Source organism: Dermacentor variabilis, chromosome 3 (assembly GCF_050947875.1).
Source record: "Dermacentor variabilis isolate Ectoservices chromosome 3, ASM5094787v1, whole genome shotgun sequence".
Taxonomy (NCBI): domain Eukaryota; kingdom Metazoa; phylum Arthropoda; class Arachnida; order Ixodida; family Ixodidae; genus Dermacentor; species Dermacentor variabilis.
In genome coordinates, this window is record NC_134570.1 from 19,670,461 (window position 1) to 19,800,166 (window position 129,706).

Consider the following 129,706-nt stretch of genomic DNA (forward strand, 5'->3'; position numbering starts at 1 on the left):
ACGGCCTGCTCTGTGAGATAAATGGGGTATGCTGGGATATTCAGTCTAGCCAATATTGCCCTACCAGTTTTTGTGAAGCTGAGGCGCTCCCTCTGTCGCATCAGGGTGGCTTGCCTCAGTTCGTCGAAAGTATTGTGCACTCCCAAAGCTAACATGCGCTCCGTTGAAGTACATTTAGGCAGGCCCAGAGCAGCTTTGAAAGCGGTTCGGATTATTGTGTTAGCCTGCTTTTCCTCCTCCCTGTTCAGGATTTGGTACGGTAAGCCATACGTTATTCGACTAACCACTAAGGCCTGTACGAGCCTTAGGGTATCGTCTTCTCGCATTCCCGCTTTTCGATACGTCACGCGACGTATCATTTGGGCTATGTTGTTGGCTGTGGATTTGAGGGTCTTGAGTGTCTGTACTGCTCTCCCGTCGCTCTGAAGCCACAAACCCAGGACTCGCATCGTGGGTACCTCTCGGACTGATTGGCCCTCAACCACGATGTTAATGGATCCTCTGGATTTGTAGCCTTTCGCGTGTATCCGGATAACCTCAGATTTTTCGGGTGCGCACTTCAGGCCACTCCATCTAGAAAACTTCTCCACCGCTAATACTGCGCTTTGGAGCGTATATTCCTTATCCCCTAGTGAACCTCTGCTCGTCCACAGCGTGATGTCGTCCGCGTAGAGCGTGTAACCTAGGTCGGGTATCCGATCCAGATCGCGCGCGAGGCGACACATCGCTATGTTGAAGAGAAGAGGAGATAAAATAGCTCCTTGAGGCGTTCCTTTGTCAGGCATTTTAAATAAATCCGAAGTTATTTGGCCTATACTGATGCTCGCCTCGCGGTTGGAAAGAAACGCTCTTAAGTAATTGTATGTGCGCTCACCACAACCCGCGAGTTCGAGTTCCTCCAATATTGCGGCGTGAGAGACGTTGTCGAAGGCTCCTTTCAGGTCTAGTGCTAGGACTATAGTCTCTCGTCGCCGTACGGTATATTAGTTAGAATTTCGTCTCTAAGTAGGAGGAACGCGTCCTTGCAAGATAAACCCGTGCGAAATCCTGTCATGGAGTCCGGGAACCAGCTCCGCTCTTCCAGGTATCGCTGCAATCTGCTATGGATAACCCTTTCATAGAGCTTACCTAGGCAGGACGTGAGCGACACCGGCCGTAGTGTATCAATCGAGGGATTCTTTTTTGGTTTGGGGATCATGATTATTTTAGCCAATTTCCACTCTTGGGGCAAGTCTCCCTTGGCCCAGCACTCGCTATTAAATGTCTTTGTGATTTTCGCTAGGGCTACCGAATCCATGTTTCGAATCATTGCATCCACGGCATCAATGAGGTTTATTGAAAAGGAGCACATACCCAGTGGCAAATACCCTGCAAGCGACCCAAGTTCGCGTTACATATATGTGCACACGGTGCACGGCACATGTCAACTTGCCCACGTTGACGTGAAAGAGGGTCATTGAAGAGCGGCACATACTCGGTGGGCCGACGGTTGGCTTTAAACCTGCGTCCTCCTGCACAGCAGCGCGGTGCTCTTTACACATTCGACCATGGAGCATATATTTAAAGTGACCCAAGTTCGCGGGATCGAGTTTAGGCACGGACAGAGACATAGAGACATACCGCAAGCAAGTCCCAAAAGAGTGCTAATAGCATAAAACAGCTATAGCAAGCAAAGATAGCAGATTTATCGGCCTTCTAAACTTGTAAACATTCACTTACTGACTAAATTAACAAGCATGGTGTCCCGTGCGCGCACAAGCAAACATGAACGCATCTCACTCGATGACCGCGGAAACTCGCTGTCAAAACGCTGGAGTGAGGAAACGTGGCAGCACCAGCGAGCGGATTGACCTTCGTGCTGCCTATCGTTTCAACGCGAACTAAGCAGCGGAAACACAGTGCCCACGAAGCAATGAGCCCTCGACGCACCTAGGCACTCTACTGTTGTGCCTGGCGGTACCTCAGAACAAAGGATGCTTCACCGGCAGGGATGCGGCTGTCACGGGTGCTGATCGCGCCTCATCGTTCACCCAAGGCAGCTCAATAAGCTTCACCTCAGCCTTACGGACAGGCAATCAGGTTCCAGATCTTCGGCTTTTCGAGCGCCCAAAAATGACAGTGCGCTTCAAGACCACAACGTCGCCCCTCCTGACCGTCACGAAGAGGCCACTGATCGATGACAGGGTCATTGTCGAAAACTCCCGGGGAAAGCGTCGACGGCAGGTTTCCAGTTTGCCACGTGGTTACCTCGTATTGTGCAACGTTGGAGACATATGGGACGTTGGTGAACGATTCGGCGTTTGTGATTGGCCAGTGAATTCCCTTGACGAAGGAAAGAGGGAGATAAACGGCATAGAAAGCGGATCCGCACGACTGTGAGGGAGAGGCTCGGACATTAAAAGACTCTAGCATGTAGTGTGCTCCGAGAGTTGCAGCCCTGGGTGTAAAATTTGATCATGTACTTCACAAAGATGGCTTGGTGGTCTAGTTGGTAAAGCATCTTAAGAGGAAGCTTTAGCTCGGGCCCAACTCCGACGCGGCCTATTCAAATACATGCAAAACGCAAAAATGTTTTTCTGAGTTAACCCCTGGGTCGATTTTAATAAAATTTATTGAATTTTAGAGAGAAAGCTAAATTTTAGTGACTGTCGGAAGCGGAATTTCGATTTAGGCCCTGTATTTTGTTAAAAATATTTTCAAAAATTCGAAAGCTTAAAGAATAGAAGCATGAAGATTACAACACCATAGATTGCAGAGGCGTATATTCCCACCTCCGCTCCCAAAATTAAGCAAAAACCAGTCTGTAGAATGGCGACAGTTACAGACCAGATCCTATCCGTGTCCAGCTATTATGCACCTAATATACCCAGATTTATACTCAACGGACAAGTGCAGACATTGCAACTCCAGAGCGACCCTAGAGCATATCCTATGGGAATGTACGGTTGTAATCCAGAGTAACGGTGATGCAGCCTCAAACAGCGACAGCCTCCGCGCGCGCTGGGAGTCTGCGTTGCTCAGCTCGGACTTGAAGCACCAACTCTGGGCCGTCCAGCGAGCCGAGGAAGCTGCCAAGGGCCAACAACCCTTGGCTGAAACCTAGGCGGGGTCCAGGCTCACCCCACCAAACCGCAGGGCACTGAATAAAGTTATTTGAATGAATGAATGAATGAATGAATGAATGAATGAATGAATGAATGAATGAATGAATGAATGAAGTTTACAAATTCATAGCTCTGCATCAAGAACAGATATCGCGGTTCTGTAAACGGCATCCATTAGATCATTGAAAGCGGACAAATTCGATATGTGATTTTATATCTTATGTGAATTTGTTACGTTGTGTACAAGGGTTCCGCAAAAGCTGTATTTCCTTATTACTGAATTTTTTTAGATCCATGTGTAACATTTCAAGTTTGTCTGCTTTAGATGTACTATTAGATGCAATTCACAGAATTGTATTATCATTTTTCGTTGCTGAGTTGCAGAGTTGTAAACTTGATAGCTTCGTTTTATGAAAATTTTCCATTTTTGCCAATTTTTAATAAAAACGTGACGACCTAAATAAAAAATTTGAAACCAACAGCCACTAGATTTTAAGTTTTTTTCTTTTAAATGCAACAAATCTCCTCAAATTTGGTGCAGTGGTTGCCGAGAAAAACGAATTCTCCTTTTACATGTATTTAGATAGGAACGCCCGAGCTAAAGCTTCCTCTTAACCCCACAAAGCCCAACGTATCATTTTTGATATGCTAGATTTGATGCCTGAAAAATCTCAATTTTGTGCTGTAAACCCAATGGACAGCCCAACTAGCCTTTTTGATATTCTAGAAGGAGTATTCAGTTGTGAATAGTTCAGCAAATCAATTACTAATTAAGTAGTTATCATACTAATTAATTTTTACTGAATTATAATTTTGCTGTTTTCTTCATACTAATATACTTTCTGGGACAAGAAATACGTGTGAGCAAGTTTTTTTTGTGTGTGTGTGGGGTTAAAGGGTTAACAGCGTGCACAGACGGGGAAAGAGTGAAGAACAGTACACAGTGCTAACAGGATGTTCATGCACGTATACCCAATAATTGCAACATACCCTGCGACCCAAGTTGTCTGCTAGGAAGGAACAGCCAGCAGTAAGTTGCCTATTCGGGCCAGCACATACCAAACGCAGCAGCCAGCACATGCAATACTGACCCAAGTTGTCTACTCGGCAAGGAGTCCAGCATCCAGCATACACGCATGTGGCCCAAGTTGTCTGATATATGCGCCATGATATCTGACTAGGAAACGACGACGAACGCTGAACCCAGGAGAGTAAGCAAAGAAATTTTTGGACCTTGATTGCACCAACCGTCAGCGCGTTTCATCAGAGGAGGAGCCCGTAAAATCCATCCAAATTCAACATCAAGACGGCACGTACCCAACATATCTTTTTCGGGGGGCAAACCAAGGTAACTTCGTTATGCAAATTAGAGGAGGAGGGCGGGTACCTTTACTCGTACAAATGTGAATAATGCCTACCGTTCGCCACAAATACCCATAAACCCGCAAAATAAAAATGAAATAAGTTGTATCTCACAGGTACGCCTGTGAGATAAACCCCTCCTTTACTTGACAAACAAGGAACCTCATTAAATGGACTCGCGCAAGAAAGGTCTGAGCGCTCGGCGAGTGACGTCACGGAGAAGAGGCCGGCGGTGGGCTCGGAGATACGGGCTGAATGAAGGGATCGTGCCCTTATGGGCAACGTTAACCAGAGCGCAGTAATTTTTTTTAGGCGTAGTTGAGCACGTGGCCCGCAGAGAACAGAGGGTGTTCCAAGTTTGTTTTATTTATGCAAAAGTATTTACACGCTGCATTAGTAAAAAGCACGTCCATAAAAAATCGAATGGTTCAACCTTAGGATTGAGTACGAATTTTGGGTAAATGATGACAGGGAGCATGACATATTGAAAAGTCGCAGTGCTGCCCTCTTCTTCAGATCAACTTCCTTGCCTTGATTTATCGTCGGCGTTAAAGAGTTTGCCGTTCATGCGACCACAAAAGTTGCTCAAGAAAATGTTAGCATTGCACCATAATACATATCTCATGACAACTTCACTGGTGTACCTTTCTTCACATTCGGGACACATGTATTTCATTTCATTTCATTTATTATACCCTCAAGACCACAAGGTAGTACAATGTATTTTCTAGATTAGGCTCTAAAGGAATAATTTCGCTTTCGAGGCATTATTACATACACTACCGCAGTCCACATACTTACAACACCTCAAATGAGTTTAGCAATGGAGAGGCAAAGCATTCATGCAACTATTTAGAAAGAAACAGCTGCCTTGTTCCGCAAAATTCCAGCTTTTCTCTTCTTTGCTTTAGCATTAGCACCCAATATTCTGTCATTGATCTTGCGGAGACAGGAACACATAATTTTTTGGCCCCGATTTCTAATTGCTCCAGTAATCGGCACGTAGCACTTATTCGACATATCCTGGCATGAACGTAATCCACATTCCGCGGCAACGAAGGCTTGCCGGACACACAACCGCAATCGCAGCACAAGTGCAAAGACTACATGCACGGTTCACGTCCAGAAAAAAAGTGCGCTCGGAAGCATGTCGCAGCATGCCAGGGCTTTCCTAACCCCGAAGCTATCCAAGGAGCGGCAGGGTTCCAGGAACTAATCGAATCGTTATCGTCGTCATCGCCCACTCGGTCGTCCGCGTCTCATTTTCAACACAGGTGCGCCGCTCATAGCTTCGTAGCACGCTGCAAGGAACTTCTATGCGGGCCTCTTTTGCGTGACGTAGCTCAAAGGGAGAGGGTACAGCCAGAGGGCCTTAACCCTTTGAGGCGCTGTCTACGCAAATGTGCACAGCAGGAGAGTGCATCAATTGCAAAAGCACTGATGAAACTAATGGTGTTTAAAATGTGTTTCATGCATCTTGAAACACTTATTATTGGAACTGCTCCAATTTTGAATAGCGCGCAGAATGTTTTAGCAAAATGAGTGGGAAGGAACACGGCTGGGTGTGTTTACTCTGTGTCAGTATGTTGTATGTAGCGGGTTGAACTTCTTTCATTCTTTTCACAATGTCATGCACCAGGCATAATTTTCAAATGGCTGGATAAGTGCTTTTCAAGCTCTTCACATACGAAATAGTATATGTTCTCATATTTTGTGTTCCTGTAGTGAGTTTTCGCATAGAATCGAAATCTTGTAAACATGACAAACCTCGCTAAACAATTGAACATTCTTAATGATTTCTGCAGCTGTACACTTTCTGTGATTCTGAAGATGCAGGAGATGGGGGGGGGGGGGCGGTGAAAGCAAGTTTTCAATCAACAGGATAAAGTGGCCTCTGAAATGGTCAAGTTCTCTGGAGGGTGTTGACCTGTCTCCAACGTGGCACAGTACGAGGCAACCACGTGGCAAACTAAACCTGCCGTCGACTCTTTCCCCGGGAGGTCTCGACGATGACCCTTTCATCGATCAGGGGCCTCTTTGTGAGGGTCAGGAGGGCGACTTTGCTGTCTTGAAGCGAAGTGAATGTTGAGGCGGGACCATCAACCATAATAGCTGCATTTCGGTGGTCGAGCATCGTTTGTTCTGGGAGATCGCCAGGCACGACAGCACCGAATCGATGACAAAACTATCTTTCTCACCCCAGGAGATGCTGATAACTAGTACCACCATCCAAAAGGAGTGAAGAAGTTATGCGGATCCCACGCACTGTGGGAATCGCTGTGAGCGAAGCTTTCTTTACTGTTTGCTTTGATTGAAGATAATTGGCGGTGATGTTGACGGAAAATGTTTAACTTCTTCAAGGTTTTGTGCAACACAAAAGGGGTGAGTGGGTGTTAAACGGGATCTTGCGTGCACCACTGCTGTTTGGCTATGTAGTACACAAAACACAAAGGGAGAGGTGTTTGCTTGAGGCGTTGATGTGCGCCATACTTCATAACCTCCAAGAGGTTGAGCATTGTCATTGCTTCACATGCACATTCGCATCGTGGCAGAAGCATTAAGGTTGAATTGGATTATGGGGCTGTACGTGCCAAAACCACAATCGGTTTACGAGACAGGCCTATAGTGGCGCACTCCGAATTTAGCACCGTGGTGTTCTTTACCGTGTCCATAAATGAAAGTGTGCGAGCGTTTTCTATTAAAGTGAAGCTTTCTTTGCCTTTTGCTTCCACCTTCCCACTGCTGCTGCTGTCCCGCACACGGCAGGGGGTTCAGAGTGTGTATATACAAAAAAAGACACGTGAAGAATTCGTTTGGACCGCACCGCATCGAATGGGCACAATGCCCCAGGAGCTCCCCGGTCATTGCCAAATTAGCCTCTTGACAGATATAATTATCCGTGACCCCTCTCAAGCGCTTGCCTTTCTACCAACCTGGAAGTCCAGAGGGAAACTATATAGAATGGAAGAGAGGAGGGTGAGAGGAGGCAGATAATGGCTAGAATCCAGGCAGCCGCGAAACGAGTATATGACAGCCTTGCCACACTTCGTTCGCACTTGCCCTACCATACCAAGTATCTGGTACCAAGTACAGGATGGGGGGGGGGGGAGGAGGGTGACGTGAGAAGGCAAAGAAACGCTCGATAAACTTAAGTTCAAGGTAGGGTACGGTGGCTTTCTGCTATTTCTGAAAAATAAAATCATGCAAATATGTCTAGCGGACAACTTACGCAGGGCGCGCCGATGTAGAGCCGCATTAATTAAAGCGCACCAGGGTCTAGACGACACAGCGGAAGCGGTCGTACGTCAAATCAACATTTCTGTGCCCGCCGCGATAGCTTTGCGGCTATCGGGAGCATTGTGCACATTCGATGCGGTCCAAACGAGTTGCTCGCGTGTCTTATTTTCCCTGCCGCGCTCCTTACATGTATATGCACGCTCTGAACTCCCTCCCGTATGCCGGACAGCAGCAGCAGCAGCAGTGGGAAAGTCGAAGGAAAAGAAAGCTTCGCTTTAAAAGGCAGCAAAATGTTGACAGCCAAATAGCTGTCAAGTCCAAGATGGATTTGGCGTCACTTTAGGAATGTGTGTGAGGAGTGGTGGCGAAGGGCTAAAGTGCATCAATTGACTATGGTTGGATGACAGGTATGTACCTGGGGGGGGGGAGCTCCGAAATTAGGCGACAACACCCCCCCCCCCTGGGTATGTGCCTGTCATCCAGCCATGGTCAATTAGTGCACTTTAGAACAGGAGTGTCACGATTCGCCCTTTCTTACCATTTTACCTGCATCAAGCGAAATATAGATTTTAAGGTTAACTGCGACAGCCACACGTACAACATCGTGCACGGACAACGCGGTTCAGGACTACAGACGGACAGCGAAATTGTGACTCACCATTAGCCTTCCTCATGGACTGCTTATGCTATAGTTTAATCCAAAATCAAAAGGGGGGCTGATAGATGGAGTAGCACACGTGGTATAAAAGTTATAAAGAGGAATAAGGTGCCTCAGAAAGATTAAAGCGAAGACAGATTCTCCTATCGAAACGTTGGCCAGCCTTTAGAGGCGCCTTATCCATGTTTCTAACCTTTATAACACGCAAAACGCTTTTCTTTTCGCAGCTACTGCCGGCGCCATGCTGTCTGCTACAGTGAGTTTGCAATGCCTGCGTTCCTAAAGCAGCGGCTTCACGGGTGTCCATAAGTGATGCGCAGGGATTCCACCTGCACGACGTCAACTGCTGGAGTGCAGCGGTGGCCATGTATTCACAATAGGCTGCGCTGAGGCGTTACAACTGAATTCTAAATGAAAAACGTCGAATATATTTATTTGTTTGTTTTATTTTATTGCCGCGACCACTCCTAGGCGCCCGTTCACATCTCACACCAACGAAGGCAGAGAGGTATCGGAAAAACTTGGCGGCAAGTCCTGCGCGCAGAAAAAGCAAGGCGAAGTTCGGCGGCAATGCTGGCGGTTCTTCAACAGCGGCACTTCTCGGCACTCGCGCAACTGAGCCGCGCTTACGCACCAATGGCTGAAGGAACAGCGGCAACGGTCGCAAACGCGTACAAAAAACGCAGAGCGATCGTGCCGGCGCACGTAGAGTTCTCTTGCAAGGAACCGATGGAGACAGGGGGGCGGGAGGTGATCCCAGATGCGTCACTTTAACGCGGCCGCCAGGGAAGCGCGCATGGACCGCCCCCGAGGCGCCAAAGCCCCGCCTCCGCCGCGCCGCCAACCCCCGCGCGTCCCCCTCTCCGACGGCGGTGCGATGCACGACCGAACGCGCTGCCGGATTCCCTCGGCAGAAGACCGCGTACCTCCAGCGCTACGCCTGTGCGTTCCTGCAAGCTAGCACCTGCTCCTCGATGGTGTCGTGTGCGTGTGTGTGATCGACATAAGTGCCACGGTGTAGTAGACACGGATCTCTCCGCAACCAAGGGTGTCGCCCTCGACAGGAACAAAAGAGCGAAGAAAGCAGCAGCGGCTCGGCCCAACGGCGACGGTTCCTTGGAGTTGCTTTTCTTCCCCGTTCGACGAAGTGCTGACAAAAAGTGTGACAGACGTGTTCCGTTACTTCACGCATCGCGGAAGCTGCCCGCCGATTGGTGCTGTTATTCCAAAACACGAAGAACGGTTTCTGCCTGCCGCAGAAAAAAAAAAGAAAAAGGTGGCCGTTGGCTGTGGCGCATCGCGCCAGAAGCACTGGCCGTCAGCTACACCGTCTGCAGACCGAGGAACGCTGTGAGGAACCGGTGGGCCGCGACGTCCAACCGGCCGACTGTTCACCGCGTGTGAGTTGGTTCGAGGAGTTCGGTCGAAGAAAGGAGTCGACGTGCCGCTCCCGGAGTTCGGCGTGCACGTGCCCTCGGCGGGCGGCGGCGACGGGTCGGGACCGCTGGCGCGCGGTTGCGAAGGTTCGCTGTGCGGCGGCGGCGACGGCGCTGTCCTGGAGGGCAACTCGTTCCCAGGGCTGGGCGGAGCAGACTGGCCGCCGGGCGCGGGGCGCTGCTGGGTGCAGACGCCCCACTCGGCGCCCGGCATGGCGCTCAGCACCATCAGACCCATCTTCGCCGGCTATCCCTTCCAAGGTGAGAGAACCACCTGCCTGTTCAGCCCCGTGTTCGCCTAAATGCGGACATATATTAAGGCGAGAGCCTTTTGTGTCCCATTGCGATAAAAGCCGTCGGTGTCGTTCATCGAGCAGACCCACGGCGCAGACAGAAAACATTTTTCACCCGTAGCACTACAATGCTTTCGCATTCCTACACGTAAGCAGTCTGAAGTGTCACCGCCGGTTTTTCTTTTTTTTCTTATCTCTCTCTCTCTATTTGAACGCCTTTTCCTAGCGCCTTGGCGACGTACGGTTTTCTCGTATCGCCGGGTCCTGTCTGTCCTCAGATCGTAGTCATCCATCTTATAGAAATGCTTTCCTTTCTTGTAATGATGAAGAGAAAGCAGGAAAATCTGATCGGTGTCACCGTTGTGTCCTGGTCGTTTGTACGGACCTTTTGAACAACATTCACCTTAAATGTGGTCAAATGAACGATATATCTGATCACCACGGTGTTCCAAGAGACGCATGCGGACGTATAAGCGGTATACTATCAGCCACTTTACGAAGTAGACTCGACAGTGACGCAGCATGTACTGTATCATAGGAGTCCCACGATCCTCACTTAATATCTTTGAACACAGCAGGCGTCCTACACGCCGGAAGTGCTTTGGTAATTCACCTGTGTACAGAACAGGAGCCTCAGAACGAATGAAAAAATGTGTCACACTTTTCGAATTGTCTTAAATAGTAAGTGAACCTGTCTTAAAGTGGCAACGTCTGCGCACTTGTAGTGAGTGCATTGACATAGGTATATTTTAGATACGCACAGCAACACTTTTTATTCGAACGTGTGGCAATTAATTCGCGAGAGCAGTTGTCGGGATCCATAGGTCTGCAGAATCACTAATATCTTTCCTGCAGGCAGGCACGTATACCAGGGATTCTTTTTCAGTGTGGGCCCAACCCAAGGCAACATTTCTATGCACCTAAGGGGGGGAGGGGGGTACTTTTACTAGTACAAATGTGAATAATGCCCACCACTCGCCATAAAGACGCGTAAACCTGCAAAAGAAATGAAATAAGGTGTATCTCGCCTGTGAGATACACCTCACCCTTACTTGGCAAACAAGTAACCACATCAAATGGAATCGCGCAAGAAAGAAGCGCAGGAAGAACACTGCGAAGAACAAGTAAACAAGCGAAAGCGTAAAATAAACATTTCTAATATAGTGTTCTCTTAATTAGCTTGGAATGTTTATAGACAATTAATTATATAGCGAATCATAGAATTATATATATTTGCGGAAAAATCACAGTTCGTTTGGACCCCACGTTTACTGCTCTACCAAGTTAAGTGCCAAAACATACTCGTATTGTTATTTGGGAAGCTGCGTAACGATGTGTGGCCGCCGTATACAACTGCGTAGAGCGCAGGACGCTGCGGTTTTAGACGCACTGCGCCCACCGCGGAAGGTTAGAAAAACACCCACATAAGCACAGCAGAGAAGTGGCTACGTCAGGCGGCTCGACTGATAACAGTAGAAGCGTCATTCAAAATACACGGAATTATTCTCCGCTTCCGGTGCCGTTTTCCCTACTTCCTTTTTAAATAAAAAGATGTTGATCCGTAAATATTTTCTCAGACAACGGTTAAATTGGTTAATTCTCACTTTTCATTCGGGTTTGGCTATTGCCTCTGCTCTCTCCCTTAGTAGATCGCTTAATTCCTCAACTCCTTGCGACTCTTGTTTCCCGTTGCCAATTTTTCACGAAGGGTACAATTAGGGAAAAACCAGACAACGTAACGGATGACATTCATATTGCTCGCTTATGGGTTTAACGGTTATTGCAGGGTTTCATGATGGACGCTGTTTCGCATTATTTTATTGCCCACCTTATCTAACCCATATCACGCGTATATGGTTTCGAGGATCTACCGTCGTGGCGAGCCATCACTCAAGGAAATAATGAAGCAAAAGGACAAGTCCAATACAAGTGGCGTTTTCTCCGGCCGCAGCTCGTTCCACAAGCATACAGACTAGCTGACTGCGAACCGAATCCCTTTCCTAGACCTTGGATCAGTCTAAACAAAGAAGGTTGAACTAACGAAGCAACAGCAATGTGCGCGAGCGTTGAATACATGGTGACATCTGGACGCATCCCGAGCTTATCGCGCGGGCACCGAATCGATAAGAAAACTGGCCTTCATACCCCAGGAGATGCCGAAACTACCGCCATCCAAAAGAAGTGAAAAAGGCAGCAAAATGTTGACCGCTGAATGGCTCTCAAGTCTGAAGATTGATTTGGTGGCGCTTTAGGAATGTGTGTGCGTCGTGGCCTCGTGCGTCTGCTATGTGCAAGAGGCTGGTGAATTCCTTGAAATGCACCAGCCTGTATGACCGCTTGTGACAGACTCAGTGGTAAACGCTTGTGTGCGTAACAGTGGACACTGTGACCTTCTTTCTTCCTTCTTCTCTTTCAATCCCCTTTTCCGCTTCCCCAGTGCAGGGTAGCCTACCGGGCTCAGGCTGGTTAACCTGCCTGCCTTTTTCTTGTGACTTTCTCTCTCTCTCTGCCGAGACATGATGATGATGATCTAAGGGTTTGGAGTGGAAAAACTTTAATAAAAGTCCTGCAGGACGCACGTGAGCGCGCAGTGGGCGTCTCCCACGCAGAGACCGACAGGGAGTATACCTGGCGGCCGCTGCGCGAGCCGGCTGGACGGCCCATTGCTGGTCTTGTAGGAGCGGGCTTCGCATGGTCTTCTCCCACTTGTCGGAGGTAGAGTCGGGCGGAGCGTTTCTGCACTCCCAGAGCACGTTCGCGAGTGTCGCCGTGAACCCGCACGAGGGGCACGCATCGTCTGGGTAGACGTCCGGGTAGATGATGTGTAAGGTGGCGCGGGGGTTGGATAGGTATCTGTCTGTAATAAGCGTAGCGTTAGCGCCTGCGGCCTGTTTAGTTTGGGGTGCGGGGGTGGAAAGAGACGTCGTCCCAAGTAAAAGTGTTTGGTTATTTCATTGTAGATCTAAGGGACCATCCCCTTTGTATCGGGTGATCAACGAGTGTCCAGATCTAGCACTCTTTAGAAGCACTCATCACAGATCAAATGACAGGTAGCCAACCCGCCTCAGCCATGGTTAACCTTCCTACCTCTCCCTCATCATTTTTCTCCTTATTGAGCTTAAGCAAGTTTTTCAAGCAAGTTTTTCAAGTTTAAGCAATTTTTCACGCCGTGCATACTCCGCAGCATGCTAGAGCTCAGGAAGTACGCATAGATTTGCGCTAAGCGGCTCGAATGACTGGAAATTCGTGCTTGCCCGCACCACAGACACTCACAAGCCTCCAAGGTTGGCGGGTGCGAGGATTCAAACAACTTACAGCACATAAACAAACTGAAGAAAGAAATGGTCTGGTGGGGGCTGTGACATGGGGGAGAGATCTATAGCGACCACGACACCGTGAGAAAGAGAGCTACGGGTACTTGCCATTCCCCGGCACTGACCCTCACAAGTACTTACCACGCAGAATACTTTTATGGTTCCGGCACTTGTCAATACATGTCATGCCGACAAGCCCACATTGCGACTCCCGTTGAAGAGGCACAACATCGACCGCGCCTTCCAAGCCTTAGAAGACGAAATATTTGCGTTGCAGCCGAGGTGCGTTGTGCTGAAGGCCCTCCACACGCAGCAGTCGATACCGTTCTTATACCATTACTGCAGTGCTTCCTCGCTCGGGATGCGTAGTGCAGCGGCGTGCGGATTTTTCTTCAACTCACTGCGATGATTGGGTGCCGTATCATTTTGCGCAACTGAAACGGGAGGGGGGGGGGTAAAAAGTAAATGATCACGGCCGTTCCTTATCACAAATAGAAAGAAGGAAATTAACGTGGAGATTTACAATACAAATAAAGGCAACGAAAAAGCTGCAAAAACTTTCAGATACTTTTTAATGCGTTGAAGATCTGCAATACGCGGTTAAGTGCGCAATGTGCCTCATTTTACGTAAGTAGGCTGTTGGAGCCATTTCTGCACATTTCGCTCTTTATAGCTAATTCAAAAGTTGGTTAAGTCGCCCTCAGTGAATGACATTATTATTCCCAAAATATACGCCGGCATACTTGTTTACGGAATCGTGTGAAACGCAATTTAGCATTAGTCACCGGTGTATCATTACAACTCTATTGTGTTGCAGTTAATTATACATATAGCCATGATATGTGTCCTTGTACAGTCAGAAATTAATGAAGTGAGATCGAGACCTTAGCAAATTCTGGCCAATAAGAAATTTCTTGATGTCGCACTTTGTTTCTATATCACTGTTGAAACCATGCATATACATATACGGGGCGTTTTATTTTATCGTTAGCAGAATTTAAAAAAAATCACCCATGATATCTAGTACACTTCTACTTCTTAAGCTAGATTACTCACAGAAGCAGACATTATTTTCACAGAAAATGAAAGTGAATGTATTTGACTAACAAACAAATCTTTGCTAATTAACTTTTAAACGAATTACTTCACGCCACATGTTGCAATTTACGAATTGTAGCGGGTGACTTTAAAGTCATATCCACTTCGAACGAATTCCGAGGATAACACCAGCTTCGATATATGTGTTCCCAAAGTTTACGACGAAATGCATTGGTGTTCCTGCAACTTTTGAGCTTCAATGCACAAAAATGAGTTTTCCTAAAAAATTAAGCGTAACAACAGTGCATATTTACGGCAACACCTACTGCGCTTATCTCAATACTAGTGCTATTTAAAAAATTCGTTCCAAGTGGATATGCATTGTGAAATCACTGGCTTCAACTTGTGCGTTGCAATAGGTGCACTAAAGTAAATCGCAGAAAAGTTAATTAGTGAAATTTTTTTATTAGTCAATTATACGCATTGTTTTTTAGTGAAAGTAACCTATATCACTTCGAGTACTTCAGCTCAATAAGTAGATTGTGCGTAAATGCCAACGGCGATTTTTAAAAATTCTGTTCACGTTAAAATAAAACACCCGTTAAACTAAAGTTTTCATGGCGCAGAATGCGCCTAATGCCGCTCGCTAGAAGTGTCTTTTATTGGCTTTGCAGCAGTGACTCCTATAAAGGTTTTCCTTGACTAAATGGATGGCGGGTCATAAGTGCAATTTTAAGCAGCCGCAGGCTAAAAAAAGTTATACTTTATATAATTTATATTGAGTTATATTATTAAAATACATAGATATACATCTTTATTATATATGTATATATTAAAAATAAGGTTGACATATATTTGTCGACCGCAGAGGTCCTTCATGTTCGCATATCTCAGGCGAGACCTTCGAAGTGGCATTAATAAGTTGAAGGGGACATTGCTTAGTTTTCTTGTGAAATGCTGACGTGTATACCGCGGAAAACAATCGCAGTACTTCCGTGCTGCCTGGTTCTCAGCCGTGCATACCCCAGAAACAAAATGCGCCTTCGCAAAAAATGAATGAGCATTCAAAAGTCGCAGACCACTACTTTTGTGTCCTCACAAAAATTATTTTTCCAGTGATCCACGTTATCAGAGAAAACGCGCAACATAAAAAAGCACTACGCAGCGGCAATCCTGTGTGTCGTGCCGCGACTAAATAGAAAGACGCTGATTATTATTATTATTATTATTATTATTATTATTATTATTATTATTAGCTGCGGCGTGACGCCCTATCTGGCAAGGCATCTTACTTAAAGCTCTTGTTGGAATCAGCAAGGATTAGGCAAGTTTCTAAAGACAGCTCTCGATTAATAAATAGTTCTCACAGCAAGGAAAATATTTTTGTATTAGGTGAAGAGTAAACAAAAGCAGCTGAAATTTCAAACGCGCATATTCCAGCTTAGGCATAAGAATAATGGACGCAATGAAAGTGCAGTATGATTAGTGTAGTACGATCAGGTTCTCACACATAGCAGCTTTCTCTCGTTTTCTGTGAGTAAATTTGCTTAAAACAACAGACGGTGACGCAAGACTAGCTTCCTCCGGAAACCAAGCCTCAGCAACAAAAGCATACAAGCGCAGTAAAAGCAAGAATCTGCGCATCCATGAGCAAGAAAAGCAGGCTATCCGCAACCTCCTGCTTCACGAAAATTTCGTTTGCCGGTGGCTCTCGTGACTGGGATGCGAAGTCTTTATTATGATATATTTTCTTCTTTTTTTTCCGGGAACAAAGTTTCCCTCTGTACAAACAAAAAAGAGTAACATCTTCAACATTTATTTATTTGTTTCCTGGGGTAATCTAGAGACTTTTTTTTTTTGCAACTTGTCACTTTATCTTCGCACAGAATGTCCTGGGTCTATGCAAAACGCCCGCGTGTGCTCGAAGGTGCGACCTAGCTAGGACCGGCAGTGAACGGACCCGTCCCGCGCCCGCGGCGTCAAGCACGAGGGCATTAGGCCCGGGCTTTTGGTTAACCCCGGGCCCTTGCAGTGCTTTAATTAAGAGCTCAGTGAGGACGTCTAGCCGTGACCGATGCCTTGGGCTACAGTATATTATACATACTTGGGCTTTAAGATTCGGTAACCTGTTAACACGAACCACGGGTCTTAAGCACCGATAATACGTGACCACCGTTCGCAGCCTGGTACACTATAGCGCATTGCAAATAACGTGATCGAAGAAAAATATTGGCCGGAAACTACTTTTACCCCAGGAAAACAATTTAATTTCTTTCTTCAAGGAAGCGCACGTGCTGTGGCTCCTCCGTGACAAAACAATCGTCACTGATAGAGTCGTAGCCGGACCAGCTACCTTTATTTATCTTGTCTATAATCTAAGGCATTTTGTTTGATCGGATTTTCTCCTTAGCACACGTGATTTTGCTTACGCATTTACAGAAATGACACACTGAACCAACGCCCTCTAGAGAACTTAAGGCCTTCTGGCTGTACCCTCTCCTCTTGAGCAACGTCACGCGAAAGCGGCCCACATAGAAGTTCCGTGCAGCGTGCTACGAAGCTATGAGCGGCGCATCTGTGTTGAAAATGAGCCGTGAAAGACCGAGTGGGTGACGACGGCGCTAACAATTCGATTAGTTCCGGGAACCCTGCCGCTCCTTGGATAGCTTCGGGGTTAGAAAAGTCCTGGCATGCTGCGACATGCTTCCGAGCGCACTTTTTTTCTGGACGTGAACCGTGCATGTAGTCGTTGCACTTGTGCTAAGCTCATACCAAAGTGCCTGTGTATGCGACTCACGCCAGTACTCAGCACTGTTTTGGGTCCATACCAGGCATGTTGTGTCCAGGGGCGCTCTACTCAGCTTCACGGTTTAGCAGTGAGGGACCTTCTCCTGTGGGCAAACACCAGGAAACTTCCAAGTATTCTTTGCTCCTTCGATCAGGAGAAGGCTTTCGACATCATTAGCCTTAGGTACCTTTTCCGTGTTTTGGAAGAGGCTGGTTTTAGTGTGGGTTTTCGACAGATGGTCCAAGCTTTGTATTCTCGACCGACTTCTGCTGTTCTCATACGAGACCGCCTCTCGGAGGCGTTCATTGTGGGACGTGGTGTACGACAGGGGGACCCGCTCTCACCTGCCCTCTACGTGCTCGCTTTTGAACCGCTTCTGCAGAGGTTGTCTTGTGACAGCAGAATTGGCAGGTTCCTGCTTCCGCCAGGTTCCCCCCCCCCCTCCCGGTTGCACTCTTTGCCTATGCAGACGACTTGTCCATTGTCGTCCCGGACGAAGCATCAGCTTGCGGCGTCCTGGAGGTCGTGGACAGTTACTGCGGGGCGAGCTGTGCAAGGTTGAATAGGTCGAAAAGTGCAGCCATGTACTTGAATTCCACTCCTTCCAGTCTGCAGCCCGTTCATGGTCTCCCCGTGAAAGCGCGGCTGCGCATTCTAGGCTTCCAATTCGAACCATACGGTCTCTCTCCCGAAAACTGGCAACAGGCTAAGGAGAAGCTTGAAGCCAGGGTTCAGGAATTCAGCGCGTTGTCATGCCCATTGACTGCTCGAGCGACAATCCTTCGCTCACTTCCGTTTTCATTTCTGACGTATGTGGTGTGTGTGTCTCCTATTCCAACCCGAACCAAGCTTATCTTGGAGAGGGTCATGTTTCGCTTCCTCTGGAAGGGTACAACTGGTTGTGTAGCTAGGCGGGTGCTCAAGTTGCCCAAGGACAAGGGAGGACTCGGAATTCCCGACCTGGACATCGTGGCTACTGCACTACACGTCAGGTGGACTCAGGTCGCTCTTAACTCGGATATGCTCCTAACTCGAAGCTTAACTTCCTTCTTTCTTAGCACCCGACTCCGCTTGTTTTCGCAGAGCACATTTTCCCACTGTCTGCCTCGCTCAGGTTCCCCGTCCACCATTTATGCGGCGGCTGCCAACTCTTTGGTAAGCCTCCGCAAGGTTCACCCCGGCATCGACGTAGTTTCAGCTCCACTCCAAGAATTAGTGGATATCCTCACCCCAGGACTCCTCCCACATTGCCAAAAGTACGACCTGTCGATTCACAGGCCAAACTGGAAGCTCATCACGGCCGGTTTCCTCGACGCCAGGAGAGCCACCTTTATGTACCGCCTGGCGCGAGGGTGCCTGCCGTTGAGCTACAGGCCCTTCACAGCCATCCCGGCTCGTGGAGTGTGTCCTTTCTGTGGCGCTCGTGAGGACTCAGTTCATATCTTTACGCAGTGTTTGCTTCCTACAGCTCTTCTCCAAAGAGTTGCTAGTCTATTTAGGCTCCCAGGCGTTCCTTATGAGACAGTCCGATTTTTGCACCTTTTGCCCAATCAGGCGATCAACCAGTTCGTGCTTCTCCTCGCCGAGTGCTCATACCAAGTTTGGCTGGTACGCTGCGATGCAATTTTCGGGAGTCGGGCACCGGGCCTTCACGAAGTGCTTGCGAAAGCACGGAAGGAGGTCTGGTTCCACCTCACCCGGGAGCGGCACCACTTGGGCGAGAAGAAGTTTCTCGAAGTGTGGGCTCGTACTGCCGTGATTTCTGACGAGTCAGGTGGAAAGCTATCCATTAAGTTATGATGCATGCTCCAAAGGTCGCACGACTCGGCCGTGTGCGCCAGTCGATCTACGGGGTTTTGTTTGGCTCAGTGGAACCCAGAGCTGGAACTGGTGGTGGCGCACCCTCATGTGGTCGCGCTGCTCCGCGGACGGCTTTGGTGCTCTCCATGGTTGTATGCCTTGACCTCTTTTGCGTCAAGGCAGTCCGAGGGTCAGTCAGGCTTGTGCCCTGCAAGACCGACATGGCTGTTTGTGTGTTGAGTGCAGTCCCTCAGTTGGGCTGCACCACAACAGCCCCCTTGTCCGGGAAGGACCGTTGGCCCGAACCAAGACCAAGTCCCCCCACCCAGTCAGCGCGGGTTGTGGGGGAGCACCGGGGTCAATGTATCGAATGATGCTGGGTTGATGAGTACATGAAAGCTCTGGGACGCGGCGCCTCTGGCTGCCAAGTCATCTTCCCATCTGACAACGGTGCGATTGCGGCTGCGTGTCCGGCAAGCCTTCATAGCCGCAGAATGTGGATTACGTTCATGCCAGGATATGCCTAATAAGTGCTGCGTGCCCAATTGCTGGAGCAATTAGAAATCAGGGCCAAAAAATCATGCGTTCATGTTTCCCCAACATCAATGACAGAATATTGGGTGCCAATGCTAAAGCAAAGAAGAGAAAAGCTGGAATTCTGTGGAATAAGGCAGCTGTTTCTTTGTAAATAGTTGCACGAATGTTTTGTATCTCCATTAATTGCTAAACTCATTTGAGGTGTTGTAACTATGTGGACTGCGGTACTGTATGTAATAATGCTTCGAAAGCGAAATTATTCGTTTAGCGCCTAATCTGAAATATACATGTGTCCCGAATGTGAAGTAGGGCACACCAGTGAAGTTGTCATGAGATATGTATTATGGTGCAGTGCTAACATTTTGTTGTCTGTTATCTGCGGGCCATTTTCTCAACTATGCCTAAAAAAAAGAATAACTGCGCTCTGGTTAACGTTGCCCATGGATAAGGGCGCGACCCCTTCATCCAACCCTTATCCCCGAGCACGCCGCGGCCCTCTTGTCTAGGTGGTGCTGCCTGAACCCTCGTGTGATTAAGTACGGCAGGAGGTTTCCGCTGTTTACGAGATACGTAGATTATTTATTGGACTGTGTGCGTAAATTTTCTTCTTTATGCAATGCGCAACTATTCGTGTCAACGTAATGCAGTGCAATACAAGTCAAATATTCGACAGGGAGTTTATCATGCAATCTTTCAACGGCGCAGGAGACCCAGGAGACTAACCTACAGGATTACTGGTGCATACCTTAACTGCTCCGGTCGGTGCTTGCGCGGCGAGTGCTGGCTAGTAAGAGCGTAGACGGCACTTGGCAGCGGCAGTAAAAGTAACCGGAACCAGTGTGTTGAAGCTGTGCCATGTTGGAGCTATATTACCGTCAATAGAGACTAAGCGTGTCCGGTATTCCGGCAAGCGCGGGCGGTTTGCCGGTTTAGCGGGGGCGTAAACGTGAGCGGCCAGATTGGTGGCGCCAGCTGGTGGCGCAAAGCTCAACCATACAAGCACAAAGCTAGAACTATATTCTGCTTAGCTGCTGGTGTAAATTTTCGACAGTGGCGTAATCATGTTCACAATTACGCCACTGCCAAAAATTTGCACCACTAGTGAAGCAGGATATTGTGGGTTACTGCAGTTTTAGCTCCGTGTTTGTCTGGTTGAACTCTACGCTACCAGGCGGCTGCACCGCTCTGGCCGCTCACGTTTACGCCCCCGCAAATCCGGCAATCCGCCCAAAGCGCTTCCGTTTACCGGAATAGCGGACAGGCTAAAAGTCTCTAGTGGTAATAAGGCTTGGCTATTGTTAATATCTTATACCGTTGCCCGTATTCTTTTAAGTTCTCTCAGCAGAGCTTATTGTGTCGGTCTTTTCCGCTGCCTTCATGCATGCCACCATCGTTAATATAGCTTTAGCGTGTTCCGTGTTCCGGTAAACTCTAGTGGACTGGGCGTTTTACCGAGTGGAGGCGCAAAAGTTAATGCCTGCAGGGTGCAGCCACATGGTGGTGCGAGGCTGAACCAGACAAATACAGAGCTAATATTTCGGTTACCCGCCGTGGTTGCTCAGTGGCTATGGTGTTGGGCTGCTGAGCACAAGGTCGCGGGATCGAATCCCGGCCACGGCGGCCGCATTTCGATGGGGGCGAAATGCGAAAACACCCGTGTACTTAGATTTAGGTGCACCGTTAAAGAACCCCAGGCGGTCAAAATTTCCGGAGACCCTCACTACGGCGTGCCTCATAATCAGAAAGTGGTTTTGGCGCGTAAAACCTCATAATCAATCATCAATCAATATTTCGGTAATCAAGTAAACACTACTTCGCTGCTGGTGTAACTTTTCGGTAGCGGCGTAAACGTGTTGCTGCCGAAAAATTACCCCAGCAGCGAAGTAAAATATACTTGGTCAGTTCAATATTCGATTTGTGTTCATCTGGTTAAGCTCTGCGACACCAGGTTGCTGCACCGTGCAGGCCGCCCCCGTTCTCGCCTCGGTTCATCCAGTAAAACGCCCAATCCGCTTGCGTTTACTGGAACACCGGAGGCGCTGAAACTCTGTTATCATCTTCAACTCTTCACCGCATCCTTAGTTTAACCGTCGCTGGGTGCAGAGTAAAGACGAAAGTTTTAGCACTGTCGCCACAGCAGATAGATACTCATGCCCCTGCTGCATTATGCCGTATAGGGAGCCTGTCACGGTAAACACGGAGCCATTGAGCAACATTCGCGTTTAGCAGCAAGGAGTTTTAGAAATAGCGCACCCAAGCAACTTTGCGATACCCAAAGCCCCGTGGCCTGCTGGTGTTCTTTTTATTCGGGTCGATTTCGCGCACCACAAGAAAGGCTGGCGCTGCACACGGCGCAGCGTGGCACAAGGAATGCGTCGGAAAACAGGGGTGCGGGGCTGCGAACGAACGTTTTGCAGCAACGACCGACAAGCCTTAGCCGCGCTGTGCTTCGCAGCTCGCCTATACGATGATTAATGTATACGGACCGGTGTGCAAACAGTAATTTTCGGGACCGAATCAAATGCGAATCGAATAATGCCAGAATCGAAACGAATACCGAATACTTTGCGAATAGCGAACGGTCGTTTTTAGAATTTCTACAAAACGACGTTTCCATCTTAATATTCATTGCATTGGCAAGTTTCTGTCATCACAGTGCACGGCAAGTTTATTAAAAGCGCAAATGGAGCATTACGAACAAATATGTAGTTTGCACAGCCTGCACAGCTCTATATATATAAGTCAGTTATATAGAAAACCGCTCACCTTGAACAAGATCTTGGGGCCGTGGCCTCGCATATCGTACCTCGAAAAGGCCACAAAAGCGCTTCTGAGATATTTGAAAGCTACCGGATTGAACGACCTTCTGTGATCCGGACTGAGTTACCGAGGATATAGAGCAGAAAACTTTACCACGTCGGCGATATCCACAGTGGACTTTCTCTTCTTCTCTTAATTTTTCCGTCCCCCTTCCCTTTCCCCCATTGTAGGTTAGCCAAACGGGCTCAGTCCTGGTTAATTTCCCTGCCTTTCATTTATCATGTTCTCTCTCTTTAGCAAAGGCCGTATACCTCAACCACACACCTTTCACTTCGCAGCCACGGCGGCCACATTTCGATGGGGGAGAAGTGCGAAAACACCCGTGTACTTAGATTTAGGTGCACGTTAAAGAACCCCAGGCGGTCCAAATTTCCGGAGTCCCCCACTACGGCGTGCCTCATAATCAGAAAGTGGTTTTGGCACGTAAAACTCCATAATCTAATTATTTTTTTTTAGCTTCGCATGCGCGTCAACCATAATGTTTCCCCCTTTTCACCAAATCTGATCTAAATTCATCGCAGTTCTTAAAGCACTTATACGTGACGCTCTGCAGCAGTTATATTAGTGGCTTCCTTCAAAGGTCGTAATTAACCAACCCTTCTCGAACTTTGTTTACGCATCATCCATAACATGTGCCTTACTTTCACAAAATGTAAGCAAGGTGGCTCATTTGTTGAGCCAAGCGTGGACAACGCGGGCGCCTCGTATATGAGAAAGAGGAAGAAAACGATAGTCCAATAATTATTTGCAAAGCTCATAAAGCCGGAAACGTTCAGGTTCGGCCACACCTCGCAATGAACACGCCCTCCATTTCCGCCAAATGTGAATTCGGTGTGACCTGAAATTGCAGTGAATTTGAGTGAACTTGCAGTAAACATTCGCAGCCAAGTAAATAGGCGTCGTGTCACGCGTCAAATGACACGCATCAACAGTGGACTGGCGCCTGTGATCGCCTTGCGTCGTTTTTCCTTTCGAGCCGAGCGCTGGTCGTCTCACAATGCAGAGCCTGTTCGCCCAAAGATTTTAATGACACACGAACAGAGTTCACGCATGCCCTGACCGCACCCGTCCCTCCGCCTCGCCTCCGCGCCATCCCACTGGCCCTTCCCGACGCTGTCAGAGAAACATATTTCCGCCTTTCCTCCAAATCAGTCGCTTCTCCCGCATGTCTTAAGGCAATATGACACGAGCTATAAATCTTGTCATCGTGCGCTGCCGCAAATTCTTAATTAGGCGGCGCCCGTTTCCAGCGCAGGCTGAAAGAGAAAAAAACAAACAATGTGAATGTAGATGTCAACTGCCCCATACGAACGCACAACGACTTCATAGTTAAAGCACATGAGTAGTGAGCGCCGAGTGTGTACAGCTCCTGGTGAACAAGTTTCCAAGCAGTGATCATTGCGATATTACCACGCAAGCTTTTCATGCGTTGGTGACCACTGGGAGCATTTTTCTTTTAGGTATGTTTTTATGCAGCTGCCTCCACCGAAGCCCAGACATATAATTATTCTTTCCATTCACTGCAAACTCAAGCAGTGCATTGACTTTTGGAATGACTCAACGATTGTTTCTTCTTCTGCTTCTTCCATTCTTGTTTCTTTTATTTTTTTTAATAGGTTGAACCGTGTTAGTAAATTACGCTTCTACAATGGCAATGACAATAGCAATAGAATCGCAATTTTCGCTAAGACAAATAGCTTAAAATGCGCTTTTTTACCAGAGCTGATGTAAGGTGAAACACGCTCCCTGCACGTGTATTTGGTTTTCGGAAATGACTTTTCGTGGAGTGGGGTTACTTCCGCGATTGCTGATTTCTACTTTACTGCCTTGTTTTCTGATTTTTTTTTTTTGTTTCTCGTGAAGATTACTTTTTTTCTTCTTTTTTTCTTTCCGCGTTGAAAGGGACTGTTCATCTACACAGCTGGTGCAGCGTACTCGAGCGCATGTCCAAACGCCTTCAGTAGACGCGTACCCAGATACGCTTCAGCGTACGCTTTTGCAACATGAGCGTCGTGATTTAGACATTAGCAATCTACAAAATGAAAAGAACGAAAGGCAGAGCAAGGTATTAAAATCAACCCGGCGCCTCATCCATTACGGATTAGACGCAACCGCCCTGCAGCAGGTGCGCGATGGGAGTCGCAGCGTGACTGGGTGCATGCGCCGAGTGGGCGATCGCCTCTGGCGGCGCCGCCCTTAACGACCGTCCACTCGCGCGTAGACGTCACGATTCGAATCGCACTGGAGTGAAGGCACCAGCGTGAGCTAAATACTGCAGACAACACTGGCCGACCGTCGCGTCGAACCGTTGCCATGGGCGTTTGAGACAACCGGACAGGTCACGTGATTCTCGCAAAAACAAGTACCCGGCGGTGGTCTGGTGTGTTAAATGGATGGACGCAAAAGGGAAGCGAATATGATGTAGTAGTAGTTGTAGTAGTAGTAGTAGTAGTAGTAGTAGTAGTAGTAGTAGTAGTAGTAGTAGTAGTAGTAGTAGTAATAATTGAAGGGCCAGCTTGCATTCAGACGTGACTTGCTTTTGCATAACCCATCTTCTTCACCTCCATAAAGCCTTCACAACCGTAGCAAGTGGAGCGACTCGGTGCAAATGCTCATTCAACTTTCTCTTCTTGCGTCTGTTGTCCTCGCGCTGCAACTTTAGTGATGCATCCTCCCGCATGGTGTTGCCGCCGAGGGCGATGTTCAACAAAACCAAGAAATGACGCTTGATTTCTGCGCAATTCATTTCGAGCTGTCGTGAGTTCTCAGCCAAGCACTGGCATTGCTCACGGACTCAGCTCACTGGCAGCCAAGCACAGAAGCGAGGTCGTAGGCCTCTCCACTCCCCCCCCCCCCTTTATTTTTTTCATTCGGCGTATGACCATATGGCTATATGTAGTGACGCGACTCCCAGCTGGCAGTATAAACTGGCAGTATAAACCGGAGCATGCTCTTGGCCGTCGAGAGCGGTGGTGTGTGAAAGCAAGAGCTCGTGCTCACTCCCCCGAAGTTTTAGAGCGCTGTAACGGAATTATGGATGCTGCGCCACACTGCCCGACGGTATGATCCGTTCACGCGTATGTAGGCTTTGGTCAGGTGCATGGAAGCATTGACTGGAGCCCAATTCCGATGCGGCCTATTGAAATACGTGTAAAAACGCAGAAATGCTTTCGTGAGGTAACCCCTGCACCGATTTTAATGAAATTTATTGTATTTGACAGAGAAAGTTTAGTTCTAGTGACTGTAGGAAGCGTAATTTTGATTTACAGCCCCACTTCTTTATGATAATTGCCAAAAATTCGCAAGTTTCATAAACATAGAAACACGAAATTTACAAATTTGTAGCTCTCATCAAAACATATTGCAGTTCTGTAAGGTAGATTGGTTAGAGTATATACAGCTTACGTGCATTTGTTACAATGTTTACCGAGAGTTTTGCAAGCTCCCTATTCACAACTTAATGGTGTATTTCACGGGTTGCTGATCCCAGCATAGTGCAGGATGTTGAAGTGATCTGTAGGGTAAAGTGCAGTGATCATAGGTTAGTGAGGGCTAGGATTCACCTCAATTGGAAGAGAGAAAGAGCTAAAAATGTAAAGAAGAAACAGGTCAACCTAGAGGCAGTAAGGGTAAAAGCAGACAAATTCAGGCTGGTACTTGCAAACAAATATGCAGCCTTAGAACAGAGAGGTGATGATGGCATAGGGATAATGAATGAAACAGTAACTAGGTTGGCTTCAGAGGCAGCAATTGAAGTGGGAGGCAAGGTACCAACGCAACCAGTAGGCAAGCTCTCCCAAGTAACCAAGGACCTAATAAAGAAACGACAAAAAATGAAAGTGTCCAACTAAAGAGATAGGATAGAATTCCCGGAACTTTCAAAACTGATCAACAAGGCGTAGCTATGGGATATTCGAAACTCTAACGTGAGAAAGACTGAAGAAGCCGTAAAACATGGACGCAGCCTAGAATCGGTGAGAAAGAAGCTTGGCATAGGACAAACCAAGATGCATGTACTGAAAGATAAGCAGGGTAATATCATCAGCAATTTCGAAGATATAGTAAAAGCAGCGGAAGAATTCTATACTGACCTGTACAGTACCCAGAGGAGTCAGGATACCTCAATTAGAAACAGTAATGAACAGGGTGCAGGAACTCCTCCTATAACTAGCGATGAGGTCAGAAGGGCCTTGCAAGACATGAAACGAGGAAGAGCGGCAGCAGAAGATAGAATAACAGTCGATTTAATCAAAGATGGAGGAGACATAATGCTTCAAAAACTGGCGGCTCTTTATACGGAGTGTCTATCGACTGCAAAGGTCACAGAAAACTGGAAGAATGCAAACATTATACTAATCCGCAAAAGGTAGACGTTAAAGAATGGAAAAATTATAGACCCATTAGCTTACTCCCAGTATTATATAAAATATTTACCAAAATAATCTCCAATAGAATAAGGGCAACACTGGACTTTCGTCAACCAAGGGAAGGCTGGTTTCAGGAAGGGATACTCTACAATGGATCACATCCATGTCATCAATCAGGTTATCGAGAAATTCGCAGAGTATAATAACCCTCTCTATATGGCTTTCATAGATTACGAAAAGGCATTTGATTCAGTAGAGATACCAGCAGTCATATAGACATTACGTAATCAAGGAGTGCAGAACGCTTACGTAAATACCTTGGAAAATATCTACGGAGGCTCTACAGCTACCTTAATTCTACACAAGACAAGCAGGAAGATACCTATAAAGAAAGGGGCCAGACAGGGAGACGCAATCTCTCCAGTGCTCTTAATTGCGTGCTTAGAAGAAGTATTCAAGCTATTAAACTGGGAAGGCTTAGGAGTAAAGATCGACGGCGAATATCTCAGCAACCTTCGGTTGGCCGATGACATTGTTCTATTCAGCAACAATGCAGACGAGTTACAACAAATGATTGAGGACCTTTTCCCACTCTTGGGCCTTTTAGTTCACCTGTCCGATTCCATCACTAAGTGCACGGAGTGTGAATATTTCCTTTGCGCGCATTCCGTCAGAGCGCGACGCCTCAGCAACGTTGGCTTGAACGACATCGACAGACATGTCACATTCTGTAGCGGATGTCAGTGTTCGATGGTCGCGTTGACATCACATCATGCAGGTCTCTATGCGAGCAACGTCTATACGATGCCTCCCGCGCCTGCGCGTAAACAAACAAAAACTTGAGAAGTGCATTCATAACTTTTTCGCACAGGCCGAAGATGGAAGTTCCGCTGGCAATCTGAAGGTTGCCTCCATAACAAGGTCCACAATTCGTGCTCGAGAACACAGCCGACGTGCAGCACACTCTTTATGCGCGCCGGCAAGAGCACGTTTTTGAAGAGCGATCGAAGAGTATACGGAAGTTGGGACCAGACTGTTATGGAAGATAATACAAAAGGCTCCGTTATAGGCCCGGGTGTTGGTTGAAAAAAAGAAAGAAAGAAGTTCGGCGTCGGCAACGGGCAAGTGGCCCGCTTTTTTAATGCTTACTATTCCCGAGGACGGAAAGACGCGGTCTCCGCTGCGGCTGCACGCGGTGCATGTGTAGCACACACTGCGCGCACACGCGTGCGCGCGCGAGCTCCCTCTCGCTAATCGAGTTAAGCGAATCACTCAGCCGACGGCGAGGAGACCCGCTTTGGCGGCGGCCGCTTTGAAAGGGATCCGCGCCGACGCTCCCACGGGCCGACGGGCCAATTACTCCCGCCAATTACGGGCTCCTCCCCGACTCGTGTGTGCCTCCTCCTCGCCCACGGCTCTGCACCGCGGCCGTCGCAGACACCGAGTCATCCCGCCCAGGCCAGCGGCTGTCCGGCACACAGCGTGCACTGCGCATGCAATGTTCGGAGGACGAGCGTTTCGACGGAACGCAACTTGAACCGTGCCGTGACAAACCCCCCTTTTCTGCTGCCTCTTGCTGCAATACGTGGGAGAGCGCCCGTGCATCCTTCTGGCGAAGGTTTCGGGGCCAGCTTGACCGGTAACCAGAGCACGGTATAAAGCCTGCATACGCCAGCATTAAGGGAATATATGGCAACGACCGTTCAAGAAGGTGTTATCGGGAACGGTTATAGCTATAGGGAAACTGACGGAGATGAAACTGCGTCGGCAGGGCTCGTTTTAGCTGTCGTTGTTGTATATGTTCCTGTCCTCGTGTACCTTTAGTCCCATCTTTGTTATTGCATGTGTTCGGCACACTGGGCGCATTGCTGGCAACCGTTGATAGAGGAACGTTTCGTGCGCGAAACATAGGCAGTCCAAAAGTGGCCTCGCCGAACGTCAGCAGCGCAGACGGTGCGCTTCCACCGAACAACTGTGCGAACTACGAACGACTTAACTTGAGCGTGTTTATGATTTCGCGCCTGTGCTTGTGCTCGCCCAGCCTTTTCCCACGCCCCAGTGCAGGGTAGCGAACCGGATATCCACACCTCGTCGCCCTCCCTGGTTTTCTCGATCTCTCGGTCCTCTATCTCTCTCCTCGTTACCTTTCCTTCAGCAACCACAGTGGGCACTCTCTTGGACGCTGAAGCTTATCGCGTGGTCCTTGCGCACATGCACGCGATACTATCCGAGGTTTGGAAGTCAAGAAGAAGAGGCCTTATGGCGCTGTCCGCAACACGCGAAAAAGCGCGATTCGCGCGTATGTCACAATTAAAGGTTGTCAATAAGCAACGCCCTGCGGCCCTCGCCCAGTTGCCCGTGCACACAAGGCGACCGCAGAGGAATAGCCTTATGGCGATCAATTCCTCCTAAATGTATTTACTCATCTTAAAATAGATGCAGGCTGCGCTTCCCATCCTCCCCATTCGGTGCCACGCTTCTGACCTAACGGGCACAGCAAATCAGAATCGGCATGTAAACATGCGTTTTCTCTTTGAAACAACTTGATGGGGAAAGACTGAGGTCGCAAACACAACAGCTGCTTCATCAGTGTACAAAATAATCACGATCTCATTTTTAAATCAAGGAAAGCATCCAGTGTTAGCTGCCACAACGTGCACGTCGCAGCAAATACCTTAGTTTTTCTTACTGCAGTGTGCGGTGGAGCCTTTCTGGGAAAAGAGTAGATCGGATTTTAATGTTTTTAGCATACCTATACATCTCTAAACTGCTGATGAGCTCATGATTTCTACGAATTTTACATGACTTCAACACTTCTTGACTTCAGTTCCGCATGTGCAATACGTGCCTTTAATAATAACTTCATATTAATATTAACTAGCGACTCTGTTAATCAGCAATTACGCATTGTGATTTGTTGCGCAAGTAACGTCCGACTCCAGCTGACTTGCGTTACCAGCCACGAGTGATTCTAGTACAGTAGCACATCGTTTATACCTGCCTGTTTTTTACCTTTTCCCGGCTCATACGCTCTGGAAAATCAGTACAGTTTCGTTCCCATAAATTCCGATTTCAACATGACCGCTACAGACAAAGGGATTAACGTGGAATCTCATTGGCAGGCAGCGATAGAAAGCTTAATTTAGCGGGTTTTCCTTGTTTAGTTGAATTTTCATACAACTTCCAATTAAGTTTTGTGTCAGAGACGCTTTCTCCTTCATCTGCATATCATATTGACCGCAAATAAAAACGGGAACAGCGGAAGAGAACACGAAAACGACACAACATGATTTCTTCTTCATCTGTAGGGCTGTCGCAAGAGTTATCGGATGCTACGCTTACCCGTATAATGCACTTCATGTTTTGTGCGCCAAGAAACTATTAACGGGATACTGCTGTATATCATTCCAGTTTTCCTCTGATTTCTTTCTTTATTTTCTGTTCCTTCTTTTGTGTGTAAAGGCGCATATAATTGCATCGAGATGTGCCTGTCCCCCCTAAACGTCTCCTGTTTTATTCAAAAAAGGCTACACTCGCGTCTTCTGCTGTCGAAGCACTATATTCGCCGTGCAGACCAAACAAGCGCCATTATTTGTTTGTTTGTTTTTCTAACTTTTTTTCACTTTACCACACACACACACACACACAGGCCTGCTTCAATCTTTCGCGCTTCCGCGTGTTCACCATAGGCAAACACAAAGGCAAGCGAAGAGCGCAGGAAGCGTGGATCTGTATTTCCCTGTCGATGCCTGTAGGCGCGTGGACGAGTGACCAACGGGACTGGCCGCGTCGCGATGTGGCGCGTGGGAACGAGAACGCGCGCGCGGGGAGCTGCAACAGCGCCCTCCACGGCTGCAGCATTCAGCGGCGAAGACTTTGCCTTCTGTGATTGACTTCAGCACGGTGTGGTCGGTTAAGCTCCGACCCGATAGAGGAAAAGAAAGTTGTCGCTGTTGGAGGCCGTTAGACGTCATTTCGGAGACGCAGGAAGAATATATACCGTATAGGCGCATCGGAGAGGAAGCGTTGTTGAAAGCCCGGAACAGCAAAGCGTGAAATCACAACGGAAATGGTTTATTATGATTTATTGTAAGCCAATTCGCGGTTCCCGGGGAAATGTAGTTATAGAAGAAAATGTTCAGATGAATACATGTTTAATTATTCCGCATGTATAAGTTTACTTAATCGAATATTTTTACACGTGATTCACGTGCAGATTTTGAACATTTCTTGCTCTTCTGCTGATGGTTTGCTTCTGAAAGGAAGGTGTACTTCGAACTTTCCTATGCCGCAAATAGTCATGCTCCAGTTACTTAAATCTGGTTAACCTCTCTGCCTTCCCTCTTTTCCTTTTCTTATTTCTCTCTCTCCTGCCGATGAAAGCAGCTATGCTATCTCATTGTCCTTAGTATGTTTATGAAATATGTGTCTTTGCAATACATCATCGTCGGTGCCGGAGGCTGCCATATGTTCTGCGTCCCTCGGCCATACATTTCACTTATCATTTTATTCACCTGGAGTAGTATGGTATAGTGTGTGTATATAAGAGGCCCCAAACATGAACATTAGCTTATGTGATATCTTCTCGAATCCCCCGCCAAAAAAAAAAAAAAAACATCTATGTTACACGTGAGCACAGGCAGGGCAAGTCAGAAAATACGCAAGAACAAAACACCGATGGCGACGCCCCTTTGAAGTTGCATGCCACAGCTTCCGCGACGTCAGAAACCTTGACAGCTTCTCCTTCCGCCTGGTTAATTGTCCGCCGATAAAGAAAAACTACATTCCTTTCGAAGTGAATTAAAGGGAACATAGCAAGTGAAATAAAGACTCAACTAGAAAGGTTTTGAGAGGACGTCTTTTTCGCTGTAATTGTCCAAACCAGGGAATACTCTGGAATCCGTCACGTCACATTGACGTATTAGAGCTGCAGGTAGCTTTGGCGCGAAATAAAACTTCACCATTATTAACTGATTTATTATTAGATTAATCCACCGATAAGGTTTGCCATGTTTGCTTTCTCCGCCCATTCCGTCTTTATATTCAATATTGTTTTCTAGCTCTTAAAGCTGCGTCAAGAGTTTGCAAGCAGGAATTTGCAGCTTATACCAACGTGTAAAATGGCTGATCGCAGATCATGGGTAAATATTCAAATGTTTCATAAGCCAATAGCACGCGGCTAAAAACTACTACGCTCTCGACAAGAGAGTGATACAGGCTTTAATGGTACGCCGGAGATGTTAGCCTGGCTGTTCACCTGACAAGCTACTCCTGCAGGTGCTGGGTGATGATTCTGATCATTACATTGGCTCAGCCAGCAACTAGAATCTGTGAATGAAGATTATGCTCAATATTGCAAGTATCGCGAAGGGAGGCACGTCATCAAGGCATATCAAGCGGAAGGCAAAGAATATAGGTCGAGTTATCTGGAATACCAAGGATTTTCTAGCGTGGCAAAGAAGCAACGTGTCTATTATATTGACTTACGTTAAGTCAAAATAATAGAGACGAGCAGACCAAGAACGCTTCTAGCAACTTATTTTAATCGATGGTGCCGCTCCAGCTGCACGTAATCACATAGAGCGATGGAAAACAGTGGGATAATTTATTTTTCACGTAATCTTGTGGCACACATATTCACATAATGCTTCGGAAAAACACAAACAAAATTTTGGTAACAAGCGCTTTGTAACTCACCTTCAGATGGGTCTATTGTCGATGTGTATGCACTGGCACTTAATTCAATGCAACTTTTGTAGAGGAAGTGTGTTTCGGTTGAAGAAAGTGCTTAGACGACGGTGTATTCACGCAAATCATGCTGACCGGTAAATACATTTCATTTGTTGCAGTTGTCTTAGCTCACGGCGATTCATAGGCGTGCGTGTGTGTGTGCGTGCGTTAACAGGAACCTATTTAGACCTATAGTTAAAAAGGACTTCTTAATTTAGAAGTATATCCATTACGAAAAAGAACATAAACGAATGCCAAGAAGGACATGCAGGAAATATATTCGGTCGGCCATAAAAGTTTACGGACATTGGGTCTACGACAGATGTTGATTTCTGCTCTGCTAAGGGCATGACGTTACTAATTTAACGAGTCGCCTTGTTCATCGAAGCGGCATGATGGTCCTTGAATTCGAAGCTGTGTGTAGACCGTTTCATCGGGCGAGGAGGATAGGGCGCGCGGAGAGCCTTTGCTCCTCTCTGGCTTGGGCGACCCGGCGCGGCGCTGCTTGAAAGTATTGCTGTCGCGTGCTGCGGAACGATTTCAAGATGTTTTAGATCTTACTTTGTGAAATTTACGCCATGTTGGTTCATATAAGGTCGTCAGGAAAGCCTTTCGGTCATTGATCGGGGGCGCAAAAATGTGACGCGCATAATCAGCCGCGGTGTACGCGCATTATCAGTCGTGGTGCGTGTATGTGTTGTTTACTATATTGCTTATATCGATGTTAATTCAACAAAGAAAACCGGCGTCTCTGTATTACCAGCATTAAACGGTAAATAAGCTCACTGTCTGATCGATTGGCGTATGGAGTAAAACATAAAACATAAGAGCGCATGCTCGTGCACGGCCAACCTAAGTCAACCACGAAACATCTGAGCGACAGGCGCTATCAAATATTTGTGATACAATGGCATCGTTCTCACGCATTTCAAGTCTAGTATGCTTGTAATTACCATATGTCTACGCTAGCCTTGCTGCGTGAGGCCCATGGCGCTGCTCAACACAGCGATCCTTGCGGTTGGTATAAGCTAGCACGATATATATATAAGCTGTGTGCTTGAGCATTGCCTTTTTGGACTGTATACAGCCATCATATATGAGAGGGTTCGCATAAAAAGAATGCGATGGCTATTTTCCGCAAAATTTCCGTGATACGTGTGAGTGCGTCGTAGAGAACTGAACGAACCCAACCGAAAAAAAAATTCGGTTATCATCCTCTTTCTCTAAAAAGCAAGAGAAAACGGGCTAACGCCGCACAACGTTTATAAATATATAACCGCTGATGCCGTATGGTTGGACCATGCGCCATATAGAACAAAGATATCTGCATGTAATCCAGCACCTACTACTGCTTAGGACGCTCGCGCATTTCGTAAACGGTCGCTTTGCTGGACAAGCTTAATTCAGACTGTGAGGTATGCTGCTATTACTAGCCAAAACTATTTTATTCATGGGTGAAGACCTCATCCATCCAACCAAGTAGTCACGCAATGTAACCTGCAGCGAACAGTTTGAACGCTTGTCAAAGTATAACAGCACAGCTCCTATCATAGCAGAACGGTACCCACGCTGTTACGATCGTCGCGTATGTTTCATGGCTCCTAAACCGCAGCTTAGGAATAGAGGATAATACTGCAATAAAATCACATTAGTGATTGGAACATTCAGAAATACACAATTGATCTCTGAGGCTGATTGTAAGCTCAAGTATGCGCGCACACATCGCGCTGCGTGTTCCGTCCACCTCAACGCCAGCAGAAATTCCGGCCATGACTTCTTAATCCACTTCAGCACGTCTCACAGAACCGTTGAACACGTAGAAGACGCACGCCATACTAAGCAGACCGCACGACCGCGAAAACAAACGCCAGAAACTACCGCTGAGCATATACCTGCCATGCAAAAGACCGCTTTCACCCAAGTCAGTGTGGCGCTGCTCATAGGTGGCGCCACTGCTTTCACAATATGGCGGCGCCTACGAAAAAACGGTCTATTCACGCTCCCTGGGAATTCAGGCTTTTCGCAAATCTCGTGTCCCCTAAGCCTTCCCCGGTCGACCGTACACACACTGAATGGTTGGCGAAAAGAGCAGCCCAGGGCGGCATCACTAAGAAAACTGAAAGTGTACCGAGGGACGGAGATTCAATATTTCACTGGACGAAGTGCCATACAACGCCTTCGGTGCAGACTGACCCTTGTGGTCATCGCCGGACCTTGGGGCGTCGTCTGCGCGTCACTCGCCGCCGGGAACAGACGGACAGCGGCTTCTTCGGAGAGGATTGGCTGCGGCCAATCGGTTTGCACGCCGGCGCCCGCCTGCTCGCGCGGCTTTGACTGCCCAAGGCCTGTCCCGCGCGAGAAAGCCTGTCGCAGCTCGTCATCGCACGCGCCACGCGATGCGACGCCTATTCTCGCCCCTTTTTGTCGCCGCGCATGCCGAAGCTGCCGCGCGCGCAGCCAGACCCGCGTGTGTGGTCAGCGGCGTTCAATGTCACGTGCCATTAGGAAAACGCGATGGCCTCTGCGTGCCGACGAAACGTCGATTGCGGCTGGACACGGCCGAAGGACGCCGTGGACAGTTTGAGGAGGCGCCGCTGTACGCGGTGGCTGCGTTATGGGATATGCGAAGAGGCCTGTTGCGACACGCCTGAAGGGGAAGCGGATGAGACAGTGACGAGAGGCGGAGGGCGGGAATGTATACGGGGGCAGAACGCGCTTCGTATACGACGCGGAGGAAGCGAGCACTAATTTGTATACAGAGCCCGCTGCGGGCTCCAGGCCACAATGCGTGCGGAAAGCCGCCTCCGAGAATTGTGTGCGTTTGCGTATATATGCTGCATACCGGGGACACACGTCTTTCGTGTCGAGTGCATGTAACAGCTACTGCGATGGCAGCAGTAACTCTCTTAAATCTAAAGATATGCAATATCATTATCATCATCATCATCATCATCATCATCATACTATTTTATGACTGCTGCAGGGCGAAGGCCTCTCCCCGCGAGCTCCAATTACCCCTGTCCTGGGCCAACCGATTCCAACCAGAACCAGCAAATCTCCTAATTTCGTCGCACCACGTAATCTTCTGTCGTCCTCCACTGCGCTTCCCTTATCTTGGTACCCATTCTGTCACCCTAATGGTCCAACGGTTGTCTACTCTACGTATTACATGATCTGCCCAGTGCCATTTTTTTCTCAAGTCATTTAGAATGCCGTTTATACCCGTCTGCCTTCTGATCCAAACCACTCTCTTTCTGTCTCTTAAAGTTATGCCTAACATTCTTCGTTCCACCGCTCTTTGCGCAGTCCTTAACTTGTTACCAAGCTCAAAGATTAGCAATATACCACACAGTATACTCGCACCAGAACTGTTGGCACCGCTTAATTTTCAGAGTGAACATGTAACTAAACCTCTCTCTCTCTCTCTCCCTCGCCTTCCCGATACGACCGCGCCATCATTTTGAAGATTCACCTTTTTTTTTTTTTTTTTCATTTTGGACGCAGTTTGCACAACTCTCCTCCGTCAGGGTGAGCGCGAAACACGTGCCCGTGATTCAAATGGGCGTCAGTCAACAGGAGCGCTCCTGTGTCCACATGGCAGAAGTAAGAAATCGCGCCGCTAGATTTTCCTGTTTTCGCTCGCTTTCTTTGCCTTTATTTTTGCACGCTAAAATACGGCGCTGCGGCTACCTGAAGCTCATATCTGCCCTCTTCACGATCTTTCCAAAATGGCGCCATTGCGTCAAGGAAAAGTAAAGTGGTCTAGTACACTCCAAGGAAAAGTCATGCTACAGTGGCTGAAAGCATAGTCACGCGCTCCGCCGTATACGACGGCACCGCCCGTCGACAGCGCGTTACAAAAGGGCAATTTTCTCAACCTTTACATAACATTTCTTTCTAATATTTCCCTACCTGATAGAAGAACACCGGAGGACCATGAATAAGAAAATTACGTTTGACCGGACATTTGGAGCGGTGGTAGGCAAGTTCCACCGTCGTTCACAGTGAAGAGAACCCTGAGCTAGCATCAAGAAAGGAAGTGGTATTTGAACAGCAACATGTTTGTAGTATTGCCAGAAGAGGTTCACCTAGTCAAACTGACACCTTGTTCGCAGGTTCGATGGCTAAAGCCGCTATGATCTTCTTTGACCCCAATAGCGCGAAGTGGTTAATGTACGCTCCCCGCGTGTAAGGACTGCTTTTCGTGCATGCCGCGGGTATCGTTGCATCATGAAGACTAGTCGAAGTCTCAAGTTCTACGTGTACCTATGCAGTTGCTTCGTGCAGTCTAAGTTTGCGTCACGTTGCTCAATACTTGTAACGAACAGCTCTGTTGTGCGGCTTATTTTCTTTGGACTGTCATAAATGACACGGACCACGGTGGCACGGGCGCTGTTCTCGCGTTAACATGCGTCGTCAACGCAACAAATCGCCGAGTGTGTGGGTTTGACTAGAGTTACTGTTTAGGCTCCGTGCAGCAACTCCAGCTCTGAAGAAGGCCAATCTGCGAGACTAATCAAAATTGGAGAGCCTTGGGCAGCTATGCGGTATGCATGACGCCTTCGATTCCCCTGATGGCACCCTCACAGCGTGGGCGCATATGCCGCAGAAAACTGCGTTATCCTTTGTCATCTTCTCCCACTTCCTTTTCTTTCTCCGCAAACTTTTTTTCACTGTTATCCATCACTGGCATATAACGCCTAATTCAAGAACCTGGAAACTGAAGCTATTTCGACGCCAAAAAGGACAAAAAAAAAGTCGTTCTAACTCTTTTTTGTTTTGTTCTTGACTAAGTTTCTTGGGCGATCAAATAAAGATTACTGGCTCAGTGCAAGCTCCGGAGCTTCTGTGCCCGCACGCACCTCGCCTCCAACATCACAAGCTGCGAATACCCACGGAGTACTTTTCTGTGGGACATCGGCCGCTTCCCGTTGAGGAACGTGTCGCCACCGCGCCCCGCTCCCACGGAGAGCCGCTCCGCGCTCGTTAATGCTCCGATTTCGACCTCAGTTTAGGCAAAACATGACACGGATTACCGCTCTTCTCGGCCGGTCGCCTGAAGCAGCGGCAGGACGGCGACCCGAGGGCCTTGGCCAATCGAACCAGCGCCAGAGGGAAGTGCACACGTCGCACCGAAGCCCGGAGCGATGCGTATGTGCGCTCGCACGCGCACGCAGACCCTGGTGAATGGGAGCCGCGCGTGAAAAAAGATTGCACCCTCCGGGGCGATAATGGGGGTCCACGATGGCGCGCGTGAAACGGAGTCTTCGCGCACAGCAATTGGCGGCGCGCGCGCGCGCACGGTAGCGCACGCCGCCAGGTGCGGCCGAGAGGGGCGCGCCAAGCGCAAGTGCGGCCACTTCGGGCGCGCCCCTTCTCTCGCACTCGGCCGCTCTTCGGCGAACATTACGAGCCGACCAAATCGTTGCTCGTGGCAGCAGGTGTGGGACAACAGCGCCGATTACAACTGTGTACCCCTCTCCCAGCTTTTGCTAGATGGCCAAATTTATACTCGACAGGACGAGAGCAGCGCTGCCTGTCGAGAGGACGGCGGCTGATTAAAGTTTTGTGCCCCGTGGGGCCGGAAGAGACGGCCGACCAGGAGCTCTTCTGTCGGCCCCCAGTTCAACGCCGGCTCCGCGCGCCCGGTTAATCACGCGAGCTCTGGGCAGCCTATCATTTGATCCGGCACCGGAGGAAGAACGCGCGGTTCTCGAATGCTGCGCCGCCGCCCCATGGGAAACACGGCGTGCCGCACAAGAAGCGAGTGACCTCTGTGCGCGGAAGGCTTTGAGAGCGCCAGACGAGCGTGTGCGCTACCGACTGTGCGTGAAGGGGCCCAGCGAGTCGATGGGGGTCAGTGTGGGTGCGGGCACGTCTTTTTTGCTCCTAACCTGCACGTGCGAGTCCGAGAAAGCGATGCCGCATTATATGGTGTTCTAGGAAATCGTCGGAACGTATTCTGCCAGCGCAGTCCCTTGCGCGGCGCGATTTGAATAAGGGCTCTCTGCATAATCTCTGCATATCACACAGCGCTCGTTCCTTGCTTTCTGCCACATGCTAAAGGCACTTGTGCGTGCTGTAGAAGTAAGAGCTGATTGTATTCGGCCGTTCAGGATCGTGGTCTGTGTGCATATCACAACGGCAAAGGATACTGCCAACTACGAAGCGAACATTGTAGATGGCGAAGTAAGTGCACCGAATCTTGGAACTGCTATGTAGGAAATACTATGACCCGCTTTATTCTGGGAGTTATTATGAGAGCACAGCCTAGCAGAAGCCACTCGAAGGACACAGATACGCTTTTTGAGCTAGTACGATGCGGCCTATTCTTCTGAACCACTCCCGTACAGAAATACCATTTCACCGTACCGGCCGTTCAAAATACAGCCGCCGTACTTAGCGAAGGGTGATTTCGTGATACAGGACAGGCATGTGATTGAGAATAGGACATGTTTGATGCACAAGTGGTTTTATTTTTCATGTCGCACCTACTAAAGTACATAGCTAGCTCGTGTCGGACGATCACAGAACCGGCTCAGGCTCCACGGGGCACTGATTTAATAAAAGTCAATTTTGAATTTTAGAAGGGCCAGCAATTGCGGCGGTATGTGCGTACGATACGTGTAGCGACCGGTGCGTCCTAACTGTTTTCGAGCGGTCAAAGACACGCCTTTGTCGGGGAAAATCCTGGCTGCTGTATAGATATATAGCAACGATAATGACTGCGATCGATGTGCGCTTTCGATCGACAGCGCTAATAGAAACACATTGATGTACAGGGCCGGGCTGGTGTGTAATAATCCGTTTCTGCTAGTGATCGGGAACCATTTGTGTCGGCGGTGGGAGGGTCAGGTGCGTTGGCCGGCTTCCAACGCGCGTATCGCGATCTCGTCGAGGTGTTCTTCTGAGACAACGGTGTTTCTCATTCTACAGGTGCGGCGTTCAGTATAGTTGACCAAAAGCAACGTGGAACCACACTGGGTAGAGCGAACGCGCCGTTAACTGCCACCTGTTGGCGCAAGCAGTATATATGTGAAGGACCTGCTTCGTTAAAGAACTTCTTATCGATCGCTGAGAGGCGCCATGCGGCGCACCCTATAATATAGCCCGTGCGCGACTGTTTTCTAGTCAGTGTGAGTATACAAAATCGATTACGATCATCGTTGAAACACATAAAATGAACTGCAACGGGATTTTATGGCAACAGCACCCTTCATAGCCGGAGAAAAAAAGTTTTCAGATTCAGATTCAGATTTATTGGTTCCAAAAAAACGAAATAATTACATGACAAATATACAGACGAGGGTCCCAAAGTGAAAGAACTGTAGTGGGACCCTCGGTTAATAATAACAACATTGATGGTGATATCAATAGTCAGCAAATTAGCGTATTATAAACAACATCTACAGATAAAATACATCATTAGACATGTCACTTACAATGAAACACGAAAAAAGCACGTTATAAAAGAAAGTCGAAAAAAAGCATGGATGAAATACAAGAAATGACATGTGAGATAAAAGTCAAAGGTACACCGCCTGATCGTAGTTAACTTATCGTAGGAAATGATGCTTAAGGTGATATTTAAAAATTGCAAGAGAAGTACAGGATTTTATGGTTGATGGTAATTCATTCCAAAGAGAAATTGCAGCGAAGGAAGTTGTTTTTTTTTTTTTTTTGCCGTAATTGGTATGAACCATGGGTAACAAGAAATTGTTGTTAGCCGCAAATCTGGTCATATTTTTATTCTGCAAAACGTCAGTCGCAATGAACGGAAACGTAAGGTTATTATGAAGCAACTTGTGAAGTAAGACGAGTATGTTAAACTGGAACAAATTATTAATAGGCAAGATATTATACGCGCGAAGTAATAAAGAGGCATTGGATTGCATGGAGCTAGAAGTGATAATACGTATTGAATGATTTTGGATATGTTGAATTGATGATAAGTGACAAGAGTACGTGTTGCCCCATGAAACAATGCCGTAATTAATGTGACTATGAATGAACCCATGATACAACGCTAGCAGAGCCTCGCGAGAAAAAAAAAAAAAGGGCGAGCTTTAATTAATGCACGTATACCAAACGCAGTCTTGTGCTTGAGATGTTGGAAGTGAGAGCGAAATGTAAGGTTAGGGTCAAGATGTATGCCAAGAAAAGTGACGTCGGTGCTAACGGGAATTGAATGAATTCCAAGCTTTACTTCAGGAATAGAAGTTAAGGCCCTTTGAGCACTCTTGAATAACATAAATTTAGTTTTTAAAGGATTAAGAACTAAGTAATTGTTGCTACACCATTTTATAATGTTACCATTTGTACCGACATAACTTTATAGGGTGCTTTTTTCTTTGGCTGCTCCAAATTTTTAAAAATTGCCCCTGGCAGACAGCACTAAGCTAACCATTGAACTGAATTACTCGATGAGGCCGCCACTAGTTCAACGAGAAATGAAAATGTTTAATTGAGTAATTAGCATAATCACGCAAATTATCTTTAAATACTTTAAGGCAAATATTCCAATTTACCAATTGTAGCCAGTGAGTTGGCAAGGCGCATGCATTTGGAAGAAATTCTCAGAACTGCGCCAGTTTCGAGATACAAAATTGCGAACTTGTGCGACAATATGCATTGGCGTTCCAGTTACTTTTGTCCTTCAATTCGTAAAACAGCGTTCCACTGAAAAAGTGAGTGGAACAATAGTGCGGTTTTACCATAAGTTTGACGGTACATATCTCAAAACCGGTGCCATTCTTAGAATTCTTCCTCAGCCGGTGTGTCTTGCGCACTCACTAGCGAGGAGTTGTAGATTCAAATATGCGCCGCAACGTAATTCAGGAAAAGAAAAGGTTAATTAGCGTAATTACGCCATTTATTCAATTAAGCATTTTAGTTTTTCGTAGAAATAAAGGCCGCCCCCTCGAGTAATTTAGATCAAGGGTTAGAATTGTGCTATCTGCCACAGGCAATGATCATAAAATTATATGGAGCTAAAAATACTCTGCATGACAGTTGAAACTCGATTTAACGAAATGATGACCACGCTCGAATTATTTCGTTAAATTCGGAAGTTCGGAAAATCGAGTAAGACATTTTTCGGTCCTTCGCAGTCTAAAATTGTAACGTAGCGACGCCCAGAAGGTACCGCGGCATTCTATTTGCCGCTGACCAACGCCTTCGCGTGTAGAAGGCCCGCGAGCGCGGCCCAGCTAGCCTAGAGTTACTGTATATGCTACCGTAGGTAGCAGAGTTGCGCGTAAGTCCGCCATCTTGCCTGAGAAGCAACCAAGTCTATGCGGCGAAGCCGCACTCCGTTTTTGCAGGCGACATGCCTAGCGTATCGTCGATCGACCGTGGGCGCTTTTGCTTCGCTTGTGCACCGCTTTTCCGCCAAATCGCAAACAAAGCGCATCGAAACAGCTGACTTGATTAGATTGTGAAGAAAAATGCGCTGCCCTTTTTTAGCGCGCGGCGTAAGATGCAGCACGTATATTAGCTTTTTTTGGAGTTGCATTCACCTGTACACTTCCTCCGCCCTAATAACGTATGGGCACTCGCGTATCTAGAATAGATTGTGTATTCTATATACGCCGATCAGATGCAGCATTCGTGAACAGGGACGGTAACGATTAGATCGCACCGAATAAACTTAGGGAATATGGTGATGTTATTTTATAGATTCCGGAAATCCTACGAAATTTTCGTGCGAAAAAGCTACTTCACAAGGTAGTATAAGGTTCGAAATAAGATAGCGTATTAAAAACTGGACAAACTTTAATAATTGAGGTAAACAATCAGATACTTTAATAACTTTCCTTCGCTTGAATACTGCTTGGCACTCAGGTTTTGTTTCAACAGAGATAAATACGCTACTAAGAGCAGTGCAGTGCTCTTTTAGCATTGAAAACAGTAACAAAAAGCACCGAGCCGCAACTACCTCTTTTTTTGGCAATAAAATCACAATGCGAATTTCAGAGAAAAAAACAAACACTAGTATATGCGCGTGCAAATATTTTGATATAGTGAGCTTTACCAAGTGGTGCTCTTTTACAAAGGGAACTGTACTAAATATAATGAGGCTCATACTTGCTTATGTGCCATAGCTCTCAACATGTAGCCAGTCTAAAATATTACAGGTGAATCAATGACCAACCATTGCTATTTCGACTCTGGTACCCCATTAGATCTTGTGTAGGAACATATCCATCTACCAGCAAGCAATGGATATCAGCTACACCTGCAAGTGTGATTTCATTATGTGCCTTGTTTGGATCCGACTGCTGGTACGATCTGTTGGGAACTCGGCGCTGACGCCCGTGGTTGTACCTGGGTCGCAAGCCCCAAGGGTAGCGTTGGCCTGGCGGCCTGGGGTACAACTGCAAGCATCCGAAGGTCCCGGCAAAGCATGAGTCGACTGGTAACAACGAAACAACTTGTTTATTTTAACATCGCAAAGAGTTGGCGGTCAGGTTTGACCGAAGTAGAGAGACGGGAGAGCACTTCACTCAGCAGAAGAAATCGGAGCCCTCTTCTGGCGTCCGGGGGCAGCTGTTTTTATACTCTCGCAGTTGAGGGCAAGAAGGAACCCCTCAAAAGACGAGCACGTGAATGTACAATGGGCTAATGGTGACGCACACTGTCGTAGCGATGCCGTAGCACCATGTCGTGGCGCTGCGCACGATCTCGTAGCACCTGGTCGTGGCGCTGCGCAGCACACTGTCGTGGCGCTGCGCAGCATACTGTCGTGGCGCTGCGCAGCACACTGTCGTGGCGCTGCCGGTCGGACACAATGACTGTAACGAGAAGATGGTCCCTGCTTTGGCATCGCCTGTTTCGGGCACAATGACTGGAACGAGATCCCTGCTTTGGCATCGCCTGTTTCGGGCCCAATAACTGGAAGGAGATCCCTGCTTTGGCCTCGCCTGTTTCGGGCACAATGACTGGAACGAAATCCCTAGGCGGTCGCATCGCCGCAGACGCGCCTGGAAACACCTGGCGATGAGTGTTGCGGTGACGACGATCGGGCCAAAATGTCCGCCGCCCCGCCGCCGTCGCGCCGGCAAAACCACGTGTCGCAGGCGAAACGCAACAGACCGCCCCGCCGGGGAAAGGAGATCCCGATGGACAGGGGACTGCATCCGCTGTCCGGAGGGATGTCGCTCGATGATGCTCATAACCGAAGTCGGGCGTCCCTTGACGTTTCTTGAGCGCAGCGCACAGAGAAGGCCTCGTTCTCTCGTTCAGGTTCGCACGGGACACTGCAAAGTGACTTCGGGAGAGTTCACATTTTTGTTCTCGTTCCCGGCAAGCGTTAGAACTACGCTGAAAACTCAACCGCTCAGTCAGCAAGCACGGCACAACCCTCACTAAGCCCTGCCAGGCTCTTTCCCCTTTTTATACCACTGCCTAGTTCCTTACAGTAGTCTAGCATCACTCAGAACGCGTCCACAAATTGAAAAATTGCACTAGAAAGCATATCATCACTTTGAAACACTAAACAAAAGCAATATGTTAAAAAAAATCCTGCCTCAGGAAGAAAAACATCAGTAACAAACAATCTTGAGGCTGATTCCTACGTTAGGGGCTTCGACTTAAGCCATCGGCGTTACCGTTGAGACTCCCCTTTTTGTAACGCACCTCAAAGGAATATTGTTGTAAAGCGAGGCTCCAGCGCAGGAGGCGGCCATTTTTGGGAGAGATGGTCTGCAGCCATTGGAGAGGGCAGTGATCTGTCTCAATGATAAACCTCGAGCCGGCTAGATAGCATGACAATTTCTGAACGGCCCACACGAGACATGCACACTCTTTCTCGGTGGCGCTATACGCCTGCTCCCGACTGGTCAGCTTACGACTAGCATACAGGACGGGGTGTTCTACTTCTCCATTTTCCCGTTGGCACAGTACAACGCCCATGCCTCGCTCACTAGCATCGCACTGAACAATGAACCCTTTTGTATAGTCTGGCGATCGTAGCACAGGCTGGCTTGTTAGGGCACTCTTTAGGGCGCTAAAAGCTCTTTCCTTTGTCTCGTCCCAGACGACTGTTTGAGGCTCTGTCTTTCTTAGAGCATCCGTCAGGGGAGCCGCGATATCAGAGTACCTAGGGATGTACCTCTGATAGTAGCCGGCGACACCTAAGAACGACCGAATATCGGTCTTTGTGCGCGGTTGCGGAAAGTCTCGCACAGCGGCCACTTTTATTTCAGAGGGGCGGCGACGACCCTGACCAATCACGTGACCGAGGTAGACAACCTCGGCCTGTGCTAACTGGCACTTAGGAGCCTTTACTGTCAAGCCTGCTTCGCGCAGGCGGGTTAGCACTGCCCGCAAGTGTGTCATATGCTCAGACCAGGATGCGGAGAATATCGCTACGTCGTCTAGATACGGTAAAGCGAATTCTTGCTGTCCCCGCAACACTTTATCCATGAGACTTGAAAAACAGTATGGCGCGTTCTTCAAACCAAAACTCAACACTTTAGGACGGAATGTTCCCATTGGTGAAATGAACGCCGCATACCTACTAGCCTCTTCTGTAAGTGGAACCTGCCAATAACCCCTGACAAGATCTAGGGTGGAAATAAACTGAGCGCTACTAACTTTCTCAAGGCGCTCCTCGATGTTAGGGATCGGATAAATTTGATCCTTAGTGATGGAATTAAGCCTGCGGTAGTCGACGCAAGGACGAGGTTCCTTGCCCGGTACCTCAACTAAAATCAAAGGGGAGGTATAATCACTCTCACCTGCCTCAATAACACCGAGCTGTAGCATTTTCTTTACCTCAGCCTCCATAATATCGCTCTGGCGGGGTGACACCCGATACGCCTTGGATCGTACTGGCTCTGTGGAGGTAAGTTCTATATCATGAGTAAGTACAGAAGTCCTACCAGGCCTCTCAGAGAACAGACCTTGAAACTCTTGTAATAGCTGGTGTAGTTCGGTTTTCTGCTCAGGCGACAGCGGTGCTTTACTGATAAGGTCACTAATGACTTGACCGGTGTCTTCCCTGTTCGTCACTGAGCCTAGTCCCGGAAGCTCGACCGGAAGCTCTTCAGGAACGTTTACCATCATGCACACCACTGCTTCCCTTTGTCTATAAGGTTTGAGCAGATTACAGTGGTAAACTTGCTGTGCTTTCCGCTTTCCTGGCAGACTTACCACGTAGTTAACGTCCGACAGTTTCTGAACAATTCGTGCTGGGCCCTCCCACTGCACGTCTAGTTTGTTGTTTAGCGATGTGCGCAATATCATGACCTCATCGCCAACCTCAAAACGACGGGCCCTGGCTGTCCGATCATAATAAACCTTGGCCCTCTGCTGGGCCTTTGTCATTGCTTCACCTGACAACTCCTGTGCCCTTCTTAAGCGTTCGAGGAGCTTAAGCACGTACTCCACCACGACTGGGTCGTCGCCCCTACCTTCCCATGATTCTCGAAGCATGCGAAGCGGAGATCGAAGCGAGCGACCGTACACCAGTTCAGCTGGCGAAAACCCCGTAGCCGCATGCGGCGCGGTCCTTAAAGCAAACATCACCCCAGGCAGACACAGCTCCCAGTCAGTTTGATGTTCAAAACACAAGGCTCTCAACACGCGCTTCATGACGGAGTGGAGCTTCTCAACGGAATTCGACTGTGGGTGGTACACTGAGCTGTGTAGCAGCTTTACCCCACACCTTTCGAGAAAAGTTGTCGTCAAAGCGCTAGTAAACACTGTGCCCTGATCTGATTGAATTTCTGCAGGAAAACCAACTCGCGCAAATATGGACAGTAGTGCATTAACTATCTCAACTGAGCTGAGTTCTTTAAGCGGCACTGCTTCAGGGAACTTTGTCGCTGGGCAGATCACAGTCAAAATGTGTCTGTACCCCGTGGCTGTTACCGGCAGAGGTCCCACTGTATCAATAACGAGCCGTCTAAAAGGCTCCGTAATGATAGGTACCAATTTCAACGGCGCCCTCGATTTGTCCCCTGGTTTGCCCACCCGCTGACAAGTGTCACATGTCCTCACGAAATGGTCTGCGTCCCGAAAACACCCTGGCCAATAGTACTCTTGCAAGAGACGGTCCTTAGTTTTCTTAACTCCTAGGTGTCCGGACCACGAACCCCCATGTGACAAGCGCAACAGATCCTGACGATAGCATTGAGGCACGACCAGCTGATCGAACTCCACTCCTCGGCGGTCTAGATACTTCCGGTACAGGACTCCACCTCTTTCCACAAAACGCGCAGTTTTCCTGGCGATACCTTCTTTGACATTGCAGCGCACGTTTTCCAGGCTGCCATCCTTTTTTTGCTCGGCTATCAAAGCCGTCCGGCTGACTTTTAGCAACCTATCAAGTCCGTCTGACGTAGGCGCGATGAGCAAATCAGTAGATAGCTCTTCTAACTTTCCCGCGTCGGGATTTTCCTCTCCAGTATCTGGCGCCTTCAACGCTACAGACTCAATTCTATTCTGTTCGGGCGTGCTCTGAATATCAGCTTGCTGCGCCTCTGACCCTTTTTCGTTGTTTGATAACGTCGGCCCCGCAACTACCGCCTTTGCAGCGAGCTCCCGAACCTTCGATCTGGTTAAGGCCTGAACACTAGCTTCACCAAACAAAAGCCCCTTCTCGCGCAGGAGGTGATCGGACCTGTTTGAAAATAGGTACGGGTACTGGGGTGGCAGCATAGATGACACTGCCGCCTCCGTCTCAAGCGCTCCGAAAGGTCCTTCAATAAGCACTTTTGCTACCGGCAGACACACGCTATGAGCTTCCACGGCTTGCTTGATCCACGCGCACTCGCCCGTGAACATATGGGGTTCTACGTAAGACGGGTGAACTACATCCATCGTAGCTGCGGAATCGCGAAGCACTCGGCACTCTTTCCCGTTTACGAGGAGGTCTCGCATGTAAGGCTCAAGAAGCTTCATGTTCTCGTCAGTGCTGCCTATTGAAAAAAACACAACTTTTGGTGTTGTTTCCGGACACTGCGCCGAAAAGTGACCCGGCTTCTGGCACGTATAACAAACGCCCGCTCGCCTCATCTCGAACCGCTTTCTGCGTTCGGCTTCGGCTGCCGTCTCTTTACGTTTGGTCGGATTGCTTTCACTCGCATCCTCACTACGCGTGTCCCCCTTAAATCTCATGGGCGTGAACCTTGGCCTCTCAGACTTGGAGCCAAATTCACCCTTTTGACCGTCCTTAGCTCCGCGAGCTCGACGCGTCACAAACTCCTCGGCTAGCTCAGCGGCTCTAGCCACCGTACTCACGTCTGGCCTATCCAAGACCCAGTATCGCACGTTCTCCGGTAACCGACTATAAAACTGTTCTAGCCCGAAACACTGCAGAACTTTATCGTGGTCACCAAACGCTTTCTCTTCTTTGAGCCACTCCTGCATGTTCGACATAAGCCTATACGCAAACTCTGTATATGACTCACTTTTGCCTTTCTCATTTTCCCGAAACTTCCGACGGAACGCTTCCGCAGACAGCCGGTACTTTTTTAGCAGACTCGATTTTACTTTGTCGAAATCCTCTGCTTCCTCTCTATCCAAGCGAGCGACTACGTCGGCCGCCTCGCCGGGTAACAAAGTGAGCAAGCGCTGTGGCCACGTTTCCCGAGAGAACCCCTGCTTCTCGCACGTTCGCTCAAAGTTAACCAGGAACAAACCAATGTCCTCTCCAAGCTTAAACGGCCGCATCAGGTCAGTCATTTTGAACAATACGCGTTCTCCTGCACCGTGTGCCTGACTTCCATTACGAGCGCGTTCCATCTCTACCTCGAGACGCTTCATTTCCAAAGCGTGTTCGCGCTCTTCTTTTTCTTTCTGCTCTTTAAGTTCGCGCTCCTGTCTTTTTGACCTCTCCTCAATAGTCTCAAGGCATTCCGACAGCTCGTCATCCTCAGCCTCTAATTCAAGAATAGCCTTTAGCAGTTCAGGTTTTCTTAGTTTGTCTGAGACATCCAGACCCAACTCTCTTGCAAGCTCCAACAATTTCGGTTTGCGCAACGACTTCAAATCCATGGCTGCTCTGAATGCTGCTTTCTCTACTGCTTACTATTGTCTTGCCGCAAACTAACCCGGCAGCAACGACAACCACAATTACCAGCTCTGTTTCTGACACTAACAAAAAGCCTGGCAAAGCTCAGTAGAAGAAAGTCCCGCACTCACCAAACCTCGCAGGCAGGAATTCCGCGCAGTCGTTCCGCTGCAGGCAACCAGTCGTCACACAGGGCTCGTTGCACTGCTCCCGGATCGACGTTGAGCTGCTCAGCATACAGTCAACTGCATCTCTTTGCTGCTGGCCTCCGTTGTCGCGATCTCGCCGCTGGCAGACCGTTGTTTGAAGTCGTAGGCGATCTCACCGCTGGCAACCAGATGTTTGGATCCGACTGCTGGTACGATCTGTTGGGAACTCGGCGCTGACGCCCGTGGTTGTACCTGGGTCGCAAGCCCCAAGGGTAGCGTTGGCCTGGCGGCCTGGGGTACAACTGCAAGCATCCGAAGGTCCCGGCAAAGCATGAGTCGACTGGTAACAACGAAACAACTTGTTTATTTTAACATCGCAAAGAGTTGGCGGTCAGGTTTGACCGAAGTAGAGAGACGGGAGAGCACTTCACTCAGCAGAAGAAATCGGAGCCCTCTTCTGGCGTCCGGGGGCAGCTGTTTTTATACTCTCGCAGTTGAGGGCAAGAAGGAACCCCTCAAAAGACGAGCACGTGAATGTACAATGGGCTAATGGTGACGCACACTGTCGTAGCGATGCCGTAGCACCATGTCGTGGCGCTGCGCACGATCTCGTAGCACCTGGTCGTGGCGCTGCGCAGCACACTGTCGTGGCGCTGCGCAGCATACTGTCGTGGCGCTGCGCAGCACACTGTCGTGGCGCTGCCGGTCGGACACAATGACTGTAACGAGAAGATGGTCCCTGCTTTGGCATCGCCTGTTTCGGGCACAATGACTGGAACGAGATCCCTGCTTTGGCATCGCCTGTTTCGGGCCCAATAACTGGAAGGAGATCCCTGCTTTGGCCTCGCCTGTTTCGGGCACAATGACTGGAACGAAATCCCTAGGCGGTCGCATCGCCGCAGACGCGCCTGGAAACACCTGGCGATGAGTGTTGCGGTGACGACGATCGGGCCAAAATGTCCGCCGCCCCGCCGCCGTCGCGCCGGCAAAACCACGTGTCGCAGGCGAAACGCAACAGCCTTTTCACTGCAGGGATTCCAAAAGTAGCCTTCTGTGGGAGTGAAGCGAAAGTTTTTCTCACAGGATTGACATAGCTACATTATAGGGAATAATTCAAAACACAGTTAGGCCCTTACCGTATGTTAAATGACGACATTCATTCATCTTGCATCCTGGTTCACATAAGCTGTAGCAGATTAAATATCTTTACTTAGTAGTAACCTCTTTCATATTCAGAAACAACTCAAGCAGTGCATAATCATGAAAATGTGAGCTGGCTTTTTGCGACACTTCTGTGAAAGCAGTGTGGTGCGTCACATGCAGAAAACTGGTAATTCCAGCTAAATCTTCTGTATAACTCTACGTGCTTCCATTATTTAAAAAAAGCCAGACTTGCAGTAGCTTTTAATATTCCAGCTGTGAATTTCTTTAGCACAGCCCAAAAAGCACGTAGCTGTTAGTCAAGCAATTTCATCTCATACACACTTGACGCAATAGGCAGTTGGCTGAAAATTTGTTTGTTCAGGTGTCTTTACCTGAACACCCTTCACTAGTTTTACAAAGGAAGAAAAAATTATCGACGATTACGTTACTTCCTAATGCGAAATTTGAGCGCAGCAAATAAGCTGTTTCACCTTTTCGATAGATTGAGGCAAAGAAATCGAGCAACACATGTATGCGCTATCACAGAATTGTTTTTTTTTATTTTTCACACGTATTCCTTTAACAAAGACTCCACTAGGTAAGCTTCTGCTTCGGCGGCACGCACCTCTGGATTCTGACGGCGACGGCGCTGGGCCTCTGCTCTGGCAGCTCGTTTAGCAGCAGCAGCAGCAGCAGCAGCAGACGGAGGACTTCCATCGGTCGTCTCGCTCATGGCTCAGAAAGAACTGGCAGATAATTTCGCAGTGGCGAACGGCAGCGGCAATTTCGGCTCGGGCGGTGCACATATACAGATCCGCCGCCACCGATCTGGCTCTCTGATTGCCACCGCACAGGGGTTGCATTGGAGGAGGAGCGAAGAGGAGGAGCGCGGTGGCGTAGAGGTAGAACACCCGCCTCGCGTGCAAGAGGTCCGTGGTTCGAATCCCGGTGCCGGCAATTTTCCACCGGATTAAAAAAAAAAAAGAAAATCCGCGTGTTGATAAAATTGCACAAACAGGCCTGGAGTGTGGCCTGATCCCGGTGACCAGAACCGGTAACGCACTCCCTCACCAGAGCAGGATTGGCCACCCTGGTGCAGTAATTGGCCACAACCTCCTATAAAATTAAGGGTTACGAACTGGATCCCAAGGAACGGGAAGCGTAGCAGGGGGCGGCAGAAAGTTAGGTGGGCGGATGAGATTAAGAAGTTTGCAGGGACGGCATGGCCACAATTAGTACATGACCGGGGTTGTTGGAGAAGCATGGGAGAGGCCTTTGCCCTGCAGTGGGCGTAACCAGGCTGATGATGATGATGATGATGACTGTAACCGGCGCGTCGGCAACTGAAGAGCACCCTATCCGCCACACAAGAACAGGGGGGGGGGACCCTTTCCTCCTCTTTCTGCATGGCGGCGACGGTGTTCTATGCAGTCGCGTTATCTTGACTCTCTAGCGGCGTCAGCGGCATCCAGCGGTATCAGTCGGTCGCTGCTAGCGCTGGGGGGATGAAAGGGGGGCGGAGCTGGTTACGAGGCCGACGACAACGCCGACGACGACGCCGACGACGACGCGAAACCCAGGAACGGACGTCAAAGAGCTGCGCTCTAAAACAATTACTGCAGTAAGGTATCACGAGGCAGGCCGACGAAACAAACGTGAGATGCGCTGCGCACGTTGCGTTGTTGCTACACAGCTAGCACGCACGTGGACAGCGAACGGCAAGATCGGCCGGATTGGATTTGAATTTGACTGGCGATAACTTGTGTCAATCCAGTTCGCTGCAGCAGCGGCGCGGGAAATACAAAAATTGGCCCGAACATCTGCTTCTCCGCAATGCACGGTTGCTTGGCTACCACGTGATGACGTTCTGCCAATAGAGGCGCTAGCGGCGTGATAAAACAGACGCGCAACTCTGCTACCTGCGGTAACACATACAGTAGCTCTAAGCTAGCGCGGCCCCTAGCGCCACCTGGTAGGTAAGAACGCCAGCGACTGCCGAGTCCCGTTGTTCCGTGCATGGGCGCGGCGTGCAGCCTCGTCAAAATAAAACCAAGGCCGTGGCCAGGGTGCCTGGATGTTTTAACGCGATAGAGTCGGAGCGCACGCTCGAAGAAAAACCAGTCTGTGTCAAAATGAGAAAGAACTCGGCTTTTTGTACTCATTTAATTCTGGAAAAGCTTCGTTAAATCAGGTTTAATGCAAGCTCTTTTCTTTAATTCGAGTTGATGACAACATTGATCTTTATGGGAACTTGCCGGGGAATGGAAATTTCTCCGTTAGATCGGGAACTTCGTAAAATCGGGTTTCGTTGGATCGAGTTTTAACTGTATATAGTACGTGCAAGACTTGTTTTAATTTAACACGATCAGCATCGCTTTTGTGTCGTTGGAGAAAGCTTGCGCTTGCAACGAGTGACAACGAGCGAGCTTCTTACCTATAGGCGTTTAGCTAACCCACGTGCATCTGCACTTTGTGCCATGCAAAACCAGAAATGTATGTAGGCGCTCGTGAACTTATTTACTTACAGACGTGTAAGCTCCGTAAATTAACTGAACTGCATGCAAACTTCATCAAGCAGACTAATTAGGGCACGAATTGTTTCTGAGACTGAACTCTTGCATGCGCTCTTCGCACTCGAATTTTAGACATTTCTATTTGCCAGGAGCGCGCATCGGCTACATATCTGTGGGCGCTTATATTCTTTTTCTTTTGTTGCGCTCGTTAGGGGGAAAACGAAAGAACGAAGGCACCGGTCACTCGCACCGCATAACTAGATAGTGCCGTTGTCCTCATCGCTGTATCGCTTTCGGTGTAATAATCCTAAAATTCCGTTCCATCTCAGCGTTACACCTGTCGTTCAGAACAAGGTGGCCCCTTTGTTCCTCTATGACGTCATTTAGGAAGGGGAGAAGCCTAATCACTCACGTGGGCTGAAATGCTGAGATTAATCCAAAGTACAGCGAAGAAAGGCAAATAAAGCCAGTCTGGAGGATCTTGCGTCGAAAAGTGAAGGAGGTATTGTGATTTTCGAGCATTGTTGACGAACGCGAGCGTAGCAACTACAGCAAGATATTTAAAAAAAGAAAAACGTAGCGTAAATGCGGTAAAAATATTATCAGATGTGTGTGCTACAAATTATAAATCACGTACCGAAGACAGCGATGGCTCCCGAGATATGCTGCGGACTAACAGACTGTTTCGAGCCGCTGACGTGACATGAAACGGGACTATATACACGGGTCGCTCCAACGGGTTCGATCCGCCAGCGCGCACCTCAATATCTGTTTTTTTTTTTATTAATTACCTATGGACGTGCGTGGCACTTTTCAAAACTCGTATCGAAACACGTGATTACCGTCGCCTCCTCAACCTAGCTTTTATAGCAGCTGCAAACTAAGGTTCGTGGCAACCCAATGCCAGCTACTATATAAAAACACAGTAAGTTGAACTGAATATGTCTGTCTAACGTTAGCCCGTGGCCGTCCTTCCACGTGGTTGTGGAACGATGTCACCGCTTCAGGCCTCCGCACGTGACCAGGAGCGTCCTCAGCCCTGCGCGTTTGCACTCGAGGTGATACAGGCGAAGTGATGCGGGTGTGCAAACATCTGTTGACCACCAGGGGCCGTATTCACTAAAAACTACATGCGCTATATTTGTTCGTAAGCCAATTCCAGCCAATTTTAATCCTTGAGAAGGTAGTGGAGGCCACCGCCCAATGGCATGCGCTTAAGAACGAAACGCAATGTGAATTCGTTTCCAGATCTTCGAACAGCGCAACACAGAACATCGAAAAAGAACCACAGGACAGAGCACTTACCCTAACAACCAAACGATTTCGCAAATTTAACATTTGGTTTTTAGTCAGCGCTCTGTCCTGTACTTCTTTCTTCAAGCATTAGAAACATAAAAGGTTACAACCTAGTAGTTGCAAAAAGAATGAGGTGAAATGCAGAACAAAAGTATGCTAGTAGTGTTCATAGAATAAGAAACAAGAGTATGAAGAAAGGTAGTGGGGGTAATTCGCAGAACACAATCGCATGATGAAAATATACAAGCTCGCAGAGTCTACAGTACTAAGTGAAGTAGTTTATAGCTATCCATAGCAAACAAACAAATAAAAATCAAAGCGGGAACTTATTAAGAGTACATAGCATGCCGATTTTTAATGGATCAGGTTCAGTGACACTATTAGAAGACGCGGCGACACTGGTATCTGCATACGCTTGACGTTTCCAATGATCCCTCTGGACAGATAGATACAAGCCATCAGTACGGACCACTATATAAAATTGAGCAATCGTATGACTTCTACATGCCGCGAGGCCTCAATAGACAAGACCAAACATGTCTACACCGCATAAGACCTGAACGTGGCCTACACAAACTACTTCAAGTGCACGATTTAACTGGCGGACTCGCCAATGTGCGTTGAATGCGCTGCAGCGCCCCTGAAGACCTGCAACATGTTCTGTGCGACTGCTGCCGGTGTACGCGTCAGAGAGAGAGAGAGATTCGTTGAACGCGGCACTACACTTGCAACGGGACTCGAGCTTGGAACTGCACCACATTCTCGGCCCACGGCAAAACGCCACCTGCGCGTTACGCGCCGCGAAAGGGCTGCTGAGGTTCTTGCGGGCGACGAGCCTTAACGAAATTTTGTAAATATCTAGTGTGTGTGTGTGTGTGTGTGTGTGTGTGTGTGTGTGTGTGTGTGTGTGTGTGTGTGTGTGTGTGTGTGTGTGTGTGTGTGTGTGTGTGTGTGTGTGTGTGTGTGTGTGTGTGTGTGTGTGTGCGTCCGTACGTGTGTGTGTACGTGCGTGTGCGTGTGTGTGTGCGCGCGCGTGTGTGACTGTACGTGCTGTTAAGTGCTTATCGTTTTAGATCATAATCATCACCCAGCGCCTGGAGTAGCACGTCAGGCGAACAGCCAGGCTAACGTCTCCAGCATATCATGAAAGCTGGTGTCTCTCTCTGTAGATATCAAGCTGTTCAATTTAATAGAGCATTTTAGTGCGTCCGGTATTCCGGCAAGCGCGGGCGGTTTGCCGGTTTAGCGGGGGAATAAACGTGAGCGGCCAGATCGGTGGCGCCAGCTAGTGGCGCAAAACTCAACCACACAAACACAAAGCTAATTACTATATTCTGCTTAGCTGCTGGGGTAAATTTTCCACAGCGGCGTAATCGTGTTCACAATTACGCCGCTGTGGAAAATTTGCACCAGCAGCAAAGCAGGATATAGTGGGCTACTGCAGTTTTAGCTCTGTGTTTGTCTGGTTGAACTCTGCGCCACCAGGTGGCTGCACCGCTCTGGCCGCTCACGTTTACTCCCCCACAAATCCGGCAATCCGCCCAAACCGCCCCCGTTTGCAGGAATAGCGGACAGTCTAAAAGTCTCTAATAATTCTGTTGGGGGTAAAATAGCGTGTGGAGGTTGTATGGGCTTGATGTTTTGAAGCAATGATCCCAGCATGGATAGGCGGCAGACAGACACTGAAAGAAATAGTCATGAAGAGAAGCATGATGAGAAAGTTTCTGGAGCAAGCGAAGACGCGCTGAATTGTGGCGAATGGATAGTGAGTGATTTTAATAAAATCTAGAGTAAGATGAATAATCAGGGAAAACGAAACGAGCTGCTTAGTTTTTGCACGGATTCAATGTAATTGATGATACATGCCTCGCCCGCATGCGATATTGCCGATCCGTACTCGAGCTTTGGCGTATTATTGCATTGTAAGCAAACTTGACTATGTAAGCACAATGCGTTGGCGGGCTAGTTGGTGCGAATCCATGAATACTTTGTTTAGCGCAAAACAACAGACACAAGAAAGACGTCTGTTGTCTTTCTTGTGTCTGTTGTTTTGCGCTAAACAAAGTATTCCTTGACTATGTAAACATAACCATGCTTTAGATGATGCGATGATAACGATTAGCAGCTGCAAGTGTGGAGTAAATGGGATGATTCCATGTGAAGTTGTAAACAAATGAACGCCTAGATCGCCTAGATACCTACATGACTGAAACGAGTTCCACACTATTGCGTATACGATGCGAAGTACGTGGGGACTCGAGTGGTTCGGTTGGTAAAATACATAAATTTAGTTTTCTTAAGATTTAGAGACATTAGGCAGGATTTACACCATTTGTTAATTGCGTCTGAATCATTTTGGAGAATTACAGGTTCAGTATCACAGGAAATGTTGCGATAGTGTCGCGTAGTAAAGACGGTGAAGAAAGCAGCAAATCTGTGAATGACGAAACTTGCGTCATTCATTAAAAAAAAAACAATCTGATCTGTGGGGCAAGCGCGTCGGCTTTTATAGATGAGTCATCGAAGGTTCCAGAATAATCGCTGGTACCAGCGTGTCTTCCAGAAAGTACTACACAATTCGCGTCGCGCACACACGCAATCAAATTGCACAAGGTTCGGCGACAGCAGAAAGGGCCATAAATAACATTCGAGAAACTTCCGATACACGCAGGAGCGTCCTGTGCTGAGCGATAACATTTGTTCGACGGTGAAACGCGATCACCCGATAAAGATCTATCTATCTATCTATCTATCTATCTATCTATCTATCTATCTATCTATCTATCTATCTATCTATCTATCTATCTATCTATCTATCTATCTATCTATCTATCTACAAAGTAGCTGTGGCTAATCGCGGGTGTGTTCTTTCAATAACTCACTGGGCAAAATTACTGCGTGGTAGCCGTCTCATTCGACGTGACAACGCTTGCGAAGAGTAAAAACACGGCTATTCGTTCGCGCCTCGCTCGGTGGCTCGCGGCCTTGGTCGAGGCGCGCGAGCGGTGATGCGAAAGCTGGCGCCACAACTGCCGCTCGACCACCCGCATAGAGTTTGCAATGATGAAGGGCGCAGTGCGTCCGTGGCTACCCCCGCGTGCGGAACGACGGGGTGTGCCCGAACTCGAAGAAAAACAAGTGTGCCACGAGGGCTCACTATATCGCGTTAGTTACGCGCTTAGCCGAAAGGATTTTTTCCCCTTTCTTTCTCTCTTTTCTTTTTTCTCTAATGACTGAAGATGAAAATTTATACCGAGAACGTTACTTGTGATTTTTTCGGTAGTATGGGGGAAAAAAAACGCTAGATCTGCGTGAATATTTAACCCTTTAAGACGCGGTCTACACAATTGTGTAGATCAATATAGTGCATCAACAGCTAAAGCACTGATGAAAGTAATGATATTTAAAGGATGATGCATACATCTTGAAACACTCATTATTGGAACTGTGCTGCAATTATGAATAGCGTGCAGAATGTTTTAGCAAAATGAGTGGGAAGGTAGACGGTTGGGTGTTTTTTCTCTGTGTCAGTATGTTGTATGTAGTGGGTCCACTTCTTTCATTGTTTTTCACAATGTCATGCAGCAGGCATAATGTTCAAGTGGCTCAATAAGTGCTTTACAAGCTTTCCAAGACACGAAATGGTGTATGATCTTATATTTGATGTTCATGTAGCGAGTTCTCGCATGGAGTCGAAGTTCTGGAAACTTGACAAAACTCACTAAACCATTGAAAATTCTTAGTCTCTTCTGCAGCTGTACACTTTCCATGATTCTGAATATGGGATAGATATAGTGAAAGCAAGTTTTCAATCAACGGTATAAAGTAGAGTCTGAAAGGGTTAAGATTTCTAAACCAAGTTGTAAAGTTATTGTCGCATTCATAACTGACATATTTGAATTTTTGCGAAGGACGTAATGGGCCGGATGACTGCGATTAATGCAGGCTCAATGGCAGATGAGTCATGCAAGTTGTGGCTTTCAGATAGTGGATATAGGTTCGCCGTCTAAATTTGGTAGTTCTTCGTGCAATGGGATCGCCTGGGCGAAAACTTTGTTGTTGGAGGCACCGGCGCTGCACGCAAGGAAGTCTTGCTGAAAACACGATGCGACAGTTTGTTATTTCTTTCTTATTTTCTTTCTTTGTACCTAAAGTTGCAGCAAGGAGACGTGCAGTATACCTGGTTGCCTCCAGCATGTTACGATAAAGTGCACAATGATCGGTAAATATAAAATGCGGGACGAAACCCAGTTAGGTAAGTCGCTTATATACACAAGGAGCAGCAACAGCCAAGCACACTGAGATTATATCGATTTATGCCAAGCCTTGTTCCCTCGGTGAAATTCGCCATGTTTGTGTCCCTAGCAATGTAGCGCTCTTGTATTAACTATGTTAAGCATGGGTAATTTTTCTCATTGTATTTTGTCATGACAGCACACATCGAAGTGATATTCTACTTGTTTGCCATTTTTAGCCTACGCAATCGACCTGAGTCCATTTCGGAGCGCCATTACCTTCCCTTTACTATCTACGTCAAGTAATGTGTGCAGTAAGCGTTCTTCTCATTCCTAGACGAAAAAAAAAATATGTGCGGATCCAACACATCTGTTCGATTCTTTGTAAAGCGAAGCTTCAGTCAGGCGTTGTGTATTAAATCTTATGCAACTAACGGCGATGCCCCCGTACAATTATGTTTACCTCCATCCTCTGCAGCGGGCACCCTCACGCGATCCTTCACAAAGGGTCCCAACTTCAATCGCACGCACTGTTTATGTTTACACCGCTCACCAGCTATGCCGAAACGCTCGCACCAAATCAAGCGGATGCACAGTGTGAGACGCGACGACACAGACCGACCCAGCATCAGGACGCAGCAACAACTGACACTCCAACCCCGGCAGGGTATACAGGCAAACAAAGGCTTCGCTTTAAGTCTTTTGACTTCAGTTATTTCTTGGCGTCGAACTCGTTCACCGCGACAGCAGCAGGCTCTGGCAGCTGAAACTGCCACCTTCTGAAGAACAGCTTTTTTGATATTTTTCGATGGACACGTCGTCCTCGTCTGATACATTACTATGTAGCCTGTTGTGGCCTCCGAAATACTTGCACAAACACCACCGCTCTCAAAGTCTGTGTGAGGCACAACACATAAAGCCCAAATATTACGCGATAGCGCACCAGCGAACTTGCGTCCAGTTCCGAAGTGAACATTGCCCAAGGACATGAATTCTAATCCCACGTAGGCGAAGTATTGCTTTACCTGTAGATGCGATTGCTTGGCTGTACCCTGCGCGCGTTCTACCTGCGTATGTAGTACCATATGTAATCATTGACTATGATGCCAAACCTTATGTGAGACTGATTCAACATGATCACAAGTGAATCTCACTGTCCGCGAGCTGGCCTGCCATGATTCCATGCGTTTGTGTCACCCGGTTATTCCGTGAATTTTGCAGTCTGCAGATTACGTGCCTGACATTCTTCCTGTTCCGTGAATTTGGTTGAGCCCGCGTAAGATAAGTACGTAGTGTAGTCCGAGTGAGCCTGCCCAAATCTAGCTTATCTTGGTGACTGAGTCCGAGCGAGTTCGACGTGGTCCGAGTTTTGGTGAGTGTACGGGTTCGAGTAAGCCACGCTATCTTACCTCGGCAACTCTGAGTGGGAGCGAGCCCGGGTCAATCGCGCTTGATTTTGGTAAGTCTGAGTGAGCTTTATGCCAAAGGTATTCTGTGAGCCAGTCCGAGTGCGTTCAGTCTGTTTAGTCGACATATGCCTGAATGTTTCCTAAGCGGGCATCAAACTACTAGAGAAGGCTATGCCATCTCTTGCAATGGAAGGGCGCCCTCAACTGCACGGCATGACATATCTCCGTGAATAACAATTAAAAAAAAATAAGGAGATAAACAAATTGGAACTGATCTGGCCTCATGTCCATTAATCCTCCATTAGCCCGAATAATGTTGCCAAGCTGTTCCTAGTGATTTTTTTCTCTGCTCTAAATAGAAGGCGGCCGCATTTATTCCAAGTAGTGGCAGTTGTTGCAGAAGAAGGCGCAGCACCAGACTAAAGATAGTTTGGTGATTCCAAAACGATTTTAATGTACGAAATTTCCTCTCATGTACCATTTTGAATTCATGGGTTTTACGTGCCAAAACAATGATTTGATTGTGAGGCCCGCAGTAGTGAAGGGACTTCGGATTAATTTTAACCACCTGGGGATCTTTAACATGCCCCCAATGCAGCGGACACGGACGTTTTTTCATTTCGCGTCCATCGAAATGCGGCCGCTGTGGCCGTGATTCGATACCGCGACCTCGTGCTTAGCAGCGCAACACCATATATTCGCTCAGCCACCTTGGCGGTTCTCCTGTGCCATATTCTGTCTTGGTTTGACTGGACAGTGCATAAATGTAAGGCGTAGAGGAAAAAGAATTATCCGAGGAGTGCATCGCCGATGTCGTACTTCGCTGCGACATTGTGGATATTGCGATTGCAACATATATTGCATAGGTATTACATTTTCGAGAGGCGCGGGCCAAACGACAGGCGTGAAATCAAACGCAGATTCCCTTTTTTTTTCATCTAGAGCAATCAATTGATGCGCGAAGTAAGAGAATAATTTTCGTTTGCAGATCTGACACGAGGCGCGCTATTAATGCATAAGTAGCTCTGCTTCATAAGAAGGTACGAAGGAGGCTTCGTACCTCCGGGGGTGTTGCATTTATTTTGTTTATCTGGATAAGGTCCGTTAATTCTTTTATTATCTTAGGCGCCGGCTTTTAGTGGCAGGCATTCTCAGATCATGAACAGCAGATTGCCATTATCCCTCGAGAGAAAAGTTTATAACAGCTGTGTCCTACCAGTACTCACGTACGGGGCAGAAACCTGGAGGCTTACGAAAAGTGTTCTACTTAAATTGAGGACGACGCAACGAGCTATGGAAAGAAGAATGAAGGTGTAACGTTAAGGGATAAGAAAAGAGCAGATTGGGTTAGGGAACAAACACGAGTTAATGATATCTTAGTTGAAATCAAGAAAAAGAAATAGGCATGAGCAGGACACGTAATGAGGAGGGAAGATAACCGATGGTCATTAAGAGTTACGGAATGGATTCCAAGGGAAGGGAAGCGTAGCAGAGGGCGGCAGAAAGTTAGGTGGGCGGATGAGATTAAGAAGTTTGCAGGGACAACATGGCCACAATTAGTACATGACCGGGGTAGTTGGAGAAGTATGGGAGAGGCCTTTGCCCTGCAGTGGGCGTAACCAGGCTGATGATGATGATGATGATGATGATGATGATGATGATGATGATGATGATGATGATGATGTGGAAACGGAATAACACCGTGCAAGACACACACAAGATGACCTAGTTCTCCTTTTGTGTCGTTCTCCATGCCCTCGTATTGTAAAGTTCTCTTTTCCATACTTTTGAAGAAACCTTTTCCGGCCATAAGCTAGATGCAATCTTCTACAGCAACATACAACGCAGCTAACTTCATTCGGTGATGAGGAAAAAAAATGTTTGCGTTATTTGAAAGAGCGACGAAACGAAGCGGGCCGTTCTAGTAATCGGGGATCACTAACCTAAAGCACGGATTTTCCTTTTTACTTTTTCCCAACTTGCGTATGGCGGTGCACTGCGGCCATCGAAGAAGCACTGCATTTGGCTGTGCACGGACCTTTGGATGCGGACGCCGGCGGCGGGATATTCCGCGACGGCCGCCAAGCAAAATGCAGCAAGCGGGCGAGCAATCCGCCATCCGGGCGCCCGGACCAATTCTGGCGCGGAGCGGTGGACGTGGCTTCTTCCTTTGACGTCGGCCGGCGGCGGCGCAACACAATCGGCGGCCGTCCGCGTCAAATCATCGCGCGCACTCGGCGCCGAGAAGAATGGACCGAGGAGGGCGCCGAAGACGACATCGCCGACTCCCTCTCTTCCGGCGGCGGCCTGCCCTTTCGCCCTCATCACACGCACTCTCTCCATCCATCCACCCTGTGTACACACGGACGGGTCAGTCGGCGGGACATTTTGGTGTAGGCGGAAACAAGTTGTACACACAGAGCGAGCCTCGTTGCACAGTGCAGTTTGTTGTATATTCCGCCCAATTCTTCCAGACAGCGTGACTGCAGGTCCGTCGTCGTCTTCCAGCCTCTGTGTCATTCCGCGGCTGAGCGCAAGGTCGCGGGACTCGCTCCTCGCCTGCGGTGACCCCGTTCAGATGCCGGCGGAATGCGAAAACTCCCGCGAACTAAGATTTCGGTGTGCTTTAAAGAACCATAAACGTTGAGAACGAAACCTGAGCCACACACAACGGCATCTCACCAGCCGGGGCAAAATTCTGACTAATATAATTCTACTAGTTTTTCTTTATCTGTGGTTATATCATAATGCGATCTTAATTTGAAAGCGATCAACCTTAGAGCACTGTAGCGAGCACCAAAATGTGATGAAGAGACAGAGCGCTATGCAAGAGACACTGTACAAGCACGCGCGCAAACCCATTCATTCCTTTAGCTCTTCAGACGTAACATAGTAATGTGCACTGCAGTGCACGATATAATGTACGGCGGTGTTCGCGGTGCTTTCGCAAGTCTTGTTAGATGTCACCACGACCTGACCACGACGGACGACGTGCCATTGCTAAGGGTGACCTGCGTAAAGAAAACCGAGACAGAGTACGATGAGCGGCGCCGAGTCTGCTCAATTATCTTTCTCGTCGGTATTGTTACAACAGCTGGCAACGTCTCTTTTCGTATTGACCAGCTTTATTCTATAGAACACGTAAGTGAACAAAAGACTTGTGGCTCGTGTGTAGCGGTACGCGCAAACCACTCCCCCTTTTCGCGCGTTTCACTTCCCAGAAAAAGACAGACTCGAGCACGCGAGTGAAAAGAAGATTGATCTAGCGCCATCCCGATCTTTGCGAGTACTTCCCACGTGTCATGTGTGTAACGGTCTCTACGAACAGCCTTTGCAGCCTTCTCGATGGTGGGCCGTTTTCTCTGGCGCCACAGTGATTGAAACGCCAATGAAATGACTACACGGTCCATTACCGGGCAAATGTAAACAGAATATAAATGAGGGGCAATTACGGGCGGAGTGCCACGTTCGTGCAACGTTCGCCGAACCTCGTGTGTGCAGCTAGGCAAGCAAATCACTTTATCCCGCAAGGCGAAAGAATCTCCATACAGCCCCCCCCCCTCCACCCCCCTAATTTCATTACGTGTGAATTTTTACTAGAAGCCACGGCAGGTGGTACAGGGACGGTGCGTTGTTGCGCGCAGGTCCAACACGCGTAGCTTGGCGAATTTCGAGAGGACACTCACTGAGCGTTCCGCAACCGCCCCGCTAATAGAATCCGGGGACGGACTGCTCTGTTCCTGGTTGCGCGGGCCTCTACGCAACCAGTATAGCGCTAAACTGCGGTCGCTTTCGACCGGCGGGGTTAATTTGGCGGCGCCTTTATCGGAAAGGAGGACGTTCGCTCCCACAGCGTGTGACACTTGCCCGGTGAACTTGGGCCGATCGCCGCCGCGTGGACTCTCTCCTGCCACGTCGACGGCTGTTGTCGGCCGGGCAGCAACAACAGCAGCAGCGGCGACATTAAAAGCCCCCGCGGCGTGACGTAACGTGCCGGGTCTGCCCGCGCGCACCGCCGGGTCGTCCGCATTCTTGTTTCGTCATTCACGCGCCGCCGCCGCTGCCCCCGTCGCGCGAGGAGGGGGAGCGTCTTCGGACCCCCTCACTCCCCCAGCGCGGGCGGCCGCCTTTGATGTTCGCCGCTCGCACCTTGATCCGGCGCCGCTCTCTAATGACGACTGGCCCAGGGGCAGCGCGGCGCTTAATTCCTCCGCAGCCGCTGCTGCCCCAGGGGACGACGGGGAAGGCGACGGCCATTTATCGCCTCGCCGCCGCATGACTCAGCGGCCGCGGTGCGGCGCGGGTGTCGGGTGGTGTACGCGACTCCGGCCCAAAGTTGTCCCACCGGCGCCGCCGCGGCTTCGCGCCTCGTAGACGAGGCGTCGTGTTGACACGCGCAGCCAAATCGCTGTCGCTGTTTGGTGTTCCAGAAGCGTTCTTTCTTCGTACGCGCTACGCGTTTGTGGCGCAATCGGGGCAAATGGGATTGCCAGGTTGCCCTTTAATGCGGGACGCGCGAGACCGCTGTATTGTGGCGCGCAGGCAAAAGTCGCTTCTTTAAGCTCGGAACAAGCTGGTGAATTGCACTTGCGGCGCAGCAGTTCGGTGTTCAGTTGAGAAGCGAAAGGAGACCGTAATAGCGTTCGTATCACGGCGCCGGCATTCTACACGATGCTTCGCAATATAACCTTAATTAATGGTGAAATGAGCGTTATAGACAAACGTATTAAATATCCTTTATATACACCTTTCACTCGAGGAATAAAGCCCACCTTTTGACGTACTCGGCGCACATGTCGGGGCCGCACAGGCTGGTTTGGTCCCTCCGCAAGCTCACCAGGAAAGCCCGACATAGCACCTTATTCTTGTGTATTGAGGGTAGCAGCAGGCTGGCTGAGTATGCCCACGGTCAAAGAGAGAAGATGAAAATGAAAAGTATAACGCGGACGGGAAAGGAACCGTTAGTCTCACCCCAGGAGTCCAACTGCGCATCTTCACGCCATATAGGCGTGCAGCAGAGCCCATTTTGTGGAGGAGAACGATCGAGGTACAGAGACAGCAAGAAGGTAATGGAGACAAAAAAAGAACGAGTGCGAGAGGCAGCCTGTGGTTTATGCAATATCTCGTAATAATGATTCATGCGAGTTTTAGTTTCCACCGCACACTGGGTGACTTCCACAATCTTAATGCTGCTCTCGTCCTCGCAACTGCCGTCCACATGCCTTTGGAGCCATTTCAGCCCGTAAGTCATGTCCCTGTTAGACGGGTTCTTGAAATACTTGCACAATAAACGGCTCCTAACGCGCTTACCAGACGCGCTGGATCACCTTGGGTCCACGTTACGCACGCTTCAATGTGCCTGCACGAACTGTCCGGCAGCTCTGGGACCTGTATAATAAGAGTACTTGAACCGCTCATTCCACGAATATCATTTCCGCTGTGCCGTGCCTAGTTGCTATTTCTTAACCGTGCAACAAAATGGAAAGCTTCGCTACTAAAAAACACCCGCGTGGTTCAGCGAGCACTTAAAAAAATTAAATTAAAATTGCCTGTGGCGGATAGCGCAATTCCACTTCATGAGCTAGTCGACTCGAAGATGAGGACATGCACAAAGAAATTGAAATGCATAACCGACCAATTAAAAAATGACTATGTTTTATTTAATCAAGGGAAAAGCAGACATTCACCCGTTCATAGCAACTGCTACAAAGGAAACCCCATACCGGTTCCTCGAAAGAAAAGCTTCATAGTCGAAGAAAAATTCGTCCTGGTCCGGGACTCGAACCCGGGACCACCGCCTTTTAATGTTTTATTTAATTACCTTATGGCTCAACACGCAATTTTCAAATTCCAGCCGAAGAAAATCTGCCACAGAAAATATTTAAAAAATTTTGAAAATGTTAGCTGAGACACCCTGTATACATATCATGTGATAATCATTATAAGCCTTTAATCACGCCGAAATTAGTTGATTTCGCAGTAAAACTCATAAAATGGCACAGACGTGAAAATGTTACCGTGGCGTTACAGCGGGATAAACAATACGTCACACAATTTGTACAGCTCTATTCACAAATAATTTTGTCGCACATATTGCAAAGCTCGCCCAGAAGTTTCACAGCTTCTCTTCATATGGGCAGGAACAGCGTCCAAGAACTTTCATAACCGACAAGGAACGTCTATCAAGTCACCAAAACGACCACGAAGTGTGTCTCGATGCTGGTCAGATTGTAATAATTACATGAGGACTCTACGCAGATGCACCTGCATGAGGCGCCACAGGGAGCGCAGTCAGTAGATGTCGTCTGTATGCCATATTAAAAACGCGGGGCGCGTAGGTGACTTTGAGACGTATAGACGACGCGCCGAAACGAAGAGAGACCGCACCGAATGGCGATTACAAGAGACTGTCGGTATAAGTTTGTTCTCCGGCCTCAGAAGTCGCAATGCGGTGTCGGTGGAATTAAAAGTAAGAAAAGGTAGAGAAATGGAGAGGAATGCGGGTTAACAATAAGTCCCAGGTCGGCGTATCTAATCCCGATCAATCAATTAATCTGTCTTGCCAAATTTCGTTGCTGGTCAACAAAGCATGCTATACTGGTATTGCACCCCGCATTGTCGCCGACGCCGCAGCTACGCGTATACCGCACAGTGTATGAGTAACGCTATATATACATAAGCGGACGCTATAGCTTTCGTGCTAAAATACGTAAGACATGGCAAATGGAAGCCGGCCGAGAATACTCCAATCGTAACAGAAAGACGAGATTGTATTCTGTAGGCGATACAGATCGATACAGAACGTGTTTGACTCAAACATCGTCGTTTTATACATTCATACAACGCCTCCCTTGTCTGACATTCATAAGCTAATTCATAACTTACGGCGAGGTGTGCGCCAAGTTTAAAGCAACCTGGATCTATTTTTGCACGTTGCTGCCAACAATGTTTTCAAGCACCTGTGCTGCTTCAGGCACTCTTTGCGTTGAGTGTAAGGACATACCACGTTAATTTTAAATGCATATTGCAGAGAGAAAAAAAATTAATCACACTTTCTCTAAGCTGTCCTTCCCCCTGCCCAAGAGGATGCCTTGTTAAGAAATTGAGGGCCAACGTTCCGTTCCTTGAATTTCGCACCTAAACAGCAGTGCCAACAGCGACTCTGCGACTTCACAGATACCTGGGGAATTTTCGCCTATACATCGAGATAACCAGCGGCTCGAGCTCGAGTACTTCATTTCATTTCATTTATTGATACTGTGAATCCCATCAGGGATTGTAACAGGAAGGGCTGTATGTCATACATAGGAACATGGTATAAGGTGTTACTTACTAAATTTTATACAATAAAAAACTTGGGCTTCAACGGTCCTTCAACGTTCGTTCAACCGTCGCTTCCTTCAACGTTCCTTCAAGTTCCTTCAACGGTCGCTGGCTTCACTGGTCACTGAAAGTGAATCTATGAAAGGGATATTAATGCCAAATGGCTTTATGTGCGTGGCTGGTGCTATACGTCAGAACTGTATATAAAGGCCGTGTAAGACAGTAGCGAAGCAACGAGGCTATAAATGTATCATGGGGCCTTATTCACTGCTTGGAGTGCGCTTAGTGCTCGCAAGTTGGCATGCTTTCGTATACACAAGGTTGCAGCACCGCCGAGGAGCTCTGAAACGACCAGCCAGAAGAGGCCGTAAGAAAACGCAGCTTATTTCTTTCATAAGTGGTATACAAAGTACACAGAAGGAGGTCCCAGAGCACGTATAGCTGAAAGGAGACCTCATGGCACTTTAGGGAATCTCTGCGCTGTAAAGCGTAAAACCTGGCGTAAAAACGCAGCTGGGGCGTCGACAAGTATACGCGAATATTTAAGCGGTTCCTTCCTTTCGAAGAAGAAAGGAGATCGCCATCGGCTTTCACGGTCGCCGCGTTAATTCTCCGTGAAAATGCGACTAGTGCCGCTTTGCGATTATCGCATCAGCGCTCGCGTCTCTTCTGAGCCGCCGTGGAGACCGCTTCGAACATAAAAAGAAAAGGAAACCAAAATATAGAAGGCAAGATATTGGTCCACAGAAATGGAGGGAGCGAGATTAATCGCGCGAAAAGAAAACGGAACGTTGTTTGCGCCACCATTCAAGCAAGAGTCAGACACAAACAACGTACTAAATACAACATGTATGCAAGGCGTCTTTTCATGCAAAGTATTTTCTGCCTCATTCCATGCACTTTGCAGTAGTTATACACAGGTAGATAAAGGTAGCTTCGTGTATCGAGTAGATTAGCACTGACACCTTCAATAAAAAAATAAATGTGTGACTGCCGCAGCATCGAACCTCTGACTTCGAGCCCGATGCTCTAACCATTATATAGACCACGGTTCCTCTCTCTTTTATACTCACTCGGAAGGTCTCTCCTCGGCTCACGCGCACTCACGTGCACACTTCTCGCGTTTCACGACGTTTGACGCGCGCGTCACCTGCTCGCTGCAGTCTGCCCTCGTGACAGCGCTTTCGGACGCTACGTTGGAGTGCACCACCTTCGGTATACATATCGTACATTGCAATATGCGCACGAAAGTAATGTTAAATTTTCAATTATACATATGGCTTTCTCGCACCGAAGTGGCGTCGCCGTCTTCGAGTGTAAACCAGCTCAATGAATGGATTTTTTTCTGTATTCCTCAGGCGATTCTTAAAAATTCTGCTACCTTTAAAAAAAGAAAGCATCTGGTATACGTAAAATTTGCGTCAGGCAGCATGTCGTGTTATTCTCCTAAATAATGAAATGGAACTATCTGTTGACGATACAGCTAGAAGTTTTATGTTTTTCAGTTCCTTCCAATCGGTGCCGTGCGTATAAGATGTTTCGGGCATCGGAGGAATGAATCTTATACACGACGGTAGCGAATACTAAAAGGAGAACGCTCGTTTTTCTGTAATGCTGCGAGTCGCATCCAGCCCAGGCGTGTTTTTCGCTCGCATAAACATCGTCCTCGCCGACACGGACACCGCTAACTCTACAAGTTCTGCACAACGCAACTGGAACGAAACGCCGCCTTCGCCAAACAATGCTTGTCATTGTAAGCGATTCGCGATGGGGACGTGCGTACCCGAAACGTAATTTTGTCAGACGTCGAAGCCCGTACGATTCGGTGCAGCTTGTCCGTTTTCCCTTCGACCTTCCTGGGCTGTTTTGTAGAAAATGATGGATTGGAAAGAGTTTTCCTTACACTCGACCTCGAAGCTCTGTTTATCGTGCTGTCGGCATGGCCTACACGAAGTGGCCGGATTATTATTGTTATTTTTTTTTACGGGCAGTTATGACGATGGCAACGTATTGCAATACGCAGTTGCTGGTACAATTATGGAAGTACAGAGCTGTCTCGTGGTACGCTGTTCATTTTATTCGTCGGTGCGTAGCTGTATAACACAACAGAATAGTGCACCGTGCATGTGCACTTGTTTCCTTGTTTGTTCGTATTTTTTCTTTTTGCTCTGCATTGAGTTGCGGAGAAATTATCTTGACGCGTGAAGTTATGATGTACAAGAACTCAGCATTTCAATATGCATGTATGTTCTACTCTAAAAAAGAACACATGGCCGGTACAATGCGAACTGTGATAGAGTACCACTCAAAAGTATATCTGCGGGCGAAATAAAACAATTGACACAGACCTATTCAATACGGCTGGGCGCATAGGTCAAGACGATTAGAAAAATTGTTTGGTTTAGTTTATTTGACTTTACTTAAAAAAGACGATATATCCCATATTCATAATCGCATACCGTGTTATCGAATCCTATATATAAACCTGCACATCACCATACAAACACATATGATGATACGGTTATGGGGTAATATATGTAATTTTTAAATAGGGCACGCACGTTGTCTTTAGAGAAAGGCCACGAATGAAATATTTTACATTGGAGATAATACTTCTGTCATCTTGTTACATATCGACAACGCAGAGAAGGTGGCGCAATTACAGCTGCCGGTCCCTATATTTGCTAATGCGCCAGCTGCTTCTAGTTTTCATCGCAGCATTCTGTAAGAATGTCACTGGCAGGCGATGACGACAGCTTGTTACATATTTATTGAACACCAACTTATTCTCACACAAGTGCACACGAAGAGAATGCCCCGTCCGGTGCTCGCCGAGTCACACCGGTGTCGAAGCATGGGGAAATGGTAAGCCATGGTGTTCCGGGAAACCCGTAAGGATATTTGCAGTAAGTTAAACTCACACAAAGGGTTCAAAGTATAATGCAATGGTATAAAGTCCAATGTAATATCCCTAATGTAAAGTCTGACATAATGGCTAAAGCCTGATGTTAAAGTCTAAGGTAATGGTCGAGTATTAATATACAAAGGACCAATGTAGTTGTCAATGGTCTGGAACAGGAGTTCATATAATCATCCTTTTGAAGCTATACGCGGTAGTGCGTTTATCTATCGGTCAATCGGTCGCAGAGGATCTGGATCATAAGAATCTCTATAGATGAACAGAAATGTTTGCTATTAGTTAGATTACTTCTCTTTCTTTTTCTTTTTTTACAACTTTCGTTTCAGCTGGGCTGAAACTTTCAAATCAGATGGACTTTCGTGTGACATGAAAATTCACCTTGTGTCGGGAACAAAAATATTTGAGCAAACGGTGCAACAAAACAGAGGCAAAATTTCTTCGTGGTTAAGGCATGCGCAGCCGGGAGTTGCGATATATAACCCCGACAGCACTCGTGCGTGAGCACAATAATGTATTGACTGTGTTTAGGCCTCTGCGCAAGGTGAGTTGCTTCTCAGCACAACTGGTTCACAAACTTTTTGCCGGCATTGCACATACCCTTCTCGTGAGGTGTTAGACGCCGAGATAACCGAGCGCTAAACATTTTTTTTTTATTTGTAGTCTTCAAACCGACGTACTTCCAAAACACGTAATTCCTTTCTGTTTCATCCCCGATTCGCAGGCCAGGGTCGCGTTAACCAGCTGGGCGGCGTGTTCATCAACGGCCGGCCGCTGCCCAACCACATTCGACTGAGGATCGTCGAGATGGCGGCCGCCGGCGTCCGGCCCTGCGTCATCTCCCGCCAGCTCAGGGTGTCGCACGGATGCGTCTCCAAGATCCTCAACCGCTACCAGGTACGCGCCTCTTCCCCTCTTGCCACGGGCGTGCCGTCCAGACTGCCTGCGCGAATGTCACGCCGCGATAATCTCCGCGGCCGGCCGGAAAAAGTCAGGCCCCCAACAGGATAATCCGATTTCGGCTCACAACAGTCAGAGGAACCGCGCCGGCTGATCCCCCGGGATCTGCGCGCCGGCATTGTGCTCCGACCACCGCAGTTGGATACAGTGGCTCGTTCGCCAAGCTGCCGCTGCTTGAGCCACATTTTCTGAGAAGAGAATTGGCAGCTGTATCTGCACCGCGCGTCAGCGGGATCGAATCCCGGCCACGGCGGCCGCATTTCGATGGGGACCGAAATGCGAGAACACCCGTGTACTTAGATTTAGATGCACGTTAAAGAACCCCAGCTGGTCCAAATTTCCGGTAGTCCCCCACTACGGCGTGCCTCATAATCAAATCGTGGTTTTGGCACGTAAAACCCCATAATTAATAAATTAATCTGCACCGCGCGTCACGTGAGCGACGTTCGAGTAACTGTAGCTCGGCCACGTAATGAGCGATACCGCGCAAGCGAGTGCGCTGCGAACGTGCGCGGTCACGCGATATGAATTGATGATCGTGTTCGTATCGACTAAGCCGCGGCGCCGACTTCGTCTTCGGGAAGCGACAGCGCAATGTGTGTAGAAACTGATCGAGAAACTACGCTGGTGCCCGGTGTAAACCTCCTCACAGAAACAGGCTGCTGCGTCCGGACGTTTTATACTGTCTCGGTAAAAATGAAAGTGATCACTTTCATATTGCGCGTGACTTATATGACGCCGAACGCCGTCTTCGACGATTCTCTACCGTGCGCCACGTTTTTCGTCGTCATCATTCGTCATAAGCATTCTTGTTTACCACATGCGCAGCAGTAGCTCAGCTATCTCTATAGCAGCTAGAAGTGCATCAAATGACAAGTACGTTGCGAAACTATCACGCATGCGTCATATACAACCAAAATAAGGGCAACTACATGGAGACTCAATTACTAAAATAATTTGTCTTGTAACTGCGTTGAGATTCAATTAGTAAAATAAATGATCTTTTAACTGCGTATATGCGCAGCGTTACAACATAATGTATTCTACTCATTCAAATTCTATTTCGTTGCTCCCTTCTTTATCTCTTTCCGCGTCAGTGCCCACGTGTCCACCGTTTGCGAATTCCTTTTGCGAGGGAACAAGAACTAATCATGTTCTTATACATGTGTTTAAACTATATACGTGGACAAATATCTTCATTGCTTTCCTTGAAGCGGCCAGACAGGAAGAGCGGAGACAAGAACAAAGTCGTCTCAACTTGCTTCAATTACACAACACTTGTCTGCCGACTAACTGATGAAGCAGCAACAAGATGTGGGAAAAGCTCGCATGCCGACCCAGGACACGGGGAACCGCAGCCATCATGTGATCACCACTATCGCCGCAGAGGGATTGCCAGAACGTGGCGCGGGAGTCTGGGAGGCGGTTCGCTTGCTCAATATTATATGGTAGATGGAGCGCTGGCCCCCTCGTCTTCACGCTTGCCCCCGTGTCTTCGCTGCGTCCAGCGGCCAAGCAAATGGCCATGTTAGCGCCAGCGCATGGAAGCTGATCAGTTCCAGTCCGCCGTTTTGCTTCGTGCTGCTGCGCAGCTCGCACGCCTCCGTAGAACACACACGCGGTTGCGCGGGGAGCGCGCGCAAGCGGAAGGCGACGAAGGAGGGGAAGCTCGATGACTCCGCGGGTCACGCACCGACGCGCCACAATGGTGGCCTGCGTCTCGAGTTCTCGCAGTCTCCATGTTTGCCTAGCCACACACGCGCGTTGTACTATACACGCCCTCAGCGCACCAACTAGCGCCTTGATGAACTCTCTCTGCGCCCTACGGCACGAGAACTGCGGAGCCGTCTTCCCCACGTATTTCGTTCCGAGCCCATCGGCACAGGGCAGCGATGCTCGCGCAGTACTGCACATAACTGCACGGCGGCCGCATTCGCCGGGAACGGGCGCCGCGGGCCGACGCAGGGGTTCCGAATCTGTCTATAGGCGGTGTTGTCTGAATGCGGCTCGTGACACAATGGCGTCAATGGCTCGGCGCGAGTCGCGTTTGCGGCGGCTTTGCGGCTTTTATGCGGCACGGGCGATTAGGATGTCTGCCTTGCGGTCGGGTGACGCCGAGTCAATGGTGTTAAAGCCAGGTGAGAGCGGCGGTTGAGGGGTGTCAGAACCCCGCCTTGGTAAGCACGCCCGTCAGGACCAAATGAAGGGAGCCCAAAGCTCGAATTCGCGTTGTACCTCTCCTTTTACGATTGTTGTTGACTGTACGGCGTGTCGACAATTGCATCTCCGCCACAATGAACGAAAGCGGCACGGTGAGTTGGCTGATTGAAACGAAAATCTAGAAATAGATGGCGGTTGCTTTCTTATAACCAATATTTCTCCTCCATCACACAATTTTGCTGAGGCTTCTCACATCCACTCTTCATATATCCACGGTACCAACACATTCTATGCGCAAGTCCAGTATTCAATGCACTATACGCACTCTGGTTCCCTTACCACTGCTCCTACGATCGCGCTCATAAATCGGCGCTATTAAATATTTTTATTTTCTCTCAATTAAAAAGTATGAGCCTGTCCAGATAGTTTCTACGTGTACGGCAGAAGCAGCAGTGCTGGTGGCGCCACGTTTTTTTCTTTTTTCCCCGAGTTCAACTAGACCGCGTGGAATAATGTTTTCAGCGAGTATGTTAATTATGCACAGTGTAGCGCCTAACACACAGACGCAAATTTCTGTTGTCATGTGTGTTTCGCTTGTACTACATTACGCACAATGTCATACCAAATCAGTCTCCTTTTAAAGGCGTTAAATAATCAGCTGCTAGTGTAAAAGCCTCATCAACAACAGTCATAAAGCAGAAATAATTTTTGCTTTTTCGGCGACGACGCTCTTGCAACGCAAAAACGTTTCTATAGCGCATTGTGTCTGAACAAAGCATCACAAGGCACCGCTGCCAGCGCTGCTGCTGTCCGCTTGTCCGGTTTTCTGGTATTCCGTTCACGATCCCAGTATGCAAACAGACTAAATATTGCCAATTAATATATAGTTTCACTCTTTCCTTATGCGTATATCCATTAACGGAACACGGAGACGTAGACTGCAGCAGCGCTGACGACGCCAACTAGACATCTTCACAAGCAACATCGTACTGTACCTGGTATACCTGGTGACAAGTATAGTGCATTTGGCACATTGGAATGAGGGCGTACATTATACCTTAGGTAGTGGTTTAAGCTTTTTATTTTGTACAACGTGTTACTCGGGAACTCAACCATTAATTTTTCATTTTCTTTATCTTGTGATGCAGATCAGAATCAGAACACAGAGTAATTATTGCAATGACGAATCATTGCAATAATTAGCTGCTAACTAGCGTAAAGTGTCGCTAGCGGCTTAAGCATTATTATGCTATTGTGGCGAACAGCAGTACATGTACGAATGTAGGTTCGGCCTTGTTGGTGTGTGTTAACCATTGTTTTTATTACAATAGGTAGATCGCGCTTTTGTGGGCTGCCTTGTGTCCCCGTCGAAGCTTTTTGCGCTATAGAAACTGCAGCTGATGCACACATGCAAACTGCACTAAAGATCGCTAATGTCTTACATGTGTTGGTCACGTATACGCTTTTCTCAAAACGTTCACACCACGCATCAGAGGTGAATAGCGTTAAAGTGGCAGCGTTCGCGCCTCACCCGTTCGCAGGAGACCGGCAGCATCCGGCCGGGCGTGATCGGCGGCAGCAAGCCCCGGGTGGCGACCCCCGAGGTGGAGAAACGCATCGAGGATTACAAGCGCGAGAACCCGGGCATCTTCTCGTGGGAGATCCGCGACCGGCTCATCAAGGACGGCGTGTGCGAGCGCGCCAGCGCCCCTTCGGTCTCGTCCATCAGCAGGCTGCTGCGCGGGCCGCGGGACGACGACGAGGACCCCAAGGCGATGCTGCTGCAGCACAAGCACTCCATCGACGGCATACTCGCCGCCAAGGAGATGAACCCCGGTGAGTGGCTCGCGCGCACGTGGGAACCTTAGCTCGGGGCCAACTCCGATGCCGCCCATTCAAAGACGTGTCAAACGCATAAATGCTTTTACGAGGCATCCCCTGGACCGATATGAACGAAGTGTGTTGCATTTGAGACAAAGTTAAATTCTCGTGACCGTACGAAGCAGAATTTTGATTCGCTTCGCCGCGTTCGCCATTCGTCATGTTCTGTGCCGGTGCCCTCAGTACAGCGTGCAGAGACAATCGCTTTCCGTCGTGCTGAACCAGTTGGACGACCAGCTCCGCATTCAGCTTCGCTCCGCATTCTCTGGTTCAGCTTTTCGCATATTTCTTTTTTTTTTTCAAAGGGGGGCATCCCGTCTCATCAGTAACAACAACCTAATGTTTATTGTGTCTTCTGGACTGTAGACGAGGCGACTAAGTTTAAACGACCCGCCTGGTTGCTTAGTGGGTATGGTGTTGGGCTGCTAAGCCCGAGGTCGCGGGATTGAAACCCGGCCACGGCGGCCGCATTTCAATGGAGGCGAAATGCGAAAGCACCCGTGTACTTAGATTTAGGTGCACGTTAAAGAACCCTAGGTGGTCCAAATTTCCGGAGTCCCCCCCCCCCCCTCCTGCTACGGTGTGCCTCAAATCAGATCGTAGTTTTGGCTCGTAAAGCCCCATAATTTATGTAACATTCGTGAAGGATGTCCTTGGCAGTCTCACAACTCTTGAATATAAGTAAGTGTCAGGAGCTGTGCTCGAGGTCTTTGAGTATATGGGTAGCCTTTATGGCGTTCGGTATCTGCTAGTCTACATTGCGGCTATATTATAAAGGCGAAACGGCAACATGGTAGACAATATTGAAAACAGACAAATCCCGCATATATTGCTGCACAATAATCTTAAAAAGCGGTCTTCCTTCACGCACGTGGATAACGGTGACAAGAGACTACTTTGGGAACTAACTGCAAGTACTATATATGTCATACCCAAATGTGTACCTGTCCCGGTGGCCAGTAAACATGACGTAATATTGCGAGGAGCTTCGGCCATAGCATGCTAAGGGACGACGACACAGAGACAGTTTGCACAATCTAATCCAAGTTTAAACGTGAAAGAGTTCACTAAAGACGCAGCGACATCAAGCAAAAAATAAATACATAGTAATCGCTCTAAAACTGCAGTAAACAAAGCGCCATTGCTTATCTTAATTCTTCGTCGAACAGACGCGATCCACCGCCGCCGTCGCTCTTGCTCGTGAAGCAGCACCGGAAACTGTGTGTGTGCCCGGCGAGTCTTCGTACGTTTTAAAGCACCCTACTATGCAACAGTTATTTCAAGACATCACTGAAGTCTGTACAGAAGCGTTAAATCGTGATCAAGAACGCAAACATGACAGCAGTCGCATATATAGGCGCTGATATAGTGCCCGCCTACGGCGACGGGCGGCGTTGTCGGCGTTTTGCGCAGCAATCGTCCCGTGTACACGATTAGAAGCTAACGAGAGGTATCGTTTGACTAGCGTGGATGTAGACGACGTTGTTGTTGAGTGCTTAAACCTATAGACAAGGTCAGTCTCCGTTTATTCTAGACGCCTTTCTTTCCTTTCTTACTTTCACCGTGCTTACGGCATCAGCACTGTACTCTGACTCTCTTCTAAGTGAATTATCTTCGGTACAGGAGAGTTCGCATGTTGTGCTGTGCATCACCCTGGTGCCAAATGGCGATATAGGCTCTTTGTAGACAACTCAGAAGTGGCATAGCAGTAGCTCGCCTTATTTTCACGAACGTGCACAAGTTTTCTTCACATGGCACGGACAGCATCGAGCTTGGCTGAAGAAATAGGTAAGTCGTGCAGGACGTAGTCCCTTGCTGTTCCCGGTGCTGCGAAATTTTAATCAACAACCTTTGCTGTCTTACAAAGCTAGCACGAAGGCTAATCAATCTTCAGTTAACGTGTCAGGGAAGCAGGCAGCGTGAATTGAAAGTCGCGTTAACTTCCAGAGTGAGCTGAATTGATTCTTCCTGTGCGCGCTAATACAGCTATGTCTGTCTGGTTGTTTTATTCATTGATATTTTGGTTCGTCTAAAAACCGGCTTTCACGTCGTATTTATTGACATTTACTGCTACACGACGCTAGTTTGTTTTGCATGCGCCGCGCCGCGAACTGTGAGAAGATGTCCTATAGTAGCGTGAGAAAAGCTGAGTCCTCGATTAAGTTAGAAGGAAACAAAAAAAAAAAAATCGCTACGTAAGCTGAATGACGTGACCGAAACATTACTGCTCATTAAGACATTTTAATATAGATAAAATGGCCATACACATCAGAAACGGAAATAAATGATCGGTGAATGAAAATGCTATATACGACAGAATGTTGCCCAGGGTTACCAACGCACAAGTCACGGTAATCCGTAGCACGAATATCGTTGCGTTTTGTACTATATCATGCGACGTCAGTTGGCTTACTTGCTAAGTATGTATTTCGTCAGCATGCGCACTTCTAACCTGCCGTATACTATTTGCGAGTTAGCAGAGCACGTTCAATTCTAGTCTATGGCTATCTCTCTTTCGTCGTATACGCTCTGTCGTGCTCGTTCATGCTATGGATGTTCGAGAACGGAACTGCTGCCAACTGGTCCAGCACCGGCCGCGTCTGCAAAGGAAGCCACTCTCCACCGGGCGACTAGAAGCATCCGCAGGCAGCGGCGCGACGGAAAAGCAGCGGAGAAGGAAGGGTGTATCCCTGCGGTTGTATCACGCACTAGCCGACGTCTGTTGTGGGGTATGGAAAGAAAGGCGCGGAAGAGGGGGGCACCAGTGGGGAGGGGGGGGGGGGAAGCGAGCGGCAGAGGCCGCCGGCGGGGTCAACTCGTGACGCCCCCGCCGCGGGGGCCGTCATTAATCGCGACGCGCGCGCTCGGGGCGGCGGCTGCAACTTCAGGAAGGACACTCGACCGCCGACTTTTATTCTTAACTGGTTCCTCTTCCCGCCGCGTGCGCGTAATTAAATGACCACCGTAGTAAAGAGAGAGAGATTCGCCCGCTCCAACAGCTGGATCCCTCGATCGCCCGCTCTGGTGTCCTGCGAGCGAAACGAGCTTTCTGTCTGCTCCGGGGATGTGTGCCTGACAGTTTGAGCGTGTGCTAGCTGTCTTTACCTCGCGATCTCCATGGCTACCTGAAGACGATATAGTAATCAGGTCTCACATTAATTATCACATAGATGTCAGCTATGTGACCTTAATATATCCCTTGCGGAGGCAGCCAATCCACATGCAGCAATGCGAAACGACCTCCTCACGGAGAAAATGTAGTTTGCGAAGCCCTTTGGTCAGTGAGTAATTGGTTATTTAGCATTACTAAAATTCTAAATGTGACTTTATGTATACGTATTCCGTCAAAGAAAATGACAATAACCGCCGCGACTCACTTCGAAGAGTGCCTCGCGGTTCTTGCGGTGAAGTGAGACAGGAAAGCGTTAGAAATCTGTGTATCCTGTGCGATTAACTGAGCAACTGACTGACAAAATTGACTTCACATTGCCGTCCTTTGTGACCCTGCTTTCTTGGTATACCGTTTTATTGTGCTGCAAAAGTGTCGAAGTCGCAGGAAGTCCTTCCTATAGCAGGCATACAGGACAACTTGCGTGCCATGGCTCGGGCCTTCACTACGCAATCTACATATTTCTTCGGCGTTCGGCGTCCTTGCGTTTCTTGAGAGATGGCTCATTCCGCATGTGGACCCACAATATCGTTTCATTTATTAGCACCACCCCAAGACGTGGGTTCGTATTCCACCTGCGGCCAGTTTTTTTTTTTTTTTTCAGTCACTTTATCATTTCTTTGACTCAAGTGCAATTAATTCCCTCTATGTTGTCCTTTGTGTCATTGATTGTTGGTCTCTTAGGATATGATTAATAAAAATTCGGGCCCCTCGGTTCTCTTTCTCCTCGTTCATTACATTACGAGGGTCCCGAATCCGGCAATATTGATGCCTTCAGGTAGCATGTGCAGGTTTATTGATCAGTTGCCTTCAGCCAAAAAGACCACGTTCTCGTGACCTCTGCGGCAGAAAGGATGTTCCACATCCACACCAAGGTTTGTGAGTGGTGGCGCTGGCTAACACTCCCAGTGTTGGTTCTAGTAGTAAAGCATAAATACCTCAGAAAGTGAATAGGAAAACTGCGCCGTGGTATAGCTCACTTCGGTAGTAACCACGGTAAACATTGCAAGACTAGCATTATTTATAGTCAGGCTACGTTTCAAAAGAATCTGTTCTGAACAATCTGGGTTTTCGAAAAAATTCGGAGCCCTAAAGAACGCTTTAGTCAAACAAGGTTATTCACCACAACTAATTGACGAGACTTGCAGACGTGCTTGACCGTAGGACGCTACTATCCACGGCGAAGAAACCGATTCCCTCACCTAAGACAAACCTTGTCCTTAACCCATTCTGCGTCAGTCCCGAGTGTTTCAGATTTACTAAAAGAAGCACCAGAATATTGTAATGCAAAGTGAACGCCTCAAAAACATCTTCGCTGAAACACCTAAAGTAGCATACCGTAAAGCTAGAATTATTCTAGATATGCTATCATCATCTAAGAATGACTGCTCTAACGCCATCGGAAGCCATCCTTGCCGAATACCGCAATGTAAAGTACATGCCCCTACACGTGCACATCGCAGCAGGCGACTAGTGCGGCTTCAAACGGTCGCTTAAAAAATCAAAGGCGATTTCAATTGCGATACTAAAAACGTAATATATCTGCTTGAATGTACGCTATGGAAAAAAACTACATTGGACAGACAGAAGGGCCTTTTAGATAGAGCTTTAACAATCACAATTTCCACGCTAACAAGCTGCCAAACCTGCCCATTTCAAAACGCGTGTACTTCCCTGACCACTCATTTGATAAGATGAAAGTCACGTTGCTTGAATCGGGATTTCCTTCAAATTATGATAGAGAAACCCGTGAATCCTTTGTTATTTATAAGTTTGATACTGTCCCGGTCTGGTTTGAATGAAAGTGTAGGAAAGTTGAGTTGCCTGCCTTCATAGCCCGCCACATCTTCCCTCGTTTCTCTTCTTTCTACTAGCACGTCACTATTTATTTATTTATTTGTCTTTATTTCTTCATTTGTTGCTGCTGCTTGGTGACATAGCACAGATTCGATGACGTTTTCTGCAGTCACCTGGCAATTGCCTTTCAAAGTTAATTTTTTTGTGCGCATCTTCAAATGATGGTGTTTGCAAACGCCGTCTGTTTGGACATGTATCAGCTGTTCTTCAGAATGACTGACACCCATTTTCGCCGATTTTCTTCCTTTTTCATGTAAACATATCTTCATCGGATTGATATGCACATGTAAATAAACCGCTTCATACGCGCGTCTTAGACTTCACTGCATATATATATTCGCCTTCCCATTTCTCCACCCACGCGCACCCTCGCTGCCGCGATCACAGTAGCACCGCTGCCCTCTCGTCGCAGGCTCCCGTCTGTCCGGCGGCGAGTGCAGCCTGGACTCGTTCTCGGACGGCGAGTGCGGAGGCGACTCGACGGCCGAGCCGGGGCTGACGCTGAAGCGGAAGCAGCGCCGCTCGCGCACCACCTTCTCGGCGGCTCAGCTCGACGAACTGGAGAAGGCGTTCGAGCGAACCCAGTACCCGGACATCTACACCCGCGAGGAGCTGGCACAGAGGACGCGCCTCACCGAGGCAAGGGTCCAGGTACACCCACACGCAGCGGGCGGCACCTGCAGTGCATGTGCGGGAAGGCCTGTAACGTGGACGCTTGCCGAGCTAGCTGCGTGTTCAGCAAGAGGGGAGCGGCGCAGAAATTCTGTGCAATGGGCGGCACTTGCTAAACTGGCAGTCGTTTAAGGAATGGCAAAGCGGCACACGCAGACGCCCGGATACAGCTGTCTCTGTAGCTCTTGTCAATAGCGCTCAGGCCGCGGCTCGTTTGCCCGCAACTGTCTCCTGGCCATTGCGGGTGGTTCTTCTAAGCTATTGGTACTGCGATGGTACACAGAGCGATGAGCGCTTTAGCTCGCCAGGTACGAAAGTAGCGCAGTCGTTCTTTCCATGCACAGGTTTGTATAAATGCCCCAGGAGCACCGCAGCGCGACCTGAAATTGATTACAATGTAATGGCACCGTCTAGTGGCACCATCTAGCGAAAGTGCGGCTAACATTGCAGTGTAGCCCTTCGGACGTGCATCTCAAGCGCAAAACTCGAGTCCGCGATTTTATAGCGATCAATTTTCCAATGCTGCTCCTTTTCGCGCTTCGTCAGTAGCCAGAGCGATGCCCCGCCCGCGTCATCAATTCCGTGCAAGACGTGTCACGTGTATGCTGCCTAGAGTACCATGCATTAGTTTATTCGAGATTATATTTTCTTTTTCCTATGGCGCGTGCTTCAAAGCGTTAAGAGTTCACGACGACGCGCCTTTAGATAGTAATACACAGCAGCGTCGACGACCAACGTGAGCCACGAGTTCGATGTGAATAGTTTTTGCCATATAACAACGCGCTAAGCGCCACGAAGCTGCTCGCCTCACTTGTAACGCAGTTATTGGGTGACTCGTACGTACGGTCGGCTGCAACATATTACGGACTGCAAGATCTGAGAAAAAAGTTGTGATTTCACTCATAATGCGAAGCGTGACGCAATAGCTGGCACAACATTGTGCATAGTAATTCTTCCACTATATTTTGGTTATATCAATTGATGTAAGCATTCGAAGACGTGTGCGGACAATCTTTTCTGGAGAAGAAAAATGAGACTGATCAGCGATGCCTGAAGTCCGTGTCGATCTTCGTTTCTATACGAGACGCTCCTCGGTGCCGGAGCGGTGCACAACGCCGACTCTGGCTTCCTTCCGTTTCCTGTCCTGCCTTCGCCGGTAAATTCGTTTATATTCTTTCACCGCGGTGCTGGTTTGCAGATAAGCTGCGGAAATATAGCGTCGCCCAATCATTTTAACGAGCGCTCGAGAAGCTTACATAGTCTCAAGGCGCGTGCAGTATTCATCGCCGCAGCCTCGTCGAAGTGACTGAGAGGTGAATTCTAGGGTTTCACGCTCCAAAACCACAATTTGATTATAAGGCATATCGTTGTGGGGGTCTCCGGATGAATTTTGGCCACCAGACGATCTTTACCGTGTCCGCATCACTTGGGACACGGGCGTTTTTGCATTCTGCCCCCATCGAAATGCGGCCGCCACGGCCGGGATTTGATTCGGTGACCTCGTGGTAACTGACAGGTAGAGTCTTCGGTGGGGAAGTCTGTGGATCTGGAATTCGAATCCTCGCGGTGGCACCGCGACTTTTTTCTTGGCGTAAAATTCTGGCAAAGGGTTCTGGGAGTCTAAGTCGTCGTAACTATAATATGTATGTATCCTGCACAGGCGTGTGGTCAGGGCAGACTTTAAAGATAGGTGCGGACACCAGTGATGGTGGCGAGATTGTAAGATCCTATATTTAATGTTGTTTTTCACTGGTCTATCTGGAGCGGCTGCCGATAGTCTGGAGCGGGTGCTAGGATTTCACCAATCCGAATCTGCCTGTGAAGAGCCAGAATGCTCCGCGATGGATTTTTTTTTTTAAATTAAGACAGGAACGTTGGCCATTGTGAGAGCGGAATGGCTAACCTGTGCTGGGGAACGGGGTAAAGGGAATAAATAGTGAAAGAAGAAACGAATAAAAAAAGTAAGTTAGAAAATTTCACAACTTGATGCAACGGGCTACAACTTTCAAAGTCTGTCGCACGATTCACAAGCCCTTAAGAACCTGAGCAGAGCCCTTAAGGTCTTGAGTGCCGAAATTAGTCTTGAACAGCATCCTGGAACTTTTTCTTCTGTGAAGGGGCGATCTTCCAGTTTTTAGAGCCTGGTCGCGAGCACTTTTCTTGCCACATTGTAGCGGGGACACATAGACAAAAAGAATAATATGAAGTGCCGGCGAAAGTAGTACGCTTTCAGTTATTTATTAGAACTTTCTCATCTTGCCAGCTGCTTTTCTTCCTCGGAGCCCCTTCTTTATCGTCTTCTCACGCTGATCCTGTTGCACCACTACATCTTCCAGGGCTCCTGCTCCCATTACTGCGGAGACGGTACGGAAGTATATTCGCAAGCGACGCCTCGTCGAACTTGCCACGGCGTCCCTGGTAATAGATGGTCTTTAGTATCCCCTGCTGTGTCGCATTCTTCGTGACGTAGTAACGACCTGCGAACAGAGATCTTGAATCAAGCCCCTTGCGCAGAAGAACCATGCTTCCAGGCTGTAGAGTACATCAGGGATGTCTGATCGGTGACGCTTATCAATGTTCCTCTTCATCGTTTGCCGATATCGTTCATTTTGCTCTTCCGCTATGGGCTTTTCTTCGAGGAAGACTTTGTCAACTAAGCCAAGTTCTTGGTCTGCTGGCAACCAACATATTCTCCCGAAAGCCACAAAATTAGGGCTGCATCCAAGTCCTGCTATATACGAGCGATTGATGAGACACGGCTGCCTCAAGGGCGCGTTTCCACCCACCTTTTAAAGTCTGGATAGAAAGAAAGGACCATCTTCAGGTCCCTAATCATCCTTTCTGGCGTCGGGAAGATTAGTTTAATGCCATTATCTTCCGTTTGCTGTAGAAGCTTCAGAGTACGGAAAGCGGATCCAATATAAGCAACGATGACCTTGACATCTTTGAACACGCTTCGTTCGAGAAGCGAAATTAGTTTCCATCTTCACGGCCAGCCTTAACAGCCACACACAGCATGCATTCACCCAGGGCAACCGAAAATGCTTAGGTTTTTCTTGCGACCTCGCCCTTCTTGATTTCCGCAAAATCTAGGTATATCCGAATATACAGGCATATGTATAGTTCGTGCCCCGCACTTCGCTTTGTAGATCTAACATTCGTGGCACGTCTTAATGTAATTAGCGACATCCGCCTTCATGTTCGCCCAAGTGAATCTTTGTGTGAGTTTTCCATACGTCCTCCGAATTCAATCATGACCTCCAGATTCTAGGCTATCATGGTGCAGCCTTAGAATATTTGGTATTTCTGTTTCAGGCACGTGTACCTCTCCATATATGAACATCAATTCTCCTGTTCCCTCCCAGAGCCTTACGAGGTTCACATGTTCTGATCCAATCTCTTGAGATATGTGAAGTCTGGACAACGCGTCAGGAGCCAGGTGATGTAAAGGACGATGATTTACTTCGAAGGTCTATTGCTGGATCTCGCTGGTCCATCTTGCAACTCTCCCCCTTGTTTGCGCGAGATGGAGAACATGAGGCCAAGCCTGGTTGTGATGAAATTATTTGAAACATCTGCCCTTCAATTATATTCTGAAGTATATCAAGGCCATGACAACTGACAAGGCTTCTCTTTCCGTGGTGCAGTAGTTCACTTGGGCCTTGGTAAACGTGTACGAAAGATATCCTTTTACGTATTGTCTGGCCACGGGTTCCTTAACAGCCCCAGTTCCGAGTGTGACGAGTCAGTGTACTGCTCAAAAGGTAAAGTGAAGTCGGGCATTGTTATTAAATAGTCAAATGATACTAACCAGCTCCAAATAAGAGCATTCGCATTCGTCAGACCATACGAATGAAACGCCTTTCTGAGTTAAGGCTGTTAGGTACTTTGTATTCTTAACATAGTGCTTAATAAGCGCTCGGATGGGCCCGAAGAGACCTAAAATACACGCAGGGAATGAACGTTGTGATCAGCAACGTTCATTCAGGAAGAGATCAGCAAGAGATCAGGGGCGGCTCGCATGAACATTTAATAAAGAACGCGTTCTTGTGCGGACTAGGAATCGTCTAGAAAACATTTAAATACGCGTTCTTAAATTCGTTGTTAGTGTCGTTATTAAATCTTCGTGCAAGCCGCTCCTGATCCGCTGCACACTTTCGTCCTTCGTACTCTTGCTTTTAAAACGCAGCTCTAAGGCGCTCATTTTTTAGTTGAGCGCCGCCGTCACTCAGCGTAACCGCGCGAACGCGCTCGAGCCACTGCTCGCGCGTTCGTCGTCATCTCCCACAGCTGGCTCCGATGCCGCTCATCGTGTCAGCATTCCCATAGTGTGAAGTCGGTGAAGTAGGTGAAGTCGCTGACAGCACTGACCCTTTGCCAGTCAAATTCTTTGCCTCAATATATCATGAAAGGAAAACACACATCGAGCAGCGCTCAGATTTCGCATTAGGGAATATCGTGATGTGGGACACTTTTTTCCATCAAAGCATCTGCCGAGAAATGCCACGGTCTCTCAAAAGAATTCACTCTTCCTCGCATTGATCTTCAGCCGTGCATTACAGAGTGCTCGCAGTACTGCTGAAAGGAGAGTTATGTGGTCGTTTCTGGTCTTTGAATGGATGTCGTCCACGTATACATTGCAGAACTTCCCAATTAAGTCTTTCAGTACACCATTTAGCATCTTCTGAAACCACGCGCCCGAGTTTTTCCGTCCGCACGGTAGCCGGCTATACTCATATACGTCAAAAGGTGCAACGAATGCTGTGAATTTCTTTGTAGCTTCCTTTAAGGGTACTTGCCAATACCCTTTTACACAAGTGAATTCTTGAAAACCACTCGCACCCACCGGTTTCATCGGCTATTTCGTCAATTCTTGGCATTGGAAAGGGAAATAGTTTGTCGATGATCCGGTAATCTGTACACAAACGGAAGGATCCATCTTCTTTAGGCACAATCGTAATCGGTGAGGAAAATGATGACAAAGACGGTCTAATGATGCTAGCGTCCAGCATTCCTTGAAGCTCCTGTTTCAACCATGTCTTCTTCTCATGGTTCATGACATATGGCTTCTTTCTGGCGAGACTTTTGCCTCGCAGATCAACGGGCACTTCGATCGTTGTGGGAGCTGATGGATAGGTGCCAATAGAGATGAGATCCGGATACTTCAACGTCACTTCGTCGGCGCACGTGATCATCTTGGTTTCCTTTCCCCTAATATGAGAGCATTTTCCGTGTTATCAGTTGTGATGACATCAGCGGAAAGTATGTTCAATTTGTGAAGTTTCATGTCGGGTCGGGGTATAAGAAAAGCAAGAATTTGGAGGACGCTTATGCTTCGCCTTTAAGAGTGGAACGCGATAGCATTCAAACATCCCTGACTGCTTTTCACGCTGCCCGGCTACCGCATCATATGTAACCATAATGTTTACCGGGAAGCGCTCGCGGCGAACGCTATGCACGAAGGCGGGTTTTCTGGTAGAAACACGGCCTCTCGCATGGAGGAAGGAAACTGAGGAGAGGCCCTACCCCCTGCGCGCTCTAGGGGAAAAGTGTGGAGGAAATGACGTAGTAGGTTCTCCTTTGTTTTGCTGTTTTCTTTATTTCTTTGCTGCGAAAGGCCCTGCTGCGCCTTTCGGGCCACGATGGCGGCTTTGTTATTGTTCTGTGCGCTCACACGTGTTGCTCCGTAGGTTTCGTACCGTGGCAAAGGCGCCGTGCGGGCAGGTTTGCGTTGGTCTCCGTGTTTTGTTGCGCTGCGTTATCTGGACCGTGCTCTACCGGATGTTGCTGTGACCAGGTGGGAGAGGAGGAACTAAAGTTCGTGAAATGAACGCGCATGCAACGCTGTACCCAATGTACCGCGCCACGGCAATGGCTACGGGCGAAGGAATATCCGCGGGAAATTTTGCCCTCTTTCGCGGAATTATGCTAACGTGCTAACGATTGCTTAGGATTGCTGCGGAGCGCGCAGGTCCGAGCTAAGTCCGAGCAGCACGGTCTCGCGCAGCGTGGCGTGGTTTCGCGAGAAATGTAAACAAGAGAGGAGAGCTGGCCCGATAGGCGGAGCAACGCCATGAGCAACGCCAACTTCCGGCTTCACTTTAGCTTCACAAAGAGTGACATCAGGGCGTCTCCTTAGTGTCCTTCCTCCGTGGCCTCTCGTATGGGCCGCGGTAGGGTGTCTCTATCTAGACACCCTAGCCGCGGTGCGGCGGAGGCGAGCGCCATCTCGAAGTGTTTCAAGGGAGCGGGCGCGCCGCTCCGTGGACTCCTAGTTATTTACACGCCGGCGTGCGCAAGTGGTGGACGCCATCTCCGGTAGGAACGCTGGAAAAAGGAATTTGAGTTTTCGCGTAGCAGAATTATGTTTTTTCGTATATTCAAATTACAATCCGAGAGCTATCATGTCTTTGGGTTGTGTGTAAGTTGTAGTTTACGATTTTTCCAGATATTCTAGATTGAGAAATTCAATTAGTTTAGTCAATTGCCTGTGTCACATGGAAGGCCCGGGTCTGACGCGAGACGCCGGCGCAGGATTTCCCGGGCTCCTTAACGCTATCGCGTTAAAATCGACACCAGACATTACGAGGCGCACGAATGCCTAGTCTTTCAAGGTAACTTCTGTCTCCGTCCATTGCATGAACTCTCTGCAAGTTCCATCATAGCTGCAGACGCTGATTGGTTTCTCTGGACAGATGTCATGGTTATCAACAATCTTCTCATTTATTAGGTAAACTGAAGCACCAGTGTCAATCAGTGCTGAGACGTTGGAACCGTTTACAGCCGCGGTCACGAAAAGTATGTTTGGGCTTACAATAAATACAGTGCCTCGTTATTTAATTATATGCCCCTGCGAACAATTACGGGAGTACTCTTGAGATAATGCATGTTTCTCACTTCTACTGCTTGATATAATCACTTCAATGCGTGTTCCACAGTTGTGGGTTGTTTCTGAAGGCAATTAGAACGCTGTTCTTCCATGACTCCCATGAATCTTCCATGTGCTGGGCGAAACGCAAGTCGAATCACTTTTTGTCATTTCCAGACTGGTAGGCTCGCATGTTGTCGGAGTCTCTGTACTAACGGTTCTGCTCACAAGCGTATTCAAATACGTTCACCCAACTGTCTACACTGAACGAACTATACCGTCGAACATATCCGGTCTTACTGCTATGCGATTAGCTCTACCCGATGCAAGTGCCGTCAGCAGTGCTTGTTGCTGCTCTAGTTGTTGCTTTTGCAACTGAGCCAACTGGATTAACGCATCTGAAAAGCTTGACATTCCTGCGCTTGCATCATTATGGCTTGATACATGCTGCTTATCGAAGTTTCGTTTGTCCCAGGTTTCAAAATCCGAGAGCGGTATGTTGACCTTCACAGTACCTCCAGTGGTGACGTCGCTGATCTGCTGTTTGGCATTGGCAATGATGGTTTTGAGGCGACCAGGAGTAGTAATCTCATTCGGTGCGGCAAACGAAGTTCTCACCGTCTAGCTCGTAGCCTGTGATCAGTAGATGGTCGTCTCGCTGTGTGAGGTAGAAGGTTACGCACATCTTCTGGTTACTGTCTTCGGCTGCGCCAAATATAATGTACCGGTAAAAGCTGTACGCCTTCAGCCATTTATTAGGACTTGTCCATCTCGTTGTCGCTGTTGTTGCCTCTAAACATGGCTTCGTTCGGTTTGGTTTGGTGTCTACGGATATGGCTCAATCTACTACGAGGGATCGGCCATGAATCGGGTGGCAGTAGGTAAAAAAGGGAAGAATACTTAAATAGAACTTCCTAATTTAAGAATGACGTTAACCGAATGCTAATCGTTAATATCAATTTTCAGGCAATATTATTTTTAAATTTGAAGTTAACTTTTTTGTGTTCATATTGAGGAAAATAAGACGATAGAATTAACATGGCAGTCTGGAATCGCATACGTTCCTATTTCGGCGTCCTAGTGCCGACGTCCAAAGAGACATCATCATACATGGAAGCGTAATGAAACACGGCTCAATTGGTTTGGTTTTCATTTTATGATGGCGCATATGGCATAGCGAGAGGTTGGCTAAGATTTGGATGGTATTAGGAACATGCTGCTAATATTAAAATTGGTACACTTGTCTGGAGGAAATGAATAAAAATAACGTTCGAAGAATTTAAGAGAATCGCCCTGAAACAGCTATGAATTCCTCCGCGGCTTCCTAGTTCTTATTCATCGTCGGAGCTCTTTCTTCTTCATCGCCTTCTCCCGCTGATCCTCTTGTGTCGATATTACGCCAACATAATAATAATATTGAATGTCTAAGCATGCCTGGTTTACATTCTTGCCTACACATATGCATGTTGCTCGACTCGCTCGTAACGCTGCGCATATATACAGCTTCTGGGAGCTCGATATGCGATTCGGTCACGGCAGTTATTTCGTACAAGACCAAGCAAGCGCCCCACCCATGCCGCTCCCTGGCTTCCGCTCTCTAGCGGGGCCAGCCTTGTTTGGCGAGGGAGGCGCTGGTTCGGCATCGTACTGCACGCAACTTTAGGCCGTCTGCCCGCACTGTTTACCGTCTGCAGCATGATGGTTGACTGCAAGTCCCCCTTTGTTCACGGTGCAGCGCTCGTCGTGCTTGTTTGCGCGCAGGTATGGTTCAGCAATCGGCGCGCGCGCTGGCGCAAGCAGATGGGCAGCCAGCAGATGAACGGCTTCTCGGCGCTCAGCCTGCCCGTGTACCCGGCCGCCGCGGCAGCCGCTGCAGCCGCTGCCAGCCCGTATCTGCTGCAGCCCACCGAGCCACCGCCCCAGCCCTACGCGCAGCCGCACCACGCAACCCAGGCGCCGCAAGGTCAGTGGAGATTCCACGCTGATTCCTTCTCTCTGGACTCTGAACTCGGTAAAAGCGGTGCGTATACGTGCTCAACTTCGTGCCATCGTCCAGGCGATATGAACCAGCCTTGGCACAATGGCGCCTAGCCGAGGCGCTTTCAGCCCATTCTTGCTCATCCTCGCGGCTCTTAAAGTGACTTTTATGAAAAATATAGTTTGGTGTATTAATAAATTGCTCTTCTGCAATAGAAAAGCGGACACTCGCATAGTGAGAGGAAACCTGGTAAGCCAGGAAAGTCGCAATATCGAAAGGCTAGCCGCAACGCTGTGAGTGCGTGCGTGCGTGCGTGCGTGCGTGAGTGAGTGAGTGAGTGAGTGAGTGACATTGCAAGAAAGATCCCTGAGGCTACAGCTACGGACGTTTTCGTTTCTGAGAAAAAGAGTCATGAGCGTGTAAAAGGAAAGCGATGTTGGTTCATTTCGCGCTTACATAAATCATTTCGGATGCCTACGATTATTGCCGTAATCGTATGTGCAAAATCGCCAGATTGTTCTGCGAATGCTATTGCCTGTTGGCACCTTACATAAAGCCAGCGGTGGATATTCCAGAGTCCTTTAGCACACACAAAAAAATTCAGTGCCCTTCCACTCTGTGAAGAAGGATGACCAGCGAAGCTGTGAATGTGGATCCCTTAATGGCGAACTCCACCTCCGTCGCGGGTCGGCCCGGTATTGCACTATCTTGGGTAATCGGTCCACGTATAGAGGAAGGGCTTAAAGCCTGCTTCACCTCCGCGGCGGGTTGGCCCGGTATTGCACTTTCTTCGGGATCGGCCCACGTATGAAAAATTGTTGGTCTATGTCCACGGAGACAAGATCCGCCAGAACCTAGCCATAAACAGCTTTGCTGTAAAAAGTATTCAAGGCTCCTGACTCGCAGCCCATGCACCAACGTGTAGCGTGCGATGTCCACCGTATGTAAGACTGCAGTCTGTACGCCTGTAAGACCCGTGCGTGCTCTGTTAGAACGGACAGTCGCTATATGTCGTTTTCTCAGTGGATCTCGAGTGTGTGTACAATCCTCGCTCCACGTAATGTACACCACGTTCTCCCTCCGAGAGGAAAAAAACTAAATATACTTTTTAAATCTGAAGAAATAACTTTTTAAATCCCGAAACGCCGAATAAGCCCCCAAACATCGGTGACACCACCGCGCGACCCAAAGCCATGCAGCTATAACACCGGTACACGCGTTTTATGTGGATGCGGAACTAGATGGTACTAGTAGTGCCACCGCAGGAAGGTGCAGTTTACACTTAACGACTATGATCATCTGCGGCCATATAGCAGCGTTGGAGGAGCAACAAGGGCGCTTGCTCAGACAAAGCGGGCGCCACTGCGAGTTGTGAAGATGTCACTAAAGCGTGTGTCATCTGCCAAACAATAGCTAGAAACATGGTCCGGTTGCGCGCGCGTGTGTCTGTGGCCAAACAACTTGTTCTTTAACGGGCACGAACACTAACTATACCACCACATTTCCTGTGCAGGGGAGTACAAGAAAGCAGCACGCATTTCCGTCTAATTCTCCTTTCTCTTTTGTCCCTCATGAAAAATGCCTGTTACAAGCACGCACTTAGCCAAATAGTGAACGGGGATGTGACCACCCGACTTTGTCATTCTTCTCGTCATCGCAGAGTCCGTTCCCCCACCGGTGGTAACCACCATGGGTCACGGTTCATCGGACCCGCGTACGAGTGCATACGGCGCTGACCAGCACTACGGCGCAGCCCAGCAGCCGCTCAAGCCGCAGGTGAGACTTCGTTGCGACGAAAAACTAACTTTTCACACTTGCTGCCTCACGGGAACGGCCGGAGCGGTGGCAGTATACGGTTGGCTTCGCCTGATACATGTGTACGTTGTTCTGGCCACCGTGCTTCGGAAACTGCCACTTTTCTAGAGCTGTTGAAACAACTTACATTTAGGTAACTATCACTCTGCCGAAGAAGACTACTAAGTGCGCAAAGCCACCAAAGCGCTAATGCGCTTTTTGAAGGCAGCTGCTCTCTATACGAGCGCTTGTGACTATACTTGAGTGAACATTGAACGGCGGTTGTTTTGTTGTTATGGCCTCAACACACTGGAAGTAATTGAAAATGGTCAACAAAAGACAAAGTAAAGAAGAAAAATCAGGGAAAAGACATTGTGCAACGGAAGCATAACGAAACTTCAATAGGGCTTACTCACAAAAAGAAAAAAGAAAGAGGGGGGGGGGGGAGGGTGATGTACACACAACAGTCGGCGCCTCTAGCTGCGTAACCTTCCGAACGCCTGAAAAAAATTTAGGCAGAGCACCTATAATTGAAACGTGGCTTCCATATAAGCGACAGGTGCCGAACGACAATAGGTTTTATGTTGACAGAGTTAAGCTAGTCAATGAAAGTGTAGTACACTATGGTCGCGTTGCACAGCACCCAACGCGCGCATCGTCATTCGAAAGCAAGGAACGTCATTGGATCAACGAAGCCAACAACTCGCGTTCCTGCGTCGGCGTCTGTTCCTTGTGCTGTTTATTAACAACCGTGCGCTTTTTTTCTTTAAATGCTTAAGCATTTCTACGGTTACTCAACGAGAAAACTGACCGTGCGTGCGTGCATCCCTCATCGCGTAAGACGACCGCTTTCAAAATAGAGCCAGCCAGCTGTGGAAGACGACGACGAACGCGCGAACAGTGGTATGAAAATTTGAGGTTGGGCCAACTTGAAATTTGGGTGTAGCCCAATGTCCAATCGAACGCTGCTGAGCGTCCTCGCGGGCAAGCGAGTGCGTTGAAACGCTTGGCGCGTTTTCGTTGGGCCTTACCGAGGCGCGTCCCTCCTTTCTTTAGATCATTATCATCATCAGTCAGATCGAAGACGGAGCTTGTGTCACGGCCGCTCAATGGAAACGCAGTGCGTTTCCATTGAGCGGCCGTGCTTGTGTGGACAAGGAAACGCGCGCATGCTTGCGACAGCGAGGGTGGCGTGGCATCGTGGCGATGCACCTTCCCCTCACGCAGCGCCCCACGCGCCACTGCGGCAGCTACTGGTGTTCGCTTTCGACCGCTTTGCTCTGTAGTGGCGTGCTCGTTCCCGGCGTTCCAGCTCAATTGGTACGATTACATTGAAGGGGTCGGATGCGGCGAGAAAAATCTGACAATTGTCTACCCTAAGTATTGTGTGCCATAGGAAAGGCCATGGGCAGACGTGCATAAGCTAGGAAAGGCAATTAAGCAACACTAAGCGAAAACGAAGTTGCAACCGAACCAAACAATGTTTATGCTTTCGTAGGCGATTCTCAGAATTTCTGTAGTTTTTTTTTTCCTTCAACACATACGTAACAAAATACAGGCAATCTTTTAGTCTGCCCGTTGAAAGCCGGAGGCTTCATTCCTTCATTGCTATGCCGTGTGTCCCTGCTAACGTTAGTCAAGCTGTTCAACGATCTATATATATATATATATATATATATATATATATATATATATATATATATATATATATATGCGAAAACACCCGTGTACTTAGATTTAGGTGCACGTTAAAGAACGCCAGGTGGTCTAAATTTCCGTAGTCCTCCACTACGGCGTGCCTCATAATCAGAAAGTGGTTTTGGCACGTAAAACCCCATAATTTATTTTTTTTAACTATATATATATATATATATATATATATATATATATATATATATATATATATATATATATATATATATATATATATATATATATATATATAGAGAGAGAGAGAGAGAGAGAGAGAGAGAGAGAGGAGATAGGGTGCGTGGTACAATTGTAAGACCTAAGGTCTTTCGTCGTCGGTCTGTCGACCCAACACGATTGGTCTTAAAATCGTATCTTGCTCCAGCTCACTTTTGTATATTTTTTTTTAGTTCAACAGCTTGCCAAGCGTTAGGTAGGACACCCTATATAGCTCGTATACCATCACTGATGCTATGCCGCAACCGATCTTTTCTTTCGTTACGATAGGTTCGCTTCACGTTCCACTTTTGCAATGAAGACACTATAACCATTGCTGGAAGGATAACGTTCAGTGTGAAGGCACTATATAGTCAATGTTCAAACGATAGTGTTCAGTACAGTCGTCACCACACATGGAATCACGAGAAAGACCCTCTCGCGGATCGCCTTTCTTTTGAAGGTTGGTTCATCAGCTGGAAAAGGCGTATATTGAGAATTCATCTAGCACCTCCTAGGTTATAGATTTATATAGATTTGTAGGAGAGAGAGAACGTAGACTATTACGTATGCCAGCTCGTCCAATACAAAGTAATACTATTGGCAACTGCAATATACCACTGACAAGAAATATCTATGGACAGAGATTAGTGGAACTTATCGGCATAAAAGTATGAAACGACTTACCATTTGAGGTAAAACAGAACAAAAATGTATCACACTGGTAAAAAAAAAAAAAGTCCTATATATACCAAATGGCAGCGTAACCTATCGGAATATGTTCATCCCATGTACGTATATATACTTGTATATAAACATGAGCAAAACGAGAACAGGGTAAAACCTGGAGTCGATGTTTCGACAAGTGGACTTGTCTTTTTCAAGGTGACATATGCTTTCCTCAGCAAAGTAAATGTAGGTAGGGTTCTTCTGCACATATATAGATACTGTGCCGAGGAAAGCATATGTCGTTTTGAAAAAGACAAGTCCATTTGTAGAAACGTTGGCCCCCGCTTTTAGCTTGCATGTTCTCGTTTTGCCCATAGTCTTGAATTTCCATTTCCCGCCTTCCCCGTGTTTTCTATGTATATAAATGTTTTTTTTAGTTGTAAACGAGATTTTGTTTCGTAGTAACGACTAAACAAGTGTACCATTCAGTCTATGCTGTTTGTTTAAATGCTGCTTTCCCGATATTTCTTCAGTTCATTGATGTTTCATTAACAAGTCTACTGTCAATTACATATTCGTAATGACCCCACTACTAGCCTTTGACTATAGGGCCATACAGTGTTTGCACGCAATTTGTATCAACTTTCCCTAAACAAACTTGAAACCTCCTCCCTGTGCCGAGACGCAGGAGTACAAAGGCACGCGCGGCATCATCTGCAATGTTTTTGCATGGGGGGGGGGGGGGGGGTAGGGGGGGTCAGTGGGCAACATGTATATACCAGAGGCCGACGCCCAGGGTGTCGAAATGGTCTAGACAGACGAACTGCTTACGGAGGGCAACGGTCGGTGCCGTGCGCAGATGCTGAACATGCTCCCGAGCCCTGTGGACTACGGCAGCCTCCAGCAGCAGGACGACTGGCGCACGCAGGCGGCGGCAGCGGTCAGCCAAGGGAGCTGTTGGCCCTCGGCGGCGCCGTCCCCCGCCCCGACGGCGCCGAGCACCGCTGCGGCCACAGACCCATCGTCGTTCGGCGCGGACGCATTCGTGTCGCCACCCTTCAATGCGACGGGACTGGACCTCAAGCCGTCCTTCTACTACCCGGCACTTCGTGGACTGCCGCTCTGACCCCACTGCCGACCACTCTTGTACAAAGCGCATCGCAGGCAAACTACAGTGACGCCTCTTGTCATCACAAACACGGCCCAGTGCTCCGTCTTGTCAGGCACCGCGCTGAATGAACCGACAGACTCCTCCACCGGTGAGGACGTTGTGCCCAGGCCAGTGCTCGCCTGCAGGTGGTCCACGTCCGGCGGAAGCCCTCGCGCGTCAGGTGTCGCCATGTGAACGGCTGCGCTCGAAACGGAAACCATCGCCCGCGGCAGTTTCGCCTTCGCTTCACTCAGACACTTGCGGAGAATTCCAGTCGTCGTTCTGGAGGAGCTCTCTACGTATATCGCTGATTCAAACGTGCCAGAGGGCAACGTTTTTAATGCTACGCACTGGATTACGGCGGAAACAAACTGCCAAGCGTAGCAAGCAGTCGGAAATTTTTAGGTTGAATGCGTGACTCTATGGTGGAGCAAAACTTTGGAGGACGTTTAAGCTGCGCCTTTAAGAGTGGAACGCCGATAGCGTTCGAAGACCCTTTACTGCTTTCCATGCTTCCCGGCAACTTCAGCTTATGTAACCGTAACGTTTACCGGGAAACGGCTGTCTGCGAACGCTATGCACGAAGGCGAGCTTACTGGTAGAGACGTACCCTCTTGCGTGAGTTGATCTTCTGTTACTGTTTCGCACTTTTAATATTTCACTCTGAGAAGAGCTAAGATAAAGGACATGCGCTGTCGCTTTTCTTTTCCCTTAGATTTGTTTGTGGGCTGCCGTTCTCAAAATTCCGAGGAATAACTTTGTAAAGAATGAAAGACAAAGTACGGGCAACTTTCGTGGTAGAGAAGTGGTTGGGTATGCAGTAGTTCCGAATTCGGTTGAACATTATCTTTCTCGAGGCCATGTCCCAACGCCGGCTGCTGGATTTTCTGCGACACGGGATCCTTAACACTATCACGTTAAAATAGCGATCTGTAGCGGATTCGGTCGGAAACAACCAGTGGGGAACGCGAATGTGACCTTAACCGAGCGGTCAATTACAAATGCTCCCCCCGCGGGTCGGAAAAGCTTGCTTCGTATCGACAGGGGAATTCGCCTAACTCGTCAGCAGATTCGTGCAGCGAAGTCGAGCGTTCGTTCAAGGCGCGCAGCCAGTGCGGCGAAACGTTGCTTTCCACGCGGTGGAATTCGCTTTTTAGATCGTTAAGCAAAGCAGATGCACGTATGTAACTGTGTGTGCTGCATCATTAACAACGTTCGTGAACTAAGTTTTCAGTTCACGGCAACGCAGGCAAGCGGAAGTGCTCTCCAGGAGGATGAATGTCCGCGTTTAGTATAACGACCGAAATTCGGCAGCGACAAGACGGTGGAAACAAAATGCCCGAAGGGAGCCGCCATCAGCGAGCGGTTGGGCGACGTGTTATCAATTTCGTGACTACATTAATGTACTACTTCTAGTGCGCAAGTTAAATGTTCGAGCTTGAAAATAGAAATCGTGAGCCCACAACGTTATGCGCTTGCTATCCTCAGCCGCGTCCACGAGCCCTTGCATTGGCAGCTGCAATGGGGGCAGCTTCGAAACAAACCCTCTCAGAGCGGACGCTGTACACGGTCACAAAAAAGTTTGCCACGTGAGATCACGATGCGTCAGTAGATTTTGGCCTTGACGATTGTGTTGAAGCCGCAGTGATCGCAAAGACTTCGATATGACGTTTTCGTACCAGCAGATGCTCTCTCCGCGTAGAAGACCTCCACGACAATGAAGTCCGCTAAATGTTTTGTTTTGGGGCACAAAGCTTCGATCCTCCTTCATCTGATCGGCTCGCCACTGGCTTCAGCGTCAACTTCGGTGCACGGAGCGTCAGAGACAGGATTCAGCGGACGAGTTCGCGCACTCGCGAATCGCGGCTGTAGTTTGGTCATAACGCACGCTTGGGCGAAGTTGTACAGCGACTATGGACACCATACAGTGTTCGCATTGCGGTCGACTCGGTCCAACGCCTCCTGGACGACAGAAAGCCTGCGCGCTTTGAGCCACAATAACATGTGGAAAGGTCGAAAGCTGATACATTTCACGGAAAAAAAGAAAGTTGGGAGAGGTATAGTCATTGGACAGTGCAGGCCACCGTATTCGAGGGCCGTGATGACCGAGCTCTCTCGTGGCTGCGAACATTGTTTGTCGTCATTGTAAAGAACACCTCACGGAAGGTGACAGAGGTAGATGCAGGACTGTAAGAGCTACTAGGCCGTAAACCAAAGAACCTTTGCCTGCGCAATTCATTGCTATCTGTGTATTCTATTGCACCACGACGCGTTTCACACATTGAATGATGGCGATGATATGATAAATAATAATAGCAATGATAATAAAGAAAGAATGAGACAGTTGTGAGAATTACTCTTGTCACTCTTGCTCAAGATTTCTTTCAGGTTCGAGGAGTGCCCGCACCGCCGATGACTGTGTGCCAAAAGGAACAGTGTCACTGCGAAGGCAACCTATGACTATCACTCTACATTCCAGACCGCACGGTCGCTTGCCAGCGCGCGCTAGCTCGCTCCTACGCGCCTAAAGCGAACTTGCACGCTCGAAAGGCGACGTACGAGGGTATACTATTGGGCAGGAGTTGGTGAAATGCTGTCCCCTTGATAGGAGACAGAACTCCATGGCCGTCACGAGATTCTCACTAAAGTATACATTATTTGGTCAGAATGCAGCGTTCATCTATCCATTTTTAGGGGCACAACGTTTTGCCAGTCTCTCTAGGGTGAACAATAACGAATTTACCGTCAAAAACACGATCACACCCCACAACCCTTACCATAGTGACACTTTGCAAGTACCGCTCACCAGACGGCCTACCACTTATAACTGCACGGACCGTGGAGAGCCTGCTTAGAATGGTTGTTCGCAAGAAGCCACGAATATAATCGAGGTGTTCTTGGCATCCGCGCCATCCGCACAGCATCGTGGCGTAGCGGAAGACGTGCCCGCGGCTGCAGTGCACGCGAGGAGGTGGGCGAGCGCGCGCGGGATTTTCGAATATCGGCGGCGCGCGCGCGGTCTGTTTCGGCCACCCACGGGGCCGTCACGGACCTGACAGGCGGCGCCTCAAAGGCTGCCAACGGGGCCCGCAATTATCACACGCCGGACGACGGCGCCCCGCCCCGCGGGCGGCCGCTTCAAAGCAGCCGCCGCCGCAGCCGAGAGCGGCGCGTGCGCCCCCCCCCCCCCCCTCGCCACGGCCGCGCTGTCAGGCGCGGGGAGATTTGCACCCAGGCTGGACGGCGAGCACCACGCAAGCGGCAGCATCAGAACTCACTTTCGCTTCTTCTGCCCTGCCACCCGCGAGCGGACCAAAAGGCAACGACGATCGGCCGCATCCGCGTGTCGCTAGACTGACCCTCGCATGCAGAACTGCGCCGACTGCAGGGACCGAGCCGCGGAGCACGCGCCCTGCCGAGCTCGCTCCCTTTTGCTGCTGTTGTCGGGGCGTTGTTTTGGGTCGTTGGCGGTGGGTGCGGGTGGCAGCCATGCGGGGGCTATCTCCCGCCCCTCGCCTCGCTCGCGCCGATCACGCAGAGTGATACGCGGGCCCCGTCATCGGCGGCGTGCAACGGGAGCGGCGTGCCCCCGTGACGAGGAGGCCGGTCCGCGCCGTGACAGGCCGAGCATCTTCGCGGGCGCGCAAAACAAGCCCGCGGCGGGACTGTCGTCGACGGCGCGCGTCGACCTACCGCCGCCGCGCGCCCGCTAATGGCCACTTGCCAAAATGCGAGAGGACCTCCGCGGGGCCCGGTCATTACCGGGCCGCCTCATTGGCACCTGTCTGCGCGCCGAGCCACCACAATCGGCGCGCGCGACATGCGCGTCCCAAATAGCAGCCTGTCGCCGGGCGACTCCGCCGGTGGTGCCCTGGCAGGTCCAACACGGTGTGCACCGCGCGCACGACGGGGCACGGCTGTAGCGCGGCGTCCCCTTACACGGGATCGAACACAGCCAGCCCGGTGGCCTAGCATTAAATCAACCTCCTTGGTCACACCGTTCCTCTGCGCGTCGGGCCGGCAAGGCGCGCAAGGAACACGAGGAAGTCCAGAAGCTCCGAGAGCGGTTCTCAACAACGAAGAGGCGGGTTGGGACAAAAAGACAACGGATGTCCCCCCTTTCTTGGCTACACATTGCCCTTTTCGTGGTTATTAGCTGCATGCCGCGGTCGCTGTTTTACGGGTTACTCGGATACACAGGCCGCCGTTTTGTGCGTGCGCCCCGACTCTTTCTGGCAAGAGACACCTCCATGTTATATCGCACTCAACCTTCTGACAGGCACGCTGTCGAATAAAATCACGCAATCTCAAAGTTACAGACTACAGATGCCTGTAAATAACACTCCTGGCTTCCCATTCGGAGGCATCGTTCCAGGTATTGTGAAAACTGCGCAGTATATTACCCGTGCATTTTCTGCAAAGTTAACAGCACGGATGACTTTACCTCTTTTTGCAGCACATCCTCGCCTTTTCTCATACAAGATGAACATGCCAACCGCCTTCTCTAATGCGCCCAACCTCAACAACGTTGAACGTATGTGACAGACGATTTCTATACACAAACAGAGCTGCGCTCTACAACTTCTCCTCGGAGCAACTCAATACACATAAAGTTTAGCCGAAAAAAATTGAATACACATAAGTATACATAAGCGGAATTTCCATTTGCCAATCTAACATGGAATGACCTTGTTGAATTAGATATTTTTCACATGCGGCACAGTTTCTAAACGTGGCACCAACTCGGGAACAGGTGACCACTTCTGCACCTCGCGAAAGTGCTCGCAGACAGGTTTCGCACCAACATGATTGTGGCGAATAGGCAACCGAGATCTCCGTACGGTATACAATGCAAGCCACGGCCGTACAACTTTAAAACGCCAAACGGTACACCACAATCATTCTCTACTGCTACAAACATTATTCCATGGGCGTCTAATGACAAGTATATATTCAAGGTTCGTTATAGGATGTCTATCTAGAAGACCACATCCCTATAGTCGAGAAAAACATGCTCAATAGTACCTGGTTTTTTGACATAATAGGCAGTTCATACTGCAAGGAACAAAGAGATGCTGCGATTCCACCCATTTTTAGAAGTAACGTGCCAGTATGTAATTTGAAGAATAATGGCTTCACGCCTGGTGGTACAAACATTGTTTTGACATGTCAAAACATGTCTCCCGTGCCAACGCCCGCTCTTTGAGACGACGGGAGAGTGCGCCATGACACTTAGCACGAGCGATGTGCGTGCGCCACTTTTCTGTCTTTGCGGTGCGCCGAGAGCGTACAGAGGGCGTCGCCTTCGAGACCGGCCCACATTCCCCAGCTCTTCCCTCGTGGCCGACAACGTCATACGTACAGTCGCGATCAATTTGAAGGTGATCGGTCGAGCGGCGACCAAAACTAGGAGCAGCGCCACGTTACGTCATCACCGTCGGTCGAGAGTGAAGCATCACATAGCTCCCCTCTCTCTCTTTTGGTGTTCCCTGAAAAGCTGCCACTCCCGTCACCGTTCACGGCGTAACCTGCGAATTCATTTCGATTGCCTTATGAGCCTTTGCACGGAGGCGTCATTGTTAGCCAATATATGCATGAGGAAGCGACGCACACAGATCATTGCCATGAAAGGGAAACAAACGCAAGGAAGTGGCGAGTTGGTCTTGGGGGTGATGGCTGCAGCCTGGAAGAGCCGAACAGGGGAAGAAGGCAACGCAATATTTATCTTCGCAGTTCCGAAATCGGCCGCTATGCTGCTTGGAAGGCCCGCCGGTCGATGCTCGCGCGATCACCTTCAAATTGATCGCGACTGTACGAAGACGCTGTACATCCTTCGGTCCAGGTCGCAACGGAACAGGTTGTAACGTTTCCTTTACAGGAGTAAAAACTAAACTTTCGTCATGCCGTCACCGTGACGCGATCGCCATCGTCAACTGTAAAGGTAGAGGCAACTCAAAAGAAACCTCAAATGATGTGCGTAACAGAACGCCGGTAAGCACACTTTAGGGGCCAGGGGAGAGGGGGGGTTTCCCCCTCCCCTGAATTTCCCCCGGAATTTCGTCCCCGGAAGACGTTTCTTTCGAACCAAAAAAGCCAAAGAAGGCCTAAAGCTTATCAACGACTTGCATCTGTAGACTTGTTACCGCAGGCTGTTAACAAAACCGATGTACAGTTTCTTCAAGCTTTCTTCATTTGCAACACCCACATGTCCGATTACCCTTCAGGGCTATTGTTTCCGAGAAGACGTCGTGGCAGTGCCATATACGGAAAGTTCTACAATACGATCTCAAGAAGTTGCAGATAAAGCACCCTTCTCTGATAAGAAGTTCCGAAGAAGTTTTTGTGGCAATTAATGAAGACAGTGGACTGCACTAACCGCATTTTCAAGAGATGTAGAGGACTTATATTATTCTGTGCCGCGTGATGGTTTGACGTAAGCTGTGCGTGAAAGGGTAGAAGATATGGGAGAACTGAACTTTCGGAATTTAGTGGGTCTTACCAGTGACAATTGTTTAACGCTTTGATATTTTTATCTTCATGCGACCACCATCAGTTATGATGGCCAGTTCTACATCCAACGTACAGGCATATCTATACAGGCTCAGCCATAGCCCCATTTTGTGCGATATATTTTTATCTTCTGTTAACAATGTAACCTCTGCGAAGTTGATGGACACGCCTGTCTGTAACGCGAGCGTTTCGGTACATTGACGGCTACTTAATTGTTATGAAGAAAAATGTGTGCATGCATTTTCAGGACGCAGTCGAAGAAATTTTGGGCATGTTCATCAACTCGCCAGGATGACTTCAGTTCACGTACGCATTGCCGTTTAATAACCGCATTCGGTTCCTTAATATTATTCTGGGTCTTCTTTTTTTTTTTTTTGATGAGCATGTGGTGCTGGGTACGTGATCCCAGATCTAAGAAAACCTTACTGCCCCGCGACAGCGCACACTCGAAATCGATTAAGAGCGCCCACATGCCTCAAGGCATCACGGAGTAGGTCATGTGCATGTGCATGAGCACGAGCGTGAGCGAAGTTTATTAAATCAGACAGCACGATTACAGAACGCAGGGTTTTCCCGTTATGTCGTCACTTCAGCATGCGAAGCCATTTTGCAGAAAGAAAAAGGAATAAGTCTGGAGCCAGCACACAAAGAAAAGAATAAAGACAAGAGACCAGTGCACGTGGTAAACGAGAAGGGGATTAACCGAGGTACCCGATTTTTAATTTTATTAATCATATAATGAGAAGCCAACAAAAACCCTAAGAAAAACATAGGGGAAATTACATGTATACGCACAAGTTGAATTAAAGAAATGATAAATTAATGGCAATGAAAGTGGATGGAAAAAGAACTTGCCGCAGGCGGGGAATCATCCCACGTCTTCGCATTACGCGTGCGATGCTCTACCAAGTGAGCTACCACGGCGCCGTTTTCCGATCCACTTTCTTCAGTATTTAAGTTTCCTAGTAGAACCTTCGGACCGTTAGCCAGCGCCACCACTCACAAACCTTGGCAGCGGATGTGGAGCATCCTTTCTGCCGCAGGCGTCACGAGAACGTGATCTTTTTGGGTGAATGCAGCTGGTGAATAAACCCGCACATGCTACCTGAAGGCATCAATGTTGCCGGATTCAAGACCCTGGTTATGTAGTAAACGACAATAAAGGGGGTTAACTGAGGGGCCCGATCTTTTATTAATCATATCATGAGAAACCAACAAACAAAGACACCAAGGAAAACAGGGGAAATTACATGTACTTACTAATTGAATTAAAGAAATGATAAGCTAATAGCAATGAAAGTGGATGAAAAAAAGAGTGCATGTGGTGGCTGCACAAGTTGTCGCTCAATCTAAAGAAAGTTTCCAATATACTTTCCGATGCCCCGTCCAAGCTTTCCTCGGTATGCAGTCGTATGATTGCATACGATTGCAGCGGCCTCGGTGCAATACCAGTCATAAAACTTGTTTCACTTAATGCACGCGCAACGTTATCTATCAGGTGTCGATTAGTTGTGTTAAAACACATATTTTACAAACGGGACAGTGTTTCAACAGAGCTCGTGCGCACTGCAGTAACTTAAAGAATGAATATCGAAGTCATTCAGCGGGACATTGTAACAAGTGCTCATGCGCTCACATGTTTTGAAATGAAAAAGTAAGGAAAAAGTAAGACTAATTTCTATGCGACTGGCTGCTCGAAGCACTTTGCTTGTATTCGCGGACTTCTTTCACGCTCGGAAGAACACTTTTATGTAGCACGTATTGAGCAACAGGAAGGGGCATCTGGAATTGTTCATGTCCTTCTACAATTTTCTCGTTGGTACTTTTCATCTAATTCTGATACTTAAGGAGTTAATGAATTAATTAAGACTAGATCTCTAATCACGCGGAATGAAAAAAATTAGTATCTCCAAGCGACGGCAAACAACATTACCTTGATTCTGTCCAGCTACGTGGCATTCGCATATCTTTAAACTCTGGTTAAAGTTAGCTGGGACACTCTGTGTGGAACAATATACCTGTTTAATAAAAAAAAAAACGCCGAACCCATAGAGGATGAACAACGGAAGCCTCAGCCTGGAGCGAACGTTTTTTACATGTTTCTACGAGGGGGTTGTATTTGACCACTTAAAGGGCCCCTCACCAATCTGGTCATTTTGAGCTGACAAGCGCAGCGCATACAATGCTCGCTAACGATCGTGTTTGCAAAGAATTACATCGCTACGCGCCGCGGAAAGGTCTGAAATTTCAATTCGAACGCTGTTTGCCCTTTCACTCGCGGCGATCGAGACACGGAGGCGCAGGGACACGTACTCGTGTCCGCAATAAGACGTGGCTCGTGGTGACACGTGACTTGGAGAATTATCCAAGGCAACATCTGTTATTTGTGTGATCTGTTGCATGAATTGACGAATTGAAGTTTCGAGAAATAATAAAACACACGAACCGAATGTCTGCATGTTTGTTTTACTTCGCACTACAGCAAGACTGATGTACTTCCATTTTGTCTGCTTGTTCCCAAGGTGGTGCAGTCCCGTGCGCAGGTACCGAAACTATGCCATTTTCTACCGTGTTCCAGCGTGTGATCATGCTCTGCGATCCGCTTGTTCTGCCTCAGTATACTGAGGCAGAACAATTCAATGCTGCGCGAATATATTCGTGGCACTGAATTATACCGCTAGTCCTTGGGCACAGCACGCAAAACCGTGCGCTGCGCGAAACGCAACAGCTCGCGCGCGACGCCCTCAGCGGAAGTGCGCAGCGATGCAAAAATGATAGTAATAATAATAAATAAAAATTTAAAAATGCGAGGAGAAAATAAATGACGTATGACGCATGACGTATGACGCATGACGTATGCGTCATGCGATCCTCGAGGTTCGGTATGGGCACTCTGCAATGAGGTTTGCTTGTACATGTCGCGCCACCTAGCAGCGGCGGTGGGCACCCACGGGTAGGCTCTCACCGTCATTTCACCATTGTCCGTGGTGCGCTCAGGCCCGGCTGAAAGCACGCTTTTCCAATTTTCCAATAGATTCACCACGGCCTCTTGGCAGCTCCTTCGTGAGAAGTGTGAACAAAAAGAACAAGCGCAGACACTGCTGTGTTACGAATTGTCACAACCGCGAAGGGGATGTCGGCATCAAATTGTACCGCTTCCCATCAAAACCGGAGGAAGCAACCCGGCGGCTGAAGTGAATCGTCGCGGTTCGTGTCGTTCTTGCGAATTTCTGTTAAACGAACTAAGACGTAAATGCAAAGACAAGAAAAAAATAAAAAAGAACCAGCAGCGGCATCCCTAAAAACACACAATAAAGCGTCAACTGCATAAAAACGCGTAAACTGACTCCCGTTGTTGTAAATCAGTTAAGATAGTTGTTTAGCTCGTCTTGCTCCAAAACAAACGCGCAGTGGTTGTTACGTGTCAAATCAAGCTTCGTAAGCGCTCCGTGCTGGAGCTACGCGTTGTGCTTCTTCCTGCGCCAAACTGCGGAAGGCTGGGTCATGTCACCGCTGCCTGCCAGTGGCCAACCCGCTGCCTGCATTGCGGACAACAACATGAAGGTCCCTGTACTGCTTCGCGGGCTCGCTGCCTGAGGTGCCAACTATGCTGCGGACGATCCCCGATGCCGTCGTTGGCAGGAAGAGCGATAGGTTGCCATCATAAGGGCTAATAATGCAGGACCCACATCGCGTCAACAGGCTTTCGCCGCTGCAAAGGAGACCACTCTTACCAGGCCGATCCTTGCACCACGCCTCAAGACAGCTCCCAAAATGAGCTATGCAGAGGTTGTAACGAGAAACCACCCTCTCCCAGCATCGCCGCCCCCCCCCCCCATCAGGAAACCACTGCTGCAGACCCAAGTACGGCAGTCCCCTCCTCCCAGCCATCCTTTGCTCCTACCACAGCTGTGCTGGTACAACAGCTGGACCACATGAAGGTTCTGCTGCGGTCGGTTGCAGCGTTACTCCCGGAGGACAATTCACTGCGGGCTATCTGCCTCCAGGCAGGTGAACAGCCAAACGCAAGTAGCCACCATGGCTAACACCATCAGGAACAGCCGTCGCCGCCCCACTGTCCTCCAGTGGAATGCTTTTTCGCTGCGGCGGCGGCAAGGAGACCTATCAATGCACCTCCTGCAGAGCGATTTCGATGTACTTGCATTGCAGGAGGTCTACGTGGCTGCTGGAGACTTGCGCCTCCCTGGATACATTGGGTACTCCAGCACCACATCCTGTACCCTTCCTACTTGCACGGCTGCCCCCTGCTTGGTGAACGACCATCCCCAGGGCTCTCCACGCTACGCCATCTACATACGTCGCGAGCTGCTACAAGCTGAGGTGAACGTGGCTGACCTGACAGGAGGGCCCATGGAGTGCTGTGCTGTGACCATCAGACTCCGAGAGGTGGACACAACAGTGGCTTCCATCTACGTGCGCCCCTGCCAACGATGGGACCCGTCAACCATCCTGCAGCTAGCCACACGACTCGGCCGCGACTTCCTCCTTTGCGGTGACGTGAACGCACACCACACGTCCTGGGGAAGCCACAGATGTTGCAAAAGCGGAAATGACCTAGTGGAGGTGTACCGCAGCTTGGGACTACAGGTGCTGAACACTGGATCTTTCACCTATATTCGAAGGGGAGGGCACGCGACCTGTACGGCCATCGACGTGAGCCTGTCGACTGAAGGAACGAACTATAGCTGGGCTACTCAGCCAGAATCCTGGGGCTCGGACCACCTCCCGATCTCCATCACTCCGGCGGGAGGGAAGCGACCCCGGATCACGCAATGCAGCACAGTTGACTAGGGGGCCTTCAGGAACCAACTCACCTGCATACCAGAGGAGAGGGAATTCTTCCTATGCGTAGCAGAGGCGGCGCATGCTGCAACAATCCACTCGCTCATGCCCGAAGACCATCTTGCTCCTGACCTTCGACATCTCAACCTCCGTGCCGCCAGACGCCGAGCAGAAAGACGAACGATGAGAACAAGGCTGCCAGAACATCACTCTGAGTACAACCGCATCAATGCTGCCTGCCGGCGCCATGCCAACCGCCGCCGACGACAGAGCTGGCAGGGAATCTGTAACTCTGTCAACCAGGCCAATGGTGGGCCTCGAGCATGGAGGCCCCTGCAGTCTCTGCTCTCTGGCCCAGGGGTACGACAACCAGTATTCTCAGCGGCCATCTGCCTAGGCATCAGCGAGGCATCCCCGGCAGAGCTCCTCGCGGACCGATTCACAGCCCACCCAGTCACTCAACCAGCGGTTACATTGCATTCCCCATCCCCAAGGCAGCTTGGTGGCTTTATTCCAGCATGGACATCATGCCAGATTGATGCCCTCTGCCATGATCCACTCCAGGAGCACGAGTTGGCATCAGCTCTGGCAAAATCCAAGCGCCGCAGCACCCCAGATCGAGCTGATGTCATCACATTCCAGATGCTACGAAACCTGTACAAGGGGGTCAGATGTCATCTTTTGGGGGCCTTGAACGACATCTGGTAGACCGGCTCGCTACCGGAGACTTGGCTGACCGCAGTGGTGGTACCTCTCCGAAAGCCTGGGCGACCACCCACGGCTATCACCTCCTACAGACCAGTGTCATTGACTTGAGCAGCCTGCAAGTTGATGGAGACCATAGCACTCAGACGGCTTAACTGGATTGCAGGAGCGGTAGGGTTCCTGCCGGAGCAACAAACAGGCTTCCGTCGCCACCGATGCACTGCTGACTCGATTGCAGACGTGATCTCCACCATGGAGGAGACAAGAAGCAAGGGGGAAGTGGCCCTCCTCATCCTATAGAATGTGCAGAGGGCATTCCATGGACTGCCGCACGAAGTCGTCGAGAACGCACTGGATGAACTTGGCATCGTGGGCTGCCTCCGGCAGTTCATCAGCTCATTCCTAACGGAGCGGACACATCGGGTGAGAGTCGGCCGGACTTTGAGTACCTCCCGCAGGGTGGCTACGGGCGTCCCCCAGGGCTCCGTCCTGAGCCCATTCCCATTTAACGTGGCACTGGCTGGACTTCCGACAGCCATCCCTGCAGACCCAAGGTTTCCGACGCAGTGCTCGATGTATGCAGATGACGTGGCCCTATAGAGGCACGGACCCAGACGGAACCTGCCAGCCATCCGGCCATCATTGCAACGATATCTGGGTGCAGTAGCTGCATACTTCCTGAGCATCGGACTTCTGGTCTCCCCCACAAAGACAAAGGCTCTGCTCATCCATCCGTTAGCTGCCGCTCGTGTCACCGTTGGAAGGCTGGTGCTGGGCGGCACACCCATCCCATGGGCGAAGGAGGTCACATATCTGGGGCTCCAGGTGGACCACCGTCTCACATGGATACCCGCTGCTAAGGCTGCCACCATCAAGGCTTTCAGGGTGAGAACAGCTGTCAGCCGCCTAATCCAGAGAGGAAAAGGATGCACATCCCGATGGGCCTTACGTCTCTACCATGCTGCCGCCACCTCCATATTCCTGTAAGCACTGCCTATGGCGAACATAACACCAACCCGAAAGAAGCAACTTGCACTGGAACATAGGACAGCCATAAGAGCATTCTTAGGACTTCCACGCCATTCACCGGTGGCTGTTACACTGGCGGAGACCCAGGCTTGGCCTCTCTCGCTGCTAATGCTGCGGCAGGGGCTGCTCCACATAGACCGCCTACACCACACTCCTGACGGCGATGCCCTGGCGCGCAGACTGCGGAGCCATCCATACTCCCGGGTGAGCAGCATCTGCGCACTGTACGAGAAGCTAGTAGGCCAGTCCCCCACAACAGTGATACCACCCCCACCCCACCAACAGCCATTGGAAGTCCATCTCTAGTTGGAGGGGAAGCAGAAGAAGAGGTCTCCACCATGCGAGCTGGCGCAGGCAGCGTTGTCGAAGCTGCACGTACTAGGTGGGCATCTCCACATCTTCACGGATGGTTCTGTCCTCCCATCCAATGGCTCGGCGGCCGCGGCCTGCGTAGTATACCGGCAGCTGGAAAGACCCTGCAATGCCGCCTCCCATTTGATGCGAACTCCACAGCAGCAGAGCTGGCCGGCTTCCACCTGGCAGCTGACTTCCTTGCGGAGCACCCACCGCAGGTGCCCGCAGACATCTTCTCAGACTCCCCCCGGCTCTTCAAGGACTACTCCAACCCGATCGAGCAGGAGTCACCGTCACCCTGCTCCGACTAAGCTCTTTGCTATTCAGAGGAGTGGCATCCCCCTCTCGCTCCACTGGCTACCCTCACACGTAGGGATAGCTGGAAATGAAGAGGCGGATGCTGCAGCCAAAGACACCCACAATGCTCTCGTTGCTGTAAATACTGCGGTAGCCACATCGGACTATACACGGCACCGGCTGCTCAAACTGCTGACCACAGCCCACCCGGACGCGCGGGTGGCTAAAGGGGAGGGGCTGGGGTGGTTTATCGCTATAGCGGTAAACCCCCCCAGCCCCTCCCCGAGAAGGGACTCACGAGAGGAGAACAGGCACTCCTCCTGCGCCTCAGGAAAGGCAGCGTTTGGCCTGCCGCCCGGAAATTCAGCGTAGGAAGAATCGCATCACCTGCCTGTAGGAGGTGCGGCTCCCCTGAAGCCCTGGAGCACATCCCATGCCACTGTCTAGGACTAGCCTCTCAACGACAGGAGACGACAGCCGCATACCGCCGCCTCGGCCTTCCAGCCAATACCGTAGAAGACCTTCTCTTCCCCCGCCTATCCCCGGTCGCAGCACTGCAGGCCTTCCTCGAGTTTGCTGCTGCGGCCGGACTTGCTGCCTTGTAGCCGATCCCCCGGCCACCTACTCCTTGCGGTGTCCTGCCACGACACGTTGCGACAGCTGACCCTTCCCACAACCTACTTTCTTTTCTTCCTTACTTCTCTTTTTTGTCCCTCTCTCCCCCTCCCCCCTGATGCTGAGCCGTGCTCCCTCACGGGTAGCAGAAAATAGCATCATTTCCTTCTTCCTCCGAATCACTATATATAAGCGGTCCACCAGATAAGCCTACAATCTGCTTAAAAGCGTCAAGGAGCTAGTGCTGTCCATTATCGCCTGGGCCGCCTATAGCCGCGTCTGAACTGAGAGTTACTAGTTAGCGTAAGAGACGACAAACCAACGTCTGCAATGAAGATCTCGGTAGTTCCCCTCAAGTTAGCTCAACCTGCTCGGGTGAAGACGTCAGACCTAGACTCCCGGGAAAGCCAGCCCAGCAATCGCATCCACCGCAACGAGATCGGCTTGCCAGCGTTCTTCGGGAAAGCTCTGCCGGGAACTCCACGCATTATGGACTTGCTGCAGCTGCCCCGCCATGCGTATGTAATCTTTTGCTTTCTTTTGAACTCTGTTTAGCTTACCACCGTTAAGTGTGTTTTGTGTAGTGTTAATCTCTGTATTTACTGTTACTGTCCGTTCTATTTCTTGTGTATTCATCATTTATCTAGATTAAGTGCGTGTGTTAGTGTTATGTTTTTTGTGTTTCGTTTAAATTGTGTGTCGTTGTCAGTCTATAAATATTTTTTTTCTCTCTTTGTCCCGACTCTGACTCCTTCGCTGTGTTCGCTTGAGTACGGAACGACCAACCAGCTTGTATACCCCGTCGACGACTTCGCGCCGACGGCGAACGGGTGACAAGCCATGACAACATATAGCAACTTCCAGCGTATGACATAAATTTGCTATGGGGCCTGGTGAGGGGCCTTTTAACAAGTCCGCTGAGAACTGAAGAAAGCTGAACAAAAAAAAACGCTTATCATTTTTATTTCTTTGTTTACAGAATACTGCAGGCCAACATGTGGCCCAGAGAGGAAGGGATTTCTTTATACAGTATTGATACGAAATAGAAACATTCAAGGAGAACAAAATAATAATAATAATAATAATAATAATAAAAACGTCGTCACAATAAAAAGATCGGTGTACAGTGCAAGCGATTGCATAAGGTACAATATAAAATAAATGAGAATATTTTGTGAAAAAAGAAAGAAGAGCTAAGAAAGAGTTGCAACACAAGTAATCCTGTCTTATCAAGTTTACGCCGCGAGGATAGACACATCATTTTTACGCGAAGGCTAACACGCGTTAAAGCACGAATGTACGCATGCCCGATTACTACATATGCAGTTTTTCTATGTCATATGGTACATTGTTGGACAGAAATACACCGCCCGGCAGGGAGTTCCATTCATTGATTGTTCATGTCGGTTCTTGTTGTAGTGGTATGTTATGAACACTAAAAACACGTTTTCTGTTTAAATCCCATGGTTAAATGCCAAAAGCAGCGTCTAAATGTACGTGGACAAAGTAACCACCTTCTGATGCTTGTGACGGTGAACACTGCTGTTCTTTGCCTAAACACATAGCTGAAGTTGTAGCACCGTGTGGTGGGTAAGGATGTTAATGGTGCGTTCCGGATTTTCACACCCTTTCGGGGTATTCGAAACGCATTTCATGGTTGCTTTTCGTCGTCTACAACACGGTGGTTTCGGAAGTAGTACCAATCTTCTCGAAATCTGATGGGAAGAACATTATTAAACTATCATGTCAGTTGTGTATGTACCTGGTATCATATCTAGGATAAATAACTTACATAATCATTTCTGCGCTCATTTTGAATAGGGTTGAAGGCATCTATTACATGGGCCGTGTAATGTATGAAAGGGGCATCAGGAGGATAGTCGCAATGCCAATCTCCAAGCCCATGCTTTTACGCACTGCAAGCGCTGGAAACCATCGTGGGAGTAATAAACACGTCATGGCCGCCACGTTTTGAACACTATCTGTTCAAGTCATTATCTTCATGTGAACCCGCCGTCTCGTTTGAACATCGCAATCCAGTAAAAAAAAAAAATGGACTTTACTATATCGTTCTTGAATGTATACGACGCGGTTCCAAAGGCAGTGACTGTACGCTCTATTGCAGAAATGCTGTTATGACCATAGGCTGCTAATAGACTGCGTTCATTGATAACAATTGCTAATTAGCAATTTGTACTATTACTAGAGGAACCATACAGGGAAGAAGGGAATAGCTGCTGACTCCTGTGTCCCGAAAGGGGAAATAGAAGAGCGGAAAGGCAGGGAAGTTAACCGGACGCACGCCCGGTTTGCTACTCTGCATTGGGGGTAAGGATATAGGGATGAAAAGATAGGGATAGAGTACATGTCTAAGGGGTTACCGGCACTTATTATGCGATGTAAGTATTGAGGAAAGTACCAACGGCAAAGGCTAAGCAACCAGTGGACAACGTAATAAATGTGGGGGAAGCTCGTCAAAAGCAGCGACCCGCACGGAAAAGTGGTAAAAAAAATCATCGACGATGACGATATTCCCTAATGCGAAATTTGAGCGCAGCTCTAACCGTGTTTTCAATGAGTGGTATATTGGCTGGCGCGACAATCTGTGTCGTGCGGCACGTTGCAAGTGGGGCGAAGTGAGGCGCGACTGCCTCGCTAATCTGGAAATCGCGAGAGACAGCGCGTGGGTGACACGCGGGCGCGATTCACAGCAGCCCCTGCGAATAGACCACCGCTAAAGCGGCGCTTTGTTTTCATATATTGCATCGTTGGACGCGTTCGCCGCATTCCATTAGTGAACAGACGACGTGCGCTGCTCTGGCGCCATCTCGTAGGTATCATCGCCGCACTACGTTTCATTCACACGCTTTTGCCATACCCCCTCTCCACTTTCCTCCTCGCGTCTTTCATCCCCCGCTGCGCTCTTAATTCGCTTTCATCTTTCGCTGTGCTCGTTCGCTCGGAATTCCCCGTTCCCGCTCGCCGCGGGAACGGGCGCGTACAAAATTGGTAGAAGCACATCGACCGTTAGCAAGGAGAATGCTGCTATGAAGGAGTCTCTCGGGGAAACACCGGTATGGGAAACGTGCAACACCTACAGGTGGCGCAACAATTCACTGCGCCACTGCCACGAACGGCCACCTCAGTTTCTACCCGCGTGCTACGAACTGCCGTCTCTCCGTCTGCTGCGCCGGAATTGCATGGAAGTGCGCGATGGCGACAGGTGTGGTAAAAGGGATAGGTTCCAAGAGAATTAACAGTGCAGTATTTTTCGGGGCTTCAAACGAAGAGAAAGGACATAAATTATACCGAAGCAATCATGTTTTCGACGTGGCAGAAGAAAGCGCGGACGTGCGACTGAGTGTTTTGAAAGGGCGATGCGTGCGACAGGCCAGTGTAAACTTGGAGACATACGCCGTCACAATCGAGGTTAGTATGCATTCCTATTTTTCCTGCTTATTACCCAGTAAACAATGACACTTGCGTCCGACATGCGGTGTAGCCTGATTTTAAAAGTATCTGACATCTGAGTGCGATAGGTGCAAGTGAAACGTATACGATCTCCTAACGGGGTTGCAATTAATGATGCCGTAGCAGTGGAGCGAAGTTTTCTGTGCTGTAGTTTAGTTCCGTTTGTGGGCGTTGCTCGGGCGACGTGAGGGCTTGAGCAATAGAGGTGAAGCATGCTGTTTCCGATTTTCTGTTTCGGTCTCGCCCTGGCCCCGTAAAGCGTCATCTGTGTGGCTACCGAACGGATTCGACGCGCGTTTAGCTGTGTAGCAGCTGAAACCATAACGTTACGCCGATGTTTTTTAGCACACGGCTACCATTACGTTAACGTTACGTACCAGCTTTGCATGTGGTATCTAAGCAGTCACGTAGCGCAACACAAGCGTGGCGCGACTTCGCTTGCAAGCGCAGAGCTGTCAAGGGGCCTGGTATAAACGCTAAAATCCGCGCGGTCCCTGATGCATTTACCACGCTTCTGAGGCTCCTTACTTACTGTTCGCGTTTACGAACTGTGCAGACTCCTGACACAGAGCGTAGCACTTTTTTTTTTCCTGAATTGCGGCCAACTGACTGATACTTCTTTTTATGTACACCTATCAACTTGTCAGTTTGCACTCGGGTACCCATATGTAGTCATCGGTCCATGCGTAGCAACATACGTGCAGTTTTGCGGTAGGTCGGCGGAAAAACAGCAGGAGCGTACGCTCGAGGGAGAAGTTGGATCCATCGATTGTTTCATTTCCGCCTAAGAAATGTAGACTGCAGACTCGTGACCACTTTGCCGGCTTCCATTCGGTTCCTTCTGCACTGTAAAAGTATCGGTCAACTTGCGTGGAGCGTCAATTCACAGCGGACAAGCGACAGCATGCAGTCTGTAGATGTCCGCGATCATTTACTTCACACGGCGTGCATTGCAAATGAAGCGTTCCCGCTGGTCTCTGAGGCATGGTCGCGCCGGAAAACTGGAAAACTTCGTTGCAGGTGGGCAGCTCTTGTAGTTGCACAGTTTACGGCGCAGCAATTCATACGCTCGACATTGCAATGCTCCGCTAACATCCTGAAAGGGTCGACTCGTATAGGCCAGCTGCCGCACTGAGCACGGGAGACGCGTTCGCTTGCTCCTGCAGCACTGCGGCGCCACCGGCTCATTGCACGTTCCCCATAGTTGTCATGTATGTGGCTACCCATACAACCGAGAAAGTGAGATTGATCAGTAAAGAACAATGCTTTATGGAGGAAAAGGCTTCCTGCCGCTAAACAGTTCAGCGAGACAGTGCCCACAGCAGGGAGTTCCCCACCGCCCCAGCCCTTTCCACTCGGTCTAGTGCACGTGGCTGCAGTGAGAGGGAGACATACGCTTGACATAGCGGATGCGCTTTCTTTACCAAGAAGCTCTTCAATGCGATTCTCAGAAGGCACGGCGCTTTTCTCGTGTGTAGATGCTGACATAACGGCAAAAATTGCTGTTCGAAGCCTGGGGCCAGTTATCGTGCGCTTATCAATTATTACTAAATTAGGGGTGAGAGAGAGAGAGAGAGGGGGGGGGTAAGTGCGACGGATGATATTTGTGACAGCAACACGGTTTTTTTTTTATTCAGATACCCTAAAGGTCCTTATGGGCATTACATAGGGGGGGGGGGTTACAACAGGATATGTCAAACACAATTAGGGGGGGGAAGGCAACATAGAACCCCGTGGTAAAGATCACCGAATACAACAAGAAAATATAAAAAGAAAAAAAGGAAAGAAAATTGCATACATGATGAAAACAACAACAACAACAACAACAACACTCCGTACAAAGCATGTAGATACACTTACTATGCGTCAAAGGCATAAAATTCTGCTTTTACCCAACATGCGTAAAACTGCGCTTCAAATTACTAACAAATGAGTCATGATCACGTATAGAAGCAATTTCTTTTGGCAGCTTATTCCAGTGATGAATAGCTAGAAAGAGCGGTGATTGTCGCAGGAGATTCGTACGTGCAAACATGGGACGCACTTTGAAGGGGTGGTCGAGGCGGGGAAAAATTTTTTGTGGGGGTTTGATATGGGATGCTGTAAAGGATGACGGGGTATGATACAATCTGTGGAAGTGGGAAAGCAGTGCTAACAGTCGTCGTGTTTCTAGAGACGGTAATTGGAGGGACTCTTTGATAGCCGTGATGCTGGATGTTCTAGAGTATGTTTTAGTGATGAAGCGTGCTGCTTTATTTTGTAAAGATTCCAGCTTGTTTATTAGGTAAGTATGATTTGGATTCCATATTATGGAAGCGTATTCAATCTTTGAGCGAACTAGAGCTGTGTAGGCTAATAATTTAGTTGACTCATTTGCTAAATACAAATTTCGCCTAATGAATCCAAGTGTTTTATTTGCTTTCGAAATTATTTCATCAATGTGATCATTCCATGTAAGGTTAGAAGTTAAATGGACTCCCAAATATTTTAACGTAGACACATTCTCTATGCATATGCTGTTCATAAAATATGAACTTAAGTGAACGTTACTGGCTCTGCTAAATGTCATTGTTTTAGTTTTAGAAACATTAATTTCCATTTGCCATTGCTCGCACCAAAGTGAAATTTTGTTTAGGTCGGCCTGTAAAATATTAGTGTCTTCAGAGGTGATAATTTGTCTGTAAAGAACGCAGTCATCTGCAAACAATCGAACTGTTGAGGTCAGGTTGTTACTGATGTCATTAATGTAAATTAAGAATAAGATTGGGCCAAGTACGGATCCCTGAGGAACGCCAGATTTAACTTGTGCTAAAGCGGAAAAGTGATCATTTACGGAAACAAATTGGTAGCGATTGGTTAAAAAACTTGAGATCCAATTTATAATTTTACCATGTATGTTAAGCCGGCTAAGTTTCATCATTAAGCGAGAATGGGGAACTTTATCGAATGCTTTCTTGAAGTCAATAAATATGGCATCGATTTTTATGGAATCGTGAACAGCTTGATGAAGATCAGTTATAAGTTCAAAAAGCTGTGTTTCACAAGAGCGTCCTTTCTGAAATCCATGTTGATTGTTAGAAAAGAAGTTATGTTCAGATAAATATTTCATAACTGCGGAAGATATGATATGCTCAAGTAATTTACATGGAATACTAGTCAAGGATATAGGTCTATAGTTTGAGGGCATTGATCGGTCACCTGATTTATAAATGGGAGTGATACGACCGACCTTCCAGTCATCTGGTACAATTCCTGTATCTATTGATTGCTGGAAAAGGGCGGCTAATACGGGAGATATTATAGGTTTAGTCATTTTAAGCATCTTTGTGCAGATGCCGTCTGGACCTGGCGCTGAGTTATTCGAAAGTCGATCGATAGCCGATTCTATTCCCTCTGGTGTAATTATGAGATCATTCATAGATGAGTTAATTGAAGGAAACGTAAGGTCAGGTGGAATTGGATTTTCGTTTGTGAATACAGAGCTGAAAAACGAGTTTAATTCAGTCGCAGCTTCAGATGGTGAGAGTAGCTCACCGTTATTAATGATTGGTATAGTGGATTGAGAAGAGTGTTTAGGGTTAATTACTTTCCAAAACTTTTTCGGATTGTTCATTATCATGCTGACGATGTCACCGTTAAAAAACTTGTCTTTAGATGCTTCAATTTCAGCTTTACATTTATTTGATTGTTCTCGGTATCGCTGCCAATCACCATCCGAGTGGGACAACTTAGCTTTAGAGTAAAGGCGTTTCTTTTTATTTATTGCTCTCTTTACTTGGGACGTGAACCATGTGCTCTGTGTTGATGACGTTATTCTAATTTTGGGAACGTGCTTTTGTTTCAGTTCAATAAGCTTTCTTCGGATAGCGAGCCAGTTATCATTTGTATTGCGATAAGCCATGGTTTCCAAGAACCACACAGAAAAATATGACAGGTCTGTAAGAATCGCGTCGATGTTTGCACGGGAGTAATCGTAAATAGATTTCGTTGCCTTTTCTGGTTTACTACTTTGTAATTGGTATTCACAGTGTACTACGTTGTGGTCGCTAATACATTCAAGGACGTGAACAAGCATATTTTCCGGTTCGGTTGTGAGAACTAGATCTAGAATAGCGTTTCCACGTGTTGGTTTGCAAACTATTTGATGCAGATCAAAGGAACAAAGAACATCGAGAAATTCCTTGCATTCGCTCTTCCTTGCGCAACCTAGGGGCGTACACGTCTGCCAATTTATTGTGGCGTAGTTGAAATCGCCAGCAAGGATTATAGGTGAAGTTGGATACTTGTCTTGGATTAAAGTTAGGGAATGATTAAGACTCTCGATGAATTCAGAAGTAGCATCAGGCGGACGGTAACAGACCCCGACTGCGCAAGTCACAGAGGGACAGACCTGAAGTGAAATCCACAAAATTTCAATATTTGACTGTGTGTCAACAACGCGAGCACATAGATTAGATTTCACGGCAGCTACAACACCGCCTCCCCGTGCGCCCACCCTATCATTTCTAAATATAGTAAAGTTTCTAGAGAGCGACAGCTCGTTGTCCCCAATATCGGGTGTAAGCCAAGTTTCTGTCCCAAGAACGATATCTACAGAACAAGCCTCAATAAATGTACATAGCTGGTCCTGTTTGTGAAACATGCTTCGAAAGTTGCACAGCAGGAGTGACAATGAATCACCTTGATTAGCATGACTGTGTCAATCATTCTGGTTAGTTTCGTCCCCTCGTGCGCCAACAGTAGGTTGCTCATTCAGCCGACATACTTCGGCTTCATTGCGCGTTGAAAGACAGGTTACTTTGTTTTGTGATGAATCAAAGGTGTAACATTTGTTTCCAAGAAGAAGTTTATCGTAGACCACAGTATATTTTTCGTTAGGCTTACGCACATCGCGAGCGAAATCTGAGTTTTTTCCTGATGAGCTGCATTCGGGCCGAGAAATCTTCTTCAATCCACACGCGTGGCTTCTGCAGGTCCTTCAATTTGGAAGCATTTCTTAAAATTATGCTCTTGTCTTTAAAACTCAGGAATTTCACGACAATTGGTCGGATGTGACCTGCTTTAGGTCGACCTATTCTGTGGACTCGCTCTATTTCGCCTGCATTGAAGCCTAGCTTAGTTAACACAAACTGGTTGATGATGCGTTCAGTGTCAACCCATGTTTCTTTTGGTTCTTCCGGGATTCCCTTAAATATTAGGTTATTTCTGCGCATACGGTTATTTAGGTCATCAACAACCAGATTGGCCTGCTCCAACTGTTTAGTTTCTATGGTTTTCAGCTGCTCCTGCGATTCCTGAACGACTGAGTTAACGGTGGTGACGTCATGACACAGGTTATCAACTGCTTTTAGTCGCTCTTCGACACCACTGAGTCGCCTTTTGATGTCAGTGACGCTCGTTTGAATATCCTTTAGCTTGTTTGAAGTGTCTTTCTGAAATTTTTCGTTTGACAACGTTAACTCTTTAACAAGCGCGAGAACTTGGTCCACCTTATCCGGGCCTGGGTTGGTCTCTACGTCGCCAGCGCAGAGTATCGAATGAGCAATACAAAACAAAACCAAGGAACAGCGTCCACCCATGCGCCAGCAACTAGTAGCCAAGGCAGGCCTAAGCCATATTGGCGAACAACCACTGGCAAAATGGCCATGCGCTACAAAGCGGCCTATCCGCGCACGGTAAGTACACAGATCGATGCCCATGGTGAATCAAACGACACTCGGGATTTGCAGCCTAAAGAGTAACGAACTTGAAGAAGCTCTCGTCACAACCCACTCACCTATGATACATGAAACAATAATGCGTGAGCTGCGAACAGTCGGCTGCAAATCCCGTTCGGTGCTTGTGGACGATCCCTTTTGTAGGCGACTGAGTGGAGGGCGCTGCGTGCGATGTCAGCCGCTTCTGCGTGGGTTGGGGCGCAGATCGCCTGCGCGATGGAAGTCGATCAGGCTGTAGCCACGAGGCAGCTCGGCAGGTGGTCCGATGACCAGCTATCGGCTTGGAGCGCCACAATCTTCGTGTCGTCACTTGGTCGCTTGCTTCTCGAAATTGTCAGAACCTATGATACATGAAACAATAATGCGTGAGCTGCGAACAGTCGGCTGCAAATCCCCGTTTCTGTGATAGAGCAAAAGGTCGGGTATCTAGGTCGCTACGCTAACGCACACAATTGCTTTTGTCGCTTTGCTATTTCCTTTAACAGAAATAAACATACACAGGCTTCAGCAAAATGCGTCGGAGGTACAGTTTTCGCAACGGTATTTCAGATGCCATTTGCATGTACTGCTGTCACTGTACCGCTGAAACAAACAAAAAAAAAACGTATTCCTTTCACTCACCGCCTCACACTCGTTGTTCGACTCACCCACTTGAACCACCAAGAATAGGCGAGGTCGCCAAGAAAATGATCACGCACTGCGATTGCTACAACACATGTGGGACGGATCGCCACCAAATTTGAAGTTCCTTGAATGCAGCAAAGTGCATATAAAGTACGGGCTGCATGGAGGACACTCACACACGCTCACCCTGATTAGAAAGCTAAGTTATATACTGCGGGTAACTCGACAACAATGCAGGGAATCAAGCGGGTAAGTACACACATGGAAAAAGAAGAAGTTGGTGCCAAGAAGAACGAAATACAAGAGAATAAACACGCCTGGCATGGCGTTGTTCTGCGTGCTTCTTCTCTTGTCTTGTGTGTTTGTTTGCGATGAGCACATCGGCAAACAAGCAACTGTCTCAAAATGTGCAACCATCCTACATGAAGCGCGCACACGGCAAAAGTCTGTTACCTGTCTTGTCTTGAAGTACACGAAAAAAAAAGTAGAAAGAAAAACTCACAGAAGCGATCTTGGCGTTGGCGCCTGCACTACCCGTATGAAGTTCAATTTGAAAGGGAATGCGCATTCGAGCCCTGATTGCAAATCGCTGCGCAAGTTCGAACCTGGCTTGCTTATACTTGCCGAGCAGTTTTAGCTGCCTTGTGGCACCTTCGTTTATTATTTCCGAGTGAAAGCAGGGACGGTGAATGCGGCTTTCCCTTCCATACTGGCCCCGTACGCTCGGAAGGCAGTAGATGGGCAGCAATCACAACACTATGCAGAGTCGGCGGCGACGCTATACACTCGGCAACTGCCAGAACGCACGAAGCGAAGCACACTCGGACAACGGGCGCCTGACAGCATCCTCGGGGCGGCCGGTTTGCGGAGCGGCCGCGAGGTCCTTGGCTTCGGCGACGACGCGCTCCGCTCTCGGGCGGCGGCGCCTTCAAAGGGACTCGGCGATGCCCGCGGTGGGAAAAAGCTGCCCGCAAATGACGCCCGCCGCCGGACTTCGATACGTCCAATTACTGCCGCCGGACATTCGGCTGCGCGGCATGCGTGCGCACCTTGCTCCGGATGAGTGCAGCGCGCGTGCGCTATCCAACACCGCGCGTGTGTGGAGATGCTCGCGTATTTACAGTGCGACACCCAGCTTGCAGACAGTGCGGACGTCGCCTTGCTGTGCGCAGATCGGCTGCGCGAAGACCGCCGTCTCGTTGTTCCTTGGATGACGGAACAAAAGTTGAGGACACTCCCGATTTTCTTCCAAAGGTCGGCCACGAGCTTACCTGACGCGAGCTCATGGCATGATAATAATCCTGATTATCGTCAAGCAACAAATCAAATAAAATGAAATACTAGTAACGAAAGTTTATCGCAAGATGAAGCACTCTCCAGAGATCACCGATTTCCCCATGCCCTGCGTCACCTGAACCCATCCCTTAGCTGAAAATCTCCGACGCGGACGGACGTTAGACGTTCAGCGACAACCGCCGTGGTTGCTTAGTGGCTACGGTGTTGAGCCGCTAAGCACGCGGTCGCGGCAGGGATCGAATCCCGACCAAGGCGGCCGCGTTTCTATGGGGGCGAAGTGACAGAACACCCGTGTACTTAGATTTAGGTTCACGTTAAAGAACCCCGGTGGTCCAAATAATTTCGGAGTCCCCCACTACGGCGTGCCTCATGATCAGATCATGGATTAGAAACTTAAAACCCCGTAATTTCTTAACGTCAAGTGACCTCGTCGATGCGGCAGCATTATCTTTACTATGATTACCATCACTATCAACACTTCATGTATACAACTTCGCTAACGTAACCTATCCGACATTCTCTCCGCGAGCGCCAAATCTCAGTTTATTCTGACAGCTCTTCCGAGTTCATGCATGGCCACATTTACGTCCACATTGAAATTTTATGGCGGGGTGACCGCTTTGCAACCTCACCCGCTACAATTCGTAAATTGCAATATCTGCCGTAAACTAATTAATTCAAAAGATAATTAGTGGACTGACTTAGTTAGTGGATGTTTGTTAATTGGTTGAGTATGTGTTTTGGTTTCTCGTGCAAGTAATGTCCGCCTTTGTGAATAATCCAAAATGTGGCAATTAACATAGCGTGAATTATGTTATCCGCAACTGGCAATTATTTTTTTAATTCTATAAAACTTAAAAATAGTAACACGGTCAAATAGGAGGACGTAGGAAAAATGCCAGGGCTTTATGGACGTTCCGGCCAGTCCCCGGTCGAAATGTCAATGAAGTCCTGGTATTTTTCGTACGTCCTTTTTTTTTTTTTTTGACCTCTGTTTCACTGCCAGATCTTGCGATTCAAGGCTCCACTGAGAGATATATATATGAGGGGAGGGGGGTAGTTTGCTCGTACTAAACAGCTTACGTGTTGGAATGCGAAAGTATTCTCTAGTCCCTTTGGCGAAGTATTTGTTTACCATGCGTTCCTTGCCCGCGCAAGATCTCGCCCGCGTTTTATCTGCGCCTTGGTATTCGCAACTTTCACGGCCTATAGGGGGCGCAACCTTAAATCCAACATGGCTGTCCGAGAGATTAAGAACTAGAGCATTCAGTGCAGTGCTGCGGTCGTCTTGCTCAGTGACGTGTTGTTTCGCGTCGTCATGTTGAAATGTCTCTTCAATTTACACGCCCGCTGTCGTTAGCCTGCGTAATGGCTCATATTGGGCGAGCAGAACGCAGGACTCGAAGCCTGCTTGAAGGCGAGGAAGTCCTAAACGCTGGTCATCTTGTGTGTTGCGGCATAAAAGCGTGCACGTCGACGTCCGTGACTGTTGAGGGTCTTTGCATACAAACTTCGCGGCTTCGAAGCAAATCACACGAGCTGTGGTTTCAGTTTTACCGCGACGATGTTATAAAAAGAAGTGACTGTGCTTTCTATTTGCTATTCTATTAATTTGACCTCTTTGAACGGGTAACATGAACATTTATGCGGTGTGGTGTTCTCCGCAAGTTGTTTACTTAGACCGCTTGAATAAGCCGCCGTGCCGAGAAAAAAAAAAGAAAACCTTCCTGGAGTCGCGCGACTGAAGTCCTTGGCGTGAAAAGCAGCGTTTTGTATGCGAAAATTTCTTGTCTAGTTATCCCTGCCTGTGTTCACAAAGCTGAATGTTGAACACGAGAAGTAAACAAAAACCATATCTGACCGCTTTTGCGAGCTAATACGATAACCGTTCACCCTTGTAATTTGGTTATTGCGCTTTATGCGTGCTGTGCAAGCTACAGTCTTGCGGTAGTTTTACAGCCTGCGTGAGTCCTACCGCGTCTTGCTATAGACAGATCAAGCGGTACATAGCCGATATTTACCGGTCCGCGGCAATGCTCGCTTCATTCTTCCAGTTATCTTTATAAAATAATATGCACACAGATCAGCTGAGGGTTCGCTACGCGAACACTGCACAGTAGTTTAACGTTTGTTGAATCTAGGATTTGTTACCTTACGAGTGCAGTCATGCGGGCCTGTGCACACGTTGCAGCCGCGCATCGAAGTGGCAGACGAGGTACGAATTCCAGGTCCCTCTACGCCTGCGTCACTTTGCTTCGATGCACAAATGAGAAACTCATCTCTCTATTTCAAAATGGTGGAATGTCAAGCCAGCGTTGCAGAGCACGAATGCGTGAACGAGAACAAGAAATTTTGAAGCAGGTACAAGGCTTCACGGAGAATGTTTGCGTTCCAACGTAGCCGCAAAGGCATCAGTGGCAAGAACGCAAGTATCAATCATCCTACAACACATTTGAGTTAAGATTGCGCATTATTTCTTTCCCTGCACGTAATATAGAGCTATTCCTGCGTCTTTATGGAGGTGCGTTTATTCGCGATTTCAAGTGCTCCGAATCATCACTCATCTGTCGTATTCCGAAAAAAGTCCTCCGGCATGAAGTGCGTACTGCAGACGTTCATCACTTCTGTGACAGCTTTGCCAATCCGCAGTTTAATAATCAATTCCTTCCTCATGGACGCAGCCGGTGGGAGTGAGTGAAGGCTCACATCACCTACCACATAACTACCGCTCGGCACCCATTGCGGCACGCAGCAAATACGGTTACTTCTATGTTTGCTCATTCTGAGCATGTTAAGTGTCCTTCAGGATCCCACGGTAGCTTTGAACTCGTTTTGCACACTCATGACGTGGCGCCACCTGCTCCCCATTGGCTGTGACGTCACGTGCCCAATGACGCACGCACTAAGCAATCCTTTAGTCAACGAGAACCGTGCAGCCGCCGTGGCGTCGGGGAACCGTGCTCATCTCGCGCTCCGAAGGCTCGGATTGCACCCAGACCAAAGTTTACCAAATTGCCTTTTCAAAGCCATTAATTTGCTTGTTTACAGGAATGATCCCCGAGAAATTTGAAATCAATCCAAGCATTTGTGACGTGTTTAAAGGGACACTAAAGGTAAATATTAAGTCAAGCTAGAGTGATAGACTAGTGCTCGAGAATCTCAATGTCGTCAATATTATCGCGAACACAGCCTTAATAACTGAGAAATTGAGGTAAATGCAGGACGTGATTAGACACTCCCATGGGACATTCAAGTACTTGCCCGATGGCGAAAGCACTTCTCAGTTAAATTTTGTCACTACTACTCATCCACTCGTTTCAAAAAAACATACTTGTATTATAAGACGAGATAAAATGCTACTTGTCCAGTTCTATTTATTTTTAGAAAAAGGAACTGATTGACAACGACGCGGACGGTCGAAAGGTTTCGTTTTCGCTCGACTCTGCGCCGCCCACGCTTTCGCGTTCCAGTAGTTTCGTTATCGCGTAGTGCTGCGCTGGTTTTGCTGGATCGCGAAACTCGCACACACTGCAAGTGGCAGAGAATTCAAATCCATGTGATGTCGCGAGATGCCCGAACGGTCCGCCACTTGACCAAAAAGCAGCTGCAGCGGCGAATCCACCGCTCTGTCTTAGCTCGGTACCGCCGTCTGTCGGGCGCCGTTTTACTCACCGACAGCCATATAGTTGCTATGCTGACGGCAGCAAACGGTGGTGATGGCATGTGCAACGTCACCACTCCCCCCCAGTCGGGTGGCGGGAGATTTGAATTTCGAAAAAGGTGTACGGACATTTCTGATGCAGTTCTCTCGTAAACTAAGTCTTTTCTTGGCGAAACAAGCGTTGCGAGGTTTCTGGGATGATATTTAAACAGTCCACGTCGACTTAGCATTTGCCTTTAGTGTCCCTTTAACAGCAAAGGTGTATATGACAAGGATCCCGGGATTTCTTCGTCTCCGTCGCCAGACAATTCAACCAATCACAGCGGAAGGCACCCCCCACGTGCGCCGCTGGATTCTTTGAGGCCCCACCGGATGGCGCACGCATCAGTAGAGTTACTGCATAAACTCCCTTTAGGTACAGTGTTCTTCCAGTACGCCATACTTCAGAGATGCAGAGTTGCACCACTGTTTTCCATGCGCTGCTCGCACCGCCTACAGCAATTCTAGCGCCGATATTCGCTTCACCACGTAGTCAAAGCGGGTTCCACTGCGCTGCGGAAACGCCAGCAATCCGCAGGAACCGACCGGATAAGCGCAATTGACATCGGTGCTGTTATTATTCGAGCTGCTTTTTCCTCGATGCTGCTGGTCGGAAGATACGTGTTCGCCGGTGTGATCTCGGTTAAATTTCGCAATCAATGTCACACAACGCACTGAAATCTCTTGCAGTATGACGAGGTGCAAAAAAAAAGCTATCTTCTTTTAATATCTAAGCACGGCGCTGCAAAAGTTTCACAATTTGATTGACCCATGTGAACTTTACTCGCATAATAAACACATAAGGCATGCAACCTTAGTCAGCGTGTGTGTCTGCTACATGAGGCTCATAACACAGCTAAATTGGTCCGTGAAGTGCAAAACACGACAATGGTATGCTGCCATCGCTAGAACCAACATAGTATTGCCGAGGTCAATGCAAACATGCATTGAGTACATGCATGCAGTGGCTACATGCAATTCCTCGCGTCATTCCCCTGAATCGTATTTAGCTTCCTTACTTTACACGCAAGGAATGCTTGACGCGATAGCACTGTTCCTTGAATACGCACATCCATGTCTTTCAGCTGTCGCGAGCCGTGGTCACATACATGCCTAATAATAATTGTAACTTATCTTTGTATTTGACCCTTAATTTGCATAGAAATCTGAAAAGCTCCCATACGTTGCCATCATGCGCAATGGCGCGTAGCGTAAAATACAGGCTTGTAATAATGAGGTGAGGCCTACTTGTACGTAATTAAAGAAAGGTAAAACCAGTTCCACGCAGTGAAAGCTGTCAAAACAGCGAAGCTGGTGGTCGTTTTCTCAAGTTCGAACTCGTGTTTAGCGCAATTTTAACGAGTCTTGACAACTGTCTCGTTGTCGTCGTTTTGCTAGATTCGAGCTTCTGTTTAGAATTGTGCACCCTCTTCAGTTGCGTGAGGTTTTGATCAAACCACAGTCTATCACACACCTTGCAGCTGTGGCCGCACTATATTTAATTGCAGCGCCTAACAAAAGCATAGACTGACCAAGCTACGCACTCTCAGCACTACAACAACAACACATGTTACTTTTCTAGCACGATATATGACAGAACACAGCCTACGCACTCCATAGCTTCATACACCTGTTGACAATAGCGCAATCGGGAAAACAGATCTGAACGAGCACCGAGAATAGCACCCGTGCATAACCTCGACCATTCCCGAGCTCCATACCCCGTCAACGAAGAAAAAAGCTCCGTTCATACACGTGCAAGAATTTCCCCACCATATTCATCCTCGTAATCAACAGCCTTCTCTATTCTTTCTGTTTACACCCTTTGCCCTTCCCCAACGCCGAGTAAGGTCAGAACATTGATTCAGGCTGACCTCTCAGCCTTTTCTATCATAATAAATACCTCTCTCCAGTACTCTTAAAATCAATTCCTAACATAAACAGACCAAAAACAGAGTTCTTCAATGACGCGGTTAGCCACGAAACTTAGCCAAAACATCCGGAATCTCTTGCGAAAGCCTCGCAGCGGAAACTCGACGGCCGACTACGATGGTGGCGAGTGCGCGGAGACGCGGGAAGTATAGAAAATACTACGTGACGGCGCTCAACCAATTTGGAGACGAAATGAAAACAATTAAATGACAACAGTGAACAGACGTTGCCAATTCAGGGCCAGGAAAAACCTCGGGAAAAAGAATATAAATACCTTGGTATATGGATAAACGAAGGCGATAGACGCGCTTTCCGAAGTGCCAGAATGAAGTTTTCCCATACCATAAAAGAGCTGTGACCGTGAGACGCCTGTCGTCTTCGCATGCGAGCTCTACGGCAAGGTGAAAATATTTTGCCGCGGCTTACGTTACTTTGAAAATACAATTAAAGAGCTTGTTAACGAACATTCTTTATTAATGCGCAAGCATTACACCCCATTACGCGAAGATCCGGCGTCGTCGGTGGCGTGACCGAGCGTTGTTACTAAAAATGCCCTACGGCGCAAAGAGTGAAAACGAGTAAAAAAATGCTCGAATTGACGTCAAATTTCTCAGGGAGATTCCTGTAAACTATATCTAAATTGATGGCTTTGAAAAGAAAATTTGGCACAGTTTTGTCTGGGTGGGAATCGAATCTGGGCCTCAGGGGTGGAAGGCGAGCACGCTTCCCGACGCCACGGTTTTTTTTTTTCTTTCATCGTATTTATTACGAATATAAAATGCGCTTGGGTAGGGTATTTGCATAGCGGCCAAAACAGTCATAGCTGCGTCTACAGGCACAAAACAAACACTACATAGTACAACCGGAAGACGTTTATGATCAGGCATCCAACCAGACTGCATGGTATCCACTGCTGATGCACTGTATCCTTTCGCCTCCATTTTAGAGAACTGTTTACTGCAATAAATGTACCGACGCCACGGTGGCTCCACGGTTTGGTCGACTAAAGGTGTACCTAATGCGTGAGTCATTACACACGTCCCGTCGCGGTCACCTAGTGCGTGCGTCATTAGGCACGTGACGGCGCAGCCAAAGGAGAGGAGGTGACTTATTGCAGTAAACAGTTCTCTAAAACGGAGGGGGAGGAGGTGGCGCCACGTCATGAGTATAAAATAGTAAAAAATGAGTGGAGAAAAAAAAACAAATTCTAGCAAAGAAACTACAGTGCTTCCGCATTTCCACACTTAAGTAGTGTTAAGTGTCTCTGCCGAATTTTTAAGTTGAAGGAAGTTGTTCATATAGAATACTTCCAGGGCACCACAATTTGCGGTATAACCATTTTTTAGAGATACAGAAATCGCACGTACATTGAGATATTAATAATCGAAATTTAAGGCCAAATCCGGGAAATATCGAGACGAAGCGCGCCAAACACCAAGGTTCCGTAAAGAAGTGTGAGGCATGCCGCTTGACAGGCAAAGCGTGCCGTATCAGTAACTGCCGCGACTGGCCGAGACGTTCGGTTTCAAACTTCCTCGCGCTTGGCGTCAGGGGTATGTCGGTCTGCTGCGATAGCGGGACCGCCTTTCCTGCGTTCCCGCGGCGCTCGATTTCGATATTAGAGACTTTTTAGCCTGTCCGCTATTCCGGCTAACAGGGGCGGTTTGGGAGGACACTCGGATTTGCGGGGGCATAAACGTGGGCGACCGAAGCGGTGCAGCCGCCTGGTGGCGTAGAGTTCAGCCAGACAAACACAGAGCTAAAACTACAGTAACCCACTATATCCTGCTTCGCTGCTTGTGCAAATTTTCGGCAGCGGCGTAATTGTGAACACGATTACGCCGCTGTCGAAAATTTACACCAGCGGCTATGCAGAATATAGTAGCTAGCTTTGTGTTTGTGGTGGCCGCTCACGTTTACGCCCCCGCTCATCCGGCAAACCGCCTGCGCTTGCCGGAATAGCGGACGCAGCCTGGATTTCCCGTTGAAATTCGATGACAAATATCTCGAAGTAAGTGCGATTTTAAATATCGTTAGAAAATGAGGGTGCATTAAAATATGACTGCCTTAAATTTGTCATTAAACAACTGCCGTCAAGCTAATTATAGGAAGATTTACAAATTATTGTAAATTAATCTTTTCAGAGTAACCTAAGCAGCAGTAAAGTATTTCCGCCTCGCCGTAGAGCTCGTATGCCGAGACGATAGATGTGTCACGGTCGTAGCTAAAATATGTATTGTCTAAAAAGACACCCTGTATTTGAGGGCGTTTGGAAAAGCTCGCCGAGCTCTTGCCCCCACTTGGAAAATGAAAAATGTAAACTCTACGCCTACGGTCGCACTAGTAACAAAATGCAAATTTTAGTTGAGCCGAATGCTATCGCTAACACTGAAGCATAGTTGGCAAGCCTGAGCGCCGCGTCACCGCGCCCACAAATACGGCAAGCGACCCAGCGGCATAGTCTTTCTTTTTCATTTTATTTTTTTTTTGGGGGGGGGGTGCACATGACTTGAAACGGGGCGGATGAGGGAAGGGGGCCTGGGCTGGCAGCATACTAATACCGAAATTTCCGGGGGGAACGTGCCCAGTCTGGCACTCCTAGCTATACGCCACTGAAACCGGACAACGCCAGCATAAAAGCGTGGCAGGCCTTCTGTGCTGCGCGAGTCCAGCGCCGCGCCTTCATTGCAGCAGCAGAGCAAACACTCAAATCTCGGACGCCACGAGCCGCGTCGTAGCATTCCTCTCGTTGCGATGTTCACCGCACGCGCTGGCGCTCAAGACCTCGCTATTACGACCCGACCTTGAAGGCACGTTCACACCGAAGGCGGAGCGGACAAACGGATCTGGCCAGACTTTTTCCGCGCGGATAAGTTGGCCGCAGCCAATCAGAACCCGACACTGCGGAAGCGCTGGTGAACGAATGTAAACGAATGTGTTTCTCTGGGCTTTTCGCTTCTGTTATTCAAAAGCGTCAAAACGGCAAGTTGGGCCAGTTGGTTGGGATTCATAGTAAGGTTTGTTACAGCGCAACACAAGACAAGGACAAAAGAAGGTATAAAACGACGACACGGCGCCGTGTTGTCGCTTCATACTTTCTTTTGTCCTTGTCTTGTGTTGCGCTGTAACAAATCTTGAAAATCGACTAGACAAGTGGCGAGTAAAATGCCAACGATCTCGTCCTCTTCGTCTAATGAGCTCATCATTTTGCTGAAGTAGATAGCGGACGGGAGCGCGCCGACCCACGACGAAAAATATATCGAAAGTGCGCGTACAAACCCAAAGTGCCGCGAGATGGCGGCACGTCCCTGAAATTGCTAGAGTTACTGTATATGCTACCTTTGGTAGCACATAGAGTAGAGTACCTCTAGAAATTGCTAAATTGCGAGATGCCCCGCCTTCCCGGCGGCGCGGATAGCCAGACAACGCGGCTGAACAGGCGCGGGCGCTCGCCGCCTCGAAAATCCGCTTGTCCGCTTAGACGCTCCGCTTTCGGTGTGAATGTGCCTTGAGATTTGCTTACAAATGCTTACCTTGAAGATATTATCCACCCGGAGTGCTCTGGGAACCTGTGAAGTTTTTAATGCTGCAACTTTAAAACCTTGAATTAACGAAATTCGCGATGTAAATAAATTTTCCGCTGCACGTATAACTTCGTCAAATCGAGGTTCGACTTACTCGCGGGGCTCCTGCGCCGAAGAGTTCGAACATTACTGCCACGAAACAATGCAGTCAGTATGAAAACTTCCATTGTCTGAAGCATAATCAAGGCTTGTAATTACATGTCGTCAGCAGAAGATGACCATCTAGCAATTGCCAGATCAGACATGTTCAAACCACGGTGAAGCAAAACATATCACCCGCTGATCGTTTCCTTTGGCAAGCAGTCCGGAGTAGTTTGGTTCAGAGCTGGCATGGGTGCTCGTACTCGGCGGAGCCAATAGTTGCACAGCGCGAAACAATATAAAATGACTGACCGTGTACCAACCAGCGGCTCGAAGTGTTTTTGCAGTCGTGGGAAAACACTACGCGGCGCAGGTGGCCGAGTCGGTACTTTTGTGGAGGGAGACAGCGGGAAGACATTATGGCTGGCAATGATTAGT

At 48.5% G+C, this 129,706-nt stretch overlaps 1 protein-coding gene across 1 annotated transcript; it reads left to right on the plus strand.

Annotated features, from left to right (window-relative positions):
• Positions 1-9,285: 9,285 nt before the first annotated feature.
• LOC142575235 (protein gooseberry-like) lies at positions 9,286-96,955 on the plus strand. The gene is made up of 7 exons (XM_075684401.1): positions 9,286-10,058; positions 70,212-70,384; positions 74,149-74,443; positions 79,927-80,165; positions 88,816-89,017; positions 90,693-90,808; positions 94,260-96,955. The coding sequence occupies exons 1-7, from the start codon at positions 10,010-10,012 to the stop codon at positions 94,524-94,526; spliced, it is 1,341 nt and encodes a 446-aa protein (XP_075540516.1). The 5' UTR covers positions 9,286-10,009; the 3' UTR covers positions 94,527-96,955.
• Positions 96,956-129,706: the final 32,751 nt, after the last annotated feature.

Bases quoted from the DNA above. Each gene is read 5' to 3' on its own strand.
- LOC142575235 (XM_075684401.1), top strand. From the start codon at position 10,010: ATGGCGCTCAGCACCATCAGACCCATCTTCGCCGGCTATCCCTTCCAA. The intron at 70,385-74,148 runs GTACGCGCCTCT...ACCCGTTCGCAG, and splicing joins AGATCCTCAACCGCTACCAG to GAGACCGGCAGCATCCGGCC. The intron at 90,809-94,259 runs GTGAGACTTCGT...TGCCGTGCGCAG, and splicing joins AGCAGCCGCTCAAGCCGCAG to ATGCTGAACATGCTCCCGAG.